The 144,179-nt window shown below is 35.2% G+C and overlaps 4 protein-coding genes and 2 long non-coding RNA genes across 15 annotated transcripts; all 6 read left to right on the plus strand.

The window, feature by feature from the left end:
• Positions 1-6,303: 6,303 nt before the first annotated feature.
• Positions 6,304-11,616, plus strand: LOC18436770 (reticulon-like protein B1). 8 transcript variants are annotated; one of them, XM_088852072.1, is made up of 7 exons: positions 6,304-6,359; positions 6,443-6,751; positions 6,868-7,062; positions 10,152-10,332; positions 10,533-10,674; positions 10,944-11,013; positions 11,209-11,616. In XM_088852072.1, the coding sequence occupies exons 3-7, from the start codon at positions 6,870-6,872 to the stop codon at positions 11,373-11,375; spliced, it is 753 nt and encodes a 250-aa protein (XP_088708198.1). In that variant the 5' UTR covers positions 6,304-6,359; positions 6,443-6,751; positions 6,868-6,869; the 3' UTR covers positions 11,376-11,616. The 8 variants fall into 8 exon arrangements, with proteins under 8 accessions (XP_088708198.1, XP_088708197.1, XP_011624347.1 ...); XM_088852071.1 differs by having other exon boundaries at positions 6,443-6,592; positions 6,832-7,062; XM_011626045.3 differs by having other exon boundaries at positions 6,443-6,592.
• Positions 11,617-18,482: 6,866 nt separating this feature from the next.
• On the plus strand, positions 18,483-21,604 carry LOC148779885 (uncharacterized). Its single transcript, XR_016044562.1, has 3 exons — positions 18,483-18,607; positions 19,844-20,022; positions 21,088-21,604. It is a non-coding gene; the product is annotated as an uncharacterized LOC148779885 (long non-coding RNA).
• Positions 21,605-29,749: 8,145 nt separating this feature from the next.
• On the plus strand, positions 29,750-37,512 carry LOC18436771 (DNA ligase-like protein). 3 transcript variants are annotated; one of them, XM_020668902.2, is made up of 8 exons: positions 29,750-29,923; positions 31,081-31,170; positions 32,301-32,360; positions 32,629-32,668; positions 33,008-33,101; positions 33,454-33,513; positions 33,838-33,929; positions 37,339-37,512. In XM_020668902.2, the coding sequence occupies exons 1-8, from the start codon at positions 29,814-29,816 to the stop codon at positions 37,429-37,431; spliced, it is 639 nt and encodes a 212-aa protein (XP_020524561.1). In that variant the 5' UTR covers positions 29,750-29,813; the 3' UTR covers positions 37,432-37,512. The 3 variants fall into 3 exon arrangements, with proteins under 3 accessions (XP_020524561.1, XP_088708202.1, XP_006847056.1); XM_088852076.1 differs by lacking the exon at positions 37,339-37,512 and adding an exon at positions 35,089-35,293; XM_006846993.4 differs by lacking the exon at positions 37,339-37,512 and adding an exon at positions 35,092-35,293.
• A 3,911-nt stretch (positions 37,513-41,423) lies between these two features.
• On the plus strand, positions 41,424-96,305 carry TPR8 (Tetratricopeptide repeat (TPR)-like superfamily protein). The gene is made up of 10 exons (XM_006846994.4): positions 41,424-41,793; positions 66,300-66,559; positions 68,301-68,334; positions 68,737-68,870; positions 79,459-79,525; positions 79,727-79,826; positions 89,929-90,092; positions 94,761-94,807; positions 94,896-94,946; positions 95,689-96,305. The coding sequence occupies exons 1-10, from the start codon at positions 41,721-41,723 to the stop codon at positions 96,037-96,039; spliced, it is 1,281 nt and encodes a 426-aa protein (XP_006847057.1). The 5' UTR covers positions 41,424-41,720; the 3' UTR covers positions 96,040-96,305.
• Positions 96,306-101,590: 5,285 nt separating this feature from the next.
• Positions 101,591-104,054, plus strand: LOC18436773 (uncharacterized). The gene is made up of 2 exons (XM_006846995.4): positions 101,591-102,570; positions 103,097-104,054. The coding sequence occupies exons 1-2, from the start codon at positions 101,811-101,813 to the stop codon at positions 103,753-103,755; spliced, it is 1,419 nt and encodes a 472-aa protein (XP_006847058.2). The 5' UTR covers positions 101,591-101,810; the 3' UTR covers positions 103,756-104,054.
• A 10,799-nt stretch (positions 104,055-114,853) lies between these two features.
• Positions 114,854-117,573, plus strand: LOC148779886 (uncharacterized). The gene is made up of 2 exons (XR_016044563.1): positions 114,854-115,584; positions 116,443-117,573. It is a non-coding gene; the product is annotated as an uncharacterized LOC148779886 (long non-coding RNA).
• The last annotated feature ends 26,606 nt before the right edge of the window (positions 117,574-144,179 follow it).

A 144,179-nucleotide genomic window follows, 5' to 3' on the forward strand; every position in this document is an offset into this window, starting at 1 on the left:
TGAGAGTAAGATGTTTTGATGGAGAAATATGGACCAAGAGATTCCCTTTGGCCCTTGAGTATTTGGAAAGTAGTAAAGATAGTTGTTATTTAGGAACGAGTAGTTATTTTTGCCAAGGAGGCAACGGGCCACAATTAAGTAACTCCAACTGGCAAGCAATACATCTTGTATCATTTCTTTATCATTAACGGTATTCAATGTGGACCACATATAATGTGGCGCGCTCAGTATTCAAAAAATTGGACCAAAAACCGGGTAAAGGCATTTACAAGTAACCGGTAAACCAGCCGGCTCAACTGGCCCAAATGGACAAGTCCTAACTAGTCAAAAAAAATGTTTAAAAATTTTATCAGAAAATATTAAAAATTTAAAAATATATGAAAATTATATTTAAAGTATGATTAAACAAAGCATACCCAAATGAAGTTGAAAATGAGTAGAAACGGACTTTAAAAAAATTGTTTTGTGCTTACGAGTATTTTTGAAATTTTTCAAAAAAAAATAGGAATACATAAAAATAAGTATTAATGGCCAAAAAACCTTCTAATATTTTTCCAAAATGATAAAAAATATTAAAATATGTATTACAAACAAACCCCTTATTTTTTAAGTATTTATATAATTTTTAAAAATATCCTGCCGAATCACCAAAACCGGCCAATGACCGATTCCAATCTAACCAAGCAGTTTCAATTTGAACCGACTGATTTCACAAACACGGGGCACACCCTTGTGTATTTTTATTTTGGATGTTGGAGAACTTAAAGCTCTAGAGATGCATTTGGTTTCTTTTTTGGACAAGGGTGTCGTTTTTACCCAATGTGTCAATCTTAAAAAATCTAGGGAGGACTCATCTCTAGATTTTGTTGAAAGATGTAATTTTGGTATCAAAAAATTATAAGATGGCCTAAAAATTTATTTTCATCACTAACCATGAAACTTAAAACTAAAAAAATGGTATAAATCAAGTAAATTTGTTAACATATGAAAATCTTGAAAGTAGACTGCCCAAATCATTCGCTATGAGAATCAATTTCAGGTTTTTCTAACAGGGAAACAACCTTTTTCAAAGAATTTTTGAAGCACAACTTAGTTCTATAGTACAAGGTCGATACCTTAAACAAACTTTTGCCTTCGGACAATTGAAAATGGAGCCCTAAAAAGGGGTTCATCTTGAACGCTATCTTCACTATTTCAAGTGCTTTAAGTTTTTTTGGGAAAAGTTTATAATAATATCATATGTATTTTTATTGTAAAGAGGTCACAATCACTTTTTATCGTTGGGAACGAAAGTGTGGTTAGAGATGTGTCATGGATTATATTAAAATATAAATAGAATAAAATTTTATGATACACTCCAAACAATTATATTTCATATTTGAACTGTAGATAATTTTCGCGTACTTTGTGGTAGACGTCCTTGCGATTTAATTTTTTTGCCCTTTTAAGTAAACACTGTGGTTTAGAATCAAGGTAGGGTCCTCAATCCATTGAGGTGGCGTATCTGAAAGGGACACCACAACAACATTATCCAATAACTGCAATGAGAACAAATTTTAGGAGATAAGGATTATATATTATTCTAGCGAGTGATTGGTGACACTTGATGTTATTTTGACCTTAAAGTTTATATAAGGTGTCAATCTTTTATAAGTTTCACGTAAAAAAACCCACTAAAAAAAGTTGTTTTTATGCTAAAAAACCCTAAAATTTTTAATTTCGACCTTGAGATTTATAAACATGAAAAAAATAGATTCATAGTCTTACAAATAGTTTATTTTCTAATACATTATATATGGATCATCCATTTTCAAATGTCTATATATTTGCCTGAACGTCACTATTTTTTAAACCGTAAAGTTCATAACTTGGGTTAACAATAGATTTTCATAATTTACATAACTTGAGTCGACAATAGATTTTCATATCAAGGCTTTGTGGCACCGAAACTTCTTTTCAATAAAGTTTTGAGGTATACCGTACTGCAATGGTTTAAGGTTGACACCTCATACAAACCTCACCCTTAAAATAATACTGAGTCTTTATTGGGTCCTTTTGAAATCCGTAAAATCATTTTATATTATTTTATAAAAGTTTTGAGGGGAATTCCAATGGATTGGCTTGTAGCCACATTTGACGTGAATCACACTTAAATATGGAAAATGGTATTAAAAAACAGAAGAGAGTAAAGAATAGTTATAGTTTTAAACATGGCCCAAGAAACATGAGCAGATCATTGTCAACAGATCGTCCCTTCCGTTAAGTAACGCGGTGAGGGAATGAGATGCACCGGCCATTTTGATGTCGACAGCGGACACCTGATGGGTCGGATGGTTCATCCGCGTATCCTCAATTGGTGATCAAGAACGGGTCTAGGTTCAGTGACCTAAAACGTTTAGATATTAAAATAAATAAGATTAAATAAAAAATTTGGATTTTTTTTTTTTTTTATGTGGGGGTTGGTGTAAGGTTAAACGGAAAGATATTAAATAAATTTTAAAAAATAAAATAATTAAAAGGGGATTTTTGGGTGAAACTCAACCGGGACCTATATCATTCTAGAACCGATTCGGTCATTAACTGATTCCTATATGAAACGACATTCCAATATGAAATCCCCAGGCTTTAGAACAATGTAGCATAATAAACAAAATAATACAAGTATCATAAGTTACTAGAATTAGTGATTTAAAAGACATTGAATCAATTCATGATCGGTGGATGGTCAATCCAAATCTATAGAAACCCTGGAGTTACCCAACTCCCAAAGTTTTTTATCTTCTTATTATATTTCTTTGTTATTTGGTCCAGGCTCGGCCAATTTGAAAGACTTAGCTTGTGACCGAGTCAATCAGGGTTTTAAGACACTAAAAAAAATCAAATACCTATGTGAAATGAACTTTCAACATTGTACTTATATCGTTTGATTTAATTTCAAATGCCCTCATTAGTCTTAAAAGCGCCAAAAGTGTCAAATGCTAAATAGTGCATCTTTGATGGGTATTTTAATAAATTTTCAAAAAATTAAAAAAACATATGCAAATCTAGCGAGGGACAAATTGTGATGCTCAACGAATTTTTAATGAACACTATATAATAATATCTCATGATGCAGTTCTTTGTGTGAAACAATATTCAACTAGTGAATAGTAAAATATCATTAGGGAGATATCATTTTCTAACTGGTGCATTGTTGATAAGTTCCCTCTTAATTCTCCAAAATTCGTTTAAAAAAAAAAACAGCCAAGCCTTCCCAACTTAGATGGCTTGGCCATGTGCAATGCAAACTCAATACAGTACATGTTAGGAGGTGTGTATTAGTTTAAGTGAAAGAATGAAAAATAACAAGAGTATACCCAAAAAGACATGGTTTAAAGTAATAAGAAAAGATAAAGACTTATGACCTCACTGAAGGTACGACCCTTGATAGAATAGAAAGACTTACTAAGATTCGTCTAGACAACCCTTAATAGATAGAAAAAAAGCTTTGATGATGATGATATCATCTCTTCTTCTTTTTTAACAAAAATGATAACAATGATTCTCAAGCCCGCCCGTAACTAGAAGGAAAAAGTTTATATAAGGGCAAGGCCCTAAACAATCAAATTAAGGTGCATCTCAAAAGTTCACTAAAAGATGTTATTTCGATGCTATAAAATCCTTAAATTGATTATCTCGACCTCAAAATGTATAGACATGAGAAAAAATGGATTGTGAGTATTGGAAATAGCACATCTTGTAATGAATTTTCAGACCGTCAATTTTCAATTTTTTCAAGTATTCATAGATCTGTTCAATCTGTACTATTTTTTAAACTTTAAATTTTATAATTAGATATGAAAATAAATTTTCAAGTCATCACAACAATTTTCACTATTGAAACAACATCTTTCAACATTATTTGAAGGTGCGCCTTACTTTGATTGTTCAGGGCCTCCGGCCTTATACAAACCACACCCTAACTAGAATGCTTCCTAAACTTTGAAAAGAGAAAGGCACAAGAAGAAAAATGAGGAAGAGAGGAGAGAAGACATTGTGCATAAACCAGTGTGCATGGTTCCCAAAACAAGGAGCATAATGATTCTATATGGAAAACAAAGAAAATGCCATGAAATCACTTGCACCTAAAAATAGAATTATAAGAAACCGGCAATAGGAAGAATACAAAGTAGTGTATCTTGTTGATTAAAAAAATGCTAAAAAAACAATAAACAATTAATAGGGCCTTGGCCAGTGGACAACTTATATATAGAATAATACATGGGAAAAAATTTTCTTCATTCAAAAGGGAGAGAAATATATATATATATATAAAGAAAGTAAAAAACCAAAAGCATAATAAAAAATGATACGGACTGCGTGCTTACAACTCACAAGGCAAACCCTCGTGCAAAAAAGTATTTGCTCGAAAGCTTAGCATCAAAGGCAAACGAGGTGGGTCATGCATGGCATGTGATTTCCAGAGAGAGAAACCTTGCATGCCAACACGAACTCATGCGAAATATGAACTTCTAGAGAGAGATATCTCTCACCACATAAACGAACAAGAAATTATTGACAGAGCGAAAAGATTTGAGTTAAAAAAGGATGGATCTAATAAATGGTTGGGTAACGGGGTGCTACAACGTGACATCTTGAGTTTTATTTCTATTACGGGTAAAAAAACCGTTTTTTATGAATTAGATAAAAAAAAAATTTGAGTTAAACAAAATTAAAAAAAATTAAATGAGCTATACAATTCGTATCCCCAAGGTTTAAAATTAACCATTCAGATTGGGAATTGCTTAGCAAGAACGGATTTGATTGATGGCTTGTTGATGCCTTTAGAATCAGAGACCCAGACCTCTCATATTCACCTTGTTTTATGTATTTTTTTTTTTTTTTTCGTTTTTAAACTCGAAATCATCAAATGCATCATGCGCCCAAAAAAGATGCAATGGAACAATCCAACAATCCAATTAAGAGCACCTCCAAATTTTATTATAAGATGTAATTTTGGTGTAATTTTTTTAAGATTATCTGGTAGTCTATTTTCATCTCTAATTATCAAATTTTAAATTTTAAAAATTATAAAATCAGTAGATATATAAATATATGAAAATATTGATAATTGATGGTCTAGAAAATTTGTTGCAAGAAGCACTATTTATGAGACTCAAAATCATATATATATATTGATACATCTCGATGTCGAAATGATCTTTTAAAAGATTTTTCAATATAAAAAAAAACAATTTCTTATTAATTTTTTAGGTGTATCCTTAGGTCTACATTTTTAGAATGCAATAAACTTTTTCCCTAAGTATATATTATACAATTCAAAAAATTTGGAGTTTTATGCCAACCACAAAGGGAAAAGTTTATATAGAGCCGAGGATCTAAACAATCATATTTGAATCTACATCAAAAATTTCATCAAAAGAGGTTGTTTTGATCTCCAAATATCGTCAAATTAATCATTTCGACATCAAGATGCATATATATGAAAAAAAAAAAATTTCAAGTTTTGGTAATAATATATTTTGTAATATATTTTTGAACTGTCAATGTTTAAGGTTTTTAAATTTTCATAAATATGTCCATTTAATGTTATTTTTGAAGCTTTAAACTTTATAAATAAATATAAAAATACTTTTTAAAGTAATAACAAAAATCTTCCAAAATAAAATCATATTTCCCGATACTATTTGAAAATAGGCAACCTAGGCTCGATACAAACCGCATCCCCAATAAATCAAGATCACATCCACTCTAGTCACGCATTTTAGTCATTGTGATCATTTCCTTGGGTATTTCTGTCTTTTTCTGGCACGAAAACTTGGCGACGTGTCGCCACGATGCGGACTCCTTGTGGTCGATTACGAATGTGGGACCCATTTGGACATAGCCGATTGAATCGCTCCACACGTGTCAACAACGCTCGTACGTCTACCACCGAACGACGTGACACGTGTCGGTAACGACCCTCTCATTTAGGTCGAGCAGTTGATACCACGCGGACCTAGGCTCCCCATTATTCTGAATCTCGTCCACCAATAAATACCGAACACGTGTAAAGTAACGGACCGTTGACGGCGTTCAGAAGTTCTGACGCCGTTGGGTTCGGAGAGAACAAAGCTTTGGCCATCGTGCAATCCGCACCTGAGGCTCGGATTGAGTCGCTTAGAGGCTCGGAATAATTGGACGGTCGATTTTGGTTCGGGTTTATTTAGTGAGATCTGAACCCTGCTTTTAAGTTGGGTTTTGTGCCACAAGACCTGGAAGAAGAAGGGGGTTTTGCCGGGGTTTTGCCGTCTTTTTCGTAAGCTACACAATTTTCGCTCGTCTCTGGTTCTCTCTGTTCAAGCTCTCTCTTTAAGGTACTCTCTCTCTCTAGAAACTCCTCACCTCTCTCTCTAGAAAATCCCCACCTCTCTTTCTAAGGTACTCTTCTTTTATCTAGGGTTCTTCTGTCTTGCTTTCCTGTATTCCGGTCATCGTCTACAATCTCTGGAAGGTTCTCTTAGCCTGTGCGCTCTGGTTCTCTCTCTACTCTCCGCAAGGCTCTTTTGCGATTCTCTCTCTTAGGTATTCTCATCAGTTTCTCTCTAAGGTAATACACTCTGATTTTGATCCTTTCTCCTTCGATACACTCTCTCTCTCTCTGGAAAGTCTGGTTTGGATCCTGTAGATGCTACTTTCTCTCTCTATACTCTCTGAGGTACTCTCAGTTGTGTACTGGACGCTGTGGTTTGCGATCAACTCTCTCGCTGTATAGATCTTCGTTCTCCCTCTATATTATGTCTCTGTTTCTCTAACTATTCGCACGTTTTTTTTGTGAAATTCGGTTAGGCTTTGGTTCTGAAGTGGCCTTGGGGTTTGGTGCAGTCATGACGGAGCACAAGGAGGACTCTGGTTCGGTGGTGGAGTCCGTGATGGACAAGATAACTGAGACATTTCATCATGATGATGGATCATCGTCATCTTCGGATTCAGATGATGAGAAATCTTCCATTTCCTCGAAGATTAATCGCTTGTTTGGAAGGCAGAAACCTGTGCACAAGGTCCTTGGTGGAGGAAAGCGTATGTGACTCAAATTTTTACTTCGCTTTTTTGTTTATCATGATAGTTGTTTCTATCCTTGTTTTTTGGCGCTGAATCGAGGAGAGAGACTTAACTTCTTGTTTGATTCTTATAATATTGGAGAAATGAACAGTTCATTTGTGAAATATGTGGAGACTGTGCTGAAATTAGATGCACATGCCTAGATCTTGAAGCGGCCTGTCGGGGTTTGGCTATTTTTTTAAATGGATAAAAAATTGGGGCTTTGAGCTTGTGAAATCATTGTTTATTTTGTGAGCGCATTTGAATCAGCATTGATTTTGTTACTCTTCATATGTTTTTTAGTTAGGGTTTTTAAATTTGTGGAACCATCATTCCCTTTTGTGTGTTTACTTAATGGGTACGGTTTGTATAGAGCCTAGGCTCTAAACAATCAAATTAGAGCCTACCTCCAAATAGCGTCAAGAAATGTGGTTTCAATATTGGAAATCTTTGTAATAGCTTTAAAATATATTTTGATATCTATTTATGAAGTTCAAAGCTTCAACAATAGTGTAGATCGACATATCTATGATATCTTGAAAATTGACGGTCCAAAAATGCGTTACAAAATACACTATTTTAAAAACTGGCAATCCATTTTTTTCTCATGTCCATGGATCTTGATGTCGAGATGATGAATTTGAAGATATTTGGGAATCAAAACAACATCTTCTAATGAAATTTTTGAGGTAGGCTCAAATTTGATTGTTTAGAGCCTCAGATCTATATAAACTTTTCCCTTACTTAAAACAACACTAGCTTTTCTAATTCAGAGACTCTTTATTATTGTTTTCACCTTGGGTCTCTTGTTGTTTGATCGTTAGTAGATCCATGCATATCAACCTCTCATGCTTTTTTATTTTTACTTGAGAATGCAGTAGCTTAATTTTGCACCTATCATTTGTTCGATTTTCAACGTCCTGTACAATATGTTTTCTTTTACGTGCACAATTTTTTTTTTTTTTTTCGTTATTTGCTTTTGCTTTTGTTGATTTTTTTGAGAGAGCGGTTGTAATTGATCATTTGCTAAATGTCATGCTTCTCAGTAATTTTTTAATGTTGTGTACTCTTTATTTGGAAATCTCTTAGATAGGTGTTCAATTTGTAATTTATTTGTGGGATCATATGAACTATATGTTTTCAATTTGTCTGATTTCCTTTGGAAATCTGTTGTAATTTATAATTTGCTAACCATCCCGGTGAACTTTTATACAATATACTGTTAGTATTGGAAATCGGTTATGTAAATATTTGAAACAATCATTTCCTTTTGTATGTTTAGTTAAAACGGCACTAGCTTTTCTAATTCAGAGATTCTTTCTTCTTGTTTTTGCCTTGAAATTGGTCTCTTGTTGTTTGATTGTTAGTAGATCCATGAATGTTAACCTCTCATTCTTTTTTATTGTTACTTAAAAATACAGTAGCTTGATTTTGCACTTATAGTTTGTTAAAATCTCTATATGTCTTATACATCATCATCATCATCACAACCTTTTCCCAATTAATTGGGGTAAGCTACACGAATCTTGGTTCGCCATTCTGTTCAATTTAAGGCCATACTTTCAGTGAGGCCATTAGTCCCCATATATTTTCAGACTACTCCAATCATGTCTTTTTGGGCCTACCCCTTGCCCTTTTCAATCCTTCCACTTGAATTAACTCACACCTCCTAACAGGTGTTGTACTGGGTCTGCGCCACACATGGCCAACCCACTTAAGTTGACTATCTCTCATCTTATTGCCTATTGGTGCCACACTTAAATTTTTTTGAATGAATTCATTCTGAATTCTATCCCTTCTTGTCTTGCCACTCATCCATCTCAACATCCTCATCTCCACTATACTTTTTTTATGGGTATATTGTTTTTTGTCTACCCAACATTCCACTCTAATAGAGCAAAGCTGGTCTCACAGTTGTCCTATAAAACTTGCCCTGCAGCCTCATTGGTATGTAGCGATCACATAAAATTCTAGTTGCACATCTCCACTTTACCCACCTAGCTCTAATTTTATGTGCGACATCTTCTTCAATTTTTTTAATTTTTTCGATTATCGACCTTTATTTTACTTGTGATTTTTTTTTTTTTTTACTTTTGGTAATTTTTTTTGAGAGAGTGGTTATAATTGATCATTTGCTAAATGTCTTGCTTCTCAGTAATTTTTTTTAGGGATTGTATACCATGAGACCATTTATCTTTGTTCCAAAGAGGTCACAATTACTTCTAGTCGCTAATTTGTAATTGGATGGCTTGGGTATGGTACAAAGTTTGAGAAATTTTTTTGAACTTTAATTCTAGTCAATGATGCTCTTACAGCCGCCACCTGAACTGAAATTTGATGTACAAGAGTGACTGTGAGTCTTGTGACCTCCTTATACCAAAAGTATATGGTCTCTTTGTATAATTTTCCTACCTTCTTTATAATCGGATGGCTTGGGTTATATCACAAAGTTTGAGAAAAAAAATTTTGAACTTTAATTCTAGGCAATGACACGCTTACAACCACCTGATCTGAAATCTGATGTACAAGATTGATTGTGACCTCCTTATACCAAAAGTAAATGGTCACTCTTACAACCACCTGATTTGAAATCTGATGTACGAGATTGACTATGACCTCCTTGTACTAAAAGTAAATGGTTTCTTTGTTTAATTTTCCTACTTTTTTTTATATTATATACTCTTCATAGTGGAAATAGCCGATCCCAATTAATTGGGAAAAGGCTATGATGATGATGATGACCCTTCATATTAGAAATCTCTTAGATAGATGTTTAATTTGTAATTTATTTCTGGGATCATTTGAACTATGTCTTCAATTTGTCAGATTTCCTTTAGAAATCTGTTGTAAGTTATAATTTGCTAACCATCTGAATAACTTCTTGAACGATATACTGTTAATATTGGAAATCTATTATGTTAATGTTGATTTTTCTATTTTGCTTATTAAATAATTTGCAAAATAATATGCATTTATTTTTCATTGTGTAGAACTTTAAGAATCTTTATATTCATTTTCTTGATTAGTGGAAAGCATTTTTATGCTGTTTTTGTAACTTGTAAATACAGCTGCTGATGTGTTTTTGTGGAGAAACAAGAAGATTTCAGCAAGTGTGCTTGGAGGGGCAACCTTGATCTGGATTCTCTTTGAATGTCTTGAGTATCACTTCGTCACACTTCTTTGCCATTGCCTCATACTCACCCTTGCTCTCTTATTCCTCTGGTCCAATGGAACTGCTTTTATCAACAAGTAAGGCTAAAGGCTATTCCTTCTTCTTCATCTACTTGTTTTGAATTTTTTTGTAGTAGTGCTAGTGCTACTACTGCTCCTCCTCCTCATCCTCCTACTAGTACTACTGCTAACAACCTTTTGTTATTTATAGTATCTTTCACTTCTTGATTGTGTTTGTTCTAGTGCTATCTGTTTTCACTATTTCTCTTTATGGCCAGGTCGCCACCTCACATTCCTGAGGTTAAAATTCCAGAGGATGTTGCCACCAACATTGCACTTTCTCTGCGATATGAAATTAACCGAGCTTTCTCTGTTCTGCGTGATATTGCATCAGGCCGTGATTTGAAGATGTTTCTCACTGTAGGTTTTGAAGCCCCATTACAATTTGGGAAAATTATCAAAATACCCATAAGAGAAACTATTCAGCATTCTACCCATTTGCAACTATTTCAACACAAGAACATGTGTTTTAATGGGTATTTTGGAATTAAATAAACAGATGTTGGTAAAATGTTAAATTGTTCATCTCATGTGGGTACTTCGATGAATTTCTCTTGCTATATTAATATATTTATGATTCCAATCATTTACCACTCCAATGAATAATTTATAATTTTATTCAATTGCAGGTGGTAGCTGGCTTGTGGGTTCTTTCAATTTTGGGGAGTTGCTGCAATTTCCTTACACTTTTCTACATAAGTTAGTTTTTCTTCGTTTTACTTATGGTTCTTGTTCTATTTTTGTGCTCCATATGTTGTGGGTTGGATTCTAACTTACTGCCTCATAATCAGCTTTCGTGGTCCTTCACACTGTCCCTTTTCTTTATGGTTCTTGTTCTATTTTTTGTGCTTCATATTTTGTGGGTTGGATTCTCACTTACTGCCTCATAATCAGCTTTCGTGGTCCTACACACGGTCCCTGTTCTGTACGAGAAATACGAGGACCAAGTTGACTCTTTCTCAGAGAAGGCAATGATTGAAATCAAGAAGCAGTATGCTGTTTTTGATGCCAAAGTGTTGAGCAAGATCCCTCGAGGACCGCTAAAGAGCAAGAAGCCTTAAAGGGTGTTGCAGATGTTTCTTACAGTTGTAATGCCACATGGATAGGTAGCTCATATTTTCTAGTGTTGTTACTGACACTATTTATGTGAAGCGCTTTCTGAGGGACACAGTTCCTTGCTAGGATGAATGTGGTATTGTTTTGGATTTGTTTTAAGTTCACAAAATTTGTGGTTTCAATGTATATGCACTTATATATTCCTTTCAGCTTTTTCATGATAATCCCCACTGTGTGCTTTCACTAGTTGCTGTATTTTATGCATTCTCCCCCACTATTCATTGGTTGGTGGTTTTTCGGGGGTTTGATCTGCAGATTTATGTATTGTTCTATTGATACATTTTGGTATTCTTGGAACCATTAGGTGCTTTGGAAATTGGGTTGATCATTTGAATTCTGTCACCGTATTCACAGTTTGGCAGTTGATATGCTACTCCACATTATTTAGAGGATAACTTTTCTGCTTCTAAATGACTTATTCCTTCTTGTAATTTGAGAGCCTTTTGAAATATATAATACAATGACTGTTCATCCGTGCTGGATAACCAATGGACCAGGTGTTGCATAGAATTGGGTGTTTGATAACCTGGATGCAATGGTTTATATATAAAATTATGGAAAAAGTTTATATAAGGATGCAACCTTGTAATGTAGAACTAAAGATGCACCTCAAAAATCCATCGGTAAAGGTAGTTTTAATGTTGAAAATCCCTTTGATTGATCATCTCGACATCGAGATGTATGACCATGAAAAATAAAAAGATTTTAAGTCTCAGAAATAGTGCATTTTACGACATATTATCTATAACGTCCATTTTTAAGAATTTCATATGTTTATAGATCTACTTGATTTTAACCATTTTTGAAATTTAAAATTTTATAATTAGATATAAAAATAGATTTTTAGATAATCCTAACAACATTTTACATCAAAATTATATACCATGATAAAATTTGAAGGTGCACCTTACCTCTACAGCTACGAATGCATCCGTATGCCAACTGCAGCCTAAAATTATATATTTTATATAAAGTATAAACTAACAAATTGTATAATTTTGTATAAAATATATTTATAATCAATTGAACATAAAAAGATTGTCTAGGAAAAATCAGAAGTTTGAAATTAGTTAGGTAAATGTTGAATGACCATTGCATGTATGTAGGATGTAACAACCACACAGACAAATATGCATATCCATATCTCAATGCCATATAGCTGAAATTGATGTCAATGATGATTGCGTCTTCATTTGGCATGACAATGTTCTGAGGTATTTAGTGGCTCTTGATGATTGATGTTCCCGGAAAATCTTCCTCTCCATGTTCCCCAGAAGTTAGAACTCATCCATGAGCTTGGGTGTATTTGTCTGATATTTATTTGCAGCGTCCTTGTGGTGTGTATTGCATCAATATTTATGTGTAATATTCGCAGTAGTGTTTGAAGACATGGAACCGGTTAGGCGTGGGCCTGAGTTCGCTCAGAGTCCAGAGTCTGACCTGCCAAGACTCGGACTAAACTCATGGGTTCCTTTGAGACCAGGGAAGGCTCGATCAATATTCGTTTGAATATTCTTTTCATCTCAGTCGAGTTCATCTGGAACTGACAGGGTTTTTGTTTAGGTGACTAGGGGAGTCCTTACAATGACTTGCAAGTTTTTAAACACTGTTTCATATATACATGATATGCCCCTATTGGTGAAAGTTTAATGTGTACAGATGGAGTTACGGTTGCCCACTATTTTTCCAAGTTAAAGCAGACGCTGGTCCAACCTTACCAGATGTTTCAGACTTGGTCCAGGTAGAAACTGGTTAGATGGCAGCAAATGGGGGCTGATACCGAAAGGGGAGCTGCTAATGACAATATTGTCAGCTCATAATGGTGGGGGAAATGACTGTTGTCACTTACGTTACACACATGTATCGTTACCAAACATATATATTTTGGCTGAAAATGATAAGGCTGTTTTCTCGGTGGGACCGAATATTTATATTTTGACTGAAAATGAGTAGGCTGTTTTCTCCATGAGACAATTAGCTTATGTTCAAAGGTATTCTTGGAGAGCTTAGATTCCCAGGATACTGCAGTGAAAAACCTATCCAAGCCCATCATAAATTATGGTTTTTCGAAGCTCAAAGCTAAGCTAACCCCAGCTTCAGATATATATTTCTACTAGTTCTTGGATCAGTTCTTAGGTGAAAAGGTCTTGTCCCTAGTGATTGATTTTCATTTCATGACTTCCCATAGGGCACTTTCAATAATCTTTATATATGAAAGCTTTCAACTGAGTATAATCTCAATTTCTGCTACATGAGTGTTTCCAAATCAAGTGGCAACATGTTATGCCAACTATCGTTGCATTTCTGCCTCATTCTACTTGGTTTATATGAGAGACGTGCCTAGTAGATGGTAATGATCATATTTGTACAAGTAAGGGTGCTGCCTTGTATAAAATAGTAGATTGCATCTTTGATTATAAAATATTAAACTTCAATAATGGATCAAATCAAGTAGATTTATCAACGTTTGAAAATCTAATCTTGAAAATGGACAGTCCAAATAATGTGCCACAAGATAAACTATTTTTAGATTTGAAATCTTGTTTACCTTTCATATTCATATGCCGCGATGATCAATTAGAGGGTTTTTCAACATCAAAACAATATTTTATGATGGATGTTTAAGGTGTAACTTAATTCTATTTTTTAAGGTTGTACCCTTAAAATTAGTCATTGGTGTTTAATAGGAGTTCGCTTTTTCATATAGGGCGTGGTTGGCATACGATTGAAAGCTAAAACAATCAAATTATGGCATGCCTCTAAATTTTATCATCAGATATAATTTCGGTATCGACAATTCTTAGGATGGTATGAGAATCCATTTTCATCTCTAATTATAGAAATTTAAACTCCAAAAATAGTTCAAATCAAGTAGATCCATAAACACTTGAAAATCGTGAAAATGGACAAACTAGATAACATGTCAGAAGATGTACTATCTTTGAGACTCGAGACATTCTTTTTTTCATATTCATATATCTCAATGTCGTAATGATCAATTCAAGGATTTTTCAACATCAAAATAGCGTTTTCCAATGGATTTTTTGTGGTGCATTTTAATTATACATTTTAAGATTGCAACTTAAATACCTTAAAAAAGAGGATAATATATTTATATTAGCAGATATGACAAGGGTTGAAGTTTTTGTATGAATGAGTTGATGGTGTTTACTAGTGCGCTTTTGTTTTCCATCTAGGGATACATTTTGAACAATTCTAGAATCATACAAGGGTCTTAACTAGAGAATTTAGGTGGAGTGGGCACAGTTTTTGTTGGACATGGTTTCTATGGGCCCATACAAAAATGAGTTACCTCTTTAAAAATCTATTTTTGAGATAGATATTTGGACTTAATTTTTAAGGACATGAAATCTCTATGATGGAATATGAAAAAATAAATATTTTTTTAAAATTAAAAATAATAATTCTATTAAAAAAATATTTGAATCATTAGTTTCAATTATTTTTAAATGGACCACCTATTTGCATCCATCTTTAAGATGGATGCCTTTCGCCAAGTTCGTGAGGTATCTCTTCCATGGTGTTGACATGTGAATACAGGAGTTTAAAATACCACATTGCATGGGTTAGTCTTTGGATCTAAATTTTTAAGAGCATGTGCACTTCACTGGGACCGAATTATAAAAAGGAGAAAGTTTATATACGGTTATATCTTAAAATCTAGAATTAAGATGCACTTCCTTCAAATAAGGTTTTTGATGTTAGGAAATCATCTTATTAATCATCTGACATTGAGGTGTATAGATAGGAGTACAAAAGAGATTTCAAGTCTTAAAAATAATACATCTTGTAATACATTATCTAAACCGTCTATTTACAAGACTTTGATTTGTTTATATATTTGTTTATTTGAACTATTTTTGAAGTTTGAAAATTTATAAATAGATTTGTTGTATGGACAAACTGATCTCTCTCTCTCAACAAATCTATTTTTATCTCTAATTATAAATTTTCACAATAATATGATATTATTACACATTATCTAGATCGTTTATTTAAAAGATTTTCATGTGTTTATAGATCTGTTTATTTAAACTATTTTTGAAATCTAAAAATTTATAGTTACAAATTCAACAAATTATGTTCGAATAGACGGATCTTATTATAGTAAGATAAAAAGGTCTTCTCTATGAATGTTTCTCTCTCTAAATCTATGTAAACTCTCCCTCCCCCACCTTCTTCTCTCTCTCTCTTAGAATGTCTCCTCTCTAAGATCAAATGTAAACTCTCTATCTCTCTCTTAGAATGTCTCCTCTCCAAGATCAAATATAAATTCTATATATTCAACATAAACTCACTCTCAAAAATATCCCGTTAAGACGAGGATCTTCTTTGATTAAAAAAAAGCATAGGACCGTGAACCCTATCCAAACCATACGAAACTTGGATAGGATATCTTGTATCATATAATAAGGACATGCCAAATACATGCAGATGTATTTTTTATATGAGAGAGAGAGTGTGTGTCATAAAAACAACCAACTTTAAACACCCCCCTCCCCCACCCCCATCCCCCAGCCAACTTTAAACCCCCCCCCCCCCCCCCCCCACCCCCCACGCTCTACCCATCCACTAAAGGCACGTTTGTTTTGCGTGAAAATATTTTCTAGTATATATTTTCACGTAAAAAAATATTGGTGTGGGAATATTTTTACACCAATTAATTCTGAACTGGTGTGAAAAGATACATTGAGACCAATATGTTAAAATTGATGGCCAAGAAGTATCTAAAAGAGAGTATTTTTTATATTTTGGGTAAAAAATCTAAGAAAATGGAGAGATTGAGAAAGATGTCGTACATAGAATTAGAGTTGGGTGTGCGAAGTAGAGATGTGCAATCACTTTTATGTGATGGCCACATACCAATGAAGCTGAAAGGGATGTTTTATAGGATAGTTGTGAGACTAATTTTGCAATATGGAACATAATGTTAAGCGGTCAAGAAACAAAATACCCACAGGATTAGTGTAGTAGAGATGAAAATGTTGAGATGGATGAGTGGCAAGACAATAAATGATAGAAATCAGAATGAACATTATCGAGGGAACTTAAGAGTGGCTCCAATAACTGACAAAATGAAAGAAAGTAGACTTAGGTGGGCTGACCATGTGTAATACAGAACTAATACAACATTAGTTAGGAGGTGTGATTTAGTTCAAGTGTAAGCTCTAAAAAAGCAAGGGAAAGTCTTAAAAGGATATGGATGGAAATAGTGAGAAAATATATGAAAAATTATGGTTTTAATGAGTATTAACCTTGATAGAGTAAAATGACGGAGCATGATTCATGTAGTCGACCTCAAATAGTTATGATAAGGCTCTGTTGCTGTTGTTGATGATGATGATGACCTTTGATATAAGAAAGTTACAATAGCCCTCTGACGGTCGGGGATGTGCCATTAACTCTACACAAAGTTCAAGAAATTTCTTTATTAAATTCGGTGGTACAACTTTGGACACCTAATTTCGCTTCTCACAGATTGTGGATGATTGTGACCTTTGTATACCAAAGATATACAATCTTATGGCATACAATCAAATATAATTAATCTTTTAGATACCAGTCTATATTATAGTATTAATATAATAAAATTATTATATAATTATTACAATATAATATGACCACCCAAGCTATATCTGGGTCCTCTAAACCCCACCTTGGGTTGAACCCTAGCAGGGGAGGCTTAGACCCATCGGGGCAGTCTAGGTCCAGTCCGATCCAAAATCAGAACCAGGTGGACCCAAACCTTTTTACGCTCCTAGAAAAATTATGAGCAGCCCCATAATTGTGTCTTCAATCAAGTAATTGCTCATTGAAAAGTGTTTCATATAAGAGAGCACCAATGAAAAAAAATTCAAGCTTTTTCTATTTCATGTTCACATGAAAATCAGCCCATGCACATGTTGCCTATCACCAACGATTTCATCTTTAATAAAATATTTATAAAAAAAGAAAAATCAGACCGTGTGATATTTTACAGAAGTACAGCATGCAACATTAATGCACAAATAACGTGCCACATATCTTAATTGGCCACTGTTAACATCATGCAATTAAACATGAGCACATTGTTTTATGCTTCAAGCAGCAGTTTGTATGGATATGACAAAAAAGGTGGGAATCAAAACTTCGATGGATTTTAAACTTTTGTGATAATTGAGGATGGTATGTGATTGAATATGCAGTTTTGTCATTTATGATACTTTTATTGCAATGCAAATTGATGAGTTTTTTTATTTTCTAATTTCGTATATGATTTTGTATTATAGAATCTAAAAAAAATATCTCCATACTCTCTAATTTTAGGTTTCATTTCACAATAACTCAAGGTTTTAAAAGATATCTTGGGGCAGATTTTATTTCTTCTAGCCCACTAAGCTAATTTAAATATTGTTTTTTAGGCCAAACAAATCTAAAAAGAGATGCCTTTTCTAAAAGTCATTTTCTCAAATTTCTCTCTCCCTGCATCCCTCGTCTCTCTCTCAATCTTTCCCATCCCTCTCCCCTCGCTCTCTCTCCTCTCACTCTCTTCACATTTCCAGAGAGAGTGAGAGATGTAGGAAGAGAGAGAAAGAGAGAAGTATGTGGTATATAAGTGAAGGGAAAGAAAGGATTGGGTTGGATTTCACATAGGTGAGAGGTTTTCGGGAGGAGAGTGAGGTGTTTGGAGAAATACGGGAGGAGAGAGAGTGAGAGACGCGAGAAGAGAAAAAAAGAGAGAAGTTTGAGGTATATAAGTGAAGAGAGAGAAACGATTGGGTTTAAAAAGAGTATATCTTTCTCACATTTGTTTAAGTTTATAGTGAAAGGGGATTAGAAGATATATTTTGAAACCTTGGGTTTATGAAGAAGTAACTATAGTTTTCCATAGTATACACCCTCTCGTAACTAGTCATGCATTTTGTGTGTTTTTTAACTCCTGCCATCAAGACAATTTAAAATAACTTGATTGGAATCACATGTTTTCAATATGATAAGAATTATGAATAACGTGCTTCTACTAAGCTAATCTTTTTTTTCTTGTTAAAACAGCCTTCCAAAAGTCTCTTCACATAACTTAGAGCAAACTAAAAAATTTTGGCACGAAATTAAAAAAATTGAAGTTGGGAGAACTTTCATTAGCAGCGTTTTTCATCCATGGAGAAAATATGTTAAGGTATTGGAGGAGACTGAATATGTATATTAATTCAAACACAACTTTCATTGTTCTCATCATAATTGTTTCGCATAGATTATAGCTAACCATTTATCATTGATGACTTATTTGTTAGGTTTTATAATACAATATTTCATTATAGTTAGATATTTTGGTCCTTTTTGCTTTTACGTAAGTATATAGACATAGTTTTCAACTTTACAAATTCATAATCTTTTAATTTTAGCTTTATTTTGATGACCTTAGGAGAACGAGCTTTTTCTAAAAGATTAATCTAACATATCATGAATTCAATCACTCATTGTCTTCTATCTATATTTATTTGTCATGTTGAGTGCACTTTTTTGCATGTATTTATATGTACACATCAAGATAATTTATAAACTCAAATCACCACACACATACCAATTAGCATTAAAAATCATGTTTTTAAATTAGCATTAAAAATCATGTTTTTAACGCTACCTCTACACATGCACACACCAATTGGCAATAAAAGATCGTTTATGCTACCTCTTTCTTGCTTATAAGTTGGAATTGTCATAGTTGTCTGGTTTCTTAGTACATTGAAACTAACTATTGATCTTTTAGAATACAAACTCTCTCTCCCCCCCTTCTCTTTGTTTATCAGAAGTATAAAAAGAAGTGAAAAATGTGCAAAGCGAAGATGAAATTTGTTAGCTGAATTGAACCTCTGACCTCCTCAACTTTCAATCAGTTTTCGAGTTTGTCCTACGGAATAAGACCTTTCCTAAAATATAAGTTCGGTTTAAGTCCAATATGGAGAAAGAATGACATTTCATATGATTTGTGTTATTTATTAGTATTTTTTGTCATGCTTTTATGATTTTATAGGTGGCTTTCACTTGGACTCTTTATGGGGAACTCATACTATCAAATTACTTCTTTTATATCCAGGAAGAGAGAGTATTTAATAGTCCGGGATAGTTAGAACTATCCATTGCATTTCTTAAGCCTACTTGCTCACTCTCCAGGATAGTTAGAATTGTCCATTACATTTCTTAAGTCTACTTGCTCACTCCATTTCTCATGCGAAGCTTAATTTTTATGGAATTGCAATGCACATGAGTTTCAGTCATGTTCCTACATCTACAAACCAAATAATATAGAGCTACCTAAATAGTAGTGTATAATAATACCATAATGTTATGATACATGTATTATATTTTTTTTTGGAATTTTGATTATTAGTAATGATTTTGGGTTATATAATAGTGTTTGTCGAACGAGACGCTTCTTTCTGGGATTTTCATCTTGGATGGACATTGCAGAGGAATAAATGGTTGGATTTTCATGAGATTGGAGAGCAACAAATGGTTAGTGGTGGGTGCCATGAGAAGAAGGTGGACATTTAAGAGCAACAAATGATTAGTGGTGGGTGGCATGAGAAGAAAGTGAGTATTTATAGCTTTAATTTTTTATTTATCATCTACAATAAGGGGAAGTGAATGATAAACTAGCTTCAAAAAAAAATCCAACAGTGCATTATATATGTTACATAATGTATTATGGTACTATGTATTACTATTCGGTATATTAGTATGGTGCATATTGTATTACTATTTGATAGAAGTAAAGCCAATATTAAATTGTTTTATTAGGATTTAGTTTGTTCATGTGAATGGATATTGCCCTTTTCCCTTCTGTTTTTGTCTACTCTTGTTTATTTTATATCATTTTTTATTGCTTTCCAAAATGAGAGTTTTTTTGTTTTTTTTAAATCTGCAACCTATTTTTAAAACATCCATTAGGTTATTGCTTTTGAATATTATTATTATCTTAAAAAAAACAACACAATATTATTATTATAATTGTTTGGTTGGGCTTCTAAAGAAAGTTTTGAATAGAACAAGTATCCCCACTACTTTGTCAAAAAAAAAATAAAAACTTTGTCAAAAAGAAAAAGTATCCCCACTAATAGAGTATCAAGAAGAACAATTGTTTGTTGGGCTTCTACAAAAAGTTTTGAAAAGAAAAAGTATCCCCACTAATAGAGTATGAAGAAGTACAATTGTTTCATGCGGGCTAGACTGCATATTGTACAATATGCAGTCCAAATATGTAAAGCATCCATCTTAAATATGGATGCAAATAGGTGGTCCATCTAAAAACAATTGTAATTAAGGGTCCAAATGTTTTCTTAATATAATTAGTATTTCTAGTTTTTAAAATTTATTTATTTTTTCATATTCATGATTTCCCTATTAAAAATTATATATTCTCTAAAAATTAGGATCAAATTATATTTAAAAAGATATATTTATTGCCAAGCCCGTATTTCTACATGTGCGGGCATGCTAACCACGTCATTTCAAGAATGCCAATTAAAACAATTAAACCAATTTAATTGAGGACAAGAATCTCAATTAGGACAATTAAACCAATTTAACTAAGGAGAACAATACTTAAAACATTAATGTCATTGTTCCTAACGCTTTCGTATGTTTACTTTTATTTAGCTTAACGAATACATATTGGGGTAAAGGAGAAGGAGAAGAATCATATGTTTACTTAAATTCAAACTATCTTGGGGTAAAGGAGAATGTGAAGAATCATATTTTTACTCAAATTCAAAAGTCGAATCACTGTGGTCATTGTATTCCTTCACTCTTTGGAATACTGACTACGAAAAAGGCAAATCAGAGATGACATCAAGCTATTGCTCTTTTGAGGAACAGACACTGGATATATATTTGATACTCTGAATAAGGACTATGCTATTAATTTTGAAGAGCGTATGGAGATTATTGCAAGATAGTTTGGATGAATATTGATTTTGATGAGCTTATGAAGATTCTTGACGGCAACTGGTGATTAGATTAACAAGAACTTACACCTTCGAACCGAGATATTTTAGAAGATAGGCCCGGTCTCCTGTATGGCATTTTGATATCCAAGATTATCAAGTTTATTTAATCTAAATTACATGTCAATCTATTTATCTACCAATAAAGTTTTTAAGAGGTCAAGTTTATTTAATATAAATTATATATCAATGTATTTATCTACAAATAAAATCTTTAAGATAGTTATCTGCAAATAATTATGGACTGGAAATGGTTATCTACAAATAATTTATTTGAAATGAATACCATAATACTTTTGTGGCAAAAAAAAGTTTGACAATAGATTAGAGCAAACTTTACAAACTTATCAAATCGGATGAAAATATAAATAAAGAGAAATCCAACTAAACCGATGTTCATTTTGAGGTAGTTTTATTTTCAGGGAATTTATCTATTCCCAACTAAAAGTTGAACTATTCAACATCTCACAAAAAAATCATTAATTTAATTTTAAATAGCCCATCATTCTTTAAATCAAATTTCAAATAGCCCATCAAATGACACATGATATGGGTTTTGAAATTTCTAAAATCACACCTATTATGAATAGTTAAGTATTTCATTTTTAGTCGTGTTTTGATAAATCTCCCTAAAAACCAGTGTTTCTAACTTCAATAAAATAGAAGCATAAAGACACAAAAGGAGTTTCAATACAAAGTTCTGGTAAAAACAAAAACATCCCATCCATCACTGGTCTGGTATTCCGATAAAAACACATCCTAAACTATTACTTAAAGGAAAAAGTTTGTATGAGGCTGCAACCTTATAATGTAGAACTACAGATGCACGTCAAAAATCAATCGGAAAAAGTAGTTTTAATGTTGAAAAACCCTTTGTTTGATTATCTCGACATCGAGATGTATAACCATGAAAAATAAAAAGATTTAAGTCTAAAAAATAGTGCATTTTACAACCTATTATCTATACCGTCCATTTTCAAGATTTTCATATGTTTATAGATCTATTTGATTTTAACCATTTTTGAAATTTAAAATTTAATAATTAAATATAAAAGTAGATTTTAAGATAATCTTAAGAACTTTTTACATAAAAATTATATACCATGGTAAAATTTGAAAGTGCACCTTACCTCTAGAGCTACGGATGCATCCGTATGCGAACTGCACCCATACTTAAAAAAAAGAGAAGAAAAAAGTAAAGGCGTGATTAATAAGATAGTTGACAAAAGCCACTAGATAATGGTATTTGCTGCACTCGCAATCTGGGGCCACAGAACACTCTTTTCCAATTGTTTCAAACAGCGTTTAAAAAATCGCCGAGTCGACCCGGTTCGACTCGGATTTTACGAAAATGGACCAGATCATTTCAAGAATCGGGAATCGTCCGGTTCTAGAGAGAACCGGACGATTCCGCACAGTGACTCGCCGATTCACTGTGCGGAATCGGCGAGTCCGTGAAGAACACGGGTTGCACAGTGTTCTTCACGGATTCTTTCAAATTTGTCATTTTTTGATCATTTTTTTTGTTTTTTTTGGCATATGATCTGATTTGCAGGCTGTAAACAGCTTTATTCAGCTTTTTCAAGAATTAAATGGTGGAAAAATTGGTTGTTTTTGGATCACAAAAATTTCGGAGTTTAGGGTTTTCGCCTTTTCTGAAATTTCATGCCAAATAGGGCATGAATCTTTCAAAATTTGTAGGCATTTTGATCTTAAAGCTGTCAATCAAAACCTTTTGTTACTAATTTGTGATAATCGTTGAGAAAAACTGAGTTTTTTGGAGATTGAAGGCTTCGGTTCACAAAAACAGGTAAGAACTTTGGGTTTTTTTTTTTTCCGCCATTTGATTTATTTCATGGCATATTTTGAACAAAATGAGTTCAATAATTAGGGTTTTTAATCTTTATTGTGTCTAGTATGATTTAAAATTTTCAATTTTAAGTAATCTAGTCAATTACAGCAAGAAATTTGATATGAACAGTGAGATGTCTGCGGAACCGAATTCCGCTGTTTTTTTTTTTTTTTTCCGCCTTTTGATTTTGTTTTCATGATATATTAGAAATAATGTGTTAGAAATTTAGGTTTTTGATTCCTTATATTGTTGTTTATCAGAAAATATACTCAATTGGATGTAATTTATTCACTTAGAGGTGAATTTTACAGTTAAAATCGCTTATGTAAAACGAACTCTGTGAAGAACAATTTTTTTTTTTTTATTTATTTATTTATTTTTTATTGTAGCCCATGATAGAATTTTTTGTAATCCATGATCGAATTTTTTGTAATCCATGATCGAAATGTTTGTTTTTTTTTCTTGTAATCCATGATCGAATTTTATTTTTTATTTTTTATTTTTTATTTTTGTAACCCATGATAGAATTTTTTGTAATCCATGATCGAATGTTTTGTAATCCATGATCGAAATGTTTGTTTTTTTTTGTAATCCATGATCGAATTTTTTGTTTTTTGTTTTTTATGTACCCATGATAGAGTTTTTTGTAATCTATGATTGAATTTTTTGTTATCCATGATGTAAATGTTTTTTTCTTTTTTTGTAATCCACGATCGAATTTTTTGTTTTTTTTTTTTTTTGTAATCCATGATCGAATTTTATGTAATCCATGATCGAATTTTTTGTAATCCATGATAGAATTTTCTGGAATCCATGATCGACTTTTTTGTAATCCATGATCGAAATGTTTGTTTTTTTTACTTGTAATCCATGATCGAATTTTTTGTTTTTTTTTTTTTTTTGTAACCCATGATTGAATTTTTTGTAATCCATGATCGAATTGTTTTTTTCTGTTCTTGTAATCCATGATCGAATTTTATGTTTTTTTATGTTTTTTTTTTTTTTTGTAATCCATGATCGAATTTTATGTAATCCATGATCGAATTTTTTGTAATCCATGATCGAATTTTTTGTAATCCATGATTGAATTTTTTGTAATCCATGATCGAATTTTTTGTAATCCATGATCGAATTTTTTGTAATCCATGATCGATTTTTTAGAAAATTTATGATTTTTTTTTTTTAATCCATGATCGAACTTTTTGAAAATTTGTTAATTTTTTTTTTAATCCATGATCGAATTTTTTGAAAATTTGCTGTACTTTTTTTTTTTTTTTTTCTTTTTATCCATGATCGAATTTTTTGAAAAATGATGATTTTTCGAAAAGATGTGAAAATCGTGATAAAGTTTTGATTATCATGATGTATTAAACATTTAAACCCAATTTTTAATTTTTATTGTTTGAGTTTGCTGTAAATTTTTTTTTTTTTTTTCCATGATCGAATTTTTTGAAAAATGATGATTTTCCGAAAAGATGTGAAAATCGTGACAAGGTTTTAATTATCATGAGGTATTAAACCATATTTTAAATTTTTATTGTTAAAGTTTTTGTTGAAAAAATTGTATGTTGATGGATTATTTATGCAAAAAAATGCATGTTATTATATTTTCAATACAAAACTGTATTTTTTTTATCTGTTGTTCATGGATTTTTTAGTTGGAATGATTGATGTTAGCCGGCTCTTTGAAGAATTGTTTTTATTATTAATTTTTTAATGCAAAAAATGTATGTTCTTGATAATTGAGTTGTAGTCATGTTTGGAGCTTGCATTTTGTATTATTCTAAATGTTTGTAATTGATATGTACGAAAATGAATTGTTTTTAGATCGAATCAATGAATTGTCAAATGAATTCAATCAATGGCACCAGCGTGACCAAGAAGAACAACAACGTCGTCTATCATTTTATTTTTAGATCGTATGTTACTAATTTTATGCTTTATTGTAGTCCATGTATGTTGATATACTTATTCTATGATAATTCTATGTTTATCCTTTTGTGTGATGTAAATTAAATGTTGAATGGCGGTTCATGCAGGGAAAGAACATATCAATATTCACATATTCATTCAAAAACATGAAAATTCTTAATGGAGTACCCTCATTTTTTATTGAATTCCTAAAAAACAATATTTATAATGAATTTTAATAATTTTTTCGGATTTTTTTGAAGCTTTATTTTGACCGATTCACCCGATTCCGATCCGGATAGCCGATTCACCGATCCGGATCGCCGATTCGTCGATCCGGATCGGTTTTTTGGAAAGCCCGATCGGGGTCACCGATCCGGTTTTTAAACCATTGGTTTCAAATGTTGTAAAACCGGAAATCATTCTGTAAATAGAAAAAAGAAAATTAAAAATTTCAGATAAATGAGTAACAAGTGGCTCAAAACACATTATTTCATATGTTACTATAATTAACAACAACATTGAAACAATATTAACATAAGTAATTCACTGAGTGAATATAGTCTAAAGATTCTAAACAAATGGTCATCGTTATACTAATAAAAACTTCCGAAGCACGTTAAAACGTCTCTAGAAATTAAAACAACATAGAAAGTACTAGTTAAAAAAAAGAGTCAAATGAAAAACATCAATTGGGTCCATGTACAAATATATGTTCACCTTATACAAAAACATGAAAAATATATATTCACACCCTATACAAATATATATAACAACATATATTCATCCGTAAAGGGACAAGTTTCTATACTTCCTCTACAACATAGGAGATAAGCTCCTCTCCCATCCAGCTGTCCAATTTTGATCAAGCCACTCATTGTTTGAACGAGATCCAACAGGCTATATTTTATTTTTAGTTTTTTTTCTACAAATTATATGAATATGAAATTTGGTAGGTGAAATCTTATCATTTCGGCGCACCTTAAAAAAACATTAAAAAGAATTTTTGATAAAATATAATAACCAAATACCCCTTGAAATTTTCAAGAGCATTTTGGTCATTTTATTTTATTAGAAATATTTTTTTTTTATATTTTTTACAAGTGCAAGTTTAAGAGAGGATTGGACACCCAAAATTTAGTATCAAAATATTTTGTAGAAAATAATAAAAATAAAATAGTGTAGAGACATGACATTGTGATTTGGGTCATCTTAACCGTCCATTCAGAATGAATGATTGGATAAAGGGAAGTATGTAAATTTTATGTTTAGGGGAAGCATAGAAAACTTGCTCTACAATAAAACCAGTGAAAAGCTTGGCACTAAACCTCGACAACCTAAAATGATAACATACGAAGTACTCCCGTTACCTCCCACACTAATACGCCTTCGCATCTCAAAATATTGGGCTTAATGGGTAAGAAAGAGAGCAAGGCTATACGTCGATCATGAATCCTGACAAAATCTAAACATTTGGTCTGTATGTGTTGTGTATGTGTGAGTGTGTGTGAGAGATCTAACTCAAAATTATAAACAAGCATGAATGTTGGGTGAGCGCTCTTGCACACAAGAGAGAGAGAAGGGCCTTAACCATTTGTATAGACTATAGAGAGAGCACATGGGTCTGTGAGCAAGAGACAGAAGGGTCTTCACCATTTGTATAGGCTTTAACTCTTTTTTTATTTTTTTACGAGGACGTATATGTTTATGCTCATTCGATATTAAACAATTTAAATTTGCTCCTGCTTATTTTCCCTAAATATTAGAACAATGTTTGGCTACAAACTTTTAGAACCAAAAGCTACTTGAAATTCACAATAATCTATTTATGGTTTCCTCTCTAGAAGGAGGAAATGGGAAAAAATGCGTTAGAAAGAAAGGCTTTTCTAGCCTGTGAATCTATGGAACAACTGAAAAGTTTAATTGTAAGAAATTATTTTCAGTCTAGTTGCCATTAAAGTACCCTGAAACAAGCATTAAAGCTCAAACACAGGCAAGTGCTGAGGAGCTTGCATCTCCTCTTAATTGAACCCCTTGAACCCAGATAATGTACCTCTTCAACTCATCCAAATATTGCCAGGTTTTTTTTTATCATTTTTCTTTTTTGTTTTTTCTTCTTATCTTTGATATGTTAACAGGTTGAAATGGAATCATCACGTCACATTGTGGCTATACTATTAAAACTATATAAATATGATGTGTCATTTTGGAGGTCCGACTTTGTAATTGGAAGTCTAATCTTATAAGGTTATTTTTGGAAGTCCGACTCTGTAATTAGAAGTCTAATCTTGTAAGGTTCTTCTCTAGTGCATTGGAAAATAGGGGTGTCATTTTGTGAACCTTGCTAGCCGAGTTGCATGAACATGTCATTTTAGAAATTGATATGGGTATATACAATCTTTTCTTCAAAATTATTTTCAAATTTCATGAATGTGAAAAAGGGACTATTATTCTCACAAAGGGTTTTTGCTACTCCCACCAACTCTCAAAACTATTTAGTACTTGCATTGAATAAGGTACTCAGACTTAACATCTTCCGATCATGTTTAACGAGGGGCGGGTGAAGAGAGGTTGCCCACTTTTATATCCGCCCATTTTTTGTGGAATGGTTAATCACTCATTGATGCATGGACAGTGGATGCCTTAAGGTTACATGAATAGTATACTTGCATAAAGTGGCAGTAAACTAAAATTGATACAAATTCCTTCCGGACAAGCACTCTATACTTCCTTTACTCTATAAAACTTATATACTTTCCCTATTCAACTGTCTATTTTGAATGGACAGCTCAGATAGCTTCAGTCATAATATCACGCTTTTACACTATCGTATTTTTAATTTTTTCTGTAAAACATTTTGAAGCCAAATTTTGGGCGTCTACTTCTCTCTTGAACTCACACTTGTTAAAAAAAATACAAAAAATATTCCCATTGAGATAAAATGACCTATAAAAATTTCAGGGGTATTTTGATCATTATATTTAATAAAAAAAAATTGCATACTTTTCTAGATGTGCTCTATTGAGATGATAACACATACCAATTTTCATATAATTTGTATAGAACAAATTAAAAATAAAATACTTTGACGTGTCAAATCTAAGACCAAACGGTCAATCGCTCGCTTGATATAAATTGAATAACTGGATCGGAGAAGTGTATATCTTTTATATAGTAGAAAAAGCATAGAAACCTCTCTCATAACACGGTTACATTAGTCATCTTATGAATTTGGATTTCAAATATCTAAAGTTAGGCCCCAACATACCCCTTTCGTCTTTTGTCAATTTCTTTTATTTTTATGAATTGTCACCACGTTAAATCTTGACACTCAAAAGCCACATTTGACTTTGTAGATAGACTTGAATCTTCAAGAACAAAAGTTGTAGTAGTTTTGAGAAAAACAAAAAAAGTCGAGGGGAAAGAGGTACATGGAGCTATTTTTTGGATCTTCAAAATCTAATCCGGCTTTGGCATTTGGATCTTGAAGATGGAAATTGGTGGTAATTTAGAAAAGGACATTGTTTTTATGTAGTCAGCCTACATAATGTAGAAATGCAGGCTTGGCCATAAATATATTTTAAAAATATAATCTGATCTTAATTTTTAGAAAATTTATAATCTTTAATTATGAATATGAAAAATAATAATAATTAAAAATTAAAAATAATAATTATATTAAAAAAACATTTGGACCATTGGTTACACTTGTTTTTAGATGGGCCATCTATTTGAATCCATCTTTAAGATGGAGGCTTTATACCTCTAGACCGCATTTTGTAGAAATACAGTCGAGTCCACATGAAACAATTTTCTTTTAGAAAACTAAAAAAAAAGAAGAAGGTGCGGAGATAAAATATAAATGGTGCAGTTTGTGTAGAGCCTAGGCTCTAAACAATCAAATTAGAGCCCACCTTCAAATAGTATCGAGAAATATGGTCTCAATATTGAAAATCTTTGTGATAGCCTTAAAATATTTTTTCATATTTATTTATAAAGTTTAAAGCTTCAAAATAGTGTAGCTCAACATATCTATGAAAACTTGAAATTTTGAAAATTGACGGTCAAAAAAATGCATTACAAAATATACTATTCCCAAAACTTGCAATCCATTTTTTTCTCATGTCCATACATCTTGTTGTTGAGATGTCGAAGATATTGAGGCATCAAAACAACCTCTACCAATAAAAGTTTTGAGGTAGGCTCAAATTTAATTGTATAGAGCCTCGGCTCTGTATAAACCTTTCTCAAAAATAAAAGTTGGGAGGATTTTCTATATTACAGTAGTTAAAATAAATTTTTTCGAAATTTCTCTAAACTAAATCACCGAATTTCCAGTTCCGCTTATGCTTTGAGTGGAATTAGTAAAACATCGAACCAAATTTCAGCCCAGCGCACCATAGATACCCTTTTTAAAAATTCAGGCGGTGAATCTCGGTAGTCACGAAATCAATCTTCAAAATCTGAAAATTGCAGAATCAATACTTCGGGGTCGGTATATAAATACGCGATACCCGCGTTGAAAACCCTTCGAATATTTTAAGAGTTTGAAAGTCCAGAGCGCGAAATTGGTGAGAGAGAGAGAGAGCCATCAAAATTGCTTGAACTGTAGCTTAATGGCTGGAGGAGAGAAGGTAAAGTCCAGAAAGCGAAGCGGAGATGAAGATGGCGTGGCATCATCCAAGTTGAATAAAGAGAACTCTGATTTCGATCTAGATCTTTCAAGGCTAGTTCAAATGATCAAATTTCCCTAGTTTCAGCAGATAGATTTGAAAATATATGAGCATTAATTTTCTTCTTCTGGTACAAAATTTTTCCTTCGTCATGGATATACATGCAGAAATTGAGAAATGATAAAGAAATGCTTCAATCTCACTCTCTCGCACTGTGTGAGAAATGTAGTAGTCATGTGATAATCGATTTTGAAATGTATCAGGACTAGTTTTCTGCTTCTGGGACAGTGATTTTCTATCACTATGAATGAATTTTCAGAAACTTGGAAATGATGCAGACAAGATGAAGTAATACTTTCTCGCACTGCACGAAGATCTCAGAATTTTGTAGAAGTTGATTTGGAGATGTATCAAGAATAATCTTCTTTTTCTTCTTCAATAATTCTTTCTTCTCACATTACCGATGAATCGTCAGAAACTTAGAAATGATGATGTGATGAGATATTAGTTTTACTATTCACAAAAAACTGTGAGAATTTTGTCTGATTGATTTGGAAATGCGTCAGGACTTACTTTCTGCTTCTTTTGGGACAATAATTTTCTTTTTACCATGTATGAATCTTCCAATACCTAGAAATGATGAAATCCTACCTTGCCAAATTATGCACGAAATTTAAAAGAATTTGTAGAAAAATGTATCAGAACTGATATTCTGCTTCTTCTGGAACAAGAACACTCTCTCATTATGTATCTTCAAAAACTTAGAACTGATGAGGTGATGAAATCTCAGTTCCTCTCACCACACACGAAATCTGATAAATCTACCAATTTTAAACTACTAAAGTTTAGAAAATGCAAAAACTCGTAGAGGACTAATTTTTCTTAATTATGTTTAAGGCCACAGAATTCAAATGACAAAACATATTGTACTTCTTTCTATGCATGATTATCTGATGAAACTCATAGAAGTTTAATTTTTATTGAGGATTTACTGCTCCAACTAGTACATTTGAAACAAGAATGCAACACACTAGTTTGATCCTATACGAAATTAAGAAACACAGAGTAGCACTAACGAGCTTCTTTTCATTAATTGCATATAAAGCTCATAGAATCTTTTGATGGATAACTGTTGTATGAGTTAGGGAAAGAGAGAATATCTCATTGATTGGTGATGAATATGCAAATGGTGAACTGAATGGATTTGCAGGGACATTAAAGGTATAATACAAGCTCTGCATCAGATCAGAGACAAGGCACATAAGGATGGGCAAAAGAAGACTGAGGAGACAATTACCAGGCAAGGCTTCTGCTATTTACATTAAGGCCTTTATAACTCTTGCAGATTGGCTTCTTCTTTGATATTCTTGTAATCCAAGAAGAATTTTCAGTTCCTCAACATTTAGATTACTGTTATAACTCAGTAAACAACAATAATCCTTTTATCACTTTGTTATGCATTTTTCTAACTGAAAGTTGGTGATTATTTCAAAAATCATTTATTTTCTGTATACTTGGAATGTTGGGATATTAAAGTTGCATATTGATTCACGGATTTCTTGGTATGATCTCTGATGTTAGCTGACTATGAATTTGGGGTTTTGGTTTTTGTTTTTCAGCAATCTAAGCATTCAAGACGATTTCTGGAATTGAAAGCTTTTCAAATCTTTTTGCATAGAAATTTACCCAGTAATGCAGTGGCTATCTCCCTCGAATATTATCACAATTATTTGACAAATCCTGAAGGAAGAATCTCTATTTATAACATGGATCGGCTCTTATTATTGATATTTACATGGAGCTTTGTTCTACTGTCGTGTTCTGTATTAGCAAACCAATTCTTGTGAATAAAGTTTCTGTTTCTATATGTCATCTTAAGAGATCAGAGTTGAGCGTATGCTTTTCCTTCAAGTTCTTTTTAATGGCTCAAGTTCCTTCAGGTAGCTAATAATGTTGAGGTTAATCTAACAGCATTCTTTGAGTGACAGAGATGTTCTTATGTTAGATAAAATTTGTGAAAATGCATTTAAGCTGTGTTAGTATTCTGTTTCCGTTTTTGATGTGATAAGAGTGAATTTATAGCAAAGGATAAATGATAACAAATGCGGATTCGATATCGTAGACTAGAAAACACCTCTGACTGTGTTTAAATTGATCCAATCCTGTCTGATTCAATCAAATGATGTGAATATTCCTATCTTACAAAGAACAATCCAAATTGTTAGCAGGTGCTAAGGTCACAATCTATAACAAGTCATACAAAAGCTTCCCCTCGTACAAAAACGAAGATTCTCTGTCGCATGCTTCTATTATGTGCTCTCATATATTTAATTCACTGAATCTTTTTCAGTGGCCACTTTTATGAATGTCATTTCATCACATCCCCCATTTTTTTGTTGAATTAATTTTTGAGGTTTTTTGGAGCTACAGTTTGGCATCAGAAATAAGGATCATGTTGGATGAGGCCAAGAGGAAGCTTGAGAAAGAAAGGTAGACTCTCTCTAGCATTTGAACTACTCATGACTGGCCTGAGCATAAAACCAAATTTCCATGTATGATATGGTTTTGTTAGATTTTAGATAAGTGAAGGGCTCAATGTTTGTAAATAGGTGTCCAACCCATTCTCAAAAGTTTCAAGTCCCTGGTTTTTCAACGAATTCATTAGATCAGAGAGCTGAAATCTTCATTCATATCAGGTTTTGCTGAAATGAAGGACCTACTTCTCTAATTACTGATCTGTACTTTTTTCCTGTGACAGACAGGCCTTTGCCAAGACACTAACAAAGAATTCCAAAGAGGTGCCAGCTTCTTAGTCCTTAACGCAATGAAGGGTCAACACTTACGAATCCTAACAACAACAAAGTGAAAATATGAGATAGAAAGAGACACTTAAAAGAGTCCTAAAAACCATGGATTGAAAATATGAGAGAGAGAGAGAGAGAGAGAGAGAGAGAGAGAGAGAGAGAGAGAGAGAGAGAGAGAGAGAGAGAGAGAGAGAGGGAGCTCCTGAAAGAAAAGTGTGAAGCCATCTCATCCCAAGAAAAGGAAAGGAAGAAAAAGAAGGGGAAACAACCACCATAGCTACTTAAATTTCCTAATGAATGAATGCCTAATCGAACGACATTTCAAATTTTCAGTGTGAGAGTGTTCTAAAGGATGAGTCAACCAAGTTCCAAGCGGCCTATGAGAAGTTTTGCAAGGATAAAACATCACATCTTCAGGCCTATAATGGTAAGTGTACCGATAAAGGGGTCTCCACCTCCACTGTTTCTTCCCATCCCATATCCCACAGGTGTATGGTATATGCTACATCACTGGGACATCCACTATCTGTTTACCATGGGAATGTGGAGATTGAATTTAGACTTGTGACTCTGTATAATCAGGAACTAGATTTAATCTCCACTGTCCACTGTCGAGAATGGACAGTGTATGCGCCTGTGGTTTACCATAATATTTACAACTGGTGTATGGTGTTACAATGCTCTGTTACCTCATTTTTCAAAGTGGTTATATTTCCATTGAATTTGAAGTGGATCTTTAAGTATGAAAAGAGCTGTATCATATTTTTATCACTTTGCAGAAATATTCTCCAAATTTGAGGATGAAAAGGAGAAGCTGTTTGCCTGCTATGAACAACAGAGTGAGCAACATGAATTCCAGGCTAATTATTTATTATTTATTTTTTATTTTTTTAGTCTGTTGGGTTGGATGACATGAGCTTGGGGGTAGAAGAAAGTCATCCTCAACCACATAAATATATTTATCAAGACTACAATCTGTTGTATTTACCGTCCTTATTATTGCACAGAAAATACAATTAATGGAACATTGGCAGTTATATTGTCAGCTACAGGGAAGCAATTGATGCATAGATGTTAGGAAAACAGTCTTTCTCCAAAAGAAAAAGGGTACGTGAATTAGAACACAATTTGTATTAAACAGAGTTAACGTTTGGTTTTTCCAGGAAAGAAAGAGAAGATCATGATATCAGATCTTGAGAAGGCTTGTGCTGACAAAATTGCAGCAGCTGAAGGTTCCCTCAAAAAAAAGAAACAGGTAAATGCCAGACCATTTTCCTGTTTTTTTTTTCTTCTTTTTAAGATTTTCAGAGGCTAAATAATTCTCATTATAGTTTCGCCAATTTAAGATGTTGAAGTAAACCGTAGTGAAAATTGAAACACATTTATTTGATGGCTAAAATAAACTGATTTTCAGTTTAAATTTAAAATATTCCCATCTGGTTTTTTTATTCATATTGCATCCATAAAGGTGGGTCATAGTGATAAATTTGGTCTTGGAGAGTTTATTGGGGAGGTAAGTTTGAGGAGATTTTTTTTAGGGAAAGCTTTTTATCCCCCTTACAATAGAAGTTCTATCCTCCCCTTATCCAACCCTCCATTTTTTAATAGAGGGCTAAGATTGTCTCAATCACAATGTCACGTCTCTACACTACTTTATTTTTAAATTTTTTCTATAAACGATTTTGACACCAAATTTTAGAGGTCCATTCCTTTATTAAACTCGCACTAACGAAAAATATAAAAAAAATATTTTCAATAAAATAAAATAACTAAAATACCTTTAAAAGTTTCAAGGGGTATTTTGGTCATTATTTTTTATTAAAAGTTTATTCTTAATATTTTTTATAGGTGCGCCCAATGAGAAGATGACACGTACCAAATTTCATATTAAAAAAAATTGTATTAAAAAAACTAAAAATAAATACTTTGAGACGTCGGATCTAAGATCAAACGGTGAGTGGCTCTCGTAATAAAAAGCGGGCAAATGGATGGTAGGGGGAAGATAGAACTTCAATTTTGTAGGGAGCATAGAAAGCTTTCTCTTTTTTTATTACTTTTTTTTTTCTCCTGTTTTGAGGAGCTCATGTAATACATGTTAACAGAGAGACTGTCTTTAATGATATTGTATAGGGTATTCTTTAACCCTTTATTCTCAAGGGTAATTTTGTTCATTATATACATACATACATGGGATAAGTGTGAATGAAATCACACACGGGTTCGCTCCATTTTCTCTGTCTAGGGTTTCATAAGTTTGACAAGACAGTTGAAAAATACAAAACATAAGCCTTGTAGAAATGAGGGGAAACAAAACACATACACTACTTCTTGTCTACAGTCTTCAAAATTTGCTTTTATTGTATGGATTTTAAGTTTCATTTTACAGAATTATAATTCTTTTTTATTTCCTGTAGCAGGATGATAAATCTTTCAATATTCTGCGAAAATCTCTTGGTTCCTTTTTGGATAGCGGCTCTGACGAGGACTAAGCAGTGGATGAATGGCACCAAAAATGAAATTGAATGTTTTTACTGAAACTAATCACTGTTTCTTGAGGTTTGAGTAAATCTCTGAAGTAAATAAGAATGTTGAAGGAAATGAATTCACATTTACAAGAAATTAGGGAATAAGAGAGAAGAGACTTAGAGTGAGGGATTCCCTTAGACGACTTATCTTTCTTTTTAATCTGGAGTTGCAAATCTCTATCCCTCTTTCTATTCATTTTCTTGAGAGACTTTTGATGTTTATATATGTCACAGTAACTAGAATTTCGGGGTGGCAATGGGTCAAGTCTTGGACCCGAAAAAAAATTATGAGACTTGGACCCAAACCGGGACCCGATTGGATCCTATTGGACCCGACCGAAAAATTGAAAAATAAGCTTATGCATAAGAGCATGCCACACTTATATATTTAAATATTAAATATATACATGTATTATTAAATCACCTATTCCCTTCCTACTCGGAACAACGATAAAACACCTACAAAAGATGGACATTAGCCATCTTTCCATTAAGATGGCTAGCCTAAATATAACCTTTCTAGGACTTTGAGGTGCTTTTGTGTCTTACTTAGAAGTCATTCTTATTCTAATTAAGTTGGGCGTTTTGCTGATAACTTGATTTTATAGTGTTCACCTTTATAATTTAAAATATATTGTTATATTTTATTTAAATGTTATTAAAATATTATATATTAAATATTAATATGGAATTGGACCCAACCTGATTTGAACCATACCTGGACCAGGGTTAGGTCAAGGCCCATTGCCAACCTTGCATTAGATGCAAAATAAAATAAAGCTTGGAGCATCATGTAACGTGTCATTTTGTATACTTCTGATGATAAGGCCACTGGTGGTCCCTTTTGGATTCTTTGCATAGATGTAGGGGATGACTAATAATATCGGTACCAGTGGTGCTAATCTCCTAGGCTAAAGAGAAAGGATGCATGGGTTTTATATCTTCTTTTGATAGTTTGCCTTCTCTCTTTCATAAGATTTGAACTTTGAACATTGCAAAAGATGCACTTCAAACATGACCTTAAATAACAACGGGGTTGGGGTCGGCATTAGTACCACTTGTGCTCCAGTTAAAATCTAGGTAATGCATTAAAAAACCACTAGTAATTTCAAAAAACAAGTAGGGGCTTGTCATCCCCACTAAATTACTTAAAAAAAAACATGTCCTTAAATTACTTTTGTTATTATTGAATGCTTCCATAGTGACTAGATAAAGAGGAAATTGGGTTCTTCAGTGTTGAGGAATAGACCCCAGCCCTAAAAGGAATGGGGTTGGGCCATGGTGGTAATACTACCGTGCTATAGTTGAAGGTCATGGCTTCTATTCTCGCGAACTCATTAAAAAATATGACTATTTTCAAAATGGGCAGGGGCTTCTAATCCCTCTAATTTACCCAAAAAAAAAAAGACTCCCAATCCTAATAAAAGAATTAAACTTGTCTTAAGTAAGCCAAACTTTGGATCGCTTACTCTTCTTATTTCAATTTAGTAAATGAATTTAAAAAATGAGTAATGATCTTATGAAACTTTACTACATCCATGTGTGTAGGATCCTAAAAGATCATCGTTAAATTTGTGTCAGATATTTAGAAAATTTATCACATGGGTGTGAGACTTCACTTTTTTAGAGATCTGTGCTAAATTTAATGGTGATCCCTTGGGGTCCTACACACATAGGTGTAGGGGGGTTTCACAAGGTCATTTCCCTTAAAACATATAGAATTAAAAAATGGGGCCAAAAGATTATATACTCGTGTGGGTATATGCTCCGTTAGGGTAAAAATTTATTCTTAGGACCCAAAATTTATGGATCCAACCTTCTCTACTTACCAAAAAAAAAGGAAAAAATCGTAGTCATACTATATGTGCCCGAAAAGAAGAATGTCATCAAATGAAATGGAGACCGTCCAATTTTGGGACAATTAGATCTAGTGTTGTGAACCTAGAATGCCATTTCATTTTTTTGGTTTTTTATAAAAAACTCATCCAATGATTTTAAAGTAGATTGCGAAATTTTAGATTGAGAAAGATACCTCGAAGTAGGTATTTGACCTAAGCGAGAGTGTACAATGTGCTCTTGCAATAACATGCTATACGTGCTCCAAACTGGATTCAACTCTAACAATTTATAGATATGCAGGGGTGGGTCTTGACATGCTGGGAAAGAGGAGGAAGGATTGACAACTCCAAACTGAGAAAGATACCTCAAAGCAGGTTTTGGGGGTGCTCTTGAGGTGGGTCTTGACATGTTGGGATTCTTTAGAGGACTTTGATCACATTGCACCAACAGGGCGAGCAAGTTCGGAGCAACAGGAAGAAGAGAGCGAGAGGGAGGGTAGAGAGAGAGTAAAGGGGGAGAGAGTTACTTAAAAATAGTATTTTTTTTTTTTAGGAGAGATGAGGATTCAAATCTCATCTTGAAATTTGGATCGAAATCTAAGGGTGATCTTTTGAAGTCTCATGCTATTAGATGGGGTGGGGTCCTATAAGATCATTACTCATGTAAAAGAGATTCTATATAATAAAACCATTTACTTTTAATACATTGAGGTCACAATTATTTACAACCAGCCGAAATGAAATCTGATAGCTTGGGTGTGTGACAAAGTTTGAGAAAATTTATTTTGAAGTTTGAACTTGGTCAATGGATGAATACAGTAATCTAATTTCACATCCAATGGTCAAGATTTACTATGACCACCGAAGATAAATGGTCTCATTGTATTACCCTTTTTAGAAAAAGTTTATATAAGGATACAACTTGTAGAACTACGGCTGCACTTCAAAAAACCATCGGAAAAGTTAGTTTTAATGTTGAAAAACCCTTTGATTGATCATCTCAACATCGTGATGTATGACCATGAAAAATAAAAAGATTTAAGTCTAAAAAATAGTGCATTTTACAACATATTCTATACACTGTCCATTTTCAAGATTTTCATATATTTATAGATCTACTTGATTTTAACCATTTTTTAAATTTAAAATTTTCTAATTAGATATAAAAATAGATTTTGAGATAATCCTAAGAACATTTTACCTCAAAATTATATACCATGATAAATTTTGAGGTGCACCTTACCTCTACAGCTTACGGATGCATCCATATGCCAACTGCACCTTTATTTTTTTGAAAAAAGTTTATATAAGGTTGCAACTTTAAAATGTACAATTACAGTTGCACTTCAAAAATCCATGGAAAAAGGTTGTTTTAATGTTGAAAAGCCTTCTAATAAATCATCTCGATATCAAGATGTATGAATATGACAAAAAAACGATTTTGAGTCCTAAAAATAGTGCATCTTGCAACACATTATCTAGACCATTAATTTTCAAGATTTTCGTATGTTTATAGATCTCCTTGATTTTAATCATTTTTAGAGTTTCAAAATTTATAATTAGAGATGAAAATAGATTTTAAGATAATCCTAAGAAATCTTAACACCAAAATTACATATTATGATAAAATTTGATGGTGCACCTTAATTGGATTGTTTAAGGTTAACTACACTCCAAAATTACATGCTATGATCAAATTTGATAGTGCACCTTAATTAGATTGTTTAAGGCTAACCACACCCAACTTTTTTTTGTTTGAAAATCCTAAAAAGAGTCTATTTTGAATCGGATATAGTTACTATAAGGCTGCCGCCCTAGTTATTGGAGTTGGGCGGCAGCCATATGCATCGTCTAGTTATTTTAACGGTGCAAATTTTGCACATTTCTCAATAACAGGGCCCTTGTTTTTGCCCCGGAAACGAACGTAAAAATTGGTCCCGTTGTTCATTCTGTTTTACACTTCATTTCAAAAGGCTTCAAAGCCCCTCTCTCTCTCCAGCTTTCAGCCCCCACCTCTGTCTCTCTACATTTCTGCCCTCCCTCTGGCTTAGATTTCAACTCCCTCTCTCTCTCTAGGTTTCAGCTCCCACTCTCTCTAAGCATGCACATAAAACCCTACAAAGCCCCTCCCAGGCTCCCCATTAAACCGGTGTGATGACCACTCTCCAAGTCCTTTCCTCTGCAAAACCCTCTCTCCATGGGGAGGGCATAAAATCCGCCACCTCTCTCCTGCTATGGACTTCCAAAATCGCTGCCATGAACCACTCTCAGATCCTTGATTTCTCTCTCCTCTAACCCAACCTATCTCTAAAAATAATAATAAGGGCTCTGTGCATTGGTGGTGCAAGCCAAAATCAATGGGTGTTCTTGACGTGCCCTGGCTGTCATTCTATTGTTCCATCTCTCCCTCTCAAAAACCCACAAACAGATTTTCGAAGCAATGGAAAGCCGACAGCTCTCTGAGGAATGGCAAGCCCGCTTTTTGTTGTAATAGGGCTGCAGCCCTTTGAAAACATTTTCCTTTTGAAGGATGAATTCACTTAATGATTTATGTTCAATCTTTTTTTTGAAAAAATTTCATACATAACCTTAATTTCTCATCTTGTTTAAGTAGACTCTCCTTCCATTCTTCTTTCAAGCCGGACAAAAAAATCCCTAAGGATTATACGGTATCCCCTCGTCTCTTTCCTCCTTCCTATATTCACATTTGACTATAAAAATTATGTCTAAGAAATCTTTTTATGCTATTTCAATCAAAAAAACGTTTCAAAAACTTTTTTAAGCCACCCAAGGTATCTTTTAACCAAAAAAAGTTTCAAAAATATTTTTTTATTATATTTTTTACTTGTTCAGCCCCTCAATGCCATGTTGAGAGCTCCATATTTCTTTCTCATATTGAGTTGAAATGGTATAAAAAAATTTATTGGGACTAATTTTTATGATCAAAAGTAAATAAATGAGGAAAAAAGAGATGAGGGGTACAGTGAAATATTTGAGAAATTTTTTATGTCATTTGAAAGAAAAATGGAAGATGGTCAACTATGAAATAAGATGGAGAATTAGGGTTATGTATAAAATTTTCCCATCTTTTTTAACTATTTATGTTCAATCTTGAAACATTTTTTCATTGCACATAGAGTTTGCATTTTGGCTTCATTATTATTATTATTATTATTATTATTATTATTATTTTATGATGTTGGTCCTTAGGTTCTAGAGGATACAACCCCCAATCCTAAAAATGCTTCGGCGGCTTTTGCTTAAGTGAGCAAAGTGCGCATGGTCCTGTCGGAGTAAGACAACATTTTAGCTCAAGGAAAACTATATAATGAGACTATTTATCTTTAGTACAAGGTGGTGAGACAAGGTGGTCGGAATTGATCTTGGCCATTGGATGTAAATTTGAGTTGCAACATTTATTCCTTTGACCAAGCTCGAGATTTAAAATAAATTTTCTTAAACTTTAAGACATACTCAAGCTATCAGATTTCACATCATAAAATTATAAGTAATTGTGACTCTCTTGTACCAAAGGTAAATGGTCTCATTATATACAATCCCTTAGCTAAATATATGATTCATTAACATGGAAATAATATAACTTAAATCTTAAAAGTAAACTATCTAAAAATAGGAAAAAGTTTATGTAATGTTGGAATCTTATACTATAAAACTAAGGCCCACCTCAAAAATCCAATAGCAAAGAGTACATCTAAGCCTCAAGTTTTATGGATATAAAAAAAAAAAGAATTTAAAGTCTTAGAAATAATACAAATTGTATTAAATTATCTCGGCCATCTATTTTCAATATTTTCAAATGTTTTTAGATAAACTCGATCTACATAATATTAAAACTTGTAAAGTTCATAATTGGGATTGAATATAAATTTTCAAGCCATCACAAGCTTTCTAATGCAAGAAGTAGTCTTCCGTAAAAATATAGAGAGGTACACCGTGTATAATACAAGGGGTGCACCTTACACAAGCCTCACATTTTAAATATTAAAATAAACATGTTGTTTTGGTGTACTCATATATATATATATATATATATATGAGTTTTTTTTTTGGACAATTGATACCTTTATATAATTTTTTATTAAAAATATCTATCTTACCTCTCTTAACTATAAAAAGTGCACTTACTCAATAATTTTATATTACAAAATAAAAGATAACAAGTGTTTAAAAATTTCGAGTACATTAATAAAATACTTATAACTACCTTAATATAATTTTTTAATAAATATTCTCGCATAAAAAAGCAAAATCTGAAAAAAAAAAAAGAAAAAAAAAACATTTCACTTTCATTATTGCCTTAAATTTTAGATCCAGAATTAAGATTGATGAGTGCATTAATAGATCCAAGATTCCTCTTTTAACGCTAGGTTGTGATGAGGATGAGTTTTGGCATACATCACCAAAGGGCGCTAGCACCAAAATCCCTTCTATGAGATAAAGAAGGAATAAAATCTCAATCTATTTTCCCTCACTTCGAAGCCACCGGTGATTTGTCTGTGGACATAGAGAGGGAAAAGAGTATATATGGCGCCAGTGCTCCATTTTCAAAGCTCTCTCTCTACCGAAGCCTGATAACTGTTTGCAACTTTCGTTCTCGTTTCTCTCTTCGCACCTTTTATGATTCAGTAAACTGAATGCTGGTTTAGCCTTTCGCAGTAAATAATGGCAAATTTAAGAAGTGATTCCCCCCTTTGCCGTCGCATTGTTCTTTCTTTCCTTGAATTTCTCAACTCAGGTAATTTCTCTCCCTCTTTCTCCAGTTTTTTATCTTCATTGAATTATGTGTTCTTTCTCCATCATCTTGCTTTGTTTTCGTTAGTTCTTTAAATCACTAGCAACTTGTTGCAGTTGGGTTTCTATTGTTTTCTTGTTGTTTCTGGTTTTTCCCCTCTTGAATATGAATTTGAATCTGGCATATGTATTGTTTCTCTTTCTTGATCATGTTGGTCGGATATTGGGTATGTTCTCTCTCACTTTCTCTCTCTCTCTCTCTTGCCACACTGTTTTGGTTTTGGGAGGAAATTGTGTTATCAACTGTTCCAGTTTTTGGTACCAAAATCGTGCTGTTGTTGTTCATCTGAAAACAAAATTTTTGTCCCGGCATTATTTTTTCTTATTTCATCTTCTCTCCGTTTTTTTATTTTCTCTGTATTGGTTTCAGCTTTGGTGTGTAATGGTAATCCAGGGTGGATAGTTATTGTAAACACTTGAGAGGAGATATCAGGGTTTCCTTTTGCTTTGGTTCCTTTGAAAAATTTAATCCAGTAGACCCAGTCCTTTGGATTATTATAATTAACAAACGTAATCCACATTGGACAAGTAATTTTTTTGTACATGCTCATATTGAACAATTTAAATAAGTAAATGCTATATTATCATTGAAGATTCAAATTTTAAGGAAAGAAATCTATGTTTGGATGGGTACTGATTCGATGCATACATCGCTTACCGAAAGCATAACTTTTCACCTGGATGTCTGTTCAAGGTGATCCAGATCTTATCTCTTTGAGAATGAGAACTACGACTCTCATCTTCATAGCTTTGTTCGTAATTTGGACAGTTGGGGCTCCAAATTGTCTTTGAAAGCCAGCTGGTTTTATTTTTCTTAAGTCTGTTATGTTTTTTTTTACTTTCGGTCCTAGAAAGTCTAAAACAGGGAAGATTAATTTTATAGAAGACTGTTGCTCCATAGATTGGTGAGTTTAAAGAGTCTTTAAAATTTTAGCAAGTTGTTCATTTACTGCAAGTTAAGTTAATTTCCTGATTTTGTTGAAGAGTTCAAATGCTCTTTCCATGTTTTGGGAGGGTTTTGTTTCTTAAAACTATAAAGGAACTAGTTACCTAATAATTTTGAATGAAACATGGAGAAGGAAGTCCAGGAAATAGAGATAGCTTCAGTCCCAAATTAAGTTCAATAAAGGGGGTTTATCCTTATGAATACACTTCTAGGTCTATGACCAATTCAAATTCAAATTGAGTAATAAAATTCGGGTTTTCAATTGTCGTAAGATGCCACATTTAGAGGAGAGATTCCTCTACTCTTTTTGTAGAGAGAGTGATTTTACAACTCTCACCCAAGATTGAGAGAGTCTCCCCCCTAAAGGTTAGATCATCATTCTTTTTTATGGTAAAGCGATTACCCAAAACCCTAGCTTGTGGATTGCAGGTTCTTCCCACATAAGTTACGGCCTCTTCTTTTCGTCATGGATTGCACTTCCCCATCCATATTCCTGAGCCCTCCAAACCTAATTTTTATTCTCGTTCCCTTCAAACCCAGCCGTCACCCTTTTGGTACCTGTAAATTCAGCAAGATTTACCTCCATTAAAATTTATAATTTTAACCCTTGAATGTTGTCCAAAACTTACTAAACCATTTCCCATACACTTAACTCATTCCCTACCCTTCTCAAGCTTTATATCATCCTCTCTTGTTTATGACACCTGTATCCAATCCTAAAACCTGAACTTATTCCCATCATAGTCAAACCTTATATCCAAAGGAAACCCAAACCTTTGTCTTTCTGTCCATGTAACCAAATTTGACTAACTCTAACCGTTCTTTCTGAGTCTTTCATCCGTGTTGGACTCATGTAGGAGTCTAGTCCCCTTGGTCCTGCACCAGAGTTGCCGAGTTGGTATCATAGCACATTTTTCTTTGGGAACTTGCTTTAGGTTTAGCCATGTCAACTCAAATGGACTATAGTTGTACTAATGTCATGTATCTCTCAAAAACACAAAGCAATGTGCTCTTGAGGCAGTTAATCAACAAGGTAAATCCCACCACTGTCTGATGTCGCCTTTCATTGTCCAAGCAAGGCTTTAATCTTGTGGATGTTAATGATGCATCCAAAGAAAAGGATAATCACCTAGAAGATGAAGGAATCATTGAGCCATGGTAGGTGAATTCCTTGTCGTCTCTTCAGAGCAATGGGCCCAAGCATTGGCGAAGTGCCAGCCTCTTTTAGACAAAGTCAAGTGTAGACTGAAATATGAAACCTCATCATTGATGGGCAAAGCGTCATCAAAATTGCCTCCTAAGAGCTGGTTAACAAGTTAGATTTGAAGATTCCCGCAACCAAATGAGGCTGCTTGGATGAATGACACCGCTAAAGTTGTTATCACCTGGTGTCTAGTGGCATTTTGGATGAATGTTTCATAGTTAGATCAGGTTTAGTGCAATGGTCCTCCCATGATCATCAAGCATATCATCCTGGGATAGCTGTGATTGTTTGATAATAACATCAAGTGTGATGGTGAGGGGAACACATACTCTTTTGAGGTCAAGAATAGCGGCATTATTCTAAAAAGTCTGAAAGAAACAATATATATCAACAAGACAAAGCCAGCCAAAGCTTTGACTCTCAGGCATTTCTTGAAAGAAAGTGAAGAGAATGCGGCAATTACAGTGCTTCTTACAGGAGATGTCAAGCCGAACCAGCAGCTGGCCTAACATGACTATTCCCCAGAGGTCTAGATTTCTTCGACTTTTCAGATTTCTTCCTGAAGAGCTCCTGAACAAGCTGCCATGCTTGAAAGAGCTACAATGTGTTCTTGACCTCATCCCAAGTGCTACTGTTTTGAGACTTTTTGCCTACTGCATGAGTCTCACTGAGCATGTAAAGTGTTTCCTTTAAGTTAAAGAGTTGCTTGAGGTTTTCTTCGTGAGATCATGAGCCATGCGTAGCACCTTTGCTCCTCACTCTTCTAAGAAAGATCGCTCGTGGCTTATGTGGATATAGACAGCATGGTTGGAAAATTCAAGTAAGTTTATTGTGTTTGTCATGTTTCCTCAATCAACATGCATGAATCCATTTCTTGAGGGATTCAAAAGAGTTAGTATACTCATCCAGTGATGTACCATCCAAACTTCTAGGAACATTGAAGAAAAGGATCGAAGAAGATAGCGGATATAAAGTGGGAATCATTTCACTTCACTTTAAAACCGATGACAGATTTCTATAACAAGGGGGAGAACAATGCAGCTGCTTCCCATAGTTCCCAAAACCAGGATTGTTCACCCACATGTTGGTTTAGGATGATCCAAAGCTTAGGGCGAATATCTTTTTGAGATTTGCAACCCTTATGTCGACAGGTTTTTTTAATTAAGATATTGTGGGCCTCAAAATGTGGTTGAAAGCTTGCTTGTAAAATAAGTGACAGATTTTATTTCTGTAATGTGTTAGGTTTCTTTCTTTCCATTATTAAGTCCTAGAAATACTGGTGTAGGGAATCCAGCAATCTTCTTGAAAGATCAATCTTCTAGAAGATTGTGGGTTCTAGAGATTAGAAAGTTAAGAGTCTTTAGAAATTTATCAAGTTGTTTCTTTCCTTATTTTATAAGTTAGTTTCCTGATTTGTGTTAGAGTCTACAAAGATAGTTTCCATGTCTAGTAAGAGTCTAGTTTCCTAAGTTATAAAGGAACAAGTTATCTAATTTTGAAAGAAACTAGATGATTAGGAAGTTTAGGGAAGTAGATATAGCTCGAGTGACAAGCTAAGTAAAATAAAGGGGGTTGTACCTTAATAAATGCTCACATAGGCCTCTGGCGAATTCAATTCAAGTTTTGAGTAATAAAATTTGAGTTTGTGTTGAGAGGCCATATTTAGAAAAGAGATTCCTCAACCTGTTTTGTTGAGAGAGTGATTCTCCAACTCTAGCCCATAATGGGGAGAATCTCCCCCTAATGGTTTGAGCCCCTTGTTGCTTTTGGTTGAGAGATTTAGAAGCCTAGCTTGTGGATTTGGACGTTCTCCCTGCATAAGCTCGGACCTATTCTTTTTCCTTCTTCAGGGCACTTTTCTATCCAAGATTCCCTCAACCAAATTTGTTGCTATATTCCTACACCATCAAGTCAATTGTTCTCAAGCCCTAATAACATAGCTCACCTTATTCCCAAGTGCATCACATCATCACCCATTGCCCACCAAATCTAATTTAGCTTATGATCTCATCTCCCTTGCTAGACCTGGAAAATTTCCAGCATGGTTCACCTCCATTAAAACATGTCGTTCATTATAAAAAATTCACCAAACCATTTCCCATATCCATACCTGCCTTGAGCTTCAAGTCATCTTCTCCTGTTTGTTAGAAGCCCTTATCCAATCCTAGAACCAGAACTTATTCTCATCATCGTCAAATCCTATACCAAATCAAACCAAAAACCTTTGTGTCCATAATTAACCCAAATTTCCCCGACCGTGCTGTCCATAATTAACTCAAAATTTGCTACCTGTCGAAGCCCTCTTCACGTGTTGCAATTGTGTGGGATCTGAACCCCCTTTGTCTTACATCATGCTTGAAGCAGCGTCCATGAGGCTATTTAAAGTGTGGGAAAATTTGAATTATGAATTTTTAATGTTTCAAATAATTGGAGACATCTTCTAGTTAAAGCAAGGTTTAAAAAATCGGATTGGTGACTCGAATCGGCCTCACCCATACTTGTTTCGGATCGAAGAATCAGCAGAATCGGCAATTTTTGTCTCAAAATATTTTAAAAAAATCACTATAAATATCTAAAAATAGTGTTCTTTTAGTTTCTAAACGTAATTAGGAGTGATGCATTATGTATTTTATTACTTTATAAAATTAGGTGAATACTGAGATGCTGTTTTCCTATCTGGATGTCTGTATAATTATTGATTATAATATAATATTATAATACTGCATTAAAATAATTTAAAAATATTAAAAATATTTCCATATTATAAGATTAAACATAATAATTTCACATATAAAGTGAAATTAGAATCACATCAAAGTATTAAATATTTATTAATTCGCTTTATTCACCGAAAATTATGACAAGCTAACTAACTATAATATTATATAATGAAATTGAAATTGTTGGTTTATATACTATAATTATTTTATTATACAAATAAGATCAAATCTAAAATGTCTTATTATATCATCTAATTTTTTAAAAAATCTTATTTACAACTATAAAAAATAATAATACATGACATAATTTATAGTGCAAATAAATTAATAAATAAAATACAAGATTTGGTTATCAATGTATAATTATTAATTATAATATTATTATAAATGTGATTAAAAAATTATTAGAAAATTCTTCCATAGCATATGATTAAAAGTAAAAATAAACCCCCAATAAAATTTAATGTTATGATATTAAAAAGTTCCAAAAACAAAAATCCAAAAAAATGTAAAATAAAGATATCACAATTAAAAAAATTAAAAAATGCCTATTGGCAACATGCACATTAGCTAAAAAAAAAAAGGTAATAAAACCTACCGAAAGAACCATTTTACTAATAAATAACAAGAACTTTTATATGGCAGTTTTTTAATTTGGCATGCTAATTATATCATTTAATTAAAAAATATGTTGATGAGACTCATTTAATATGACACGCTAATTTGGAAAGATGACACGCTAATTTGGAAAGATGACATGCTAGGATTTATAAATTAATTGACAATTAATTGACACGCTCATAAATATGACACACTACGGTTCATAAATTAAATGGCATGCTAAGGCTTCAATGTCACGTTAAGGTTTATCATATAACACTCATTTAGGATGCATGCTCATTTAAGACGCACGCTGAGGTTTATCATATGATGCTCATTTAGGATGAATGCTAATTTAATGCGGTTGACTGGCCTGCTCAAATAAGGGACAAGAAGTAGTCCCACATCAAAAATATTGGGAATGTTAAGCTAATATAAAATGAAGGTTACCAGATTAGTCAGCGTAAGATTAACGTGTGGAAGGGCCGGCATTGATGACCTCGCGTGAGATTAATGCGCCACACGGGTGATTAAAAAGCCTTTTTTAACAGGAGCCGGTGATGTGTCTGAATCATGACATCATAAATCCAAGTCATGACGTCATCAAGCTGGTTCCTTATAGCAAATTGTTTGGATCCCTTTTTATTAGCGGATCCGGAACAGTGTCACTAATACCGGATCCGGATCGGGTCGGCTATTTTTTAAACACTGAGTTAAAGGCTTGTAACATTTTGTTTGTTTTAATTTCGACTTGTGACTTTATGTTGATCACGAGTGTTGGAATTTCAACTGGCTAGGTGGTTTAATACTTCTTTCATGGCCTTATTCATATCTCATACTTTTACTTGGATGCTTGGTAATTGTTGGATTCCCACTGGATGGGACTTCCATGTTTCATGGCATGTGACCTACATGGCAATTAACAAGTTTGTTTGGCCAAATGGTCATCCCTTGCCACTCTTTCAACAATCAATTGTAGTTACATGTACCACAATTTGTGTTTTCTTTAGTTCAATAGTCACTGGTGACGAGGCTTCATTCTTCACATAGTTTCATCATTGATGTCTACCTACATTTAGGCTGATGCCATAAGGTAGTAGTTTTTGTTTTTATTTGGAAAATTATTAAAAATATCCCTTTTTTTCAATAATTCAAAAGATAGCCATATTTCTTCAATTTTACTTGCATACCCATTTATTAGTTATTTATTTATTTAACCAAAATAACCCTTCACGGACCTAATCCATCACTGACCTAATAATCGATGATGGTCCCAAGCACCCCAGTTTGCACCCAAGTGGGTGCTTGGGCCTTCATGGGCCAAATAGTCCATGTGATATTTCCAAGTCGCATACATTTTGTAATCATAGCTGAATGAAGATATGTAAAAACTCATCCTCATTCCTCTACTGCTCGTCTCTTGACATTGAAATGTCCTTTCCCTCTAGAATTTAAAAGCCAGATTCTTCTCTACAAGTGGCATTCGCTACTATTAAGTAAATCTTTTCAGTGACTCTCATGTAATTCCTAGGCAATCCTATTTAAAGTTGCTACTCCCACCCATTAGGTGCCTTCAATGCCAATCCTTGTAGGAAGCGGACTTCTAATATGCCACAAGCAATAGTGAATTGTTTATCTTGTCCCCAATGGGATCATGACCTATTAAGTTTAGGTCCGTAATGGTCTTGGGACCATCACAAACCTATTAGGCAGTGATGGGTCTTCACTGACCTAATAGGTCCATGAAGCCCCAAGCACCCACTTGTATGCTTACTCGCATGCTTGGGACCATAACGGGCCTATTAGGTCCATGATGATTTGGTAGGTCCATGATGGACCATCATGGGTCTAATAGGTTTGTGAACGGATATTTTGATTTAAAAAGAATTAAATGAGAAAAATGGGTATGCATGTAAAATTAAAGAAATATGGGTATTTTTTGAAATATTAAAAAGGGATATTTTAGATTAAATACACACACACACATACATCTCTATGCATTTTGTACATCCATTATAGATGCTTGGCTCCATGTTTCTATTTTTCTATAAAATTAGAAATATACTAGCCTTGCATGGAGGTGGCTACCAATGCAAATTCTGTGTGGTGATTAAGTACTCACTTTCTAATTTATGTTTGCTGAAACTAGTTTCTTATATTTAATAAATCTCTCCGCATTCTGATCATGCCTTTGCTGGTTTATTGTATTTGTTTTTCAGTTAGAGTTTTCATGTGAGTTGTACAATTAGTTTTTGTTCATTAGATGTTGATAGAGGCTGCTTGCTTCCAGGTCTCATTTTGATGCTTTCTAGTTTTACTGATGCATCCATTGGCTTGGCATGCTTGTAGAGATGTTTTTTATTGCTATCTAGGTGTTAATTGAGATTATATGCATCTCGTTCTTGCAAGGATGCCATGATTTCAACCTTTTAAGGGAGAAAATTAATTTATTCTCTATTAAAAGAAATGCTCGTTCACTTCTAAATGGATGTTTATGTGCATGGGAGGCATAAAAGCCCTTAATATATTAAATCATCTGTGATCGTCAACTAAATGATTGAATTCAGGGGCCTATTTGTAATCATCATTTATACACAATGCGCTTAAAATCATTGTACCAGTCTTAACCTTTGCCACACACCTTAGATGGCTTTGTTTTCTTACTTAATCATGATTCACCTTATTATATAGATCATTGTCAAACATTTATGGTTGCTGGACTTTGTTAATGATATGCTTATCTCTCTACCCTACATGTTACTTATCATTATGAACATTAGGATGTATTGGGTTTTGTGGCCTGTAAAGGCCTAGAGAGCTTGTAAAAATGATAACTTTATAGTGGAATATGCAGTTCAATGTGAGTGTGTGTATTTGATTGACTATGGTTTTACCGGTTTATGACCTTATTTTATGTCTAAAATCCTTACCCCTGAGCATGTGGCACTACCGAGGAGGTTTACAGTGGGTTATCCCTTGTTGAGGTTGGAGAGATACCTTGGGATGATGTTTGTAGGTCAAGAGAACTGTGCGGTCTCCTTTGAGAGCATGGGCTAAAGCCTTAACAAACTTCCGCCCAACATGTACACGTGACAATCGTAGTACTGGGAAGCAGCCCTGTAGAGGGACTTGTGTACATATGCATAGAGGGAGCCTTTTTTGCATTATAGTGACAAGTGCTGAACTTGCTCTTAAAGGGGGCGGGGGAACTGAAATCTACATTCTAGGATTATGGTTCCATTGTTTATTGACCAACTTTGATAAGTCAATCATGAGCCCCTGCATTGGGACTATGGGTCATGGGTCTTTGTTGGGTTGGATGAGAAAACAATAGTAGATCATGGTTTTTGGTATTAGAAATGTTTTTGTGTTTTTTATAATTTTTTTTAGAATTTAAAAAATTTATTTCTACTGTAAATTCATTAAAAATGGTACTTCCAAAATTTTTAGAACTAGGAAGGGCACATGTGGGGACCAAGGATCCTGCCGCCACATGTGTGTCCACGCATGAGTGAGAGGTGTGGCCTTGTGGGGCCCACATAATGCTCATAGAGAAGGGTTTTCTCTAGCTAATGAGAAATGGTTTTCAATTTGGGGCCCACCCAAATTCATGATGGCTGATTTGTGGGATGGATGGCGTAAAAATACCCTGGCAAAGCATGTTCTAGTTATGGCCATGGATGACACTCATGCTCTTGAGTATCTTGAAGACTTCAAAGGAGATTTATGAACAACTTGAGGATGATTATGCCACTCCTCTTATTAGAGAAACAATGGCAATGAAACAATATTCAGATTTGAGGATGATGGAAGGAGGCAGATTAACTGAACATTTATAACAATTTAGAGCTTTAGTTTGTGAACTCGAGTCTGCACAAGTTAAGTCGAATGAAAACATACAAATGTGCCAGTTGTTGAATTCAATGCCGAGTTCAGGGGAAAGCTTCATTTCAGCCCTCAACGGAGAGCATGCCGATGTGGGAGAGATCACCACCAAGCTTAAAGCCGAAGAAGAAAGGAGATTGACTCGCGATACTTCAGTCTTGAATGACTTCGTAAATTTGGAAACCTTAAATCCAACTCCGGTTTATTTAAGAAGAAGGGCAAGGGAAATAATAAAAACAAAACCAATGAGAATCAAAAAGGGGATAATGGTCCTAAGGAAAGGAAGGATTTAAAGAATACCTTGTACTATAACTGCAACAAATTCAGGCACATTGGGAAGTATTGTAAAGAATAAGAATCCCAAGGGTGATAAGGAGCATGATTGTGTGGTCGTTGAGACCATGCTAGCTGATCCTAAGGATGGGTCATGGTGTTTTGACTCAGGATCCTGCCCATGTGTCAAACACTAAGGATGGGTGTAAAATTTTTAAACCTGTTGCCCTTAGGGATCAATATATCTATATGGGTGGGAATTAAAAGACTGGAATTTTGGGTATTGGAGATTTCATCCTTTAACTTGAGAAGGGCAAAAGCTTGGTCCTAAAACAAATTCTTTATGCGCTTAAGATGAAGAGTTTGATTTCGGTCACTAGATTAGCTAAGGCAGGCTATTCCACCATTTTTACTGGTAATAAGGAGGTGAAATATTGAAATGAATTGGTCATGAATGGTCATCTTTTAGATGGTTTATTTTCAGTTGCAATAAAGAATTCCATTTCTTATGTCTCATTTTATAATGATAACAATAATGATACGTATATATGGCACATGAGACTAGGGCACATAAACCCCGAAAGGATGGAGAGATTAAAGAGAGAAGGCTTATTAAAAAACCTAAATGGGGACTTAACCATAATCTGTGAATCATGTGTTCAAAGAAAGCTGGTTAAGAAATCCTTTACGAAAGTTCAGAGAGCTATTGGCATATTAGAAGTCTGTTGTGATATTTGTGGACCTATGAATTTGGCCGCTAAGGGCTGCAAGAGGTACTTTATCACTGTTATTGATGATCACTTCCGTTTTGGCCATGTCTATATATTAAGTGAAAAAATCTGAAGCCCTAGACCGTTTCAAAGAGTATAAAGCCAAGGTAGAAACGCAAACGACCAGAAAATTAAAGTCCTTAGATTTGACAGGGGTGGTGAATATTCATCACGACTATTTTATAAAATTATGTACTGTACCATCAATATACTATGCTGTACACTCAGTAAAATGGAGTAGCTGAGAGACGAAATAGGACCTTAATGGAAATGGTGAGGAGCATGACGGGACATGCTAAACTCTCTCTAGATTTTTGGGGAGAAGCTGTTTTGACAGCTAACCATATCCTTAATCGGACTCCACAAAAGTTGTCCCACAAACTCCTCATGAGACTTTCACTAGTCGTGCTCCGTCCCTTGATCACTTCAAAGTGTGGGGATGCTCTGCCCATGTCCAAAGCCCTCATCAAAATAGGACAAAATTAGATCCTAAAATTGTTTAAGTCCATCTTCATAGGATACCCATCATATGGTTAGGGATACCGTTTTTATAATCTTGACGTTAGGCTGTCCTTGAGAGTAGGAATGCCTATTTCCTTGAGGAATAGTTCCTCGAGGGTCGTGCCTCTCAGAAACAGGCTGAGTTTTATGAGATAGAGAGTGACATGAGTCAGGCCCCAACATCTCGCACCACCTTGTCCTAGGAGAAATGGCCGAATTTGAAGAAAACTTGAGTTCTTCACCTACCTAGGAGAATATTATCAGAGAAATAACTCAAAGAAAACCCATAGGTTTCAAGTGGTTTTATAAAAATAAAATGAACTCGAAGGTAAGTTGGAGAAATACAAAGCTAGATTAGTTGCTAAAGGGTTTACTACAAAAAATGGACTAGATTATGATGAGACCTTCTCCCCTATAGCAAAATTCCATGCCATTAGAATCCTAATAGCTATAGCAACCCGTTTCGACTTCGAACTCACCAGATGGATGTTAAGACTACATTGCTCAATGGGCAACTAGAAGAAGAAATTTATGTGAAAGATTGGTTAATGTTTCAGGAATGTATTTTGAATACAAATCTATAGTGGAAGATTGGTTAATGCTCCTGGATGGTTTTTATTTGCTTTGGCAGTAAAAGTAAATATCCTAGCGTATAGCGGCCCATGTAGGTGGAATTCAGGTATATTGAATAAAAGAAAAAAAGAAAAAAAAGAAAAAAAGAAAAAATTTGGGGTTTTAATTTTGATTTACAGCCAGTGTATAGCAGCCCATGTAAGTAGAATTCAGGTATATTGAATAAAAGAAAAAAGAATTTAATACCTTAGCTTCCACGTAGCCACTCTTTTCAGGATGTTTAACTTCAAGCACATGTTGTTTATGCTGACATATCTAGTGTTGGTATGTAAGTTAAACATTTGATTGAGCTGTCTCGATGTTCTTTTTCGCTATGTATTTTTTTTACTCAATGCGGAGGCATGCATGTGCATACACCATCTCAGGGGCAATTGAATAGAGTCATTATTGATTCGACCTGTAGGCACTGCTATATTTCAGCTAGTCACATGATAAAAATTATCTTTTTGTTGCATTTAGTTTCAGCTGATCACATATTGTTTCTTATCATCGGTTTATATTAACAATTATTGGGCTACTTATCATTTCCTAGTTTTTGAAAATCCATATTTTGTGAGTTTCTAAATCAATTTTGTTGACTTTGTTTGCTGGTTTCTTTGTAGGAATTATCTATTGCCTAAATCTACTTTGTTACAAGTGATCAAAATAATTTTGTCATCTTTGAACCAGATCTGATGACCACCTTCAATGAGTTCTTCCACAGAGGAAGTATCCACCGGGCAATGAATTCCACATTCCTGACCTTGGTAACATTGGTAGAAGGTGCTAGAGACTTCCTACCTACTAGTCTGCTTAATAGTTCGTACAAGATCATGTATAAGGTCCTTGCCTTTCATCTCAAAGTCATTCTATGTTGATTGGTATCCCGATACCAATCAGCCTTATTTCCAGTAGGCAAATTTTGCACGGAGCTCTAGTTGCCCATGGAGCTAGTCACTCTTGTTACCTCTCGGGCAACCAATGTTTGATCATAAAACTAGATAGGGAAAAGGTTTATGATCATGTCGATTACTCCCACCTAGATGAAGTTCTAGACAAAATGTCCCTTGGAAGAAGTGGTGCTTCTGGATCCAAGGAGAATTGCTTGCCCTTTCTTCTCCATCCTTATCAATTGAACCCTGAAAGCTTCTTTGGAGCTTTTAAAGGGTTGTACCAAGTGGGTCCCCTTCCCCCCTTCCCCATTGCCATCATAGTGGAAGTGTTCTTCTATTCCCTATGGTGTTTGTTTGATATGCAATGCTCTCAGGATTTTGAGCTTTTAGGAGTTTCCTTGAGGTCTCTCTTATCCTCTATGTAGACGACAATATAAATTTGTGTGATGCTTTGAGATCTCCACAGGCATGAATGTCAACATGGAAAAAACTAACTCATGGAGCTTCGCCTAGAGGCCTCACGAGTGAATCTTGTACTGCTAGATTGGGGTGTGGCATAGAGGGCCTCCGGTCAAAAAACCAGGACTTCCCCCATGCACAGGCAAACCCAGAAGGCTCTTTGGGACCACATTGTGGAATTATTTCACCGGAGGCTGGCCTCTTGGAAATGCCACTTCTTTCTCCAAGGGGGGTGTATTACACTCATCAAAGCTACAATGGCCAATATTCCTATTTTCTAGGCATCCTTTTTCCATGTGCTAGCATCAGTCTCAGCTAGATTATAAAAACTGATGCACAACTTCATGCGGTGAGGAGTAATAGAGAGACATAAGTCCCATTTGGTAGCATGGGATGAGGTTTGCAAACCAAAATCTGAAAGGTGGACTATGTAACCGGGCAAGTCAATATTGATTAAAAATTTTCTATCTTTTTTTTATGTATTACCACACGAATCACTCACAAGTGTTCAAATAGAATATATAAACCAAATAAAAAAACACAAGAATGCCAAGGACTCTCACTTGCTTGCCATAAAAACAAAATTCCAACATGAATGTAGAAGTTACATAAAGATGCTATTTAATCAAGAAAGCATGAAACAAGAAAATACCGCATACCTAACCTCAGGTTACCCTCAAAGATTTCGTACACCCCACACCGAGTCTCCTCTACCAATAGTGCACAGGATATAGGTGCAATAACTTGTCTCACAACTTGAGAAGCCTAGGCAAAACCAGCAGAGAGCATGACATGGGATTAACTAGATAAAGGCTCATCATAGTTAGTACGTCGCCGATTTAAACGCGATTTTTTGAAAAAAGCGCCAGTTTTTTGAAAAACGTTTTAATCGGCGTATTTTTCAATACATCGGCAAAAAAACGCGTTTTTTTCATGGAGACGTTTAAAACGCATTTTTTTCAGCTTTCTAAAAAAAGGGTTCAAAAAAATGTTGCTATAAATAATCTGTAGTTTATTTTGGAAAGTTAAATAACATATTTTTCTTTTATGAAATTTCTATTTTGTATCTTCTGACAAACAGTTTATTTTTTTGGGAAGAGAATCACAGTGTAGCAAAAATGAAAAAAAAAAAAAGAAAAAAAAGAAAAAAAAGAAAAAAAAGAAAAAAAAGAAAAAAGAAAAATACAAAATTTAACATTAGAGAGAAACTACATGCATTAGATCCTTAAATTTAACCTTACAGAGAGAAATTAACTGCATTAGATTGGGAGAAAAAAAACGGGATTGTCCAGAAAAAAAGAAAACCCCAAATTTAACATTACAGAGACAAACTACAGATTAGGATCTTATAGAGAAAAAGAAAACCCCATTAGAGTGGGGAAAAATAGATTAGGATCTTACAGAGAAACTAGCTGCATATAAACTCCCAAAATTTAACAAACATTAGATTGGGAAAAAATAGATTACAAAAAAGCATCTGATAGAGAGAGAATCCATCACTCTTTGAAATAAGAGATTTAACTCTAACTTCAATAAAAAATCCCCAAATTTAACTTATAATAGACATGCATAAAATTGTTGGAAGCTAAACTTCAATCAAAATCCCAAAATTTAACAAGACCTCAAAATCCCCAAATTAGAGAGAGAAAGAGAGAGAACCATGGTCACCCATTCATAGCCATGGCTGACTTCTTAGAAAGCTCCTCACCGTAATGAATTGCTTTCACAAACCTTGCATAGCTTGGATTCAGCTCCTCACCATTTTTTAATATAGATTTGTAATCTGTGTCTTTAGGGTTTTCTTCTCATAAACTCACATTCACCCATGTGATAGAGATAGAAAGAGAGAGAGAGTCATGGTCACCCATCAGAGCCATGGTTTCCTTCTCTATGCTCTACCGTTTTATAGAGATTTCCCAGTTTAGAGAGAGAGAACCTCCACGGGTTTTGTTTTGACCTCTGAGATATAGAGATAATGTTGTTTTTAATATTTTGAGAGAGAAAATCGAGTCGTTAAATGAGAGAGAGATCCGTGTCATTAATAATTTAGAGTGAGAGAGTATTATCGTTATTAATTGAGAGAGAAAGAGGTTATTATATGAGGAAAATAGTTTATTTTAAGGTTGCAACCTTATAACGTTGAAGTGAGGTGCACCTCAAAAATCCTAGGGGGGAGAGTTCTCCGGTGTAGGACAAAAAGAAAAATACGAATTCCAAGATTAGTTATGAGACATCTAAATTAATTGACTTAATTATAATAGTCTAATAAAGTTTTTTTGGATGGATTAATTATCGATGGTGTTGGCATAATTTTTATTTTTTAGAATTTCAATTTTTTTAATATTTTAAACTTATCCGATTTTTTGACTTTGATTTTTTGAGCCTAGTCCGATATATCGGCAATATATTTACATGAAGTATTTTTGCCGATCCGTATTTTTACTCGATTTTTTCATCCCACCTTTTAAAATAAAAACGATTTATTATAGTGAGCCGATTTATTGATAGTCCTCGACTTGCTCATGGGCGTAAGGCTAATACCTATGGGCTAGGCTTTGTGGCTTGGGTGTGCCACCCCTTAGGGTTTCTTTTTTTTTTTTCTAAAACCCTAATCTTACAGAGCCAAAATGGAGAGAGATCAGAGAGGGGCATGCCACCCCTTAGGCTCAGAGAGAGAGAGAGAGAGAGATTAAGATATGAGGTGTAGAGAATGAGTCCCCTTTTTGCTCAACTAGTTTATATAGAATAAAGGCTAGGGTTTTACCATCATTATGAGTCTTAATCTTGACATTTGATCGTAGAGACTTGTGGGATGAAGAGATCTGATCTATTTATTCCTTAGATCAACCATCATGAATTAAAGAATGATATGGAACCATTATCCGTCAACCATAACTATATTCTCATCAAATATTATGTAGAAAAATATTAAATCAATTTCAATTAATTCTTACACTTTCCCTTTTTGAAATCAATTAGAATCTCCATACCGCAGTTTCCGAAAATCCTCAAGTCAATTGCATGCCTTATGACAAGGCACAAAATAGAAAAGATAAGAGATAAGGAGGTGGGGCGGACCACCCTAAGGGTGGCCATGTGGGCCCTGCGCCCCACTAATTAATGGTCCCAATAAATTCAAATGGGCCCCCAATATATTAATTTTTTTTCAGATAATAAAATAAATTTTATGATGTCCTCAACTATTTTATTTTTCGCTTTGATTAAAATAGATTCAGAAAATTAAATTTTCTTATATAAAAAATATTTTTTAATAAAATGAAATACTCATAGAGGTGTAAAAATTCATTTTAGTCAACCAATAAATGATGGAGACACGATCGAAGTCCTTAGGTTACAGGTCCCTCTTTGAGGACAAGTCCGGGCCCCATTCCAACACTATGCTTTATGGTTCTTCCGATACAGTCCAGTGCTTCAAGGAGTTATCTCTTCCGCACATGAACACCTCATACACCCTTATCCAAAGGGCCGTTTCCCGGATGGCTATCTTGTGTAATAGTAATGATAAGGATTTAGGCCTTTGTGCTCTCAAACCAACTATCACACACAAGGTTCACATCTAGTCCTTTGGCATAACTGTCTTGAGCACAACTCCAACCTCATCAAGTGATAACCCCACATTGAAACCTTTATTGGTTGTGTTCATACAGTGCTCAATACTATAGGTTTTAGACATCACCTTGAGACATAGCCTGTCAAAACTCGAGTCTCAGCATTAGCAACACCTCATAGTCCAAAGTGGACTACACTCCCATTTAAGACAACATTTCACTATATAATTTCAGTACATGCTCTCCTAAGGCCTTTAAATGGTAACATAACCCCAACAAAATCAATATTGGTTTAGAGATTAGGTGTCTAAAACAAGCAGACTTGTCCCTCTCAAGGAAATAGTTGTGGAGGTTCCCTACTGGGGATAATCTCACCTGGAAGGAGGTCATCAAATGGAAATACTGCCTAGAGAACTCATGTTGGTTACCACATTGTCCTTTGCAAGCCTCGGGAGCTTGGAAGGGTATGTCTTACTGTTGGGATAGGTTTAAGCACCATGTTAAGCTTAGTCCTTGAAGGGGTAATAGGATTTGCTTTTGGTTAGACCCTTGATAATAGGATTTGCTTTTGGTAATAGGATTTGCTTTAGGTAACCGAACTCTGATAACTTGGTGGCCCTCTCTACTCAACATCCCCAAGACGATGCAATCTTAATTGTAGTGTGGTTGATTGAAATGTGGTTTCATAGACCGGGGCTGCGACCTTTAGGAGGAACCTTAAGGATGAAGAGACATGGGATCTAGTTAGCTTGCTTCGAGAACGTCAAAATGTTTACGTCCCTAGGATTGGGTACGACAAGATCATTTGGGCCCCTTCAACATCAGGATACTTTACAGTCTCATCCTTCTTTCATACCCCTTACTGATGTGGATTCCATATACACCATTAGTTCTAAAGTGTGGGTCACGTAGATCCCTCACATGGTGCAGGCCTTTCTTTAGATTGCTCTCTCTTGGAAGGTAGAGGTCTATAGTTAGCAAATAGGTGTGTCATATGCTCCTTGGAGGAAGAAAGCTTGGACCATCTCTTTATTCACCGTAAGGTTGCCTTGTCATGCTGGTCGAACCTCCTTAAGGACTTTGGATGGCAATTGATAGCTCTTCGGTTGTCATCCAACTTTTTCAGGCTTTCTTATCCCCTCCTTACATGAAAAAAAGCCTTTCCTTTGGAGGGCCACAGTGATGGTCACCCTCTTGTGTCTATTTGGAAGGGACATACTTCCAGGGCTCTAGCTACACCCATCGAGGCCTTTGGGACCACATAACGGCCCACGTAATCTTTTGGGCCAAAGCTAATAGGATTTTTGAAGACCTTCCCTTAGCTCCTTAATCAGCAGCTGGCAGGATCTGTTAAGTATTAATCCCTGCCAGCTCGTGATTGCTGCATGCTGGGCTTCCCCTACAACAGAGTTCCCAAGGCTAAACATAGACGGCTGCTCCCTGGATAACCCAGGTCCTGCGAGCATTGGTGGCCTCCTTAGAGATCACTAGGTATTGTAATTTTCTTGGTATGTTAGAGTCGAGCTATTGTGGAAGGGCTGTGTTTAGTATACACCTAGACCTAGGTATATTGCTGTGGAGGGAGACAATAGGAATATTATTGAGTGGGCATGCCACAATGTAGGTTTGCCCTTGGCGTCTACCCCGGCTTTTTGATCACACTCATTTCTTGTGTAGGGAGATCAAGGTGGTCTTCCGCCATGTTCGTAAAAATGTCAATTGGGTTGCGGACATTTGGCGAAGCAAGGTGCGTCGAGGACAGCCAAGATAGTCATCCACTCCGTATGGAATCTATATCTTTTTTTGAGAAAAGTTAACATCGTATGGATTCTATATCATCCTCCTCAATCTTCACATTCCAATCTCTCTTTTTACTCTTCCCTTTTGTTGTGTCCTTCTCTTTTCAATTCACTTTCCCCACCTTTATCCTTCACTGCAGTCTCTCTTGTCCTTGCTCTCAAACATCTCATGATTTATAACTCTACTCTCTCTCAAACACCTTATCCTATCGTACTGCCCTGTACTGGAAATGAGATTGCCCTAGTCGCATTCCTGGTCTCCCTTTCTAAAGATGCTATGTCCTATAGCCCTTTTCTGCTAATACATTTTACCCTCGTATGAGTCCTCAAAGCTCTGTGCTCTTGATTTGGAAAGCCACTACTCCAAGATTCATACTCTCTCACTCTCTGTAAACCATACTCCCTCCTCACCTTGTATTCCGTAGGCAATGTTCAAAAAAAGAAAAAGAGGCAAGCATCTAGGTCGCCAAGGATCTTAACCACCTAACTGGCTGGGCAGCCGCCTAGTTGGGTGCTGAAATATGCCTTGCGTTTTTTGTTGGGGGTGGGGGTGTGTTTTAGCATCCATATGAATATAGGAAAATGTTGAGATTAGCCCACTAGCTCATATGAGCCCAACGTCCTAAATTGGCCGATCTGATGGTCACAACTTCATTTCGTATTTGAATTTTTTTTTTTTTTTCCTACAAATCCTAATACCTTGAAATTTAGGAGTGTATTCTTAAAAAATATGAGAATCTAATAAAAATATCAAAAAATAATTTTCAAGAAATAAATGGACCAAATACCTTTGACATGTTTTGGGGGTATTTTGGTCAATTTAGTTTTTTGAATTATTTTTTAAATATTTTTATTAGGTACGCCTTGATGAGAAGAATGGATGCCTTTGTAAAAAAAAAATTTAAAAATTAAATATGGAATGAGGTCGTGACCGTCTGATTGGCCCAAATTCAATTTGGACCGTTGGGCTCATATGTTCATATGAGCTAGCGGGCTAATCTCAACATTTTCCAAATATATATATATATATATATATATATATATCTATGGGAGTCACTGCTGTACGGCCATACACAAATGCCCCAGATTGAATCTAGGCCATTCGGTGGCCGATCTGACGCTTACGGATATCCGATAGTGCTTGAATTTTAAGTTTTTTCTATAAATCCAAATCACTTGAAATTTTAGGCGTGTGTTCTTCTCATCAAGGCGTCCTAATTAAACTATAAAAAAAATAATTCGCGAAATTGTTTTGACCAAAATACCCCCCGAAACATTTCGAGGGTATTTTGATCAATTTATTTCATGTAAATTGTTTTTTTTTTGATATTTTTCATAGATTCGCCTATTTTTGAAGAACATGCACCTAAAATTTCAAGTGATTTGAATTTGTAGAAAAAAATTAAAATTCAAACACTATCGGACATCCGTGATCGTTGGATCGGCCCAAATTCAATCTGGGTCGTGGGCGTTTACTGCAGCAGTGCACACCTGGGCGCACAAGATCTTTTCCCATATATATATATATATATATATATATATATATATATATATAGATACTCAAGTTTTAGTGCGTATGGGCTAGCACCTATTATGGTGCGGGCTCTGAGATCTATACTGTCAATGCGTATGGATGGTTCAGATGGCACCCCAAATTCCAAGATGGGTAGCTGGGAAACCGGAAGCATCTGTTGCTCTATAGTTACCTTTGTTGAAGAACCATTCTAGAGAGAGAGGACACAATAGCTGCCCAAAAAACAAAAACCATGGTGGGTGGTGCACGAGGGTGAGAGAAGGGTGCAGAGAGAAAAAATACCATAATGGGGTGTAGTCTAGAGAGATAAAGGTATTTCAGAGTGCGAAAGGAAGAAATGCAACTCTCTTTTAACAACCTCTCTCTTATATTCAAATTGTGTTTAACTTCTCTTTATAAATGCCAATAAGATATTTCGGAGCTAGAGCGTTTAGCATGTATATATATATATATATATATATATATATATATATATATATTTCTAATTCCCCTTTATTTTTCTTCTTTGATGGCCTTACTCCCTACCCTGATTGGTGATGGACCATAGAAAAAGAGTTTAATCTTCTCAAAAATCGAGAAACCATTGATAGCAAAAATAGTTTTAAACATCCTAGTCTCATACCAAGATGTCTAATTTCAAATAGCCAAACTTTTCCATTAAAGATTTCTCAAGTAATAACAATACCCAGAGTGAAAAAAGTTCTAAACCTCCTGAGATAAGAAAAGAAAAACTAATTAACATGAGAAATTTTCATATTAGAGATGGAATTGCCTCATGAAAATGATAGTGATGAAGATTAAAAAATATAGGTCTAATGATGGCATCAATGATTTCGGCTTCTCTCTTGAGGAGGGTAGCAATAGCTTCCTTTTTTTTACTTCCTTGAATGTTTGCTGCATCTTAGCTCTTAAGACCAACAACCAGAGGTTTCCACAGTTCCTTAAAGTTGGCCGCCATGTTCACGGTCTTTATAGAGCAATTAGAGTAGGCTAACTCTATCATCGTGGCAAAAGCAGCAGCAACTAAGCAAGCTATTACGATGGAGTTCAAGGTAGGGTATGTTCCCCTTATGACATCATTCACAAGAGAGCTCCAAGGGTTGAAGCAATCATGCACCACTAGTAGCCTATGTTAATGGGTTTTCTTTAGAAGAAGGGGGGGGGGGGGGGGGGGGGGGAAGGGAGGGATGCAAATGGTTTTTCTTAGGGTTTTACAACTATGGTGGAAATCTTAAATTTATAGGCCTGTTGAGTCTCCAATAGGCCACTTCGATGGTGGGAGAGGAAGAAACATAGGGTAGCAGTAATGACAGAGAAGCTGTGGCTCCTCTACCTCTACTTCTGTTTGGTTTTTAGACAAAATAGGAAAATAGGAGGACTTGCCATCTGCCGTGCGAGTTTAAGGGTTGTCTACAAGCATCTTGGGAAGAGATGCGTGTTAATGGTAGCCATGGGAGAGTTGCAGGGGAAGAGGATTTGGGGCTTGAGAGAGAGAGAGAGAGAGAGAGAGAGAGAGAGAGAGAGAGAGAGAGAGAGAGAGAGAGAGAGAGGAGGTAGAAAAGTAAAGTCGTTTCGTATTTTTAGGATATGGGATAGGTGAGAGGGGAAAGGAGACGGCTGGTTACCAGTTCCCCTCCCATGATATTCAATACCCTTTGCTCCTCGGATTATATGGATGGCCCAGGCTTTTTAGCCTGCACCATAACAGGTGTGGGCACGGAGTAGAGCCTTTTCCCAACTTTTTAGGGTCGGTTACACGAATCTTGGTCCGCTACTCTGCTCAAACAATGACTATACTCTCAGTGAGGCCATAAGTCCCCACATCTTTTCTTACTACATCCAACCATGTCCTTTTGGGTCTATCCTTTGACCTTTTATAGTCTTCCACTTGAACTAACTTGCACTTCCTAATAGGTGATGTATTGAGTCTGCGCTACATATGCCCAGCCCACCTGAGTTTACTTTCTCTTATCTTGTCGCTTGTTGGAGCCATACCTAAGTTCTCCCGAATATACTCATTGCGAATTCTACCCTTCTTGTCATGCCACTCATCATTTAACATCCTCATCTTAACTACACTCATCTTATGGGAATGTTTCTTGACCCCCCAACATTCCGCCCCATAAAGTAAAGCTGGTCTCACAGATGTTCTATAAAACTTTCCCTTCAGCTTCATTGATATGCGTCAATTACATAAAACTCCGGTGCACATCTCTACTTCACCCACCCAACTCTAATTCTATGTGCGACATCTTCCTCAATCTCTCCATTTTTTTGGATTATCGACCTAAGATATTGAAAGTGCTAGTGTATATGAGAGCGAGGAGGACTTTTTTCTTTGTCTTCTTTTTATAAGTAGAGTGAGACAAAATATGAACTTGAGAGAGAGAGAGAGAGAGAGAGAGAGAGAGAGAGAGAGGCCTCACATTGAACACTTGGTCATCTTTTCTTTTGTCTTCTTCTTATATGTAGAACGAGAGCATATGGGTCCATGTGTGTGTTCATCTATATGTGTGCGTGTGTGAGAAAGAGGCCTCGCATTGAACAAGTAGAAGGCATCTTTTTTTTTTCCTCTTCTTCTTATACTAGAGAGAGCACATCAGCCTGTGAGCGAGAGAAAAGGGCTTTGAGTCCTTAGCCATTCGTATAGACCTTAACTATTTTTTTTAAGGAGGCTTACACTACTTTTTGTTTTTTTTGAGAGAGAGGGGGGGGGGTGGCACTAGGTGCATATGGGTTTGGGGGGACTAGATTGCCCCCTTTAAAACCCTTTTCTCCCCTTCTCAAGAGGGTGGGGGGGAGGGGAGTACTTTTTTGCTCTTGGTCGATCTGCCCTCGACCAAGTTGTACTAAGATGCAGTGTAGGCGCCCGCCTTGTGGTGACTACCTAGGCAGCCAAGGGGGTCCCTGGCTGCCTTGGCGGGCGCTGATGAGCAAGCATGCCAAGGATGCTTACCTAGGGCATGCCTAAGTGTTTTGATAGCCTGGCGGCCGCTGCTTAGGCGACTAGGTGGCCAACTTTTTGATCAATGTCCACAAACTCCCTCCTTGATCCTTCCTCTTTTTTAGAGTTGATTCCCCTCCTTGAGAACCTTCTCTCGACTCTCTCTACTTATATGGTTCTATTCCTATCCCCATGATTGTAGCCAGGAGCTTGTAGGCTGGGGTGCCCTTGACCCCTATGGACCTATATCACCTTATATTGGTGTTGCATGGACATCGACATGGGTCTAGGTGTCCAATATATGCAGGTATCTAGTACGTGGGCAAAATATCCCAGTATGTGTAGTGTGTCTCGTACGATTCTTAATTATAAATTATTTTTTTATAGTACTTTGTATTTAATTTTGAAATTTTAGACATAAGTATTGTGTGGCATAGGTGTTAGAACTGCCACGCGCAAAGAGTCTAGAGGTCGTGGGTTCAAATCTTAAAGTTCTAATGAATGTGCTGTTTGGATGTTTCTTATTTGTTTTATGAAATGTATACTATATCATGGTCATACATAAAATTAGTCATTTGTTTAACATGTTAACATGATTTTCCATGCGCAATGTGGTAGGATGGCTTATTGAACATTCCTTTTCGATATCTCCTATTTTGGACATAGAAAAATGTTTGGTCATAAATCTTGTATTCAAACCCCAATGACGCAAACAATGGTTCTCCCCTTAAGTTTTATAATAATATAATTAAAGGGACAATGTATTAGTAAACGCAACCCTTCTTGGAGAGGTGTCGACACGTACTGAAGGCAAATAATACAGTCCAACACGTAGGGATGGAGTGTCACCCAGTACCAATACTTCTTGGCACATGACAAAACGAAAGAATTGAAGTGTCAATGCAACAGTACTTTACATTTGGGCATGTGAAAATCAGAAAAATGGGAATAAGTAAAAAGAAAAAGGGAAAAAAGAAGGGGAAAAAGGGAAAAAAGAAGCAAAAAAGGGAAAAAGAAAAAATATATCATGAAATAAGTGCTGCAAAATATATGTAATCCTAGAAAGGTTTCCTTTTAATACACTCTCAATACTTTTCTTACTAGCACTATTTTTGATTTCCCCCTGCTCCCTCTTATCTTCATCCATAGCCTCTCTCTCTACTCTATCCATAGGGCTTCCTGTTTGAGTCTATTTCTAGCCTTCCCTCTCCCTGGTGCCAGCAGTTTCTGTTCTAGTGTTAAGCCGTAGTTATTTATTAGTCCCTGCAGCTAGCTCAACAATTTCCGCAATTTTTTTGATTCAATTTGACAAAAAAAAAAGCCTTGAAAGTGGCTGTTTTTTGCTGTTTTGGGGGGTTTAATAACCCCCCGCCCCCCTTTTGGGGATAAAATTACTTAAATACCCCTTTTTGAGGGTTTTTTCTTTTCGTCACGCTGATGAGGCGCATATGCGATGCGATGCGCTATACGGCCGCATATACGTTGGGATGCGGCGCATATGTGGGTGCATCCCACCAAAGCACATATGCGCTGTTTTGTGATGCACCTCCTGATGCATACCGCATGATGCAGCCGCATTTTAAAACAATGAAAAATTCTCAAATGTTTTGAAAATGGATGCAGTATAAGGTTGGCACCTCATATGAACTTTTTCCAAATTGATATCATTGTTACATCGGTTTTCAGAGCATTGCATGTCCTTCAATCTCTGTTGGTTTAACATCGTTTTTGCCTTGGACAGTCGAACCTGCTCCAGGCACTGATTCTGAAGCACTTGAAGTTGTTAGAGAGTGCTTGGGGGAGTTTTTTAAGCTTAATTCATCTTCAGTTAATGATGTGCCACAACCAAATTCACTCATCAACATTTTTAATTCGCTGGAAGCAAGCGAACGTACCCCAAATGCGAATTTTGACCATACGTCAACACCAGAAGGTGCAACTACTGCAACTACAGTTCAGCCTATTTCCATATTCAATGACACTGAGGCATCAGCATCCCTGGTATATCATCTTCTTTGTTAGTAATTGTAATTTTCATGAATTTGTATATGATCTTAGATAATGGTCATTATACTCTGAATTATCAGTTGAATGAATTTTGGTTCCCTAAACTGTAATTCTGGATGATTTTAAACAGCTGAAAAGACTTCCATCCCATTTGCTTTTGATAAATAATGGTCTTCTCCCCCAAGGCTTTCATTCCAAATTTTACTTCTGTATCTTTCAATTTTATTTACTTTTCATACTTCTTCCATAAGCAGTGGTGCTTACGTGTACCATGGTTATTAATACTGATTTTGATGGTGTGCTTTATAAATGAACATTATGGATAATCTTTTGGCAGAACTACATTGCATGAGGTTAGCTGGTTCTTCTATTGCACTAGGGACAGTACACAAAAAGAGAATCTGGATAATGTTGTGATTTTATGGCTTCATGTTCTGAATGGAAGACCAAAGATGTACCCTTGTAATCTGATACAACAAACCACTCAAGTTCTGTGTATAATTTTGTTGAGACAAAAAACCGACCTCAGCTGAGTTGGTAGAGTGGAGGGTTGTAGTTGGTAACTGTTATCCTTAGGTCACAGTTAACTTCATCAAAAACAAAAAAAATTGTTGAGACAAAAGTGGTCGATGCCTTGCACACCTCATTACCAATAAAGCACTTGAGGTTCTTTGGGTATGATTTATGAATTCCCGTGTTTGTCAACTTTTGATTGTAACTTCTAGTGATGGTCATATTATCCTTTAAAGGAGTATAATTGTTGTGCCTGACTTCCCTTCACTGACAAATACTGGGTTGTCTTTGTATCTCTGGATGGCGCCTTCTCTTACGATGACATCTCAAAACATGTTGAACCAGGATCTATTTTTGTTTGTTGAGTCCCATATATGGCCTTTTCTCGGAGGCTTACGGAGCAGGTCCTCACCATTTACAGAGCCTAGTGATTGCTCCTTATGCACTTTCCCTTGAAATTAAGGCATTTGAACTTTTTAGTTGGTATGTCCCTGCCTTTTTGTAGCCACCACAGAAAGAGAGGAATTTTTTTTCCCCACACCTCTTGATCGCATGATTGAAGTTTATTACAAAGTGAGGCTTTAATGTGAGCGAAGAAAATGATACTAAATATGCATGACCTGTAGGCTGGACTGGAGAAACACCCACACTTAGCACTAAAAAGGAAGTGGTTTTTACCAGTTATGAACAGAGCTAAGATAGCATCTTAAAAATACCATTATTATTTAAAGTTAAAATTTGAAATTAGAATTGTGTCAGAGTTCAAATTCTTTGAACCTTCCAATGAAGTTTTCTGTTGCAAGTCTTATGTTTTCTCATATATGAATAGATAATTTTTTTTTTTGGAAGGACAAAGTCTAAGTATCATTGTATAAGTTGGATGGATGTGATCCATCTCTTACTTTTGAAGAATAACAAGATGAAACATTATGGAAGTCCTGGCAACTGAAATGCTTATTTGGCTAGTAATATATCGTGCATTAATGACAAGTATGATGTCAGATGGAACATGAATCATGCTAGTACTTAGTGCTGTGATGAAGTTTTTGGCATTTTTAGAATGTTCAGTCTTTCTTTGATTATTGAATTGCTGTTTCCTTATTCCGGTAAATGGTCCTTGTTTTTATCATGGAATGAACTAGGAAGTTTCTAGTTTTTAAGTTATTTGATTTCCATATGTTGGTCTGAAGCTTTTTTGTTTATTTTTTGTCCGTTCGTGTAGAGTGCAGATGGCAGCAATGGTACACAAGTACCAGGTATATTCTTCGACTATGCACACTCTTCCCTAATTAAATTCTGCAGTGGATGAGTTTGGAAAAACAAATTGCAAGTTTTGTTCCCAGTGTTGTCAGTTGATTGTATGTCAAAGTTATGAAGCTCTTTTCCATTGTGTATGATGCCATTTTTCTTGCCACATCCTATGGATTGTTGTTTTTTAAGTCACATGCAAAGCATTTGAGATTTTTGATTGAAGCCTTTCACATGCTCAAAGTCTTCATCAGTTTGTCAAGAGCATGTGAAGTTTGGCACTAATGTCTTGATAAAATTCTGGTAGTTATGTCAATTAGATTTTGCCATGAATGAGTTGGTGTGTCTCAATTTATGTTTCATACTTCTAGTTTCTATTGGTCATTGATTGAAAATGCTTTTGTATGCAGGAACTTCAAAAGATGAACTGTTCGGGCTGTTTCTTGGTGCCCTTGAGAGAGAGCATTTTTTTAACAACACATCTGGGGATGCTGACAATAATCAGCTCGCTAAAGCCAAGTGTGCATTTGATGACGCTATCAAGGTATTATTTATTAGGGAATAGCTGCTGGCGAAAAAAGATACATGTTTTACTGTTTTGCATTTGATCGTACTACATATTTCTTGTAACAATGTTGAGAACTGATCTTGCCCCAGGGTCCTCAATTATGTGGTTCTTGCCAAACATTCGTCCATTAGTAACTAATGCTAGAAAGGAATTGCTTCATGCTTTACATAAAAGAATACACGTCTGAGTATTATTGCATTCTGTCTCTCTATAATGAAAGGCGGATTAAAAATAATTGGAAAGGTTTCTGAGTTGAAGTTAGAATTACAGAGGTTGCGGGGAAATAGCAAAGAAGTATGCAGATGAATAATAAACTCTGCGTTCTTCTCTTGTGACACAAGTAAATTTAGCTGAATCCAAAGAAATATCAAAAACAGCTGTGGGACTCAAGGACTCTTTACTCCCGATCAATTTTGGCTTTTAGCCCTTTGGGGCTGTTTTGCCCACAAGGTCACGGATCCAACCTTTTCAGATTAAAGGGTGTGATTGTACCTCACAGTAATGTCACCTTTGCTTCAGTTGGTGATTGCAAAAGCTTTAACATATCAGTTATTACAGGAATATTTGGACTTCGTCTTCTAGACAAACATGGTCTGAGACTCTGCTGTAGCTCTTTTCAGCCAAACTTAACAATTCTGGAAACATAATCAGGGTGCACTTTCTTTTTTTCTTCTTAGGTATCTATAGGCATAAAATGTTCTCCCCAATGAAACTTTACTGGTCCAATCTAGTGAAGGTTTTAAAATGTACAAGTTCTTCCTTTGTTTTTTTTAAACTAACAAATGCTTTCGTTTATTTGCAACGGAGGAGTTTTCTTTTGGTTTCGTTTATTTGACTTTTGTTTTCAATTAACTTCCTGATTATAAAACTTTTTACTCGAACTAGAAGATTGTCCATATCGAGGATCATAATTAGTCTTGATCGGCTGACCTCATAAAACTGTGAGATTCCAGGCTGACCTCCTAGTTGAATTTCTGGCAGAGCCTCCTTATTTTGTGGGGTTTCTCTCACGGCTGATTTATCACTTAATCACTTCCAAAAAGATCTATCACTGTATCTATACATGTTTATTTGCAGCTTACATCATGTTTTAACCCTTTTCCTTCATTTAAATGTAACGTTGGCAATGTACACGTACAAGCACTATGGCTGGCCAGCTACTTTATCTTGTTTATTCATTTCCTCCTGATGTTCAAACCCTAAACCCTGATGTCATTAGTCTTTGAAAATATCTAATTGAGATACTGAAAATTACAGAAAACAATTTATTCATCCGACTTAGAGGGTATTGACCTTTGGAAAGCTGGAGCCCTTGGGCATCAAGTGGGCTCATCTGAGGCTAGTTTGTTTAATAAGACCGCATTACACTAAAATTCTTAGGCATAGCTACTGGGCTCTTCCATGTAAGGTCCCACTCGTGCTCCAAAAAGGGATTGGGAGTGGGAGTGGGATCAGGATTGGTTGCGGGGGAGTCATGAAAGGCTAGAAAATCCTAATGGCTGGGAGCACCATCTTTAAAATGCATATGCTGGGGATTGTGATCCCAAACTGCTTATTGGCTCGATCCCAACCAATTGTGGATCTTGATCCTTGACCTTTTGGGGATCTTGTTCCCAACTTTAAAGAGTACATAGAGTCTAGAACTCTATGTACTCTTTAAAGTAGGGATTTCTTTATTTATACCAACAAGTAATAGAACTATAGTAAAAGCATAGTTACATTACGAACTGGCTATAAATAAAGAAAACCATTTTGATCTATGAGGTGGGGATTGAGATCCCTATCCCCAGGCAATGGCCTTGTGGCTGATTGTTGTGACAACATATCCTTCGTTCATAGTACCGGTTAAGTGGGATAGAATCAACCACATATGTGGTTTCTTCCTCTTCCACGGCCTTTAGTAGAAGTGTTATTACAAGAATTGACATGCAAGGCGTCATGATTCTCTTCTTTTAGACTTCACGTTGCAGTGAAGCTTATAGAAACCAATGTGCAGGAGGTCTACACGTGACCGATGTGACAAGCATGTCATCCTCTTCACCTAATACGTCAAGTACGTAGAGGACTTTATCATTATAGCCAATAGCTGCTAGTTATCAAAAAGCTATTTTACCTTGTTGAAGTGCTCACAAATGGAAAACTTTCATTGATGGCTAATATGCATTAGGCTTGTCTTTGATGATTGAAAGTAAAGCTCATGAAAAATATCCCATAATTGCCTGGCTAAATGAACACTTACAACTTGAGATAATGTAATGGGTTTCTTTTTTCATACTATTTTCTAGATTTTAGGTTTGGGATTATTTTGCGTTTCTAGTGTTCTTTAGAGGTATTTGTCTCTTTTTTAGTTATCGATAATTGAGGTGCAAAATTGGAACTTTATTTTTTTCGAAGCTGAAGGGTTGGGATTCAATTAGGGTTTGGGAACAAGTTAGGTTGTAGGGTTGATTTCTTTTATAAATATGTACCTCTTGAATTAGAAAAAATAGAGTGAAAAAATATGAGTTTATTTTGGATCTTGTGAAGAGATATTTTTAGGGTGCAGTCCCTTGTAGATCATGAGTGGTATAATCTCTCATCTTTTATTTTTATATGTTATTTTTCTGGTTTATTTATTTCATTTTCCCTCAATTTAGGGTGCACTATCTTGCTAATAATGAGAGTGGTATGATTTCTCATCCTTTATTTTTATCTGCTATTTTTCTGGTTTATTTATTTTATTTCCCATCAATTTTTGCACCCTAAATTGATGGAAAATAAAATAAATAAACTAGAAAAGTAGCAGATAAAAATAAAGGATGAGTGATTATACCACTCAAAGATATGCTGTAAGGGAGTGCATCCTAAAAAGATCTTTTCACAAGATCCGAAATAAACTCACATTCTCTTCACTCCAATTTTTCTGATCCAAGAGGTACATATTTATAAAAGGTAGCAACCCTAAAACCCAATTTGTTCCCTAAGAAACCCTAACTGAATCCCAACTTTTTATCTTCGAAAAAAAAAAAGTTCCAATTTTGTCCCTCAATTCTTTATAACTAAAAAAAGAGACAATTGCCCCTAAAGAACACTAGACATGCAAAATAATCCCAAACCTAAAATCTAGAAAAGAGTAAACCTAAAAATTGAAAAGCCCATTACTGCATTCTCCCATGGTTGGGAGAAGCTTAACCTCGAGATTATTGTATTCATCACTTCCTTCAAAGGCCAATTGAAGAATTGTTGATGTAGTTCCACCATTTGCCATCTTGTTTTTTCTTTCTTCAATGAACCAATTAATCAAACACTTTATGGGCAACTTGTAATGAAACTTTGGGATATCGAACGTTATTCTAATTTGTTTTTCTAACTCCTGATGAATCTCTAGAAGACTGACCTTAATGTCGAGATTACATGGGCATTCCTCAAGTCGTTGCTCTTGCCTCAAAATTTGCTACTTACATATAGGATCGACTATGGAGTTGGGATTAGAGCTTGATCATGCTCTAGGGAGAAAGTTGGGATTAGAGCTTGATCATTCTTTGCCTAAGCCTTTTTAGTTGCAAAAATTAAATGAAAGTTTATTTCTATGTCCCAATTACTTGATGAATTGAAATATTACTCGTTGTTTGCTCCTTTGTGTTCTTGAAGGATCTATAAGGACAACACTTGCTGGGGTAGCACGAATAGGGCAACCTATACATTATTAAGGAACCTTCTTCATCGAGAAATCCTATAAGGAATCATCGCAGTCAAGAAAAGGAATTTCTTGTCTTTCCAGTTCAGTCATCCTCAATGTTCTTTCTAACCAATCCCGATGAGTTCATATGGTACCAATGGGTCCTCTTTAGAGTCTAAAACAAGTCAGTTTGATTTCATGTACATCAAATAATGGAAGGAGTCAATTTTTATGTTCAAGCTGTCAACTTGGCAAATGAACTGTTGAATCTAAAGCTTCCAAAAAAACAAAACACCTCAATAGTATTCCCCCCCAGAACATCCAAAAATTGAGGAAGAAGACTTTAGATTGCTGCCTAAAAACCCTAGATTGATTCCTCAATCATCCACTATTGCTAACGAATTTGATTTGAGCATATTACATGATGAACCAACAAGTATTGGAAGTTGGTCATCTGAGGAAAGCGAAAGATATGAAAAGCATGACAAAGAGCTAATCAAAGATGAAAAAAAAAAGCACCATGAAGGACAATTCAAGTACAGAAATTGGGTGCCAAGAAGTAGAAGCTAATGGAAGAGAGCCCGACATATCCCTTAGTATCCAACAACGGTCAAATCAAGAATGTCATATGTTGGGGATCAAAATCAACTCCAGAGATCAGGCTGCACTCAACATCCAATAGAAAGGCGTATAGGGTTAGACGATATGACCATTTCTAGTGAACATCAAGTTTTCTGACACAACCTAAAAGAGTTTCATATGAAGCAGCAGTGAGACATTGAATTAATAGATTCAAGCAGTGTGTAGATATAGAACATGGGCTATCTATAGAACATGGGTGATAGCCCGAAGGGAAAAATATTTTTGGGTCAAATAGTTATATAAAATAAAGTGTGGGGCAGATGGTTTATGTGAGCCATTCAAAGCAAGGCTAGTTGTAAAGGGGAATAATCAAGAATACAGGTTAGGCTATGATGAAACATTTACTCCTTAGGTGAAAATGGGCACGATTAGAGTTATTTGATCCCTTGCGCTAGCCCATGATGGGAGACATTCCAGATAGATTTTAATAATGCATGTTTACGTTGGGGTTTGATAGAAGTATATATGGAGTAGCCGGATATATGGGTTGAAGCAATCGTAACAAGTTTGGTTTGATAACATTTGTAAAGTAATATATGTACAAATTTCAGCATACGCTAGTGGACCACTTCGTATTTATTCATCATGGAGGAAAAGATATCGCCATTCTATTACTCTAAGGAGATGAGATTATTGTGAATCACATCAAAGAAGTTAAGTTTAATGCATTTCAAATGAAGGATCTAGGAAGTCCAAAATCTTTCTTAGGTATGGAAGTTAAAAGAAAGAAAGATAGGATCAATGTTCAAAAAAACGGATTCAGGCGCCTAGGCGGTCGAGCGGGTGCCCAGGGACAAGGTGCCCTCACCAAAATCAGAACCCCCCACCCCAAACATAAAAATCAAGGGAGTTCTTAAATGAATAACTGAATATATAAGATATTTTAAGACTTTAGTTTCACTTTCCCTTAAGACTTAACCCATTAAGAAATTACATAATCAAATATTTTTCAAATAAACTAAAACAAAAAAAATAGAATTACAAAATAAGATACATTGTACAAAAAACGAATCAATTATTCATAAAATAATACGATATATGCTCAATTTCATCGTCCAAGTAAGAAAAAAAATCAATAAATCATAAAAAAAATCAATCTCTTAACTACAAACATGTATATATATCGTAAAAGAAAAAAAATAAAAGAAAAAACACATGATTCATAATATAATATGTTGTAGCAAAATAAAATCAAAACCCTCTTTCAAATATGATAATACTTTAAAAATATTAAAATCAAATCGATGTCGGTGCAAACCTCATCTATTGGGTCGCCAAAAGTTCCCAAAATGAACTACTAGAAGCTCCAAATCCACCCACGAACTATTGCCTTCGTTTTGGGAAGAAATTGAAAAAAAAAAAAACTTATCGATCTTTCGATAAATCACAAAAGAGTGGGTTTTGAGGGGTTTTTCTCACCCTATAGGCCACGGATTTTCTATTGGGGGTTTAAAATACCCGCTAAAACCCTTTTCCCCACTTTTTAGGGTGAAAATATTAGATTTTTTACACTCACCGAGGGTTTTTTCCACCCGCCCGCAAGTTGTCACGGGGCGGTGCCTAGGCGGGCGCCTAGACAAGGCGGCACCTTGACCACCTAAGCAGGCACCCAGAAGCAAAAACGCATAATGCCTCGCCCAGAATGCGCCTAGGTGTTTTGAAAAGTTTTTTGCCTAGGTGGTCGGGCCGCTGAATTTTCGAACATTGGATAGGATTGTACTTGGGCGACACAAGTATGCTTTGGACCTTTTGAAGAGGACAAAGATGTTAGATGCTAACCAGCCACTATACCTATAAATTTAAATAGGAGATTGAGGGATAGCAAAACTTTTGGGGAATCAATTTCAAATCCAGAAGAATGCATAAGTGTATTTGGTGAATTGCAGTATCTGTCTTTCACAATACTCATTATATCTTATGCAGTTAATCAGGTACGTTGATATATGCGTAGTCCAAGAGGATATCATTTAGAGGCTGCTAAGAGGATATTAAAGTACATAAAAGGCATTATGAATGATGGAGTGCTTTACTTCAAGAATAAGCCTAAGGATATGAATCCGTTAAGATTTGTAGCCTTTTCAAATGTTGACTGGACTGGGGGCCCAAGTAATAGAAGATCAGTTACAGGTTATTGTGTGTTAATGGGCAACGGTTTGGTATCTTGGTGTTGCAAGAAACAAAGGACAATGGCAAGGTCAAGCATAGAGGTTTATTATAGGCTAATGGCAGCAGTCATTTTTGAAATTACATGGATAAGGAGTCGTTGCTATGGTTATTGGTTGCAAAATTATGTAGTGTACCATGTTGAGATAATCAAGGTGCAATAGCCATTCCATGAATCTAGTGCTTATGTAAAGGCCAAACATATTTGTGAGAGAGAAATTACGGACAAATAAATATTTTTAAAGTTTGTTGGGATCATTGAACATGTGGTAAATATTTTTGTAAAAGGGCCAATCAAGCAGAGACAGAGACTTCTAAAGGGCAAGATGTCCATGATTATTACTGTTTGTGGCTTGAGGGGGGGTGTATTAAGAATATAACGTGATGTGCGAGGGCAAACTTGCAAATAGACTTTTATCTTTGTTTTAATTATTTTTTGTTCTTATGAAATATTGTGATGGGCATATTTGTAATCTTATGTTGTTCACCGTTTGACGCCCATATACAGTTTACAGTTTCAGACAAAAAAAAAGGATCTTATGTTGTTCACCATATATATATAAATATGAGGACTCCCAATACTTAAATTTGTCTTGGACGATCCATTCTTCATTCATCCATTCTCCTTCTGCATATCCTCTTTTTTTCTGGAATAATTTTCAGAACTCAAGCATCAAAATTAGTCCATTAACCTCGTAACTTTTTTTATAGTTAAATATTTATTTATTTGTTAATGTTCTTAGATGGACACATCCAAATGAGGGAGCTTCCAGCAAGCAACAATTCCTCCTCTCTCGATCTCACTCTCAATTTTCCTCTTGCTCTTGCTTCTGATAGATATGATCCTAGGGGTGGGGTGGTAGATTCTTATCTGCCCTTGGTTAGGCGGTGCATTTGGTGCAAGTTAACTCCATATAACTGTCCACGTGGGCACCTGTACCAATTAGGCAGCTTCCTGGCCCCAAAATCCATCTATGCCCTGTACAACTTGAGGATGTAAATGTCGGGGATATTGGCTTCATTTGTTTCCTTTAGAAGATGGGAGAAGTGGTAGGGCTCTTTGTAACCAAAAGTTTTGATGAAAAGATTTGGGATGAACATTCCATTCAATGTTGGCATGCCCCTCTTAGGGATTCTTTCCCAACCCTCTTCCGGTTGGCACGAAACCTGACCTCCACCATAGCTGAGAATTTTGAACCCTCTCCCAGGGGAAGGGCTTGGTCTCCTATTTTCAGAAGGCCCCCTACTGACTCCGAGTTGCCAGACTTTATCGCACTGCAGGCCTTGCTCCACAATTTCTTTCTCCCATCCTCTGGCCTCAATAAGGTTGTCTGGACCCTCTTCCCGTCAGGTGTTTCTCAGTTTCCTCCTTTTGCAAGGCATTCCTCTTGCCTCCCCAAACCTCTCCCACCACCACCACCACCACCCATATTGCAGCTAAAGCCTGGGACTCTTTGGCCCCTCCAAAAAGTCAGTATTTTTAGGCGACCACCCATGAAAGGGCCCTAACTGTGGACTACCTCCAAAGAAGGGGCTTGCATCTACCCAACAGGTGTATCATGTGTTGGAATGAAATCGAAACCAACGCCCATCTCTTTCTGCATTGTGAGATCGCATCCCATCTCTGGGCCTCAATCCTTCAACTTTTCGGCTGGTTTTGGGCCACCCCCCCATTTATGCCCCACCTTTTCTCATCCTACCTCTCGCCTCCTTGGGCCAAACCCGGCATCCTTCTTTGGAGGGCTTCTGTTGCAGCCATCATCTGGACCTTTTGCCTGGAAAGGAACCAAAGATCTTTAGGGGAGAGTACTCTAACTCCGATACTTTGCTAGAAAAGGTGAGGTCCTTGGTCATCTTTTGGGTAACCAACTCAAAACCCTTTAAGCATATCGCTTCAGCGGACTTCCACCAAAATTGGAAGGCATTGCTTCACTTAAGGCCCTATAAAATTCCTAGGGCTGCTTCTTGGTCCCCTCCTACTCCTGGCCTAATTGAGCTTAACTCGATGGCTGTTAACTGGGCAACCCAGGCCCCTCGGGAGTAGGAGGGACCTATCATGACTGCGCTGGACGCACCCGCCTCTCTTTCGTGCACTCCATTGGTAGCTCCGACTCCACCCAAGCTGAGGCGATGGCTCTCTTACACGGCTTCCGATACTTCGATAGGGAGTGGGGAAACTCTGTGGTCATTGAAGGAGACTCCGCCAACGTCATCTCGTGGGCTTCCAAATCAGCCTAGTGCCCTTGGAGGCTCGATTCCATTTTCTAAGAGATCTACCACAGGTGTTTAGTTCTACTGATTCTCTGGTGGCACTCTTGGAGAGAGGCTAACTCCATCTCTGACTCCCTTTCCAAATATGGTGCCCAGGGCTTGTATATTGTGGATATTCCATTCTAGCTCCTCTAGACCACTCAAACTCTTTCATAAAGATTGTATTTCTTGAGCCCTGTAAAGGGTTTCTCTCACTTTCACCCACCTTGTGGGTAGGCAAACTTTGTACTTTCCTTTTATCTCAATACCACAAGTAAACTTTCTCAAAAAAAAGAAAAACATTCAATTCAATGTTTTCTATTTTTAGTACCTTATGAATTTGGGATCATTTTTGGGAGGAGGTCATTTAGAACCAATTTTCTGGTTTTGATGCTCCATGAAACTACACTAGAGCCTAGATGTCGTAGAATTATGATTGGCCATGCCATTGTGGAATTTGGATGGTGTCAAGTTAGAGATTCACACTCACCATGTTTGATGTCATATACACACATATGAAGACATCATATCATCATTACTCTTGTTAGCAATATACTCAATGCTAGCTTCAACACAGGATTGTTATACATGTATAACTTACGCATGTAAAATACTATTAGTACTTCTGTTTTTCAAATCCTGAAACACACACTCAAAAGGAAAGGTTTTTGTGGTCAGGATCACGAAAACTGGTGAGTGCCAACCTCTTTCATTATCCATTTAAACGGATAGAGTAGATGTGAGAGGGGCGTAGAGAGATGATCACCAAAGGCTACCTTCATTGCTCGCTGCACCATCATTGCTCTACTGCCTCGTTATCTAATCGTATTGTCAACCCCATCAAACCATCGCCACAGCTTCCACCACTATGGTGGTAGGAGAGGAGGTGGCATCAATGATGTGGGTTGGTAGGGGTGCTGATTTTTGCTCTGGTCTCTGTCAACCACCCTGTCCCCCCCCCCCCCCCAACCAAAAAAAAAAAACCTCTTTTCCTTCACCATTCCCTGTATAAATGGATTGCCAATGAGGTAGCGGCTCACTAGTTTTGGTGGTCCTACAGGACCACCAAAAAATTTCCTTATGTATAATTTTTTTTTTTATATGTATATATTGTCAGTTAATTTATAATTGGCCTCCAGGACTCTTCTCTATGGCACCTTTCAAACCTAGTCCAGGGTTTGACTGTGCTTTTCAATGTTGAAGCATCCTATGTTTTTATGTTGAAGGTTTTGACCTTGTCTCCTATGTTATCTTCTTTTGCTTCTATTGAAGATTCCAAAACTTTGGCTTCATCAGTTTTTTTTTTTTTTTTAAATTAAATTCGGACCTGGTGGGAATGGAACTCTAGACATTGTGTTGTCCTCATAAGCTATACCGGAAAAATAGAAAAAAGTAACTAGCTTCAGTCTCTAGACTAACAAAGCATGGAAACCATCTTTAATCCCCTTTGTACAAACTTGACAATTTGGTAAAATAGAAAGTCTATTTTTTCCTTTTCTGGCCATTTGGCCTATATCCTTGAAATGGAGATCCCCCATGATAGTTGTATGACTTAATTTAGTGAAATGAAGGTTTGGAAAGGACAACTCTTCCGCTTTGCCAAGAGAGAAATTTCTTCATGTTTCAACATTGTGTTTCTATTAGCTTTTATTAGTAAAGTAACTTTAGTTGATGAATGAAGGCTAGATGAGTTGTAGCTGTCCCTTTGGTGGTGACCCATTATGATTTATAAGCTTTACATTTTATTGTGGTAATCTGATAATTTATGAAGGATATTTGTTTATATTTGTTCTATGCATTCATTATTCTTTCTATGAGATATACGTGATATGGTCAAATTGTATCTTCTAGGAACTGGAAAGCTCTGGTTGCAAACACTTTGATGCCAAAGCCCTGGCTGAAGCATTAAAGTCACTAGGTAATGCTTTTTTTGTCACTATGGGTGATGAAGTTCTACTTCTGTTTGAAAGATTTGACAGTTTGAATATGTCAGTTTTTGTGCCTGCATGTTTCTTTGCATTTATAAATGGTATATGATTTGGGATGCATGTGTCTTTTCTCGGCCCATTGCATGTGTATTGCATTGTATTCATGCTGCTGTCTTCCAATGCTTTCCCAGGAAACCGGGCGATGCAATCTAAGTTATACACCAATGCCATTGAATTGTATACTTTTGCCATTGCGCTCTGTGGGAGCAATGCTGTTTATTATTGTAACAGGTAAATACTGATTTCCTTTTTCAGCTGGGTTAGAATATGTGTTTGCTGGTGTGGTTCAAGATATTCCTATTGGGCATTATTACATTGGTTGTCAAAAGGTATCTGTATTTTGTTTATTTTTCATTTTTGTTGTTGACAGGTTAGGCTAAATTAGACTATTGAACTCTACTTTGTCCAAAATGAAACTCTATCCTCCTCTGCAGTAGACTCTCTTGTCGTCATCATCATCATCATTTTAGCCTTTTCCCAATTAATTGGGATCAGCTGCAGTAGACTCTCTTGCAATTATATTTTAATATTTAATAACCTCTAATACTTTATCAAAAGTAGTGGGAACAATGTTGTTTCTACTGTTGATCGTTTACAAACTCTAATTTCTAATAATCTGTACAAAACTTAAAATTGCAATGCAGTATAAATTATTATAATTTTTGGACAAGTTAGTTCTTTTTGTTCCTGAACTTAAAGTTGTAAGTATAAGAAATATAGCTTTAAGAGAAAAAATTGAGGGAAAGCAAGGGAGTCAGTACCTAAGGAAATTAAATCAATGCAATAAAAAATAATAAAATAATTTTTGGGAAAAGAAAACAAAAACTACTAGCTTGTCAGAGATTTAAGAAAAGCAAAGGAGTTAGTACCTAAAGAAATTAAATCAGTACAATAAAAAATAATATAATAATTGTTGGGTTTTGTGGCCTTTAAAGGTCTAGAGAGCTTGTAAAAATGATATTTATAGTGGAATATGCACTTCAAAGGGAGTGTGTGTTGACTGACCAAGGGTTGGGCGGTTTATGGCCCTGGTCAAGTCCAAAACCCTTACCCCTGGGCATGTGGCATTATTGAGAAGGGCTTGCAGTGTGTCATCCCTTGTTGAGGTCGGAGAGATGCCCATGGATCTCGTTTGTAGGCCACGAGAAGGCAAGAGCCAAAACCTCAACAAGCTTTCGCACGTCATGTACACATGACAGCCGCATGAGAAGCTGCCAGATAGAGGGATACATGTACATGTACATAGAGAGAGTCCCCTTTGCATTGTGGTGACAGGTGTTAAACTTGCTCTTAAAGAGGGGACTGAAATCCACATTCCAGGATCATGGGCCCACTGTTTATTATCCAACTTTGACAAGTCAATCACGAGCCGCTGCAAAGAGACTGTGGGTTATGGGACTTTGTTAGGTTGGATAAGAGAACAGTCGCGAATCATGGTTTTTGAGGCAAGTGGAGTGCCCTGATTGTCATTTATTTTGACCCATTGATACCAGTCCACTCCTAGTATATTTTATTTTTGTATTAGAAATATTTTTATAATTTTAAATAGTTTTATAATTTTAAATATTTTTCATAATTTTAAAATATTTTTTATGCACATCTTTCATCAAAAGGATATTTTTAAAATTTCAGAATTTTACACAGCACATGTGGGGACCAAGATCCAACCCCCACATGTGTGCTACCCATGTTAGGGCCCACATGCACTCCTATGGTGGCACACCACTTCCTTTGCACCTTGGGGGGCCATGTCACTATTATAGGATTTCTAAGCCCCTATGGGGGCCATGCCAATGGGGGCCATTGGAACAAGGGGGTCCAACCCATTTTCTTAAAAGAAAAAAAATGATTATTTCAAATTTTAAATAGTGGCACACCACTTATTTGGTAATAAGGGGGGGTGGGGGGGTGGGGGGCGCACGCCACATAATTAGTAAAAGGGGGTGGGCACTCCATGTTTTTGCTATTTGATTTGGTTGAAGTATTAAAATTTGAATTAAATAAATAAAATTTAATTTTTATTCTAATGGGATTTATTTAAAATTTAGATATTGGGAGATCTAGATAATGTTTAAATTTGATTATATTTTAATTTTAATTAGGAGTTGGATTGGGTCAAAATGTAAGGGGATAATGTGCCCATCTTTACACCCAAAATCATGATTGCAAATTTTTGGGATGGATGGCTCTGAGTAAATCTCTCACCCAACAAATTTCCTGTTTATCCTTAAGCTTTAGCTGTAAACATGATAAAAAAATATTTAGAAGGAGTCTTATTCATATTAGGATATAGAGTTCTTTCTATAAAAAGATCTAGTTTGAATCCTCTCTTAGAAGACAAGATCTTTCTCTCGCTTCCAAGACTAGATCCCCTCTCTCTCTCATGCCACTTTTCTCTCTCTCTCTCTCTCTCTCTCTCTCTCTCCATCACAACTTATTTTTTATTCTTCTCTCTCTGAAAATTTTGGAAGTCACAGGCACCCCTCTTGTTTTAACCATAGGGAGCACGCCACCCTCTCTCCTTCTATATTTTTTGGGTTAAGCCACCCAAAAGAAAAATAAAGGTGGTGTTATAGTGAAACCCTAGAGCAAGAGAGATTTGCTGTATTTTTTGAAGAAAGAAGAGAGAAGTCCACCTTAGAGAGAGATCAATTCCCAAGATCAGCTATATTTTCTTCCCATAGGGTTTCTATAAATCCTAATATATTTTTGAGCTCTCTAAAACCTTAGAGAAAGAAGTATTACCTGTAAAACATCTCTATCTCAGAATTTCCAGCAACACCTTAAGGCAAAAAATGTGTCATTAATCAAGGAATTGGGCATGGGGTGTACCAAGTCCTAGTAGGATAACTCCATGCATCTTTCAGTAAGTTTTTCAAGTAGTTTAACTTAATTTACACTATTACTTCCTATTTTCTGTAAATTTTCAGGATCTTGTTTTGTGCTAAAAATAATAGTGGGAGTTAGTTTAAAGTTCATGGATAGTTTCTATTTCTCTTGGCAATGAAAATAAAGATCTTAGGTTGTATCTAGAGCATTGTTTTAATTTCACAGCAACATACTATGTCCCATGTAAGTGGAATTCAGGTATTTGGAATAAAAGTAAAAGGAATTTTTTTGAATTTAATACCTTGACCTCGACATAGTCACACCTTTCAATAATTAATTTATTATTTTGAGGTTGGAAAGGATACACTGTGCTATAAAGCGTACAATAATCCAAAGCATCACCATCATCATCTTCCAAGCCTTTTCCCAACTATTTGGGCTCGGCTACACGAATCCTGATTCGGCGTTCGGCTCTATTAAGGGCCATACCCTTAGTCAAACAAATCGAAATAAAGCAAAAAACAATGCTAGCTTGTATTGATATCTAAGAAAAGTAAGGGAGTTAATAATCTATAGAAAATTAAAGTGATTTAAATAGAAAATAGCAAAATAAAATCTATTATCTTCTTAATACGAAATGCAGGTTGTATAGCATGGAAGTCAGATATTTCATGTTTAGAAATGTCTATCTCGGAGTTGTGAGATAATCTTAATTTGTAGCCTCTAATATTTAATAAAATCATGTTTATTGAGAATATAAATTATTAGAGGCTTTATTGTACCTATAGTTCAAGCCCGTGGGCAAAACAATTGTCTTGATACTTGCTGTACTCCTTTGTTGGCTTTTATTATGGTCTCGTTGTCAGCATTATCTAGACCAGACTGGACTGGCTACTTCGATCAGTCACATAGGGAAGTGAGGACCATACCAGTGGACCAGGGTTTCTGAACTGGTAGGCCCATGGAACCTGGGAATATCTGCATCAATCCCAATGGATCGGCTGGTCTGAGCTGATGTTGATTCTACAATGTCTCCTAGCAGAACCATTTTTTCTTTTTCTTTTTTTTCTAGCCATTTTTCTGACATTGGCCTAATGTTTAAAGGCATTTTGGTCGAAGCCCCTTTTCAAAGAAATTTTAGGGTTCCAAAGTTTAGAGGGAGGAGGCTTTCACAAATGTACCTTGCCCTTCCCTCTACCCGAAATCTTGCAATACCTTGCCCCTCTCTACCCCAAAATTTTTGCAAATGGGCACAGGATATTTAGTTCTTTGCAGCACTTCAGCCACCGCCTCTCCATTCTTTCGGAGTGATTCAAGTAACCTCTAAATCTGTATTTTCGTTGAATCTAAACTTCGGAAAACTCTCTCTCTCCGGTATACAATAAAAATATTAGATTTGTGAGTGAATGGATATGGAGTATATGAAAGCTGTGTATGATATCTGGAAGACTAGAGCAAAATCGAAAGGTTGTGTATGGTTTCCTAAGCCTAATGGCCAGGTTATATATAAATAGCAGTAGTCTAGAGATGTCTAAGAAGGGTGATGTATGGACAACAGAATATAGACAGGTTTGTATGAGGAAATATGTGTAGGCTGTGTATGATGCAGAACTCACAGAATTGGTTTTGAGGGACTTCAGAGAGCTAAAAAGATGGTTAAAAAAGTGGTTTTAGCTTAAAAGTGACTCAAGGGTTTTTCGAGAGAGAAGATAAAAGCTTTAAAGGTGGATTCATGGATAAATAAAGAGGGGTTGAGAGAAGATAAAAGCTTCAAAGGTGGATTCATGGATAAATAAATAGGGGTTTGAAAGAGCAAGTTTGAAGTAATTTAGATAGATGGAGAAGGATGGAACACATGGGTTTTTGGAATGTTATTAGAAAGAGAAAGAGAGAACCAAAAATATGGATTTTTCAGTGGGTATGGGAAAAGAAGGGGTTTTTAATGGGTTTAGGCAAAGAAGAATAAAGACAAAAACATGGATTTTAAAGAGGGTTAGAGTGAGGAGAAGTGCGGACCAGAATTTCAGGTACTAAAAGGTCTAGATAGTGAGTAAAGAGAATATAGGTTTGGTTTCTTCTAGAACAGGAACGAATAGAGCTTTTCTGAGAAATATAAAGAGAGATTGTGGATTTTCTAAAAGGATAGAAGGGGAGATTGGATGAGACAAGATAAGTGAGAAGAAAAAGCCAGCAGAGAGAGAGAGAGAGAGAGAGAGAGAGAGAGAGGGAGCACCAAGCAGCACACTAGAGAGCGGAAGAAAGTGTTAGTCCACATAGGGAGAGAAAGTAAACGCAACAGTAGGGAGAGATAGAATAAGAAACAGAACCAGATAAAGAGAGAAGCCGAGAATACAAATGAAGAAAGAAGAAAAAGAAGAGTGGATAAAAGGATATGAAAGAAAACTAAATTTAGGAGACAGAAGTGGATTTTGGGGTGCAAATGTTCTCCTATAGTTGAGCTTGTGATCTCCTTGGTTCTCTCTCCATGATCGTCCTCCTAGTGCTATCTTCCTTCCTTCCTAGAGCCTCACCAATTTTCTCTCTATGATTTCACATTTCTCTCTCTAAAGAAATGTGGGTAATGTTCCCTATATAATCCAGCAGAAAAGTATGCATTGTATTGTTGGGAGGTCCAGGTTTCTAATTTTGTTCTTGTACAAACCATGGATACCTATATAAAGAAAAAAAAACAAAAAGATAAACTGAAGTGTTGGACAGGATGATAAGAAACAATGCAATTCATACATGTCCTCATATAAAGGAGCAGGACTTTGGCATAATGTCTTTCATTTAAGGCTGGCCACTTGTTGGCATTGAGTGCATGATAAATAGATGGAAGTTGTGCCTTGTGTAATGTAGAGTACTGAAAACATGTGCCTCCTGAATTTCCTAGAGGAAATGAAATTGAGGGAAGCAAGATGTGAGCCCAGTCCAAGAATTGGTAAATTCAAAATAACATGTATCAACTTAAAATTTTCATTGACCTGAAATTCTAATTATAGGCTTTCTCTGAACTTCACGGCCCAAAATTTGGCCAAATCGACCAAATAAATGTCCCAAATTTCTACTTAAGGTCTGTCCAATCTATTAAGATTCCTGAAATTAGCATACTTTTGTTGTGATTGCCCAAATGTTTACAGATGTTGGTCAAAGTTCTTTGAATATGGCCTGTTTTGGCATCTTGTCTATGCTAATGATAAATTGACTACAGTTATGAATCTGGGACTTTTATTTGTACTTTTCTTTGCTAAGTTCTCAAGGGGTTTGAGCGAGTATCCTACCATTTGTATTAATGTGTGGAAAAAGCATAGCAGGGTATGTACAAGGTTTTCATGTGAGGGGCTGTCGAGAGCTCACAGTGTAGAAGTCTCCTTAATATGGTATTGCCATATATTTATGATGATTGCCAATTAGATTTTGGTGTTTGGTATTGCCATGTAGCCAATGGTCCAAGACCAAGGTTTAGTGAAGGTTGGATGAAGTTTCGAGGCAACGATCCATTTTGCATTATTCAGTCCTTATATGGTTCCCAGAAGTCTTAGATTTGGCTCTTTCTTTTCCTTCCAAGCTTAGTTACTTACAAACATCTTTTTGAGGGAGACAAGGGCAATTGCTATGGAAGCAATGGTTTTGGGGAATGGAGTGCTGCCTGATTAGAGTACTCTTGTAGCTATTCAGTGTTTCAAAAAGCGCTAGGTGGGTCCTAGACGCTCCGGAGGGTCCAGGCCGCCCAGCGCCTAAGCGGGCGCCCAGAACTTGGGCGGCCCAGTTGAATCCAAATAAATATTTTATAGTGTAGTTATGTCAGTATCAATTATATGTATTGCAGTACATAATTCAAATCGTACTACATATTAGCATTTAGCACACACTCCATAAGCATAACCATAATCCATAAGTCGGTTCATACTCCATATCCAATTAAAACTTAAAATTTATAACCAACCAAATTATCAAACCAAGTTATCAAATAGTATCACACCAGTACTGCAGTACACCACCATGAGGAAGAAAACAAAATTGAATTATGAAACTATGAAAGTAATACTTGAAGACTCAAAAGAATCTTCAATAGTTCAATGCACAATACTTTAATCAAAGTTCAAATTTCAAAGTTTAATAATTATTCAACAATCAACATTCATCATTCGTTCATCATCAGAAAATCTTGGGTCAGCTGCATTGGCATCATATTCATCGGAGTCGACAGAGTCGTCACCCTCCTCGACATATTGGTCGTCCCCGTCCTCCTCCGTCTCTTCTGAATCAGCGTCTTCTTCCTCCTCTTCCACCATCCTTGTTCTCAGCGCAGAAGATCTAGTGGCCCTAGGAGGGTCAGCTGATGTCCCTGAAGCATCCATGACCATGTCAATCCTTCATGCCCCTCGACCTCATCATCATCAACTAACCACTCCATAGCATGGTCCATATTTTTTGATCTAATAAGGTCTCTCTTATCTCTCTTAGCAAACCTATCCTTCAAGAATCAATTGTACTTGACATAGACTAGGTCATTGAGCCTCTTTGATTCAAGCCTGTTCCTTTTTTTTTGTATGAATCTAACAAAATCAAATGAAACTATTTAAAATCTAATATCTATGGTTCATGTATTATTTATAAAATTATACAAATTACCCTTACGGCCTTACCCCTTCAAAAGTACTCCAATTGCGCTCACAACCGGATGAAGAAGTGGTTAGGTTTAAGATCCGAATGGCCAACTTTTGTAAATTTGGAGAACTACACCCATGTTGGCTCCACCAATGGGCTGCAAAGATATAGAAAAAATTCATAAATAAATAATATAATTACTTGATCACTTGAACTTGATGAAGATGAACTTAAGAATATTATTAATACATGGATTAATTTTGGTCCTTTGCCTCATCGCCATTGGACTCCCAAAAGACTGTAATGAGCACTTGTAATTTATCAGCTCATCAGCACATATAATATCCTGCATATCAGGATTAGGGACTAGCACCTCTACACAATCATTAAATCCATTCATAATTGTGTCATTTGTTTGTATATCCTTGTCAATATAAAAAAAAGCTGGGTTCAAATAATAACCAGCTGCTTGCAATAGCCGATGTAGCTGCCTATCCCACTTCATAAATAATCTCCCAAACAGGCTCGTAGCGGGTTTCTTCATCATTGAAATTTTGGGCTATCTGTCTTTTGCATTTCTCCATAGCATCAAATATGTAGCGCATAGAAGGCTTGTCACTATTAACCATGTAAAGCACTTTGACAAGAGGAAAAAATACCTTAAGAGCACCCTTCACCCCTCTCCAAAAAGCTTTAGAAAGTATAATATCTCTCACTTTCTTCTCAACCTGATCTTTAGACCACTTGCATGCTCTCCACTCATCCGAGATAAACATTTGCCTCAACGGCACTCTCCTCGAATGTATGCTATCTAGGCATAAGTACCAAGTCACAAATCTCGTGACCTCAGGCCTCACAATCTCTTTCTTCTTTGTAAAGGTACGCATCACGCTCAGGGTGAGATGGTGGCTATAAATAAAATTTGTAACTAACTTGGCCTTCTTCATTGCACCTGATATCTCGGTTAAACTGCCAAGAGCCTCAAGCATGAAGTCTATACAATGTGCTGCACATGATGCCCAAAAGATTCTAGGATAAGCTATGCGCAACAAATTAGAGGCAGCAACATTAGGAGCCGCATTGTCTGTGACAACCTGTACAACAACGTACTCCCCAACCTCCTTGATTCCCTTCTCTATTATTTGAAATATGTAATGGGCACCATGGATATGATCAGAGGCATCAATACACCTTAAAGAGACAGTCCCTGCGGGACAATTCACAAGCAAATTCATCTGACTTCTTCTCTTCCTATCACTCCAAACATCAGTCATAATAGAAACCTCATACTGAGCCCATGCATCCTTCTTAAGTTCTATAGCTTCCTTCGTGGCATTCGCTACTTTTTTTAAAAAAAGGCTCTGAAAGTTCATATGGGGTTGGGGGTTTCATCCCAGGGCCAAATTGGCCAATTGCCTCTATCGTAGCATAGAAGCTGCTTAAGCGAGCGGTATTGAAAGGAATGTTCGCCTCATAAAACCATGTAGCAAGATAATACGCAGTTCTATCTCTCTCTTCCTTCTTGATTCTATTTTCAATGGTGGTTTGCTTTTTTGTTTTCTCTCCTGCAACCTTAAGGTCAGGTCGAGGTAAAAAACTATCCATAGGGCCTCTAACCCGAGGCTTCTTAGTCTCAGAACTAGAAGTAATTACAACTCCCTTCCCTTTTCCCTTAATAATGGATTGCTCAACCTCTTGACATCCCTCCCTTTTCTCATCACTATCATCATCATCATCAAAATTGACCCGAACTCCAGACTTAATCTTTGCTATAGAGGCAAATCTCTCATCTTTTTTCATTTTCACCATGTTCAAAAAATTGTTTATTTCCTCTTTAACAGCATTAAGAGCCTTTTTATATGGGGCAACGTCCCCCCAGATACCGGCAAGATGTTTCTTGAACCAGTTTATGCCCCCTTTTGTATCCTTTTCACAAAACTTGCATCTTATGCAATTCTTATCATTAGGATATGAGTTATAGCCATATTTCCAACCGGGATCACTACTCCTATTATATCCCGAAGAGGACATCTAAAAGATAATGCAAATTACTAAAGCAATAAAAAAAATTACTTTCTTTGAATTTGATTGCTCAATCTTCAAACTTCCACCTCAAAGATGTTTCTAAATACTCAAAATCTTCTCAAAAACCCCCTAATAACTTTGCAAAACATCAAAAAGTAATCTAATATCAATGGGTGATGTTTTGATCAATTTTGTTAACTTTGAGAAACCCTTCGATCCTAAAAAATTCACCAAAAACTAGATTTCTGGGGGTTTTCTCTCTCTAAAATTGGCTCCAACAAGTTTGAGGGTTCAAATGAACCTAAAACCCTAATTTTTGGCCCTTAAAACAAAAAAACCAAAATTGCCGCTATCGAAATCAATTTCCGTCCTTGGGCGGCCGCCCAGGCCTTTCAGACCGTCTAGGCGCTGGGCGGTCCGCTTTTTGAATCATTGCAGCCAATACATGTAGTCATGTATTTATGATCTCATGAAACACTCTTTATACATTGTGGATCTTTGGGTTTTTTACGAATGACTAGCTCGCTTTTGAAAAGCCAATTTTTGTTTTCATTGATTTTGATACCCAAGGTCAACTGCAGTTAACTCTATTTTTTAGCTAGCTGGCATTTGGTGATTGATAACAAATATCTTGAGTTCTTTATGTGGATTTTTTGTTAACATGGTTTCTGGTCTATAATACTTGATTAATGTGTTATTAAGTGCCTCTGAGTTTCACTATTGACTTATGATCGCTCAATTATGTATTTTATATGCTTCTATTTTAGACTGCAAACCCTTCGTATATACTGTAAGAACTGTCCTCTTCATATTTGAGGTTCTTTACTTCTAGTCATCTATGAGCTCATAGATGCTTTATGGATGCCAGGGCAGCTGCATTTACCCAGGTCCATAGATATATTGAGGCCATTCGTGACTGCTATAACTCAATCGAAATTGATCCTGATTACAGCAAGGCTTATAGCCGTTTGGGTCTTGCATATTATGCTCAAGGGAACTATAGTGATGCCATAAACAAAGGATTTGCTAAAGGTTGGACAAGAATTATAGCCATTTATTGTTTCTCTATTCTTTCTTACAGTTATAATCACCTGTCTCTTGGTTTATTTTGTCAATTCTTCTGATTTATTTGCACTACTAGGCTAAGCTTAATCTGATAATTTCTGGGAAATACAAATCAGATGTTTTACGAAATCATGTGTCAATTAGGTTTGTGTTTAGGCTTTTGATTATGCCTTTGAATGTATATTATTTGTTCTGCATGTCCACAATGATACCTTAGCCCTAATGAATTGAACAGAAAGTGGAAGCACAAAAAGTCTTTTTGAAAATTGAGAAATTCATTCATAAAAAATGGGTTAATTACAAGCTGTAATTAAAGGAGCAATGAAAGTAGCTTGCCTATGGGTGCAGGCAGTTCAGGACTACCATCCTGCTCCTACCAACTCCTGTCTTTGCCAAATTACTGCAACTGAGTTGCCTGGTGTATGGGAGAAGCCTGCAATACTTCAGTTGATCGAATAACAGGTCTTTGCTCTATTCAAAGAATCCTTGTATCCTCCATATTACTGGGGACATTTCTTTGAACTGTCTCTGAACATTTTGTATAAACGTGCTCCAGTTTGCCGTGAACTCTTTCTTCTTGATCCCTGCACCCTGGTCTCACTTTAGTTCATGAAATGTTGTCTTGTGATGTCGAGTAATTTTGCGCTATCTGGTTGAAAAGCTCTGTCCTCTCTCTCTCTCGCACCACCATAAGCCTGTCCCTTAATTTTTCATCTTGTACTGCCTAATGCTTACAGCACACCAGGAAGGCATCCACACATGATCCAGACCAAATATGAGGAACTTATCATACCTGACCAAACTTGTCAACTGTATTACTGAACCAACAAGTGTTGCACTGGCACATCTGCATGGATATATAATTTCCTGTGATGTAGATGGTTTATAGCGGGTATCTTGTTCATTTAGCAAAGCCTGGACTTGAGCTGGAGCCTAATTTTCGATACCCATTTTATTCGGAAACCCAGTTCCACCTAACAGCTTGGTGTATGTAGGTCTGAAGCAAAAGCTTCCCGAAATCTCTAATTCCTAGACAAGTTTATCTTTCCCGTCATCACTCGTAATGTAAGCCTTCTGAACATGTTGCAATAAATTGGGTGTTTCTTCCATTGTGGAATCTTGAATGTTCTGGTTTTGATCCAGGTCCCAAGTGTGCAATAAAGGCTCTCATAGGAAGCTTCTGGCTTTCCGCTTTGGATTTCTGGCCAGAACCATCGTTCCCAGATATTATCACATTAGATGCCACAATCCTCAATTACTGAACATTATTTTTAGTTCGTTCTTCATGCCGTCGTTGACTGCTATGATGGCTGTCCGGGCTTCAGAAATGTTAACCGACCTAGCATATGGTCAGTGCTTAAAACAGGGGCTCAGGTTGGGACTCACCAGTGTCCCGAGCACTATTCAGGCTAGCTGACTCTGCCAAATCTCAAGAAGACTCGACTGATTCTATTATAAAATTGCATTGCAAGTACCTTATAGTTTCGGGCCTGGATGAGTCCATGGCATCTCAATAGGATTCGCCCAGGTCCAGAGGCAAGTCGACTCGGGCAAGTCCCAAGTCGACTCTCTTGAGTTTTTAAGCACTACTCATGATGTAGGATTGGTTAAAAACGCCCAATCCATTTGCATAATACAGCTTGGTTTTCTATTTGGATCCATCATATTCAGAGACACTCTATCTTGGGGTATATAGTCGTCTTTCCACTGCACTAAGTAGAGTAGTCTTATCTCATTAACATTGTTGTTCCATGAGAAGTATGTATATATCCTCTCTATTTGACTTCCAAACCCCTTGGGGAACAAGGAAACGAACTGATTAAACGTTACCCAGAGTTAATTTGATATTGGTGATCTAAGCAGCCAAACCAGAGTTGTTTCCTTTTCCCTCATATTCCCATTAAGACTATTTGACACTTCTTTGGTCTGCAGCCATGATATTTTGGCTAGTATGGCCATTGGATGTGGCCATTTGTCTAAATTGTAGAGTGACTCTTGGCTACTGCAATTCATCGATCACTCTAAGTTGATTGGCCATTGAAGATTTGTGTAAATTTTAGAACAAGTTTGGAATTCTGCAACGGTCCAGCATGATTTTCCTACATGAAACAATAACAAAGAATACCTTGGATATTAGCAGTGGATATTTGGGTTGGTATAAAGCTTAAAGCAAAGAGGGATTAAGTTTAGGAACATTTTTCTGTGGCTTTCTGTAGACACCAGATTTAAAATTTTGCCTTATTCCTAGGCCCTTAACCCCCAAGCATAACCTTAGACCAATTTAGTCCTTAAAGTAGACCCCAGAATACCTAAAATCAAACCATGAGGGCCATATCGACCTGGTACATCTCCAGACCACCTTCCTGTGGACTATACTCATTAGGATCACCAGGAATTTTAATATTCCCATTAAAATGATGAGATTGGACCGTCTATGGAGGATTAACTTCAAACCCGCTCATGAGTTCAAATCCACGTGGAAAATCAAGATTAGGCACCAAAACACAGTCAACAACTGTTGGTGGGTTCTGTAGGTTCAGTGACACAGTATGCATTGCTGTAACATATAGTGTGGCACATTTCGCATTGCGATGTGATCCCGCAGTTTAACATCGTGCTGGGACGGGATCACGCAGTTAACATTGTGCTGAGGTCGGGATCACACAATTTAATGTCATGTTGAGGACATTATATAAGTTCTAAAATTGTAATGATTCTCGTGCTTCATGATGAAGACTGCGATGCAGTATGCATCACTGGTCACTAGCCGCACGATGCAATGTGTCGCTAATTCCAATTGCCCAGCTATTTTGATTAGTCTCTCTCAAAAACTCCCTATAAAAGGGTGTTTCAGGGCGAAATACTTCACACCTCATCTGAATGCCCTCAAATTCCCTGTTCTGGTCTTGTAATCGTCCTCTTCTTATTCTCAAATTCTTATCCCATGGCTCCCAAAACTCTGGAGGAACCCGATCCTGGAGAGATTGAAGTGAAAGAATTGGCGGTTGAAGCCGGAGAGGAGACAAGAGATGGGTATTCTACTGGAAAATTTTGATGACTTGCAAGCTCCTTTGTCATGTGGTCGGTCTTCTGGCTACTGATGTGGCGGCTGGCGCGTTGACCCAGAAAGGGAGGCTGAGGCCTAGGCGATCGTGAACCTTTCTGATTCTATCACGGTTAGTCTTACCATGGTTAAGGACTGTTTCTTGGAGAAGGCTAGCGTTATTGAGGACCATAAAGACCAAGTCAGCAAGAAGGATTTTCTCAACATATTGAAGAACCACAAGATTCAGGACAAGGATGAGGAGACAATGCTCATCCGGAAGGATGTACAAGCTGCTCCCATTGGCACTAGGACACCTATCAGTGCATCTGAATATTAGGATTTTTGACATCTTAGGATTACTGGTGACTGAAAGAATAACTTTTGGCCGGTGAGTAGGCAGGACATTTTAGAGAGACGAGGTAAGCTCTTTGGGAAACTAGATGCTCCTATATACTCCACCCTCACTCACCTTAGTCACTTAGGAGGACCCCTAACCCAGGCATGTGACCCAACCATCCAGGAATACCCTAACCCAGCCATGGACCCAACCATCCAGGAACATTTTCAGCAAGCATTTCTCAAATAAAGGAAGGCAAAAACATCCAAAGCAGTCTGATCTAGGTTCCTACTCCTGGTGCTGGGCCAACAGGCCTGGCTTTGAGTAAGCGACTTTCTTTACTTCTTTTTATTTATCTCCTAGTATTTATTCCATTTTTTTTTAGTTTTCTTTCACAATTATATCTCTTGGCATACATGGTCAGCTGGCTCGGCCAGTGACCTATAGAGGGGTTAGTCTCGTCTCTGAGACCAGCTCACCTGTAGGTCATAATTTGATAGGACCCCATTTCTTTAGGATTGTTATAAGCTCATAGTGAAATCAAGAAGGGACCTGAAAGGTTCTCTCTTCAGATTTTCACAGTCAACACTTACATATATGATTTGTATGAAATCACCTTCTTGAATCCTCACTCTCAACCCTATAGAAATATCTATTCAATATATTGATGAAACTCGAGGGATATGAAGGGCAAGATGGGGTGAACCACATCCATGCATGTATGACATCCATACATCCTCATGTGAATTATGTTAGAAAAGTCTCTGGAAATTTGGGTCCCTGTAAAATCTTTGATACGGAGTCTTTCACTGACCTGAAATTGGTCGATAACAATTATTCAGCCTATTCTGGATCACGCATGTGAAACTTGTTCAGATCTCAGATATGTTTGAGCCTTTTAGTGTGCTGAAATCTTAACCTTCTGATGCTCATACTTGGATCTGACTCTTGATTTTGTAGCTTTGTTCAATTCAATTCAGGATAACCTTAATTTCAATTTTACACTCCTAAGGTGAGGATTTAGTACTTTGCAAAATTAGGTAAAATGTTTCCTGGTTGCAAAAAATGGTTGCAGTTGTACATTCAGTTGATATCCTGCCTATTTATTCAGCTCTTAGTATAACATGGGAAGTCTTGAGACTTAGCAATTTTCTGGTAATGGAGTGCTATTTCCTTGATCATTATCATATAGACTACCTTGCTTGGATTTGATGTAATCAGGATACTAAAGTTATAATCTCCTCTTACACAGCCTTGCTACTAGATCCTAACAATAGTCATATTCGAGACAACATTCAGGTTTGTTTCTTTTTTTGGTTGATGTTAATTTCATGAGTACTTCCTGCCTATGGTTGCTTATTTATTATTTCCCATATGTTTGTGCCAGGCAGCTGAGGAAAAGTTGAAAGAGGAGTATCTTAGAAGGGAAGGAAATCAGGTAATTGTCATACTCATGAAGTTGCTATGTCAAAGGGCTGCATTTACATTGCCTGATTACTTCTCTCTTAACATGGTTTAAGGCATGTCAAAACACACCTGAAATGCCATGATCTGAGGCCTTTGCCTTAATAAGATCTAATTCATGCAAATAATGAGATGTACTTTATTTGGATTTGTTTCCTGTATCCTTTCCTTGTCAATGTTGCTGTAACACTCTCAGCCAAGCACCTAGAAAAGCTTCTATACTTTTATGATACCTCCCACAAACATGATTATCATAAAAAATATTGATTGAATTGGAACCAAAATATGATAAATTGTAGTGCCCAAGACATTGTAGTTACTGCATATTCTAAGCTCCTAGTTTCAAAATCATCTTGATGTTCCTTCAATTCTCCGTGAAAAGAAAACCATGTGTTCTTGAGTCATGATTTTGTGCTGTCTGGATATCCTGGAAATCTCCTGAGGATGGAACATGTTCTCCAAGGGTCATCTACGGACAATCCTAGTGACTGATGATGTAGATTATCTATCTGCCTGTATGTGTCCTAGTGGGACCAGGTAAGATGGTGGATGCCCCTTTGGACTATCATGCATCATATTATATACCTTCTCTATTTACATGGCAGGCACTACATTTTGGGTTCACTGAATTATTTTTTATGCCTCTTACTTCTATTTCAACTCATATTTTGTCACAATTTCCAATTTTTTTGTGATTTTTCTCTTTTGATTTACAGGGTGCAGGGCCAAGCGAAAGCCAAGTCCGCAATGGCCAATCTGCCAGACCGAGAAACAGGAGTATCCCATTTCCTTCAATGCCTTTCAATGGTCCCCTTCCTACTGATTTAGCATCCATGCTCATGAACATGGCCACTGGAGCATATAATGTGCAGACCAGGCCACAAGGTTCAAACCAAGAAGAGACGGGTGAGCCTGAAATCAGAATTGATGGGAATATAAGCCTCAATTTTACGGCCTCGGATACACCTGAAGAAGCAGCAGGTGCTTGGAGGTCTGTTATGGACATGTTTTCTAATGCAGCAAGTGACTCTCAAGGTAGTCAACACAGGGATTCAGCACCAAATTAGTTCGTGATTCGTAAGCCAAATACCATAGGAATATAGAGAAGAAAGAGAAGAGGTCTCTTTGTTTTGGGTGACTAGAAGGCGGCCTTTAGGCCTCTTGTATTTGTTAAATTAAGAGTAAACAATCTTTTTCTGTATGCTTGCTTCTTGTTTTTGGTTTGTTTGATCGGAATCCTGTGAATTTCTTGGCGTTTTAGTATGGAGTCAAGTACTTCTGGCCTTTCTATTGTGTTTTTGAAAATTAGAAATATCCTCAATTTTCTTGTAAACTGTGATTCTTGAGTGGCCTTGATAGTGACCGTTATTCCTTTATGGTAGAGCGCATTTCTTTTTTCTATTTTCTTTATACCTGCAAAAAAGCTCTTTATCTGTTTTTCCTTTTTGCTTTAGAGATATACTTTTGTGTCAGTTGGGTACGTCAAAAAGTATCGTGAGTATTCTGTTTAGGGCAAGGATGCGGCCAGTTTATAATTGTTCTTTTCTTTTTCTTTTTCTTTTTCTTTTTTGTTTTTTTTTTTTTGTGAGAATATGGTTAAATAAAAAGAGCTTTGGCATGGAACAATGTTATAACAATATTTGAGTAGCTTCTGAATTTCAATTTTTGGTCTGCAACTTGTTTTCTCCAGGCTGTAATTTGACCAAAAATTTGTTTAATTTTCTCTTGGTATGCTCTTGCTTTACTCTCTCTCTCTCTCTCTCTCTCTCTCTCTCTCTCTCTCTCTATTGCTCATATATTAGGGCAGAATGTTATTGGTAAGCGTGGGATTCAAATAGTTGGCCCAATGAAAGAGGTCTAACTTCAAACTTTGCTTGCATTGGATAAAGGGTTACTTAAATAAACCACAGTGGTGATTAAACTAAAGTGAGGAGCACAGTTGGGAATGGGACTTTGACCCAAAAACATAAAATAAGCTAATTAAATGAACAAATCAAATTAGAAAGCATGGTTGGGAAGTGAGATTTTATGGGTATGAAGCATAGGAATTTCCACTGTTTCCTTGGAAAACGGTTTGGTTGAATTTCTCACATTCGTATTAATGATCTTGGTTTTAGATTTGCACAACCGGACCTTCCAATTTGTATTCAATCAAAACTTCTGGTTCCTATGCCCCAATTTTGGCCTCACTATTTATATACTTGTTTATTCAATTTTCTTTAGACCAGTGATTAAAATATGGATCGGTGACCCGGATTGAGCACCCCAAAAACCACCATGGATTGGTGAATTGACAGTCCGGATCGTTATTTTATTGTGCAAAAAAAACAGTGAACCCTTGAAAAAAAATGTGAAAAAATAGTGAACAGGCCAAAAACAATTCGAATCAAATTATCATTTTAGTAGGAGAATCATTGTTTTATTGTGCAAGACTATTGGTTCCTTTCTAGACTCGGCCTTTTTCCTCTATACACGTAGAATTAAAATGGGTGCCGATTCCTAGGTTGAACTAGACAATTTCATGCCGACCTAGAGTTTTTTAAATCACTGCTGTATAACCATTTTCAAAGCTGTAATAACTAATAAGAAGCCCGCATACATTAAAAATTAAAAATAGTTTTAGATTTTGGGAAATTTATAAAATATATCTCATTTTTCAACGATGTAATACCTTTCCTTTTTTCAAATGTGCCATGTCGCGATATGTATTTTGATGGGTACCCTTTTGGAATCAATTCAAAAGTAGTTGGGTTTTTTTTGTGTATTTATATAATTTATTTTCTTTAAATTTTAATTAATTTGAACCTATGTGCAAGTTTTAGTGTTTCAATGAGAGGTGAATGTAGTTCAAGAGCCCCAGTCTCTGTCTGATATGGGATTTAGGGTTTAGGGTTGTAAACAGGTTGGATCCCAAACTAGAAGTTCTGACCCAGACTTGACCGATTGCATTATTTTGGGTCGGGGTTATATAGGATATGTATGTTATACATGATAAACACAAAGTAGGGCTAGATCTCTTAAACTTGATTCGACCAGATGAACACTTTCAGGTCCATACTTTCGACCAAACCTCTCCCAGCAGGTTTAAAAAATAGAGATCCAAATTCAACTAGTTTGAGTCGACCTACTTGATTGCCATGCCTATGTTGCCCATGGAGCCACTAAGCTAGAGTGACCTGACTTGACTGTGTCTTAGTTAGGTCCAAACCAACCGTGGGTCAGCCCTAGGTCTAGACACAAAAAAAAAAAACATAACATATACTAACATCGAGTTGGGTTGCGGTTGGATTGACCTTGCCATAGAACTAGGGCTGGTAATGGGCTGGGCCTAGGTAGGGCCTGCCCTGGCCCTAGCCTAGCCCTGCCCTGCCCCTTAGGGCTGGCCGAGGCCCTGCCCGACCAAATAGGTACAAAATCATCCGAAATCAATCAAAGACCCCCAGTCCTTGAGTGAAATAAGGTTTGATATGGGGTTTAGGGTTATAAACAGGTCGGATCCACAATACAAGGTCTGACCCAGACTTGAACTACTGCATTACTTTGGGTTGGGGTTATATGAGATATGTATGTTACACATTGAATACACAAAGTAGGGCTAGCTCTGGGACTCGATCTAACTTGATTAACACTTTCAGGTCCATACTTCTCGACCAAACCTCACCCACTAGGTTTAAAAAACGGAGATCCAAATTGAACTGGGTTGCGTCAACCTGCTAGGTTGACCTACTTGATTGCCAAGCCTCTATAGCCCATGTGAGCCATTGAGCTAGAGTGACTTGACTCGACTGTGTTCTAGCTGGATCCAAACCAATCATGGATCAACCCTAGGTCTGGACAAAAAAAACGTAGTATACTAACGTTGAGTTGGGTTGCTGTTGGTTCGATCTTGACTTAGAACTAGGGCTAGCAATGGGCTAGGTCTGAGCAGGGCCAGCACTAGCCCTAGCCCAGCCTTGTCCCTCAAGGCTGGCCAAGGCCTGCCAGGGCCAAAGAGGCCCTGATCTTGCGGGAGCCATGCTAGACTAAAAAAAATTTAAAAAATAAAATAAAAAGGATAAAGAAATAACAACCGGGCCGGGCGAGCGAGGCTGACATTGTCTTGGCCCTCGCCTAAGATCAGCCTGGCCCTCCTCTCAAACCATAGTTTGTGGCCAAGGCCTAATTTTTACAACCAGGTTGACTAGACTAGGATCCATTGCCACCTTTATTTGGAACTGACTCGACCGGACGTAACCTAGTAAAATCCAATATAGGCCCAGACCCAGAACTTGCACTTAACCCATGAGGTCTAATTTTTGCATCCAGATTTAGGCCCATATCGGTTCAACCCGTGGGGTAGCAGGATCAACCCTACCCAATTGCCACCAGTAGATCCCCTAGATTGAGCTTCAGACCAAAAACGTAACAAGCAAAACGAAAGGAGGCACGAAATCATCCGAAATCAATCGAAAATTTCGACCGCTAAGGTGCATGGCCATGTGAGAGCAACGTGACACCTTTATCATTGTATCTTAAATCACACGAGTACTATAGCACAAAAGTTGGGCCATCTGAGAACCATATGGACGGCTCAGATTTCAAAAGCGTGGGTTCTGATTATTGGGCAGGATTGATATGAAAATAACACTTAAACTTTATTTAATAATGTTGACAATAACATTTGTTAATTTATTGAATCAGCTTTAAAAAAATAATATATATGGACTTGCTCTAACTTCAGTGAGAGAGACTTGGGTTTTAGTATATACCACTCTTAAAAAAATTGGAGCTTTATTTCAAATACTGTCTTTTGGCCAAAAAAAAAAGAAAAAAAGATGAATGTAATTTTTTTTTTCAACAAATCATAAATAAAATTTGAAAATTTTCTATCTATGTTTAGAACTGAAAATGCATACAATAAAACCATTTATTTTTTATATAAAGATGTCATAAACATTACTGATGCTAATGTGAGATGTAGTGGTTGGGGATACAACATCGATTAGGTAAAAAAAAACAAAAAAATTTAAATGTCATGACACACTTTGATCTTTTAGAATTCACATTTAATGGTGTTATCCAAAAGTAAATGGTCTTCTAGATATAATGGGATAAATAAAAATTTGAGGTGCTAAAATGAATTTTAAGTAAGATTTTACCCAAAGAAGCGAATGAACATTGATTTGTCAAAAACAAAAGAGTAAATGAACCTTGGCTTTAATATATATGCCCTTCCCCAAATTTGGGCCCCTTTTTTCATTTATTATTTTCACCAGCCGAATATTCCTTTCAACCAGAAGAATAAAAAAAAAAAAAGGGCCAAGGCGCGTCCCTAATTTCGTCCGAAATTATCCCGAAATTTAACGAAAGTTTAAACTTCCAATAAAGGGAGGCCAATTGTAAACATTGCTATGCATAAATACCACCAGTATAGGAAAATGGTTTGATAGAGCTGTAGCCCCGACTATTGAAAAGCCTTTACATCAATTATCTCTGTGTGAATATTATGGTTGTAAAAAAAATTCAGATTTTGAGTTTGAAAAATAACATTTATTACGATAAATTATCTAGATTGTTCATTTCACCCTAAAAAGGTAAGTGTTGATAGATCTGCGAGATCAATACTATTTCTTAAGCTTCAATTTTTTTTTTTTTTTGGGAAACGGTTGGGTTTCAAATTTTATTGCCATTCTTGAAAATTGATTTCAGATCCATCATAAAAAGTTTCATTGCTTAAAGTGATTTATAAAAGAGGATTTGAGGGGAGGCTTTATTTTGTTTTCATAAAGCCTAGCCTTATAGAAACTTTATCCCTTACAATATTTCCAATTTTTTGCACTCTAAAATCTATCCAGGTGACATGGCGCTCTTTGGAATTCTTACTTACTTTAATCTCTGATTTCAGGGAAATCAAGGTCTTCTTTTCTCCTCTCTCTCTGTCTCTCTAAAAACATTTAAGCGGCAGATAAATATAGCCTCACTCTGAAGGCTCAGACCCATAAGCTCTCGTTCTCTAAAGGCTCAGACCCATAAGCTCTCTCTCTCTCTCTAAAGGTTCAGAGCCATAAGCTCTCTCTCTCTCTCTAAAGGCTCAGAGCCCTGAGCTCTCTCTCTCTCTGTCTGTGAAGAGCAAGGTCAGAAGCATTCTCTCTCTAAAAAAGGCTAAGTAAATATTTTATCCTTGTACTCTTCTTAGTAATAAACAACCTTATTAGAGTTAATATATAGTTTTGCCTTCTGATCCGGAGTCATGGGACACATTGGAAGACTAACATTAATCTCTTTCTCTCTCTCTTCCACAGGAAAATCAGGGTCATCCATAAAGGCATAAAGCTGTTAACAACCAGTCTCTCTCTGTCTAGAATGATTCTCTCTCTAGAATCCAGTGTAAATTGATAATTATAGAACAGGGGAATATGTGCATTTTGATTAATAAGTATTTTATGTCTATTTCTTCTGCAACACCATGATCTCAAGGAGTGATTTGCAGGCAAACAATTAATTAGTTGGTATATATAATATTAATTCTTCCATGCTCATGTGCTGAGAGAATAAGACCAGTCCAGGAAAAAGGAAGCTGCCTTGGCCCTCTATGAAATTCCATTTCAATAAAACCCACCTCATAATTTCTCTCTCTATGCCTCACTGAGTCATTTCCATTTACTTTCTCTCTCTAAAATCCACTATATTTCACCCTCTCTCAAGAAGAAACCCACCTTTCACATAATTCATTATAGCCTCTCTCTCTCTCTCTCTCTCTCTCTCTCTCTCTCTCTTTTCACATAATCCATTTTATTTCTCTTTCTCTACCGATATAATTCTTTCTCTCAAGAACCCACCTCTCAGACAAGCTTCTCTAATGGCTGAAACCAAAAAACCCAAGAAACCAACCTCCAAAAATTGCCACTCTGCAAAAGAAAACCCACCCTTCACTCAAGCTCAAGCTCCTCTGATGGTGGAAAACAAAAAACCCAAGAAACCACCATGCAAAAACCGACACACTTCAACGGAGAAACCACCTTCAGTACAGGGCACCCCCATGGTGGAAACCAGAAAACCAAAAAAACCACTAGCCAAAAGCAACCAAAATTGTACAGAGAAGCCACCTTCATGGACTTCTCTGAGAAACATTCTCACTTGTAAGCAGCTCCAGGCTCCATTAATGGTGGAAAATACAGTGAAAAAACAGAGCAAACGAATGGGTGGGTGCTCTGTTTCTCTCTGCAGTTCAAGGGAGAACACCAGGGTCATGCACAGGCCTGAGACATCTCCTGAGAAATCTTCTTCTTCTTCTTCACTTTCTCTCTCTAAGGTTTCTCTCTCTTCGGGTTCTTCCAGTAAGAGATTGGCTGCTAAAGTCGATGGCTTTAACGCGTCTAATCGATCGATGAAGTCTACTTCTGTGGTGAGTGAAGGGAGTGGAAACGGTGGTTCTTCGTTTAGGGGGATGCATTTGAGGAGGCTTTCTGGTTGTTATGAGTGTCACATGGTGGTTGACCCCATTAATGGAGTTTTCAGGGATCCTTCTCTTAGAAATAGCATATGTGCTTGCCCTGAGTGTGGGGAGATCTTCATGAGAGCTGAGAACCTTGAGCTCCATCAGGCAGTTAAGCATGCTGGTATGGAAGCTCTCTCTCTCTCTCTCTCTCTCTGTAGATGGGTTTCTTTAATCTGTCATGTTTGGAAACTTGAAAAGAATTTGGGACTTCTATGTTAGAGTTCTCTCTCTCTGCACATATGGCTTTTCTGCTTCATTTGTGTGTGGAATCTTACAAGGAATTAGAGGATTTTCTGGATATATTTGGCTTTACCATTGCATTAGGAGTGTCTGGTTTATAAGTTGGAACTTTTTGGTGGTGATTTTGGGAAATTTTGCTTACTTGTTAATGGGGTTTGTAGTTTTCAGGAATTCCTCCCTTTCTATTTTTATTTCTTTTTAGAAAACTTAGGCTTCAGTTGACTTAAACAGAGATAGAGAGCTCATGTATCTACTATCCTTAAAATGTTATCTTTATGGTGGATTCAGTTTATCTAATTTGAGCTCATTTTTATCAGATTTCTCTGGTTGAGAGAGAGTGATTACCTCAGTTTCATATGATTTGTCTGTTTTCTTTTTTCATGGATTTATTTCTCTGGTTTTTTCAGTCTCAGAAATAGGTCCAGAGGATTCAAGCCGAAACATAGTGGAGATCATATTCCAATCAAGCTGGTTAAAGGAGACTCCAGTTTGCAAGATCGATCGTATCCTCAAAGTCCACAATAGCCAGAAAACCATTAATCGATTCGAAGATTACAGAGACACAGTGAAATCGAAGGCCAACAAGCTTCCAAAGAAACATCCAAGATGCATTGCTGATGGTAATGAGCTTCTTAGATTCTTTTGCACCACTTTTTCTTGCTCAATTGGCACAAACGGCTCTTCCTCTCTCTGCAACTCTGTTTGCAATGTATGTAATATCATAAAAAATGGATTCAAAGTTGACAAAAATGAAGGAATTATAACGACAGCGAGTAGTGGAAAGGCCCATGATAGCATGGAAACCGAATTGGGGGCAGGAGAAAGAAGGGCAATGCTGGTTTGTAGAGTGATTGCAGGGAGAGTAAAAAAGAATCAAGAAGCAACTGAGGATGGGTTTTGTGGTGGATTTGATTCAGTCTCTGGCCAAGGAGGCCTATATTCGAGTTTAGGATTTGATTCTGTTGCAGGCCAAGCAGGCTTATATTCAAGTTTAGACGAGCTTTTCGTGTTTAATCCAAGGGCTATACTGCCCTGTTTCGTTGTAATCTATCGGAATTCAGATTGAGAAATGGCCTCTGTTCCATTTCTGTGAATTTCTTTCTAATGGCCTTGTTTCAGTTCCCGCAAGCTTAACTCGCCGTTTGATTCGGGCAAGTTTCTCTGTCTCGGCTTATCAAGCATTTTGTGTTTAACCAAAGTTCTATACTACCACGTTCGATGTAATTTATTTGAATTGGGCTTGAAAAGAACAGCTTTGGTAGTTTCGATTCATACCAGTTTCTGTCTCTGGACTGTCGGAATTGTTTAGTTTTGTAGTAATTTTGGAATGAAAATGCATATCTAAGGACTGATAGTTTCATGCTACAATGTTTATGGGGGCGTGAATCAGGTAGCTCCATCTACGATCTTTACCCATAATGTACCATTTGATTTAATTCAGCCTGAAAATTATCTTTTACTGTTTAGTGGTTATGATAGTCACGAGCACAACTCTCTCTCTCTTTCTCTCTCTGTATTGCTTTTAGTGTGCTTCAAGATATGAATATCGGCACTCTTTAAGAATACATTGAACTCTCTCTAACTGTCACCTTCCCTCCAAGTCTTCCTTTCTATGCATTAAGTTCCGTCTCTTTCTCACAGTTGTCTTTATTAAACAATCTCTCTCTCTCTTCTTTTAGGGCACATTTGATTATGTGAAAATATTTTCTAGAAAATGCTTTCACGTGAAAAACTTTTCTCATGTGGTTAGATGTGATAATATTTTCGCACTAATTAGTTGTTAATTGATATAAAAATATACATTAGGCTAATTGTTGTGAAAGTACTCCCCTATCTAATTATGTAAAGGAAGTTTTTCACAAGAACAAAATGTGCCCTTAGAATAGCATTTGGCTGTTGTCTCTTATTTTCTTCCTCAATGTTTTCTCACTCTTTTAGGTCAAATTAACCGCTTGTCTCTCTTCTCCCCTCCCCCTCCCCCTCCCCCTCCCCCCTTTCTTTACCTTAGGCTTCTGCTAAGTGAGTTATTTTTTCTTGTTATTTGTATTAATCTTTCTTTTGATTTTAAGACACAAATAGTACGGGTTTTTCTCAGCATTTATTTTAGACCCTTTGTGCTTTATTGATCAAGAATGGTGTTTTATGTCATATGCTCTCCTTTGTCTTTTCTCTGTCTCAATCTGTTGTGTGTTCTTGGAGGGACATGGAAAGGATGGGTCCATCACCTTTGTGAAAGTCATTGGAAAACAGGCTCCTACTTGTTTAAGTAGTTTAGGAGTTAGGTTTTTTAAATGTATTAGTGTAGTGTTTTTTTTTAAGTAGTTTAGGAGTTAGGTTTTTTAAATGTATTAGTGTAGTGTTTTTTTTTAAGTAGTTTAGGAGTTAGGTTTTTTAAATGTATTAGTGTAGTGGTATCAGTAAGAATGAAAACCACAACAAAATACCTAGAATAAAATGTAAAGGAAGTTTTTCACAAGAACAAAATGTGCCCTTAGAATAGCATTTGGCTGTTGTCTCTTATTTTCTTCCTCAATGTTTTCTCACTCTTTTAGGTCAAATTAACCGCTTGTCTCTCTTCTCCCCTACCCCTCCCCCTCCCCCTCCCCCCTTTCTTTACCTTAGGTTTCTGCTAAGTGAGCTATTTTTTCTTGTTATTTGCATTAATCTTTCTTTTGATTTTAAGACAGAAATAGTATGGGTTTTTCTCGGCATTTATTTTAGACTCTTTGTACTTTATTGATCAAGAATGGTGTTTTATGTCATATGCTCTCCTTTGTCTTTTTTCTGTCTCAATCTGTTGTGTGTTCTTGGAGGGACATGGAAAGGATGGGTCCATCACCTTTGTGAAAGTCATTGGGGAAAGCAGGCTCCTACTTGTTTTTTTTTAAATAGTTTAGGAGTTAGGTTTTTTAAATGTATTAATATAGTGGTATCAGTAAGAATGAAAACCACACCATAGTACCTAAAGTGATGCTGTGCTACCACGACTCCAACCCCTTTTCCGAGAGAGTTAATAGTTGACCATGACTGAAAGCATCATCTCATATGAAAGAAAATAAAGTCCAGGCTAGCCCATGGGTCCATAAATATTAGGTACTTGACTGCCCTATGTTCATTCCACTTCTGACTAAAGTTTTGTCAGCCTTAATGGACATGGGCCCTAAAATTTAAGGCGTTACCTTACACATAAGGACCCCAAATTGTGAATATCAGAGATGGGTCCCCTAATTTAATGACTAAGTAAGTCCAAAGGCCTAGTACGTGTCCAATGGAACTGAAGTGTGTACCAAATTGTGGGGCTATCATTTTCTTTGGAGGATTCTCCCTGTATTTGGAGGGTACCCATGTCCAAGGTTGGGCTAACTCATCTAGTTTTGAAGGGACATAAAAAAGTGGGATAAGCATAGTTGTATAAAAGTTAAGGGATACCCCATATTTGTAGGGGACAAATTTATAAGGAAGGTATACTATAATCTAAGGATTATTGGAAAAAATATAATTCTTGGATCAAATAGTATGGATTATATAAGGCATCAATCTTAAATAATTACAGTAAGGCGCGTACACATTCAAATCTTGATGAAAATCTATTTCTATCATCATTTATGGAATTTAAAGTTTCAAAATTGTGTAGATCGAGTAGATATGTGAAAACTTGAAAATGAATAGTCTAATATGCATTATTTTAAGACTTGAAATTGTTTTTTCTTTTTCCATATTATTACTTCAATTGTGAAGGTTTTTCAATTTCTTCATTTCTAATGGGTTATTAAGGTTACTTTTACAGTATAAGGTGGTTGTCCTTCATAAACATTTTCTTAGATCAATTTCATCATTTCTAGATTCAGCCAACTCTACTAAAACTCATCCCAGGGGTGAGGCGAGATCGGTGCCCAACTTACCAGGCACCAAAAACCTCCTAAAAGTTATAAAAAAGTACAAAATGCTAATATGTTGGTTAGAAATAAATTTTTAACATGATTTTGATGGTTCTTTAGATTGTTTGGGAATTTATTATTTTATTTTTTAGTTTTTCTTAAACATTCAAGGCATAAAGTAATTTTTCAATAGTCCACCTTTTATAGAGTTTTTGTCGCCTTCTTTAGTTTTCTAATGATTTATGTATGTTAACTCTTTTCATTTTTTTTTTACTTTTTTTTTTTTAAAAATACTATTTTTTTTATATGGTTAGAAATAGTGAGAAAAGATATAGTGATTTATGATTTTATTGAGGGTATGAGACTCGATAGAATATAATAACATACCAAGATTCGTATAGCCGATCTCAAATAATTAGAAAAAAACTTTGATGATGATGTCTTTTCTACATTTGATAGGATGTACATGACTTAGGCCAAATTCCTCGCATTTGACCAAAGGGCTAAGTACCACGGCGAAGGCGAGTGCCAATCCATATCGTCCAACTGAAATTTACATGAATTTCTTTAAGGAAAATAGTAACCTCATAATTCATCAAAAATTACAATTTAAGCATTGGAAAACCTTTACATCGATCATCTCGACCTGAATATATTAGTTGCGAAAAAAATTAGGATTCTAAGTTCTAAAAATCATGTATATTGTAAAAAATTATCTAGACCGTCTATTTCATCCTAAAATTAATTGTTCATAGATCTGTAAGATTTGTACAATTTTTTCAATTTCAAAATTTGTTATCGGTGTTGAAAGTGGATTTAGATCTATCATGGATATTTCCGTTGTCGAAGGTGCTTTCCCGATGAGGAATTGAGATCAAGCTTTATTTTGTTTTCATCAAGCCTAGGCCTTATAAAAACTTCATCCTTTGGTTAATCCCCGTACATAGTGCACCACACATCATAACACCAAAATTTCCTTTTTAATTTTGGGAACAAGCCCTAAACTAAAAGGCGCATTTTAACAGTTTTAAAATGGTAGTGGCTTACTTTGCCTATTGTTTGTCCCTTGGAGAGGAAACTAAATTTGAATGGATTTGGCTCCTCTTTTTATTTATTTATTTTTTCATTTACTTCATGCATTTATTTGAATGGATTTGGCTCCTCTCTTTATTTATTTATTTTTTCATTTACTTCATGTATTTATTTGAATGGCTTTGGCTCCTCTCTTTTTTATTTATATATTCACTTATTTTGTGTATTTATTTGTTTTTGGGGTAAAAGCAAGGATATGGAAATATGGCGGGAAGTAACTGAGAGATGGTGGGAAATTTTTGAATTAATTTGTGGACCGACACTGTGTATGATGATGAGGTATGGTCGAGCAGCCACGTGGTAAGGAACCATCCTCCATAATAGTAAAAAGAAGGCCTTCCAAAACCAGGAAAAAACCAAAATTGCATGTATCAATTCCTTCAAATTTCGTTCAGAGACCTCTGAAATTTCTTTAATGATGATACAAAGCCGTTGCACTCACACTTGATATTCAAGATCAAATGTGAGAGAGAGACGCGGTCAGCATGGCCGCACTGAGTGCAGGAGAAATCGGGAGGTTTAAATTCTAATCGCCCGGTTAGATCTGACCGACAGTTTTTAATGTTTTTCATCATTTTGGTAAAGATTTAAATTTTTGTTTGTCATTAACACTTATTTTTACATTTTTTTCATGTTTTAAAAAAATTTCAAAATACCTCTCTACACAAATTGATTTTTTAAAATTCGTTTTTTCATTAATTTTCAACTTCAATCGGATGTGCTTTATTTAATCATCTTTTAAATATGATTTTCATATTTTATTAGAATTGTTTTTAAATATATTTAATTTTTTAACACGTTTTTTAACACTTGGGGCTTATCGGGTCGAACGGACTGGTTTATCAGTTAATATCAAGTAACTGCTTCTGGCTTCATTTCCGGTTAACTGTTACAGTGCAATTTTTCCTACATTGGGCTGACCTGATCAATCCAAACCTAAAAAAATAAGGCCTGTGCTAAAGCCTGTGATCTAAGGGCCAGGCTAGGGCTAATGCCAGCCCAATTCGGACCGATTGGACCTTTTACTTTATTTTATTTTATTTTTAATTCATGTTTTACCGGACTTGTTTTTAGAGAGAAGAAATCATGGAAAAAAAGAATACAGATTTCATAACCAAAAAAAAAACTCCTCGGCAAGGGCGATCATGACCAAGACAAATGAAAGTGAAGTGATGAGGGTTTTGCTTAAATTCTATTTGTCCCGTGTTGGGGGGAGTCCACATGCCTATTTGAGCATTACTCATTGGAGGAGGACCCAATAATTGAGAAAGTGATCACCTCTTACAATTATTATTATCATTATTATTGTATTTATGAATTCTGGAATCACGTTCACTTGTAACATAGAATTGAAGGAAGAGAAAAGGTCCAAAGAACCCTCCATTTGGACATCTCTTATGCGTCTTTGAGAGAGATCTTTAAAAGCAGAGGAGTCAGATTCGCTTCAAACGATTTGGTGTTCTCGTCAATTTAGAAGAAAATTTTAAAATTTTTAAACAAGTAGTATTAATAAAATATATATTTATATGAAAAATATATTCAAATAATACAAAATATTAAAAAAAAATACAATTATATGCTTCGGTCGAAGGGGTTGAGCTTTAGCCAAAGAGGATGAAGCACACCAAAATGAGCTGAAGCACATGATTGTCTTTTGTGCTTCGACCAAAGAGGCAGAAGCTTCGGTCGAAGAAGGTGAATCAGACCGAAGCGGGCTGAAGCACAAAATTCTCTCTATAAAAGATAATTTTGTGCTTTGCCAAAATCAGACCGAGGTGAGCTAAAGCACAAAATTGTCTCTTTGAAAGATAATTTTGTTCTTCGACCGAATCAAACCGAACCGGGCCGAAATACATAATTGATTATTTAAAAGACAATTTTGTGCTTTGGCCAAAGAAACCAAATTTAATCGAAATGGGCTAAAACGGCCAAAAGCAGAGTGAAGCGGATGCAATAGAGCTTCACTTCGCTTTGATCTAGGCCGAAAATATGATGACTTCAGCTGAATCGAAGCAAATCTGACAACATTGTTTAAAAGTGAAATTGCTCCTTTGTCAGTTAAGAGAGCGAGAGAGAGATCTTTCGAAGTTATGTGCTACTTGTCAAAATACAAGTTGGGGTTGTAGGAAGTAGTTTGATGGTTGTTGGTAGAAAAGTATATAAAATTGATATAGGCATCATGTGTGCATGTAAATTGTATATATATATATATAAAAGATGTGATTAACCTACTAGTTCATATGAATATATGAGCCCAACGGTTCAGATTGAATTTGAACCGATTTGACGATCACAGATATCCAATAGTGCTTGAATTTTTTTTTTTTTTTTCTACAGATCCAAATCACTTGAAATTTTATATGTATGTTCTTCTCATCAAGGTGTATATGTATGTTCTTCTCATCAAGGTGCACCTAATAAAAATATATATAAAAAATTATTCAAGAAAAAAAACCAAAATACTCTCCAAAACTTTTCGGGGGTATTTTGATCAATTTATTTCGTGTAAAATATTTTTTTGATATTTTTCGAAGATTCACCTATTTTTTATCAATACATGCCTAAACTTTCAAGTGATTTGAATTTATAGAAAAAAAAACTAAAATTCAAACACTGCCAGACATCCGTAATCGTTTAGATAGGCCCAGAATCAATCTGAGCCATTAGGCTTATATGTTCATATGAGCTAGTGGGCTAATCTCATCTTTTCCATATATATATATATATATATATATATATATATATATATATATATATATATATATATATATAGGAAAAATGTTCCCAATGTGTATAGGCGAAAATGAATAGTGATTTCACCTACCCTCATCACCGTCTAAAGTTCATCGCAAGGTCACGATTGTCCGATAGTGTTTCATTTTTTTTCTACAAAACGAAATGATCTAAAATTTGGAGCATATGTACATCTTAGTGAGACGCACCTAATAAAAATATAAAAAAATAATTCATAAAAATAAAATTGATCAAAATACCGTCGAAAAGTGTTTCATGTTTGGCATATATCTTGGCATTCATAACGTAATGATGGAGATCAAAATCTTCTCTCTTAAAAATAGTTATTTTTATTGGTCTTGTTTGCCGATAAATTTTATACTGTATCGGGTTTTCATAAATTTTATACTGCATCGGGTTTTCATAGAAATAGGGTCTAGAGAATAATAAATGCAGAACAATTGGATAATGTTTCATGTTCTTGAACCATTGCATCTCTACAAGATGTTTATTTATAGTGCTTCTATTAGAGCTTGCTCAGTCTTTCCTCGTATTTTTTTGTTGCTTCTCTTCATCTCTTTCTTGTTTAGATTTTCTTTACGATACTAATCATTAAATTTTGTATTACAGATAAGCTTGGTTGGTCATTAAACTTTTTTAATCCTTCTCACTCCTTTCTCTAGTACTCAATAGGGCTGCCGATGGGCCCAGTTTGTCCCACATGATTTTGGGCCGGGGCTATTTTCTGACTGCATCTTAAGGAATGAGCGCTTGGCCCGGTAGGCCATAAATATTTTTGGGCGAGGCATGGGCTCGGTCTGGGCATGGCTTGAAAGTTTTTTCTTAAAGTATTAGTGCATATATTAATAAACAAAATTTTATTTTTATATTTATCTAGTGTTGGGTCAACTTGATTTTTTTCAGTCTTGGCAGTTCGGGCCTCATTTCATGAATTTGGGCCCATTCAGGGCCAGGTCTGAACTAAATTTTCCTACCGTACAACATGGGGCCAGGCTTACGCCTTGTTATGCTCCTGCCCGACCTTGAAAGCAGCCTTGAGTACTCACTGTTGGGTGTGTTGAATTATAATAATGTATTTGGTGGTCTCGTGGGACCAGATTGCACATTGGTCTTGCAATCAAAACACCAAGATAGGGACATTTGTTTGACTCCTAAATTTCCCCATTCATCTTTTTCATCTTGAATATCAATTAAAAAGACATAAGCTCCCCTTCCTCTAATTATGATCTCAAATAAACCCTTAAATCCATAAAAAATTTATGGACCCCTTCCAAATGAAAAGGGAAAGACATCCAACCTCCGCTCTATCTTTTTTTTTTTATTGTCCAACTTATAATATTAATTTCTTCTTTTTTTTCTAATGACTCCATTATCCAAACCCAAGAGAAGCTACCCTTTATCTCTCTCTCCGTCATCTATGAACCCTTTCCTCTCACTCTCTCTCTCTCAACCTCCATTTAAACCCCATCTTTATCTCTCTCCCTCTCTCACGAACCTCACAAGTAATTTAGACATGGCATCCCAATTTCTATCCTGATAAGTGTTTGCAAACTCGGTCGGCTTAACTCAGAACCGGCCAGTCAAACTGAAGCTGGGCATTGGCCAATCTGGTTTTGGCCGGTTTTAGTGGTCCGGTAAGGTATTTTAGAAAAATTCAAATAAAATTTCAAAAAATAATGGATTTGTTTGTAATATGTTTTTTAATGTTTTTTATCATTTTGGAAAAGATTGGAAAGTGTTTTGGCCATGAATACTTTTTTTTATATTTTCCCATTTTTTTAAAAAAACATTGAAAATACCATGGACGCAAATCGATTTTTTAAAATTCATTTTTTTCACACTGTTCAACTTCATTTGGATGTGCGTTGTTTAATCATGCTTTAAATATATTTTTCATATTTTTTAGGTATTTTTTATTTTTTAAAATACTTTTATGACTGGCCAAGACCTGCTCGATTAGGCCGGTTGAACCAACTGGTTTACCGGTTACTCGAACCCAACCCTTGGCCGGTTCAATTTTTTGAACACTAGTTTGGATGTTGGAGCTATTATAAAAAATAAAAATGATAAATATATAACTTGACTAATGAAAAAGCTAAAGAGATGGTTAACCGTCCTTTTATGGACAAATTGATCTAGGATTTTAATGGGTTCAATATCAATTTTTATTTTTTAGTTTTTTTTTCTTTAAAAAAAAAAACTTATCACCAGGATATGTTTTTAAAATTTTAATGTCATAAAGTTTTCCCAAACTAGGTACTCTGTCCTTAGGACCAAATGAATAATTTTGTACTGTGAGACCACCATGCACACAATAGTAACATCTCTTTCGGTGGTCCTGTTACACCTGGTGCTCCAATGTACTTTCTATGTTAACTCTTTCTTTGACCTTGATTTTTTTAACTCAATAATTCAGATTACGTTATTACAATGTTAGACCTGGAAACATCATCACCATAAATCAAAGGTGTGTTAGAATGTCCACATCTACATTATTAGTTAGGACTACCAAAAGAACCTTTTCTTTTTTTTAGTGTTTAACAATAGAACCTTTTAAGCTAGAAATTTGGAAAGCCAACTCTTAATTAATGATAGGTGGACCAGATAGTGATTTATTGTGCTCCAAGCTGCATCTTCATAATTATAGTAGAAGTTGACAAACTCATTGATTGATGCTTATGCTTTAGAAGTCAGTGGCAGATGAGCACTTATTTGAGGTCATTGAAGAGGACCCCGTTTGGGAAGGGACATCAACCATAAGATCTCATTTGTGAGGGGCATTGACTAACTGAGCATAACATTAATTAAGGGATGAAGTTTATGTAGGGCATGGCTTTATAAAAACAAAATAAAGCCTCACTTCAAATCCTCTCCTCATCTGGAATGCACTTTTGTCAATGAAATCTCTATGATGGATCTAAATCAATTTCCGACACCCATAATAAAATTTGAAACTCAAAAAATAGTATAAATCTTGTGGATTTATGAATACTTAGTTTTCCGGTGAAATGGATGGTTTAGATAATTTGTTACCATATACATATTTTTAGAGCTTCAAGTACTAATTTTTTTCATAGCTAATATGTTCAAGTCTGATTTCTAATACTTGAATTGTAATTTTTGATGAATTATGAAATGAGGTTTTACTTATTTTGATATGGCTGCAGCCCTATCAAACCATTTTCCTTAATAAAAATATGAGACCTCATGTATGGATCCATCCATCCATCCATCATGCATATCTTTAGCTATCAAGGGCTCCACATTCAACATTGCATGGTGGAACTTGTGTCTTGATTTGCATGGAAGTATATAGAAAAGTGAGCTGGGAATCTTGGGATAAGTTGGCAGGTCAAACTACTTTGATGTTGGAATGATCATCCACTTCTATTTCTCTCCACCTTTTTCTGACAGAAGTTTTAACCTTCTATTTCCTTCATGAAGATTAATACAGACCAGTTACTGAGAATATAACCTCCATCCAACTACTAATTATTATTCTTGTAACCTCTATCCAACTTCAAGTATTATTCTACACATGATATTGCAAAACATTACTAATACAAAATGCCGTCGCTATTCTTCAATATTTGCCAACAAATTCGCTGCCGAATTCTCCCCCATATCATCATCGTCAAAGTTTTTGTCCATCTAATTGGGGTCGGCTATATGAACCTTGGTTCGCTTTAGAATTCATGAACAGCCCAGCTCCTTTACTAGAACATGGGACAAGATAAGGGAAAGTGTAAGGTCCTCACCCTTCTTAGAACCTCCATTTCTTTGTTACACCACTTTATTACATTTAGTGAATCCCCCTCGACTATAATCTTCTGATTAAAATACATAGCTAACTTTAATCTTTGTAATAAAGAACTTTCTTCTAGTTCGTTAGCCGTAAGTATACCAATTGGCCCAAAATACTGGTTTGATATTTCCCAACTGCAGCTGCTGACCAACCCCGAATCCCTGCTTTCCCGTATTCCCAAATGAGCTCCCATCAAAGTTAACCATAGTATTGATCTTTGTTGGTGGTTCCCATCACCTGCAACCTGACTTTGTATGCTGATCATCTCCTCTTATACATCAGATTTAATCTAAATACTCACCAAAACTCTTTCCTTGCAGAACCCCCTTCTGCTATTACCCCTCCAATTTTTCCAATCAAATCTCCAAAGTTCATCCTTTAAATACTCTTCTATTGCATTCCTTCCATATTTCCCATACCGCCGACAATTTTTCCAAAGATTTCCATGTTCCAGAAATATTTGGCACCTCCCACTGAGAAAACACATTGACTGGAATCGGGATAGAAGCCGATCGTTTTAGTCCCCTCAACACCCATCCTCATGTATATGTTGTACATTCACAATTTAGGATTAAATGCTCAATTGTCTCTTCATCAGACATACAAAGTATCACACATTAGTAATTAAATTCCATCGCTTTCTTAATACATCAATCGTTGGTAGCTTTTTTAGACTGACCAATCGAACAAAACATTGCATGTTATGTGTGATTGGCAGCTTCTGTATCTTGGCAAAAGTTGGCTGTTTCCATCTCCATCAGTCATTGAACCAAAGTGAATACGCAGACTTGATAAGAGAATTCACCATCTGAATTTGATTCCCATATTATTTCATATTCATTTCTTGGACAGTAGTAGTGTTGTTTTAGGACCTGCAAATACTAAATATAATATCCACCCACCACCTCTGTTTGCTTGTTATACATTCACCTCATCTCCCACTGTACATTACATCAATGACTAGTAATCATATCCTTAATCTTCGACCTTTTGGAGCCACTTTCCCTAAGTGCTGAAAATTAAATCTTCAAAGGCCTGTCTCCGATCCTTTTTTGTTGCCAAAACCTTGTGTTTCCCATCCTCCACCAGCAGCCACATTCCTTTTATTCCAATTCCATTTTATTGGAGGTCCTGTCTCTCTCTCTCTCAAACACACACTCCAGAGACTTAATATCGGCAATAAAGGAAAGACGACGGAGAAGATTTATGACAGTATCCAATGGATTAGAGGAGACCCAAAGAGCCTGTGGAATCTCTTACCCATAATTTACAAAATTGAAAAAAAGTTAAATACAGTCGTTGAGGTTTGGTGGTCGCTTTCACTCAGGTTTAGAGAGAAAATCCAGCAGCAGACTACTTGACAGAGGTAGGGATCTCGAACAATTGCTTCACACTTTCGGTTCTAAATTTTTCTAGTATCATTGAATAGATATAAAGTTAAAAAAAAAAAAAATTCGGACTTCGTAACTCACCCCAAGCCATCTAATTTAATGAGTGGAAATGATTGTGATTTCATGTACAAAAGATAAATGGCCTCTCTTGAACAATCCCTAACAATTTTATTTAGCCCAATACACTTGCACACCAATCTTATTAGCAAGTGAAAGCTAGACTAAAATATTTAAACAACCAAAAAAAAAAAAGAAGTAATCTTTGGTGAATGACCAATGTGGAAATGCAATTCCCAAAGGGCATTTTGGTGATGATAAATGTGTATTGCTGCTGTTTTCAGTGTGCAAGCACAAGCCACGCACAAACTCCAAACGACCTTGGGTTCGATGTCACCACTTGTTTGTATAGTGCACCCACTAAATTTCCAATCTTGGATCCACCCTCTTGTCCTAGAGCTATAGGGCATGACACAATTGAGGCTTCAAACTTTATTGGTGGACCACGTATACTATGTTTCCTTGAAAACATAGTTTATTTCTACTCCATCTGTCAAAAGGCTTATTTGGGTAGATTTTTTTTTAATCTAAAATTTTAGAAACCACTTAAAAATACTAGATGACTAATCTAAAAAAAAAAACTGAAGGTATACTATGAGACCAGTTATCTTTATTTCAAAGGGGTCACAATAATTGATTGATGGATCTTACCTCCATAAGATCCATCAATCATGATGTTGCCAAAACTTGCTCTTACAATCGATGATATATTGCCGTAAGTCATGGAGTATGTAGGTCAGCAAATTAAGAAGAACACAATTGATGATCTATTGCAGCAAATCATGGAGTTTGTGGGTCAACAAATTAATGAGAGCATGAACATAGCCTTGAAGGGTATCCGAAGAGACATAAGCAAAACTAAATAGCGAGTGCAGAGGTTGGAGAATACTATTATTCGAGAAGAGGATGCTTGCCACCATGAAGATCTGATACCAGATTTCATTGTGGAGATAAATCGAGATCCACGACTAGCTAGTAGTGTCGATCCTGAATGTGACAATCACATTGTGATGTAAAAATCACGATCTGATGAACATCCACATGATCTCGGTATTCATCTCTATCTTTCCAATTTTTATGAGGAACTTGAAAAAGAAAAAGAAATCACGATGGAGCCCGAGATCTCAGTGTTCTACTTTGAGATGAGCACCAAGTATTTGATTAATCGGTGTATTGAAGAAAAAGTACCGAGGCACATGGTGGACTACATCACCAATTATTTGATTAGCCTTTGCAAGGTCTAAGCTCAAGGTATAGCTTCTCCCAACCCTGGGAGAATGATGCAAATAAAAATTGTTATCAAAATTTTATTTTGTTTTATTTTATTTTATTATATGGATTAATTTTTGTTTTAGTGAATAGGGTAGTGCCTGAGTAGTTTAGTGAATAGGTTAGTACGTGAGTTGTTTTGGGGATATGGTTGGTTTTAATAGTAGGAAAATGATTAAGTTGGTTTTAAAGAGATAAATATTATTTCGGTTTAGTTAGAGATAAATATTAATTAGGCATAGTTAAGATAAGGCTTAAGGTGGTTTGATAAGGGAGATGTGAATTTGAGGGAGAGAGATTATTTTTTTGGGTTTATTTATTTATTTATTTTTCTTCCAAAAGTATTTAAAAAAGAAATGTCCCTTCTTTGTAATAGATGAGAGATTGAAATTGAGCAAAGCATTTGGGTATTGCGAAAAGATATTTGGGGTGGACTCTCTTGCAGATCGAGAGAGATGATATATTATCTCTACTTTTTTATTTTTATTTTTATTATTCTGGTTATTATTTTATTCCTGCATTAAGATGGATTGGAGTGTGTCATAAAGTTCGAGAAATTTATTTTTGACTTTCAAGTTAGGTCAATGATATACTCACAACCACCCAATTTAAAATCTGAAAGACATCAATTATTGTGACCTTCTTGTATTAAAAGTAAATGGTATTTTTATAAGCGCTCTTGTCTCGGTATAATTTCGAGATACAAATGGGTCTTGGCAGGTACCCTCCCGGGAGCCAGATTGGAATACAAATTATGAGTCCTTGAGTTGCACACTAATGAGACTCATACAAAACCATCATTGCTAAATTTCTATTATATCTTTCTAAGTTCTAAGATTCTAGAAATATCAATTAGAAACATACGTCTATCTCGTCCTAAAAATATCGATTAGGAATATCTTCCCTCTCATTAAAAATTAAACTTCCAATCAGTAAAATTAACTTCGATTGAATGTAGAAGACAAGTATGATCATCACACGCCATGAAACAATATTTGTTACTTGCGTGAGGCTCCGTCTAGAATATTTTATTAAAGGCATGCTCTCCGTTTTCACAGGCGCAACCCTCTGTTCTTCCTCTACTGCATGTTTTTAAAAGCATCGTCTTTTCTTTCCCTTTTTTCACCAATTTACCTCGTTCCTCACCTCTTCTTATTACATGGGAGAGTTAATAAAATGTACAAAATAGAAATATATTAGGTGAGGTGTTGAAAGAGTGTATGAAAACGTGGAGGGAAGAAAAGGATAGGGTGAGAAGGAAATGGCTCATTAGGATGAACATGGGATTGCTGACAGAACGGCTATCTGAAAGAGGAGGCTCTAAAATTGTATGAACCCATTATGGTTTTGTAGGATCAACAATATGAAGGAGTAGAAGACCTAGACTTGTATAGAATCACACTATATAAGAACTAGGAAGGGAACCTAAAATTTATATGAAATCACCACCACACGAAATTGGGGGTTTCTTGCAGAATCAGTACCATGCAAAATCAGGGATTCCTTGCAGAATCAGTGATACAAGGTTACGAGGAATTGATACCTCATTTTTGGAGTACACCACCTAAGTTTAAAGAAGCCACTATTTATTCAACTTTTGAACTTCATATGCTGGTCTTGGCCCAATACATGCATTTATAACATGTGATAAAGCCTATTGCTAGTCATGTTTGGAGCTCTAAGCAATCCTATACTTTCTACCAAAACAATGTTATCATATTCGCTTCGGCACAATCTTCGTTTTGGAGAGAAAAGGGGAGCACTTCCATTTTTTGGAAGATTCGAGGGAAGTCTTCAGATTTATTTTAAAACTAAAAAAAAGAAGAAGAAACAGGCGTAAAACTTGGCACTTTTGCAACATTTTTTTACATAGAGGCATATCTTATAAATTATGAATATCATGAGTTGTGGTTTTTAAATTTCATATAACTTTATGGCTGCTTTTATGTATATATGGGGGTAATTTTGAATAATTTACTGATATATTCATTTTATGGTGGTGATTCGCTTCACTTCAGTTTAGGACATGAAGGAGAAGAGTATGCCGTTTCGGAGGAAGAGAGGAGAATATGATAGCATTGCACCTAAACCTTTTGTTAAAAGTTAGCGTATTACGATAGTTTTATAATCAGTGAACCAAAAATCTTATAACAAAAAACTAAGCTCTAGAAATCAAATGACCAAAACCAATCAAAATAGAGAAATAAATATGGAACATTCTTTTTGGAAACTAAAAAAAATAAAGATTCATACCTAGAACTAGTCATTAAATTCCTTATCAGGGTTCCAACTATGATTTGCTCAAAATCCTTAGCAAAATCTATAAAAAATAAAAGCATAGATCTTGCAGAGATCTACACGATGAGCTTTGGATCACCCAAATGCAAATCCCAGTGAAAATTTGTAACTTCTAACAGTCTACAACACATACTTTTTAATTAGAAAATAAAGAAAGCAAACGTAAAACTAATCACCCAATTCCTTATCAGAGTTCTGATCGCGATTAGCTTGAACGCCTAAACTGGGGAGAATCCATATAAAGTATGAGGCATACTTGAGGAAATCTTCAAGATGAGCTTTAGATCACTCTATCAAGATGAGCTTTAGATCACTCTAACGAAAATCCTAGTGAAAAGTTGTACCTTCTAAAAGGAGAGTACCTTCTAAAAGCGGACTACAATATAAACCTTGTAATTGTATTTTTATTGATATACATAAAAGCTTTTGTTCATTTACTAATTAAACTTAACTATAATCAAATGAGCTACTTAGTCATTACTATGAGAACTTTGAGGATATATAGAATCAATCCAACTCTTTCCACATAGGAAAGGTTCCATTAATTCACTTTAAAAACATAGTTTTCATAAAGATGGACTACATTTAGGTAGACTTCACCAAAAGCAATAAATAATTTTATCAACCAACCTTGATGAATCAAATGTATAGTATTGTAAACCAACATAAACTATAAAGATTTACATGCAACATTTTTCAAAAATTTCAAAATAGTCAATCCCCACTAAAATATGGCAGCATTAAACAAAACAATTAAAATAACATGCAAGATGAGAAAAAACCTCTAAACAATCCAACATTTCAAATAAAAGAAACCAAACAAAACAAAAGACACTTAGTTGTTACAATAAAGGTTTTTTATTGAGTAGTTCAGCAGTAGGAATCTCACGAACTTGAGATGTAGAGTTGCAAATGTCAACTACTAACCATCCAAGCTCAAGCCCAAATCTTTACAGCAAAGGTCGAGGCTTACACAAGCGACATACCCAATGCTTCTATGAACTTAATCACTAAAATAAAAAACATAAAAAGAGCGATGAGTAACCCCACCATAGGACTACCTAAAGTTTCCCTTCTTTTTCATCTTACTAGTGAATATGGTTGATCGATATTTGAAATGCAATGGACATTAACGTTAATTACCCTTTTGCCTAACCGACCACTCTTTATATCATATTTTATATGTAAGTCCCATCTAAATGAACTCCTCAAAACTACCTCTTTTGTAACATGGATACCCAAAAATAGTGTCACGAATCCAAAGATCTAACACAATGAAAAATCCTTGATCCCCATCCCCAACTACTCCAAATTGTTGAAATCCAACTGCTTCAAATCAGCTTTTATCACATGCACCCACTTATTCTCTAATCCAGCTATGTGCTTGTGCATGCACATCTTTTGTTATCTGTATTAGACAAAGCCTGTCATCCCTCTATTGGATTTTGTAATAGCAGTTATCTATAAGCCTTAATGGACTATGAATATTTCTTTTCTTTTTTTTGGATAGTTCAACTGTAGGAGTTGAAATTGAGATGTCACATTGCTAACAACTGCAATAGGTGATAAGATGAGAAAAAGTAGACTTAAGTGGCTGGGCATATACAGTGTAGACTCAGTACAATACTTATTAGGAGGTGCAGTTAGTACAAGTAGAAGGCCTAGGTAGCCCTAAAAGGACATTATTAGAAGTAGTGAGAAAAGATATGCCGACTTATAGCCTCACTGAGGGTATGACCCTTGATAGAGCAGAATTGCAGATCATAATTCGTATAAGCAACCCCAAATAGTTAGAAAAAAGCTCTGACATTGATGATGCAACATTGCTAACATCAACTACAAACCACTCAGGCCTAAGTTCGATTCCTAGTAGAATATGGATTGTACTGCATTCCTCTCTCTCCATGTCAAAACATGCTAAAAAACACCTTTTTTGTCTATCCAAAGAAAGTTCATAGCAATTGGTGCCAATGCAAACTAACAATGATAGCTCATGGAGTTTAAGTTTTGTTAGATTTCTTGGTGACCTTCATCTCTCTGATGAATTAAATATATGACAGGTGCTAAAAAAGCAGCATCTTGATAAATAGATTGATGCACGAATTTTATCACTATCTTGAAGTTCTACATAATGGGGTCAAAGAAAAATCCAAAATCATGAACTTGAAGTAGTGTTTTTTCTTGAATGAAATTCTTTTGCATTAAGGGATTTCTAGTGGCAAAGCAACAACGACTGTCCAATTCTAAAATGCAGTACACAATGCCATTATTGCCAGCCACCCATCGTATATCTTGATTCTTAAACACTATTTTGTTATATGCCGAAGGACTAGTAATGCCATGATCGACACAAACCACTTAGGGCTCATCAAAGAGACATATCTCAAAGTAGAGATTGATAGTACATAGAAAAGTAGTGATAGAAGAATAACATTTTCATTGATTTACAAACCACATTGAATCTAAAGATAGACTTCACCGACAATGCAGTAAGATCTAATCTTCATATCATCGGGAAGGTTGCAAAAGCTAGAACCCATTTCTTCTAGAAAAGAAGAGAGGAATCCACTTGCTCCAAGAGTTTTGAAGAGAATAAGTAGGAAGGAAGAGAATAAGTAGGAAGAAAGAGTAAGAGTGGGAGTTAGAGAGAGAAGGGAGAATGGCATAGTAAGGAAAAGAGAGCAACTTTCCATGGTTTGCATATGATTGTATTAGGGCTTAAAGATACGAATGATCTCTCTCTAGGGTTTATAATAGTAAAATTTATTCATCCCCCTAATGTCAACTACTCCCTATATTGTAAACTTCCGACCTTAAATAATAGCGACCATTAATTGAAGAGATTAAGTAGGAAGAGAGAGAAAGACTAAGAGGCAAAGAGAGAAAAGGTAACGGCAAAGTGAGGAGAATAGATTAATTTATCATGGTTTGCATATGACTATACTAGGGTTTACAGAGATAATTGATCTATCTTTAGGGTTTATAAAAATAAAATTCATTCACCTCCCTAATGTCAATTATTCCCTATATGGTAAATATCCGACCTTGAATAATTGCCGCTATTAATTAAAGAGACTAAGTAGGATGAGAAAGAAAGAATAGAAGGTAGAGAGAGAGAAGGGGTAATGACAAAGTCAGGAAAATAGTGCACTTTGCCTTAGCTTGCGCATGACTGTATTAAGATTTACAGAGAGGACCGATCTTTCTCTAAAGTTTATAAAGGAAAAAATCAACCATTCAACCCCCCCCCCCCCCCCCCCCTCCATTGATGAATTAAATATATGACAGGCGCTAAAAAAGTAGCACTCGATAAATGGATTGATGCATAAATTTTATCACTATCTTGAAGTTCTACATAATGGGGTCAAAGAAAAATCCAAAATCATGCACTTGAAGTAGTGTTTTTTCTGGAATGAAATTCTCTTGTATTAAGGGATTTCTAGTGGCAAAGCAACAACGACTGTCCAATTCTAAAATGCAGTACACAATGTCATTATTGACAGCCACCCATCGTATATCTTGATTCTTAAACATTATTTTGTTATAGGCCGAAGGACTGGTAATGCCATGATCGACACAAACCATTTAGGGCTCATCAGAGAGACATATCTCAAAGTAGAGATTGATGGTACATAGAAAAGTAGTGATAGAAGAATAACATTTTCAATGATTTACAAACCTATTGAATCTAAAGATAGACTTCACCGACAATGTAATAAGATCTGATTGCAAAAGCTAGAACCCATGGTTTGCGTTTGCAATACATTTTCAATGATTTACAAACCATGGTCTGCAAAAGCTAGGAAGAGAGAGAAAGACTAGGAGGCAGAGAGAGAAAAGGTAATGGCAAAGTGAAGAGAATAGAGTAATTTGTCATGATTTGCATATGACTACAATAGGGTTTACAAAGATAATTGATCTATCTTTAGGGTTTATAAAGACAAAATTCATTCACCCCCTAATGTCAATTATTCCCTATATGGTAAATATCCGACCTTGAATAATTACCGCTATTAGTTGAAGAGACTAAGTAGGAAGAGAAAGAAAGAATAGAAGGTAGAGCGAGAGAAGGGGTAGTGACAAAGTCAGGAAAATAGCGTAATTTGCCTTAGCTTACGTATGACTGTATTAAGATTTACAGTGAAGCCCGATCTCTCTCTAAGGTTTATAAAGGTAAAAATCATTCACACACCCCCCCCCCCCCCCCCCCCAATATTAATATTCCCTATATGATAAAGCTCTAACCTTCAATAATTGCGGCCATTAATTGAAGAGATTAAGTATGAAGAGAGAGAGAGAGAGAGAGAGAGAGAGAGAGAGAGAGAGAGTGGGTGGGTCGTAGAGAAAGAATGGTAATGGCAAAGTGAGGAGAAAGGAGCAATATGTCATTATTTGCATATTAATTGTACTAGGGTTTACAGAGAGGATTGTTCTCTCTATATGGTATAAAAGGGTAAAATTCTTTCATCCCCACTAATGTCAACTACTACTATTTATCTGGTAAAGATCCAACCTTGAATAATTACGAGCATTAATTTAAAAGATTAAGTAGGAGGAGAGAGAAAGAGTGGGAGGTACAAAGAGAAGGGATAATGGCAAATTGAGAAGAAGAGAGCAACTTGCCAAGGTTTGCATACAACTATACTAGGGTTTACAGATAGTACTTATACCTCTTTATTATAAAGGTAAAATTCATTCATCCTCACTAATGTCAACTATTCCTTATACGGTAAAGCTCCGACTTTTACTAATTGTGGCTATTAATTGAAGAGATTAAGTAGGAAAAGTGAGAAAGAGTATGAGGTAGAGAGAGAAGGGGTAATAGGAAAATGACGAGAAGAAAGCAATTGGCCATGTTTTGCATGACTGTACCAAGGTCTATAAAGATGACCAATCTAACTCTAACGTTTATAAAGGTAAAATTCATTCATCCCCCCCTAATATTAACTATTCCCTATATGGTAAAGCTCAAACCTTGAATAATTGTAGCCATCAATTAAATAGATTACATAGAAAGAGAGAGAAAAATCGAGATTGAGAGAGAATGGGGAATAACAAACTGAGGAGAAGAGAGCAATTTGCCATGGTTTGCATATGGTTGTACTAGAATTTACGTAGATGAAATATTTCTCTCTAGGGTTTATAAACGTAAAATTCATTTATCGCCCTAATGTCAACTATTTCTTATATTGTAAAGCTTTGACCTTGAATAATTGCGGCCATTAGTAGAAGACATTAAGAATGAAGAAAGAGAAAGAGTGGGAGGTAGAGAGAAAGGGTAATGTCAAAGTGAGGAGAAGAGAGTAATTTGCTATGATTTGCATACAATTGTACTAGGGTTTCTAAAGAGGAAATATCTCTCTCTACGGCTTATAATGGAAAAAGTCATTCATCCCACGTAATGTAACCTACTCCCTATATGGTAAAGCTTCGACTTTGAATAATTACGTTCATTACTTTGAGAGATTAAATAGGAAGAGAGAGAAAGAGTGGGAGGTAGAGAGAGAAGGGATAACAACAAAGTTAGGAGAAGAGAGTAATTTGTCATGGTTTATATATGATTGTACTAGAGTTTACAAAGAGGACTGAAGGTAAAATTCATTCATCCTTCTAATGTCAACTATTCCTTATATAGTAAAGCCTTGACCTTGAATAATTGCGGCCATCAATTGAAGAGATTAAGTTGGAAGAGAGAGAAAGAGTAGCAGGTAGAGAGAGATGGGGTAATGGCAAAGTGAGGTGAAGAGATAAATTTGTCATGATTTGCATATGACTGTACTAGGGTTTACTGAGAGAAATGATCCCTCTTTAAGGTTTATAATAATAAAATTCATTCATCCCCCTAATGGCAACTATTTCCGATATGGTAAAGCTTTGACCTTACATAATTGAGGTCATTAATTGAAGAGATTAAATAGGAAGAGAGAGAAAAGAGTAGGAGCAAAGAGGGAAGGGGAAATGGAAAAATGAGGATAATAGAGTAATATTTCATCGTTTGCATAAGACTGTACTAGGGTTTACACATAGTAATGATCTCTCTTTAGGGTCAATGAAGGTAAAAATCATTCATTTTCTATAATGTCAACTATTCTCTATATGGAAAAGCTCTTCCTTTGAATAATCATGGCCATTAATTGAAAAGATTAAGTAGGAAGAGATAGAGAGTGGGAGGGAGAGAGAGAGAGAAGGGGTAATATCAAAGTGAGAAAAATAGAGCAATGTGTTATGGTTTGTATATAATCGCACTAGGGTTTACAAAGATGACTGTACCAAGGTTTACAGAGAGGATTGATCACTTTAAAGTTTATAAAGGTAAAATTCATTCATCCCTTTTAATGTCAACTATTCCTTTTTTGGTAAAACTCTGACGTTGAATAATTACGGTCATTAATTGAAGAGATCAAGTAGGAAGAGGGAAAGAGTCAGAGGCAGATAGAGAAGGGGTAATGGCAAAGTGAGTTGAAGAGAGCAGTTTGCCATGATTTGTAAATGATTACACTAGGGTTTATTAAAAGAACTGATCTCTTTCTAGGGCTTATAAAGATAAAATTCATTCATCCCCTTAATGCCAACCATTCCCTATATCATAAAACTTTACTTTGAATAATTGTGGCCATTAATTGAAGAGATTAAGTCACAAAAGATAAGAAGTGGTAGGCAGGGCAAAAAAGGGTAATGGCAAAGTGTAGAGAAGAGAGAAATTTGTCATGGTTTGCGTATGACTATATTAAGGTTTACATAGAGGATTGATCTCACTTTTTGGTATATAAAGGTGAAATTCATTCATCCCCCCTAATGTCAACTATTCCCTACATTTTAAAGCTCTGAACTTGAATAATTGCGGCCATTAATTGAAGAGATTAAGTAGGAAGAGAGAGAAAGAATGGAAGGTAGAGATAGGAATAATGACTGTATTAAGGTTTACAAATAGCTCATATATCTCTAGGGTTTATTGAAGAAAATTTTATTTACCCTCCATTTGTCTACTATTCACTATATGGTATAGCTTTGACCTTGAATGATTGCAACTATTAATTAAAGAGATTATGTGGGAAGAGAGAGAAAGTGTGGGAGGTAGAGAGAGAAGGGGTAATGGCAAAGTGAGGAGAAGAGAATAATTTTCCCTGGTTTGCATATAACCGTATTAAGGTTACATAAAAGACTAATATTTCTCCAGGGCTTATAACGATAAAATTCATTCATCCCCCCTTGATATCAATTATTCCCTATAAGATATAGCTCTGACCAAGCATAATTGCGATTATTAGTTAAAGAGATTAAGTCGGAAGAGAGAAAGATTGGGAGATACAGAAGTATGGGTAATGACAATGTGAAGAGAAAAGAGCAATTTGACATGGTTTGCATATGATTATACTAGGGTTTTCAGAGATAACTGATCTCTCCCTAGGGTTTATAAAAGTAAAATTCATTCATCTCCTCTAATGTCAACAATTCACTATATGTAAAGCTCTAACCTTGAATAAATGCAGCCATTAATTGCAGTGATTGAATAAGAACAACGAGAATGAGTAGGTGGCAAAGACATAATGGGTAATGACAAAGTAAGGAGAAGATAGCAATTTGTCATTGTTTGGATCCAACTATACGAGGGTTTTTAGATAGGAATGATTTCTCCGTAGGGTTTATAAACCTAAAATTTATTAATCTCCCTCAATTATAGCCATTCTTGATATGGTAATTCTCTAACAATGAATAATTGTGATGATTAATGAGAAAAATTAAGTAGGAAGAGAGAGAGTGGGAGGTAGAAAAGAAGGGATAATGACAAAGTGATGAGAAGAGAATAATTATCATGGTTTGCATATGACGATACTAGTGTTTACAGAGAGGACTGAACTCTCTCTAGGGATTATAAAGTTAAAAAGCATTCATCCCAATAATGTCAAGTATTCTTTATATGGTCAAGCTCTGACCTTAAATAGTTGCAGCCATTAATTGAAAAAATTAAGTAGGAAGAGATTTAAAGAGTGGGAGTAGATTAAAAATGAATAATGGAAAAGTGAGGAGACGAAAGTAATTTGCCATGTTTGCTTATGATTGTACTAAGGATTTCAAAGAGGATTGATCTCTCTCTAAGATTTATAAATGTAAAATTATTCCATCTTCACTAATGTCAACTACTCCCAATCTGATAAAGATCTGATCATGAATAGTTGTGAATATTAATTAAAGAGATTAAGTAGGAAGAGATAGAACGAGTGGGAGGGAGAGAGATAGGGTAATGGCAAATTGAGAACAAGAGAGCAACTTGTCAGGGTTTGCATGCGACTATAGTAGGGCTACGGAGAGAATTGGTATCTTTTTAGATTTTATAAAGGTAAATTTCATTCATCCACACTAATATCAACTACTCCCTATATGGTAAAGCTTTGACCTTTAATAATAATGGCCATTAATTGAAGAGATGAAGCAGGAAGAGAGAGAAAGAGTGGGAGGTAGAGAAAGAAGGGTAATGGCAAAGTGAAGAGAAATGAGGAATTTGTCATGGTTTGCATATGATTGTACTAGAGTTTCTAGAGATGATCGATCTCTCTCTAGGGTTTATATAGGTAAAATTCACTCTTCCCCACTAATGTCTACAACTTCCTATCTGGTAAGATCTGCTCTTAAATAATTGTGGTTATTACTTAAAAGAGATTAAGTAGAAAGAGAGAAAGATTGAGAGGCAGAGATAAGGGGAAATGGCAAAGTGAGGAAAATAGAGCAAATTTTTATGGTTTACATTTGACTGTACTAGGGTTTATAGAGATGACTGATCTTTTTCTAGGGTTTATAAAGGCAAAATTCATTCATCCTCCATAATATCAACTATTTGGAATTTGAAACAAATTTGCGTTTGAATTATAGGTGCCATTAATTGAAGAAATTAAGTTGGAAGAGAGGGAGAGCGGGAGGGAGAGAAAGCAGAGGTAATTGCAAAGTGAGAAGGAGAATGGAATTTGCCATGGTTTGCATTTTACAGAGAAGACTGAACGCTATCTAGAGTTAAAGGTAAAATTCATTCATCCCCCTATTGTCAACTATTCCCTATAAGGTCAAGCTTTTATCTAGAATAATTGCGGTAATTAATTGAAGAGATTAATTAAGAAAAGAGAGAGAGTGAGTGGTAGAGAGAGAAGGGGTACTGACAAAGTGATGAGAAGATAACAATTTGACATGTTTTGCATATGATTGTATCAGGGTTTACATAGAGGATTGATCTCTCTAGGGTTTATAATAGTAAAATTCATTCATCCCCCTTAATGTCAACTATTCCTTTTTTTGGTAAAGCTCTGACGTTGAATAATTACGGCCATTAGTTGAAGAAATCAAGTAGGAAGAGAGAAAGAGTCAGAGGCAGAGAGAGAATGGCTAATGGCAAAGTGAGGTGAAGAAAGCAATATCTCATGATTTGCATATGATTACACTAGGGTTTATAGAAATGATTGATCTCTCTCTCGGGCATATAAAGGTAAAATACATCCCCCCTTAATGTCAATTATTCCCTATATGGTAAAACTTTGACCTTGAATAGTTGTGGCCATTAATTGAAGAGATTAAGTAGGAAGAAAGAATGAGTGGTAGGCATAGAGATAATGGATAATGGCAAAGAGCGAAAAAGAGAGAAATTTATCATCATATAACTGTACTAGGGTTTACAGAGAGGACTGATCTCACTTTAAGGTATATAAAGGTGAAATTCATTCATCCCCCCTATTATCAACTATTCCATATATTGTAAAGCTCCGACTTTAAATAATTGCGTTCATTAATTGAAGATGTTAAGTAGGATGAGAGAGAAAAAGTGGGAAGTAGAAAGAAAATGAATAATAGTAAAGTGAGGAGAACATAGCAATTTGTCATTTTTGTTTATGCCTGTATTAGGGTTTACAGAGAGAATAGATCTCTCTCTCGTGTTTATTAAGGAAAAATTTATTCACCCCCCATTTTGTCTACTATTCATTATATGATATAGCGCTGACCTTGAATAAATGTGGCTATTAATTGAAGAGATTTAGTAGGAAGAGAAAGAAAGTGTGGGAGGCAGAGAGAGATGGGGTAATGGCAAAGTGATGAGAAGATAGTAATTTGCCTTGGTTTGCATATGACTGTACTAGGATTTATAGAGAGGTTAATCTCTCTCTAGGGTTTATAAAGATAAACTTCATTCTCCCCCCTAATGTCAACTATTATTTATATAATATAGCTCTGACCTTGCATAATTATAACTACTAATTTAACAGATTAAGTAGGAAAAGAGAGAAGTAGAAAGAGAGGGGGTAATGGCAATGTGAGGAGAAAAGAGCAATTTGACATGGTTTGCATATGATTGTACTAGGGTTTACAGAGATGACTGATCTTTCTCTCGGGTTTATAAAGGTAAAATTCATTCATCCCCCATAATATCAACTATTCACTATATATATAGCTCGAACCTTGAATAATTGCGGCCATTAATTACAGTGATTGAGTAGGAACAGAGAGAAAGAGTAGGAGGCATGACAAAGTGAGTAGAAGATATCAATTTTCCATAGTTTGATACCACTATACTAGGGTTTTCAGATAAGAATGATCTCGCCCTAAGATTAAATTCATTCCTACCCCTTAATTACAATCATTCTCAATAGGGTAATTATCTAACATTGAATAAATGTGGCTATTAATGGGAGAGATTAAGTAAGAAGAGAGAGAGTGGAAGGTAGAGAGAGAAGGGGTAATAGCAAAGAGAGGAGAAGAGAGCAATTTTTCATGATTTGCATGTGACTATACTAGGGTTTACAGAGATGATTGAACTCTTTCTAAGGATTATAGAGTTAAAATTCATTCATCCCCCTTAATATCAACTATTCCGTATATGGTAAACTGCTGACCTTGAATAATTGCAGCCAGTGGTTTAAAAACGAATCGGTGCCCAGGATCGGGCATCCAAAAAACCCATGAATATGCAAATATTGATACGTTCTTTCCCTACATGAACTACTATTTACCATTTAATTTACATCACACAAAAGGATGAACATAGAATTATCATGGATTAAGTATATCATCATACATGGACTACAATAAAGCATACAATTCATAACATATGATCTAAAAATAAAATGACAGGCGGCGTCGTTCTTCATCTTGGTCACGCTGGTGCCATTGATTGAATTCGTGCGACAATTCATTGACTCGTTCCAAAAACGAATCATCCAAGTTAGTGGGCACCTGACTACGCCCCAATCCCTGAGTGTTAGTGTTTTGTTGTAGTCCTAATCCAAAATCCCCGAAGCTTGTCAATACTTCTTGATCACCTACACTATCATGCTCATCCCTACCCTCTTGTTGTTGGGACTCGATATGTGAATAATTTGGCTAGGATTGGGTGGCCTCAGAATCATTATCTCTCTCATTTTTCCTTAGACCCCCTTCCCACTCTCCCTCATTAAGTGTAATATCAACGACATCTCCGACGAATTGTGGATATATTGGCAGGCTGCTTTTCTCTTTCATGTTGCTCATCACCTTCTTCAAGATCTTCCTCACCGATAGTCTGAAGGAACGCTCTCTTGTGCAACACTGGCTCCTCTTTTTCTACTACCCATTGTTCTGTTGTGTCTGTGACAAATATTATGTCCAAGTCTATCGACCTATTGTCTTCAAGCTTTCTTCTTATTTGTTGCTCTCGGAGGTTTAAGTTGTAATGAACGTAGACTAGTTTATGAAGCTTCTCCGAAGTGAGTCGATTCCTCCTAGTAGTGTGCAACCATTGAAACGTACTCCAGTTTCACTCACAGCCAGTAGCAGAACATGTCTGTGAGAGCACCTTGATTGCTATCCTCTTTAGATGAGGTGCATCACTACCATATATCTCCCACCATTTAGCTGGATTAAAATGCAAAAAGCATTATAAGGGCAAGAACAATTCATAAGATTAAATATATGAATGAACAAAATATTAGTTAAGGGATAACTTGGATCCATCTTAGTTTGAGAATTCCTAGCAAGTCTAGTTTTGAAGGATCCTATATCATCCCTATATATAGCAAGCTAAAACAAAATATTTCGTTTTAGTGCATTATTCTTCACAAATATAACAACTCAATCAAGTTCTTACCCAAATGTTAAATAATACCTCTTGTATTGCTGCTACTTGGTTTCGATGGCTTCTCTCTAACCTGGCAATAATATATCTGACCCTTTCCATAATTTTGTGGGGATGTTCAAGTGTCAAATAGAAAAATTTTGGGTTGAAGTAGTAACCTAGAAAATATATAGATAGCAAAATGTCATTTAAAATTTCATAAAAAAATAATTTAGAATGAAACATTCTAATTATCTAAATATATATTTACCTGCATAATGAATTGGACGTCCAAATTTGGTGTTCCACCTTCTTTCTATAATCTCGATCACTTTACTCGCAAAACTACACTTCTCTCCAATAGCTGATTTGGCCCTCTCGATACTTTCATAAAGAATGCCCATGTTAGCTTTCTTGTCATCATCCATCATTCTTAACACCGTGACCAAAGGGGCAGTGGCCTCTACGATACTTGAACATCGAGACTAGAACCTCCTATTTGAGACTATGTCATCCACTTTTAGCCCGTTACTGGACTTCGAGAGGCGGTCATTTAACCACTCTTCACTGGTAAACAATCTCTTTATTGCACCTTCAGATTCCCGAATGGAGTCCACAGCCAAGTAATATGTCGCAAAGCGGGTTATGACATGCTTGATTATCTCTTTTTTCTTAGACTGTTCTCTGAACAAAAATAAAATTTTAGAATGGTTATATATAAATTTTGATACCAACCTCGCTTCCTGTAGAGTCTCCTTCACAATTTTGACCTCACTGATCTCCTCTAACATAAGATCGATGCTATTGGCAGCACACGGGGTTAATACTAGATGCTTCCTCTTATCCATCAACTTGCTGCCTGTAGAAACACATGCACGCACATTGTCTGTAATAAATTGGACTACATGCTTATCTCCCACCTCCTCCACTATCTGATCATATAGTCGTACATAGAAGTTTGCATCCTTCTTCATCCTTGATACGTCTTTGCTAGACAAAAAAACTGTACTTTTTGGGGAATAGGCCAAGAAGTTTAAAAACTCCCTTTTGCTAACTTTATTCAACCAATCATCACTCATGAGAGTAATGCCTGTTCTTGGCCAGCTCTGTTTATATTCTTCAATCCACTTTCTAACTTCCTCCACCTCTTCATCTAATATTAGCCCACTGAGCTCATTTGTCATCAAGGGTTTTACCCCGGGCCCGGCTCTTTGGCTTGCATTGACCATAGATAGAAGATATGGGCTATTGGCTGCATCTAAGGGGATCCCTTTATCATAGAACAATTTACCAACATATTTGCCCAACATGTTTCTCGTACCTTTCACCATGCCTTTGAGGGTCAGCTGTTCTGACTTAGGCTTTGAGAGAAATGGGTCTATATGACCATGACCTGCAATATTGACACTCCTAGATAAGCTAGAAACAATTTCTTCAACGTCTAATTCCTCTTGATACATATTACCACCAACCCCTCCATACATATTTGAGCTGGGCATGTTATACATGCTCGAGTTGAGCCCACCATGCATGCCCATGTCATAACCACCAGGCATTCTAAACCCGCGTTTCCTCTGATATGTTTCCCGTAAACTCATTCTTGTGGCCATCTCCAAGTCATTATTATATTGCTCTCCTGGACCATTCCCGCTTGATGGCGTATATAAACTAGTTATCTCCTCATCCATCCTCTGCTTTGCAATTTTTTTACCTTTGGTAGCCTTGAGAAATGCCGACATCTGCTTTCTTACAATATTATGGATACTATTGCATACAGAAACATCTCTCTTAACCCCTGCCAAGTATTGCTTGAACCTATGTACCCCACTACTTATCACTCTTTGACAGTAATTACAAATAATTTTATCTTTTTTGTTGGGATCAAGTCAGCCCCCATGTTGCCATACAGGGTCTTCCGCAGATCTTGCCATGGTTCAACTGTTTTAATATGTAAATTGTTTAAAATTAACCTGACAGTTCAATATGAAAAAGAATCACCATGTGTAGTGATAATATGTAGGGGTAGTTCATAAAGTTATATTTGTTGTTAATGCAAAATATTTTTATTGATAAAATTATTTTAGTTCCTACTGGGAAAAATAATTTATTTATGTAACATTATAGATAAAAATAGCTTATATCAACCACTACTAATAGAACAAAAAAATTATATTGATTTATTATTAATAAAAAATATATTTACAATGGTATAGTAATTCACAATGGCAATACATATGGACTTGTCACAAATCTTCATTTCGACAAACATGAATTAGTTCCTACTGAGAAAAAAAATATTTATGCAACATTATAGATAAAAAAAAGTCTGTATAAGTCACACTTAGAATCAAAAAAAAAATTACAATAATATAGTCATCCATAATGCCACTACACGTATATTTAACACAAAAAACATTTACAATGATATAGTCATTCACAATGCCACAAATAAAATTTACAATAATATAGAGGGCACAATCCCAACTCAATTGAAATGATCATAAAAAGTCGTACATCTCAATTACAAATATGCAAGATAATATAAATAAAAAATGCAAGCTCCAAACATGGCTACAACTCAATTATCAAGAACATACATTTTTGCATTAAAAATTTAATAATAAAATTGAAAAATGCAAGATAATATAATTATCATACATGCCACGATTTTTTAACAATAATATTCACTTTAATTCCTCATGATAATACAGTTTAACAACATGTATTTTTTGAATTAAAAATTTAAAAAATTAAAAATACATTTTTAATGCAAAACTGTATTAAAAATATAATACAGTTTAACAGCATGTATTTGTTAATGTATTTTTTTACATTAACAACAAATTAAAAAATACAATTTTGCATTAAAAATATAATAACATGTATTTTTTTGCATAAATAATCTATCAACATGCAATTTTTAGAACTGAAAATTTAACAATAAAAATTAAAAATATTGTTTAATTCCTCATGATAATCAAAACCTAGTCACGATTTTCACAATTTTTTGGAAAGTCACGATTTTTCAAAAAAATTGATCATGACTTAAAAAAAAAAAAGGCTGTTCTTCACAGACCCACCTAACATCAGTCATTCTAACTCAAAAATCCACCTCAAATCGAATAAATTACATCAAATTGAATACATGTTTTGATAAACAACACTATAAGGAATCAAAGCCCTATAATATTAACACATTATTATTAAAAACTGAAATAAATCGATTGAATTGAGGAAAAAAAAAAAACGCAGTTCTTCACAGACATTAGTCATTCAATATATCAAATAAAGCTCAAATTGAATAAATCAGATCAAATTGAATACATGTGATGATAAACAAGACTATAAGGATTCAAAACCCTATAAATTTAACACATTCTTTATAAAATATTGAGTAAAATTGATAAAATAGCGGAAAAAAAAAAAAAACAACAGTCTATTGTTTTTTCACAAACATCAGTCTTTTTTTCTCAAAAATCAAGCTTGAATTGAATAAATAAAATCAAATTGAATACATGTGATGAATTGAATAAATAAAATCAAATTGAATACATGTGATGATAAACAACACGATAACGAATCAAATCCCTATAAATTTGACACATTATTTGTAAAATATTGAATGAATTTGATAGAATGGTGGAAAAAAAGAAAACAAAGTTCTTACCTGTTTTTAGTGCACCTGTGCCTTCAAATTCAAAATTGATATGTATTCCTCCAAAATAATCACAAATTATGAACAAAAACTTTTGAACAACACTTTTACGATCAATCACCCTGAAATTTTACAAAAAATGATGCCCTCTTTCACTTGAAATCAGTGAAATGGCGGAAACCCTAAAACTCACTCTTCGATCCAAATTTTATTAATCAAAATCGGTAATTTTTACTACCTTTTATTGATTGAAATGGCTGAAAATTTTAAATTAAAGCCTGCAAGATTCGATTATAAAGCTGAAAAATATGAAGAATGATAAGAAAATGACAAAAAAAGATGAAATCCGTGAAGAATACTGTTCAGCCAGTGTTCTTGGGCGAGTCAATGGTCAGACTCGGCGATTCACTATTGGGAATCACCTGGTTCTATCTAGACACGGGCGATTCTCGGTATTGAAGTGGAACCGACACGGGGTATGCCGATTCCCGAATCGAACCGGGCGAGTCCGATTCGATTCACCGAGTTTTCAAACCCTGGCTCTGACATTTAATAATTGTGGCCATTTATTTAAGAGATTATATGGGAAGAGAGAAAAATAGGGAGGCAGAGAGGGAAGGGGTAATGGCAAAGTAAGGAGAAGACATAAACTTCTCATGATATATATATGATTGTACTAGGATTTACAGAGAAAACTGATCTCTCTCTAGGGTTTATGAATGTAAAATTCATTATGCCCTCTTAATGTCAACTATTCTCTATATGATAAAACTCCTACGTTGAATAATTGCGGTCATTAATTGAAAAAATGAAGTAGGAAGAGAGAATAATAGAGGGAGGTAGAGAGAGAATAAATAATGATATAGTGAGGATGAGAGCACAATTTGCCATGGTTTGCATGTGACTGTACTAAGGTTTACAGAAAGAATTGATCTCTCTCTAGGGTTCATAAAGGTAAAATTCATTCATCCCCCTTAATATCAACTATTTCCTATATAGTAAAGCTTTGACGTTGAATAATTGCATGCATTAGTTGAAGAGATTTTGGAGCAAGAGAGAGAAAGAATATGAGGTAGAGAGAGAATGGATAAAGGCAAAGTGAGGAAATAAGGGCAATTTGTCATAGTTTGCATATGACTGAATTAGGGTTTGAATAGAGGATGATTGATCTCTCTCAAGGGTTTATAAGAGTAAAATTCATTCATCCCCCTAATGTCAACTACTCCCTATATGGTAAAGCTCTGACCTTAAATAATTGCGACAATTAATTGAGGAGATTAAGTTGGAAGAGAGAGCGTGAGTGGTAAAAAGAAAATGGGTGATGGCAAAGTGAGGAGAAGAGAGTAATTTGCGAATGTTTGCATATGACTATACTACGGTTTGTAGGGATGATTGTTCTTTCTCTAGGGTTTATAAAGGTAAATTGCATTGATCCTTACTAATATCAATTATTCCCTATATAGTAATGCTTTGACCTTGAATAATTGCGGTATTTAATTGAAGAGATGAAGTAGTACGAGAGAGAAAGAGTGGCAGGTAGAGAAAGAATGGGTAATTGCAAAGTGATTAGTAGAGAGCAATTTACCATGATTTGCATATGATTGCACTTTGGCTTACAGAGAAGTCGGATCTCTCTTTACGGCTTATAAAGGTAAAATTAATACATCCCTCTTAATGTCAACTATTTCCTATGTGGTAAAACTCAAACCTTAAACAATTGCCATGGTTTGTATATGACTGTACTAGGATCTACAAAGAGGACCGATCTCTCTCTAGGGTTTGTAAAGGTAAAATTCATTTGTCCCCCCTAATGTCAACTACTCCCTATATGGTAAAGCTCTGAACTTGAATAATTGCGGCAATTAATTGAAGAGATTAAGTCGAAAGAGAGAGAGTGAGAGGTAGAAAGAAAAGAGGTAATGGCAAAGTGAGAAGAAGATAGCAATTTACGAAGGTTTACATATGACTGTAATACGGTTTGCAGGGAAGACTGATCTTTCTCTAGGGTTTATAAAGTTAAATTTCATTCATCCCCACTAATGTTAATTATTCTCTATATAATAAAGCTTTGACCTTGAATAACTGTGGCCACTAATTGAAGAGATTCAGTAGCAAGAGAGAGAGAGAGTGGCATGTAGAGAGAGAATCGGTACTTACAAAAAAATGAGAAGAGAACAATTTATCATGGTTTGCATATGATTGTACTTGGGTTTACAGAGAAGTTGGATCTCTCTCTAGGGTTTATAAAGGTAAAATTCATTCATCCCTCCTAATGTCAACTATTTTCTATATGGTAAAGCTTTGCCCTTGAACTATTGCCACAATTAATTGAAAAGATTAAGTACAAAGAGTGAGAGTGGGAAGTAAAGAGGGAAGAGATAATAGCAAAGTGAGGAGAATATAGCAATTTGTCATGGTTTGCATATGATTGTATTAGGATTTACCAAGATGATCGATCTCTCTCTAGGGTTTGTAAAGATAAAATTCATTCATCTCCCCTAATGTCAACTACTCCCTATATAATAAAGCTCTGACTTTGAATAATTGCAACAATTAATTGAAGAGATTAAGTCGTATGAGAGAGAGAGTGAGAAGTGGAGAGAGATGGGGGAATGACAAAGTGAGGAGAAGTGAGCAATGTGCGAAGGTTTGCATATGATTGTACTATAGTTTGCAGGGACGACTGATCTCTCTCTAAGGTTTATAAACGTAAATTTCATTCATTCCCACTAATGTCAATTATTTTCTATATAATAAAGCTTTACCTTGAATAATTGTGGCCATTAATTGAAGAGATTAAGTAAGAAGAGAGAAAAACAGTGGCAGGTAGAGAGAGAAGGGGTAAGTGCAAAGTGATGAGAAGAGAGCAATTTACCATGCTTTGCATGTGACTGTACTTGGGTTTACATAGAAGTTAGATCTCTCTCTAGGATTTACAGAGATGATTGATCTCTCTCCAGTTTCTATAAAAGTAAAATCCATTCATCCCTCCCTAATGTCAATTATTTCCTATATGGTAAAGCCCTGACCATGAATAATTGGCACCATTAATTGAAGAGATTAAGTAAGAAGAAATAGAAAGTGTGGGAGGTACAGAGAGAAGGGGTAATGGTAAAGTGATGAGAATAGAGAAATTTACCCTGGTTTGCATATGACTATACTAAGGTTTATAGAGAGGATTGATCTCTCCCTAGGGTTTACAAAGGTAAAATCCATTCATCCCTCTTAATGTCAATTATTCTCTATATGGTAAATCTCTAACATTGAATATTTGCGGATATTAATTGGAGAGATTAATTAGGAAGAGAGAGAAAGAGTAGGAGGTAGAGAGAGAAGGGATAACGGCAAAGTGAAGAGAAGAAAGCAATTTGATATGTCTCCTCAATTTGATGTGGTTTGCATATGACTCTACTACGCTTTACAAGGATGACTAATCTCTCTCTAGGGTTTATAAAGGTAAAATTTATTCATTACCCCAAATGCCAATTATTCTCTATGTGGTAAAGCTCTGGCATTAAATAATTGTGACCATTAATTGAAGAGATTAAGTAGGAAGAGAGATAAAGAGTGGGAAGTAGAAAGAGAATGGTGAATGGCAAAGTGAGGAGAATAGTGCAATTTGCCTTGGTTTGCATATTATTGTACTAGGGTTTATAGAGAGAACTAATTTATGTCTAGCATTTATAAAGGTAAAATTCATTCATCCCCCTTATATCAATTATTCCCTATATGGTCAAGCTCTGACTTTGAATAATTGCAGTCATTAAATTAAAAGATTAAGTAGGAAGAGAAAGAAAGAGTGGAGGTACATAGAGAAGGGGTAATAGCAAAGTGAGGAGAATAAAGCAATTTGCCCTGGTTTGCATATGACTATATTAAGGTTTACATGGAGGACTGATCTCTCTCTAATGTATATAAGGTTAAAATTCAACAATCCCCCTTGATGTTAACTATTCCCTTTATGGTTAATCTCTGATCATGAATAATTGCAGCCATTAATTGAAAATATTAAGTAAGGAGAGAGAGAAAGAGTGGCAAGTATAGAGAGAAGGGGTAATGGTAAGCTTAGGGAAAGATATAAATTTTTCATAGTTTGCATATGACTATACTAGGATTTACAAAGAAGACTAATCTCTCTATAAATTGTAAAGGCAAAATTCATTCATCCCCCTAATGTCAACTATTCTTTATATAGCAAAGCTCAGACCTTGAATAATTGCGCTCATAAATTGAAGATATTAAGTTGGAAGAGAGAGAAAGAGTGGGAGGCAGAGAGAGAAGGGGTAATGGCAAAGTTAGGCGAAGTGAGCAATTTGCCATGGTTTGTATATAATTGCACTAGAGTATACAGAGATGATTGATCTCTCTCTAGGGTTTATAAAGGTAAAATTCATTCATTCTCTTTAATGTCAACTATTCCCTATATGGTAAAGCTCTGATCTTGAATAATTGTGTCCATTAATTAATGAGAAAACTTTGCACAAGGCGACACCTACGTGTACGTGAAGTGGTGTATCCACGTGTCAACCATTCGTCAGCCAGTTGTAGTGATGGATGGCTGAGATTGTTTCACTTGTAGTACCATGTCAAAATAATTTTTATTTTTAATTTTGGGTGTGGTTTGCTTAACGTTGCAACCTTAAATAATCAAAGTAATGTGTACCTTGAAACTTTGTCATAAGATGTAATTTTGGTGTCAAAAATTTTTAAGATGTTACGAGAATCTATTTTTTGTCTCCAATTATAATATTTTTAACTCCAAAATGGTTCAAATTAAACTGATCCATAAACTTGTGAAAATCTTGAAAATGGATTAGTCGAAATAATGTATTGCAAAATATATTATTTTAAGGATTTAACATCTCCTTTTTTCCATATCTATGCATCTCGATATCAAGATGATCAATGAGATAATTGATCAGCATAAAAAAAATTATTTTTTAATGATTTCAGATATGCACCTTTATTCTACATTTAAGAAAAAAAACCGTTTTTTAAGGATTTCATATATACACCTTTATTTTACATTTAAGGATGAAATTTTTCCTTTTTCTTTTTATAAAATTCTTTTAACGACATGTAGGGTATTCCCTTACCTTAAATTTGTTGAATACTTGAACTTATAAAAATAAAATAAAAAATCTAATTAAATAAATGATCAAAAAGTACCTGTAAGTTTTAGGGGTAAAATTAAATGAAAACCAAAAGGTACACATGACCATTTATGCATAAAGTGGTCACAATTAATGTTAACCATTGGATATGAAATTGGGTGGTTTCATTTATTCTGTTAAGCAAGCTCAAATTCAAAATATCTTTTCAACTTGTGAGATGCCCAAACTATCAAACTTCATATCTGATGGTTATAAGTTCTTGTGACCTCTTTGTGTAATAGGTTAATGGTCTCATTGTATGCAACCCTTTTAAACATAATAATATATAAGTTAAAAATATAAAAGTATTTAAAAATAAAATGAATAGAGAAAATATGATTTTCTCTACCTATTTTTGGTTAAAAAGAGTCAGCATAGTTTTTTAAGAAGAACTCAAGAATTCAAAGAATATAAGGATATTTGTAGATATTAGTCATAAACCATTTTGATAGATTGAAATATTTTTATATATTAAATTCTATTCGAAAGAACTCGAAAATTGGTTGATGATTGAAATTTAAAAGCCTTAAAAATTCATAATTTAGAAGCTTAAAAAACTTTAAAACAGATTTTACTATCTGAAATTAAAATTTGAAAGCAAAGCATGAAGATATATGAGAAGAAACACTAAATGGATATAATTCTTAACAAAATTGAAAATCCATTATTAAAAACTATAAACTCAATAAATGGATATAATTTCTTAACAAAATTGAAAATCCATAATTAAAAACTATAAACTAGTCATAAATCATTTTTAAGCATAATTTTTTGCACTTAAAAACATAATTTCAAAAAAAATTGGCTTTCTTTTGCATATTCAGCGTAATTATTTTCAATTAATTGATAATTTGTGAAATAAAAATTTAAAAGTAATCATAAATTGAAAATTCAGAAGACAAAAATAGGTATCATAGTTTAAAACATCTAAATAATTCTTCATAAAATAGAAAGTTTGTTACACATAATTTAAAAAAATGAAAACATAGAAAAAAAAACTTTTTATAACTAATTTTGAAATATTTAATTTACTAAAATTGAAGTATAATGACTTTCAAACCTTTGCAAATTACTATTAGTTTACTATATTGACATTTTAGAGCTAGATTTTGGTAGTGACATACCTTCTCGCAAATTCACATAGATAATTTTGCTGTTAAATTACATAAACATATCATTGGAAAAGCTTTTGATCTTAATAATAATGAGACACCTGTAGTTATGGAGAATAAATTAATTTTATGGGGATTTTGTTAGCAGTAGAACTCATCTTGATAAAATAGAAATAAATTAAATTTATTGTAAATGATAAAGTCTGGAAAACTTAAAAGAAAAAATTTCAAATCTCACACTTTATAGGTGAATACAAAAGCCTTTTTTATTTCTATAAATGTTCTAATTTTTATAGGTCATATCTATTCTAGGGGTTTTCTAATTCTAGCTTCTTTTTTTGTCAGATTTCCCTCTTTGTTAAGGTTTTTCTTTGCTTTTTTTTTCACATTTGTTAAGATTTCCTTAACATGTTCTTTTAAATGAAAAAATATTAAATCCTTTGATAATTTGATGATTTGTTAGTGTGTGAAGTTTATAGCAGTGTCTTTCATATACTATAGAACTAAGATGCACCTCTATATTTTGTCCGGAGATGAATGAATTTTATGTTGGCTTGAAAATCTCTTTTCATTCATATTTGTGAAATTCAAAATTATGAAAATAATACATATTGAGCAATTTTATAAACACCTAAAAGATGTTGAAAATTGATTGTTCAAAATCATGTGCAATTTGATAGGTATTTTAAAATTAATTCAATACACCCAGTACTTAGGGGGTCACTTTGGGTCAACGGGGTCTAGGCACATTGTCCAGGCCTAGTCAGCCCTTCTGGGCATAGGCCCCAAGGGTTGTGCCTGCCCAAGGGTAAAAGTACCATATAAGGGGGAAAATGGGGTTTTAAGTTTTTATGTGAAAAAGAAAATATGTACTTTTTACATTTATGTTAGATTGATCCGTTAATTAAAAATATTGAATGTGTATGGGCAATGGAGAATGAATTATGAACACGGATGGTAATAGTATGGATTATGGAGTGTAAGGATGGAGTTACGGATTATGACTTTGTGACATAGATGTATTATTTGCATTTGTGTTAGATAATCAGTTCATTCAAATTTTTGAATGTGCATAATGACTAAAGAGAGACATATATAAAGGTTTTGATTGGAGAGAGAGAGTAGGGTTTTGAGTTTTTAGAAAGAGAGAGGGAGGAGAAGGGGCACTAAAACTTCCTCCATACGTAAGCTTTCATGTTTCTCGCGAATTTTGTTTCGAGTCAAATCAAATTGTGAGGGATCTCAATTCTTACCATTTTGGACTGGAAAAATCGTCAATGCGACTCGGTATTGTCGGAGTCGAGTCCAATAAGGTTTCCAAAATTCAGATTTGTCGGGCATATCATTTACCCAAAATTTAGATTAGGTTTTGATCGATGATTTAAAGTGGGTATGAATTAGTCTGAATCGGTTTGGATCAATAATATAAAAAATTTAAAATAAATAAAATAAATTAAAATTAAAATTAAAATATGTTTTTATGATGTAGGGATTTAGAGGGGAACTCCCCTTTGATTTCAATTATGTGGAAATGCGTATCGTAGAATTGGTATTTACTGGCATTTTCTGGAATATGGTTTGTATGTTGTTTGGATAGCATATGCTAGAGGCCAAGAAGAATATCATTTGGCTTCAGTAATTGTGGTTGACTAATTTGAATAATGATAATAGTATTTTCTAATTGTTGTGGGTTTATACCAGTTAATCATAGATCTCTAGACGCTGTCAAATTTTAAACATCATTTGAAAATGTTAGGTAACAAAATGAATTTCTTTTATTTATTGTAGTTTGGTACTATATTTATTTATGTTGTTTGTCATTTTACGTAATTATATTTTATTTATTAAATTTATAAACATATTTTATTATGCGAATCAGAAATAAAGAAGAATATCATGTGGCTTGAGTAATTGTGGTTGAGTAATTTGAATAATGGTAATAGTATTTTCGAATTGTTGTGTTTACTTTCATAACTATAGTGTTGTATACAATTCAATTATATATTTTAATTAATTGATTAGCAAAATATCATTTGGCTTGAGTAATTGTGGTGGAGTAATTTAAATAATGATAATAGTATTTACAATTATGATAATTATATATTTTAATTAAGTGATTAGCAAAATATTAATTTGATAATAATAATTAATTATAATAATATAATGACAGGTACATAAATAATGTATTAGCATCATTTATTAGTAATAGCGAATTATACATAATTAATTCACATCTTATAATTAATATAAAAATTTAATAAAAATAATATATTATAATAAAAACTTATATTCATAATAATTAACGTGATTATAGATATTAATATACCTAAATTTAAAGTTATTGAAATTTTATAATATTTTCTATTATTTATTTAAAATTTTATTACTGTATAATTATTTGTTATAATTTTATTAGTAGAGATTATGATTCTTACGTTCTATTATTAATAAATTACAATCGCATAAATTTATTGATAATAGATAAAATTTTATAATTTTTCTATATATTTTATATCAATCAATAATACTTGTCAATAATAATTAACATTTTGATAACTGATTATTATAATATTTATAACAAAAAATAATTATAATTAATAATTATTATACTTATTAAACAAATAATTATAATTTTAGATTGTATTATTATAAATGTAACTATATATTGATAATATTGTTATTATAGAAATACATTCCACATTAATTTTCTTATTTTTGGAGATGATGACATTATAAATGTGATCAGTATGCGTATATAAATAATAATTATACTTTGATAATTAAAAATTTGATAATTAAAAAATATAATAATTCATTTAGTATAATGATATTAAATATAGTTTGATTAGTCATATATACAACAATTATGTTATACGACTAGAATTTTAATTAAATAATATTAATCCTCATATTAATTTATTTTAATAATAAATGGATAATTATATAATATAAATTTATT

The sequence above is a fragment of the Amborella trichopoda genome, chromosome 11 (genome assembly GCF_054954075.1).
Source record: "Amborella trichopoda isolate Santa Cruz 75 chromosome 11, AtrichopodaSantaCruz75HAP2 v2.0, whole genome shotgun sequence".
NCBI lineage: Eukaryota > Viridiplantae > Streptophyta > Magnoliopsida > Amborellales > Amborellaceae > Amborella > Amborella trichopoda.

Bases quoted from the DNA above. Each gene is read 5' to 3' on its own strand.
- LOC18436770 (XM_088852072.1), top strand. From the start codon at position 6,870: ATGACGGAGCACAAGGAGGACTCTGGTTCGGTGGTGGAGTCCGTGATG. The intron at 10,333-10,532 runs GTAAGGCTAAAG...CTTTATGGCCAG, and splicing joins GGAACTGCTTTTATCAACAA to GTCGCCACCTCACATTCCTG. The intron at 10,675-10,943 runs GTAGGTTTTGAA...ATTCAATTGCAG, and splicing joins ATTTGAAGATGTTTCTCACT to GTGGTAGCTGGCTTGTGGGT.
- LOC18436771 (XM_020668902.2), top strand. From the start codon at position 29,814: ATGGCTGGAGGAGAGAAGGTAAAGTCCAGAAAGCGAAGCGGAGATGAA. The intron at 32,361-32,628 runs GTAGACTCTCTC...TTCCTGTGACAG, and splicing joins AGGAAGCTTGAGAAAGAAAG to ACAGGCCTTTGCCAAGACAC. The intron at 33,102-33,453 runs GTAAGTGTACCG...ATCACTTTGCAG, and splicing joins ACATCTTCAGGCCTATAATG to AAATATTCTCCAAATTTGAG.
- TPR8 (XM_006846994.4), top strand. From the start codon at position 41,721: ATGGCAAATTTAAGAAGTGATTCCCCCCTTTGCCGTCGCATTGTTCTT. The intron at 79,827-89,928 runs GTAAATACTGAT...TATGGATGCCAG, and splicing joins GCTGTTTATTATTGTAACAG to GGCAGCTGCATTTACCCAGG. The intron at 90,093-94,760 runs GTTGGACAAGAA...CCTCTTACACAG, and splicing joins AAACAAAGGATTTGCTAAAG to CCTTGCTACTAGATCCTAAC.
- LOC18436773 (XM_006846995.4), top strand. From the start codon at position 101,811: ATGGCTGAAACCAAAAAACCCAAGAAACCAACCTCCAAAAATTGCCAC. The intron at 102,571-103,096 runs GTATGGAAGCTC...TGGTTTTTTCAG, and splicing joins TCAGGCAGTTAAGCATGCTG to TCTCAGAAATAGGTCCAGAG.